At 45.9% G+C, this 142,656-nt stretch overlaps 3 protein-coding genes and 4 non-coding genes across 9 annotated transcripts in view; 2 read left to right on the top strand and 5 right to left on the bottom strand.

The window, feature by feature from the left end:
• RHBDL3 (rhomboid like 3) overlaps nt 1–56,287 on the top strand; it is a 66,439-nt gene extending 10,152 nt beyond the window's left edge. The window contains exons 3-9 of one of the 2 annotated variants that reach the window (XM_049772207.1): nt 12,085–12,243; nt 19,704–19,928; nt 27,447–27,595; nt 31,688–31,800; nt 37,955–38,055; nt 50,482–50,542; nt 55,532–56,287. In XM_049772207.1, coding sequence (XP_049628164.1) covers nt 12,085–12,243; nt 19,704–19,928; nt 27,447–27,595; nt 31,688–31,800; nt 37,955–38,055; nt 50,482–50,542; nt 55,532–55,803 — 1,080 coding nt within the window. In that variant the 3' untranslated portion in view covers nt 55,804–56,287. The remainder of the gene's footprint in view (nt 1–12,084; nt 12,244–19,703; nt 19,929–27,446; nt 27,596–31,687; nt 31,801–37,954; nt 38,056–50,481; nt 50,543–55,531) is intronic. The other variant, XM_049772217.1, reaches the window with a different exon arrangement.
• A 14,165-nt stretch (nt 56,288–70,452) lies between these two features.
• C1H17orf75 (chromosome 1 C17orf75 homolog) lies at nt 70,453–90,843 on the bottom strand. The gene is made up of 10 exons (XM_049772255.1): nt 90,570–90,843; nt 89,870–89,941; nt 85,194–85,319; nt 83,596–83,730; nt 83,320–83,377; nt 76,129–76,245; nt 74,210–74,274; nt 73,921–74,057; nt 72,637–72,740; nt 70,453–70,883 (listed from the first exon to the last, which is right to left on the bottom strand). Exons 1-10 carry the CDS (start codon nt 90,710–90,712, stop codon nt 70,677–70,679), a joined length of 1,164 nt encoding a protein of 387 aa, XP_049628212.1. The 5' UTR covers nt 90,713–90,843; the 3' UTR covers nt 70,453–70,676.
• Nucleotides 86,697–86,769, bottom strand: TRNAK-CUU (transfer RNA lysine (anticodon CUU)). Its single transcript has one exon. It is a non-coding gene; the product is annotated as a tRNA-Lys (tRNA).
• Nucleotides 90,844–92,489: 1,646 nt separating the features above from the next.
• On the bottom strand, nt 92,490–92,562 carry TRNAK-CUU (transfer RNA lysine (anticodon CUU)). The gene has a single exon. It is a non-coding gene; the product is annotated as a tRNA-Lys (tRNA).
• Nucleotides 92,563–98,258: 5,696 nt separating this feature from the next.
• LOC126025616 (U6 spliceosomal RNA) lies at nt 98,259–98,365 on the bottom strand. Its single transcript, XR_007501488.1, has one exon. It is a non-coding gene; the product is annotated as a U6 spliceosomal RNA (small nuclear RNA).
• Nucleotides 98,366–107,088: 8,723 nt separating this feature from the next.
• Nucleotides 107,089–133,712, top strand: ZNF207 (zinc finger protein 207). 2 transcript variants are annotated; one of them, XM_049771899.1, is made up of 11 exons: nt 107,089–107,249; nt 108,587–108,713; nt 119,587–119,725; nt 120,905–121,072; nt 122,566–122,641; nt 125,026–125,096; nt 126,376–126,533; nt 127,718–127,810; nt 128,936–129,178; nt 132,673–132,832; nt 132,968–133,712. In XM_049771899.1, the coding sequence occupies exons 1-11, from the start codon at nt 107,209–107,211 to the stop codon at nt 133,126–133,128; spliced, it is 1,437 nt and encodes a 478-aa protein (XP_049627856.1). In that variant the 5' UTR covers nt 107,089–107,208; the 3' UTR covers nt 133,129–133,712. The 2 variants fall into 2 exon arrangements, with proteins under 2 accessions (XP_049627856.1, XP_049627863.1); XM_049771906.1 differs by lacking the exon at nt 127,718–127,810.
• Nucleotides 114,545–114,649, bottom strand: LOC126027792 (U6 spliceosomal RNA). Its single transcript, XR_007502327.1, has one exon. It is a non-coding gene; the product is annotated as a U6 spliceosomal RNA (small nuclear RNA).
• Nucleotides 133,713–142,656: the final 8,944 nt, after the last annotated feature.

Genomic DNA, 142,656 nt, shown 5'->3' with positions numbered 1-142,656 from the left:
GGAACACACACACACCCCACCACCACCACCACCACCACCACCACTGACTTGTTCCAGACTTCCAGGCATTGACATCAAGGTGGCCAGGGAAGGGCCATCTCCTCTTACAAGGTACCTCCAGGGTCCTTCCCTCTGTCACCAGGCCAGCTTCCCTATCCCCTCGCCTCTCTCAGTCACTCCCTGAATTAACACTTTATTCCCTGGCCACCTCTTGTGGGACCAGGAAGTCAGCTCTCCTGCTTTATAGCTGCCTGCCTGGCACCTCAGTATATATGGCCATTACCCACCACATTCGTACAGCTCCATCCCAGCTAGCTTTCCAGAAGTAGATCCTGAGCATGCCCAAGGGGGGCTGCAGCCACTCCAGGATCTTGTTTTTGATCAAGTTGGCTTCTGAGCAAATCCTCTTCGTTCATTTTGCAAATGAGGAAACAAAAGAGCAATAGCCTTCTGGGGTCACTTGTACAGTAGTGTCAGAAAGGGGGCCAGAGAGAGGGTTAAGGAACATGTCTTGCATGCTGTCAACCTGGGTTCAATCCCTGTCACCACATGGTTCCCCTGAGCATTGTCAGGGGGCAATGTTGGAGGGCTGCTGAACATCCCTGGAAGTCCCTAAGCAGTGTTGTCCAGATAATCAAGGGCTTGAGCAGCCCCTCAATCTCAGGCCCCCTGAGAATGAACTGCCGGCCCCAAAGAGCAGAGAACCATCACTGTCAGTTACCCATACCCCACCCCAAAATAGTGCTAGATCTGGGAGTAGAACCTATTTGCTGGGGCTGAAATAATAGCACAGCGGTGTAGGCGCGTTTACCTTGCATGTGACTGCCCAGGACGGACCTGGGTTTGATCTCAGGCATTTCATATGGTCCCCCAAACCAGGAGTGATTTCTGAGTGCATAGCCAGGAGTAACCCCTGCATCACTGGATGTGGTCCAAAAGCTCCCCTCCCCAAATCTGCTTGCTCTTTTCTCTGTTCCTCCCTTCTGTCTCTCCCCTCTCTATCGCTCTTTTCTGTCTTCTCATTCTTCTTTCTCCCTCCCCTTCCAGGCAGACAGACATCTACTTGCTTCTTTGGGGCCCTATGGAGGTCCAAATCTGGCTCAGTCCAGTGGTACTGCTTGTAGTGGGGTGACCATGGCCTGCCTCAGGTCCCATCTCTCAGCTGCCTGGAAAAATGCCCTTCCATGGGCTGGAGCAGTGGCGCAAGCTGTAAGATGTCTGCCTTGCACGCACCAGCCTAGGAGGAACTGTGGTTCTATCCCCCGGCATTCCATATGGTCCCCCAAGCCAGGAGCTATTTCTGAGTTTCTAGCCAGGAGTAACCCCTGAATGTCAATGGGTGTGGCCCAAATACCAAAAAATAAAAAAAATAAAAAAATAAGAGCCCTTCCTGCAAGTGCTTGCGAGCTGCGACATGGTGTGGATAGCACCTGGCATAGTACCTAGCGAGCACCTGACAAATATGCATCTTCTTATCAGGTTACAAGAATTTAAAGGAATTAACACATTTAGAATTAGCCTCTAGCATGTCATAGTTCTAATCTGAGTCACAGTGTTCGCATCCCCAACCTGGGATGTCTTTCCCCCCCTTTGAATTGACATCTTCAGGACAGGAGCTGGCTATTTCTCTCAGCATTCAGAGAGAAAAAAGACATGTTTGGAGCTCTGGGTGGTACCAGTTTCCTATTCCCCCTGAAGGGGGAAAGGGGAAGCCAGAGACCCAGCATGGCTCATTTGGGCCTGTTGGGACAAAGAGGTCCAGACCACTGACCTGGTGCCATATATCGTCTGAGTGATGAACAGTTTGGAGACCCTGCACCCCCTGCCGTATTCCTTCAGCTGTCAGGTTTCAGTCAGAAAATAATTTGAGAATAGGAGCCAGAGAGATAGTATAATCGGTAAGGGCATTTGCCTTGAATTCAGTCTACCCCAAATTTAATCATCAGCATCACATATAGTTTCTCAAGCATAGCCAGGAGTGATCCCTGAGCACAGAGCTAGGTGGAAACCCTAAACACTGCTGGATATGGCCCAGAAACAAAAAAAAAATTTTTTTTAATAGGGGAGTAAACTTGAGTGTCTACTGTGTACATAAATGCCTGCCGTCTCATGGCAACCTTGTAGCAGAACTGTGTGTTGCTGCCTCTCCACACAAGGAGAAGCTGAGTCTTCAGCGGACCCAGAGGTCCAGAGCACATGGCAACTCTCACAGAGGAAGTTCTCACAGGTACCATGTTTCCTATTCCCCTGAAGGGGGAAAGGGGAAGCCAGAGACCAGCATGGCTCATTTGGGCCTGTTGGACAAAGAGGTTCCAGACACTGACCTGTGCCATATATCGTTCTGGAGTGTATGAACAGTTTGGAGACCCCTGCACCCCCTGCCGTATTCCTTCAGCTGTCAGGTTTCAGTCAGAAAATAATTTGAGAATAGGGGCACAGAGAGATAGTATAATCGGTAGGGCATTTGCCTTGATTTCAGTCTAACCCCAAATTTAATCATCAGCATCACATATAGTTTCTCAAGCATAAGCCAGGAGTGATCCCTGGAGCACCAGAGCTAGGTGGAAACCCTAAACACTGCTGGATATGGCCCAGAAACAAAAAAAAATTTTTTTTAATTAGGGGAGTAAACTTGAGTGTCTACTGTGTACATAAATGCCTGCCCGTCTCATGGCAACCTTTTAGCAGAACTGTGTGTTGCTGCCTCTCCACAAGGAGAAGCTGAGTCTTCAGCGGACCCAGAGGTCCAGAGCACATGGCAACTCTCACAGAGGAAGTTCTCACAGGTACCAGTTTCCTATTCCCCTGAAGGGGGAAAGGGGAAGCCAGAGACCAGCATGGCTCATTTGGGCCTGTTGGACAAAGAGGTCCAGACACTGACCTGTGCCATATATCGTCTGAGTGATGAACAGTTTGGGAGACCCTGCACCCCCTGCCGTATTCCTTCAGCTGTCAGGTTTCAGTCAGAAAATAATTTGAGAATAGGGGCCAGAGAGATAGTATAATCGGTAGGGCATTTGCCTTGAATTCAGTCTACCCCAAATTTAATCATCAGCATCACATATAGTTTCTCAAGCATAGCCAGGAGTGATCCCTAGACACAGAGCTAGGTGGAAACCCCTAAACACTGCTTGGATATGGCCCAGAAACAAAAAAAAAATTTTTTTTAATTAGGGGGAGTAAACTTGAGTGTCTACTGTGTACATAAATGCCTGCCGTCTCATGGCAACCTTTTAGCAGAACTGTGTGTTGCTGCCTCTCCACAAGGAGAAGCTGAGTCTTCAGCGGACCCAGAGGTCCAGAGCACATGGCAACTCTCACAGAGGAAGTTCTCACAGGTACCAGTTTCCTATTCCCCTGAAGGGGGAAAGGGGAAGCCAGAGACCAGCATGGCTCATTTGGGCCTGTTGGACAAAGAGGTCCAGACACTGACCTGTGCCATATATCGTCTGAGTGATGAACAGTTTGGAGACCCTGCACCCCCTGCCGTATTCCTTCAGCTGTCAGGTTTCAGTCAGAAAATAATTTGAGAATAGGGGCCAGAGAGATAGTATAATCGGTAGGGCATTTGCCTTGAATTCAGTCTACCCCAAATTTAATCATCAGCATCACATATAGTTTCTCAAGCATAGCCAGGAGTGATCCCTGAGCACAGAGCTAGGTGGAAACCCTAAACACTGCTGGATATGGCCCAGAAACAAAAAAAAAATTTTTTTTAATTAGGGGAGTAAACTTGAGTGTCTACTGTGTACATAAATGCCTGCCGTCTCATGGCAACCTTTTAGCAGAACTGTGTGTTGCTGCCTCTCCACAAGGAGAAGCTGAGTCTTCAGCGGACCCAGAGGTCCAGAGCACATGGCAACTCTCACAGAGGAAGTGTGCATGGGTGTCTCCTAGTCTGTGAACAGGGTGAGACCCAGCTGCTTTGACACTGTGCATTATTTCCAGTCAGAGGACTGCACCCTACTTTTTTTCCCTGCAGATCTCTGTACTCTGTTATTACAGTATTTTTTTTTAATTTTGGGGGGATTTGGGTGCAGTTGAGCCATACCTGGCAGTACTTGGGGCTTATTCCTGGCTCTGTACTCAGGAATCACTCCTGGTGGGCTCAGGGAACATTGTAAGACTTGAACCTAACTGAGTCGGTAGAGTGCAAGGCAAGTGCCTTACCCACTCTACTCTCCAACCCTGGCCCTTTCTGGCCTCTCCCATTAAACCAGAAAGAGAGAGATCTGGACTAAGGACACAGGAGTTTGAAGTGTGTACTCAGAGAACCTAGGTTTGCTACCTACCACTGCATGACCTCTGAGTGCAGCCAGGTGTAGCCCAGGTGACCTCAGCACTTCTGGGAGCCCCTTTCCCACCAGCAGTACTCGGAAGGACCCTTGTATAGCTTCTGGACAAGCAGCAAGAGATGGGTTTAGGCAGAAGGGGAGGGTGGGACAGATGTCAGACCCCCCTCTCCCTCTCTGCTATCCCTGCTTTGCTGCTCCCCTGGGGTTCCAGACTCCTGACTCTGCGAAGTCCCTGGGTGGCTGCCAGCAGGGCCTGCATGAGTCAGCGGGCATTAAATATGCTCCTGGGGACCCACGGGGCCTGCCTCTGAGTCATCAGCCCAGACACCCCCTTAGTGTTTGTGTGTCTCCAAGGCCCCCAGAAGGGAACCAGAGGGAGAGCAGGGTCTTTCAAGAGGTCCTGTCGGGGAAGAGATGGACGGTCTTGGCCTGACAAGAAAGAGGCACCACCCATCTCTCAACTTTTTGCACCTACCATCCTGGGTGCTTGTGGCTGTACTCTTCTGCCATCACTCTCAGGGGTAGAAGAATGGGGCAGTTTGCTGGAAACTTGCCAACTGTCCAGCAGCTCTGCCTGGATTCAGGCCAGGAGATGAGCTTCTCTGCCCAGGCAAGAGCACTTCAGCTCCCAGACTTCCTGCCAGCCCCACATCCTGGGTTTGGGCTTTGTGACTTGGGGTGGGGAGACACTGACCTAGAAGACAGGCACAAGTTTTTGGAAAAAAGCCCCTTGAGAGGAGCGCTCTCTTTCCCAGCAACCCTTGCTCCCAGAGGCCTCTGGAAGCAGAGGAGTCATAGGGAATCTCACCCTGACTAAAGCCTCTCCAAAACTAGAAGGACAGCCTGGCGAACTTCCAGGGAGCCCTGGTCCTTTGTGCTTTCAGCGAAGAAGGGCTAAAGCCTGGATTTTAGGAACTGGTCTCTTTTTTTGATTGGGGAGGGGTGTGGGCATAACCTGTGGTGCTCAGGACTTATTCCTAACTCTGTGCTCAGGGGTCTCTCCTGTTGGCCTTGGAAACTATATGAGGTGCAGGGATTGAATTGGGTCGGCTACATGCAAAGCAAGCTCCCTGTTCACAATTCTATCATTCCAGGTCTCAAACTGGTTTCTTCTATGAGAAGGCTGAGGTCTTTTTTTTATTTTTTAGGGAGGTGTAGTGTAGGAGTCTCACCCAGAAGCATCCTGAGATTAGTCCTGGTTCTATACTCAGGTGTCATTCCTAGTGGTGCTCAGAGATCTATCTGTGGTGCTAAGGATTTAAGTGGGTCAGTTACCCACAAGACAAGTGCTCTTTCTACTGGAATATTGCTTTAGCCACAAGCCTGAGGTCTTGTAAGATTCTCCCCCCTCATTTTCACCATATGGACATGGGGGAGTCCTTGAAAGTATTTCCTCTTCCCAAGGAGGTCCAGGGCTCCTCTATATCAAGAAAGGAGAGGGTTCCTCTAGGAGAGAAAAAGGGAATTCAAAGAGTAGATGTACGAATGTACCCCATTCTTCCAATATGCCATTTGGTCTCAGGGTCCCTGTTGTCCTAGCTGTTAAATGGCACTAATTGCACTTACTTTAGGGTTGGGTTGGTGTGAGTCTAAAAAATAAAGAGCTTTTGGGGAAACATCTTTGGGGGCAGAGGGGCTGCTAGTAGATATGAAGGGAGGTGAGTGATCTCTCTAAGGAGAATTGCCATCCTCATTTGCAAGAGAGGAGGAAGGGCAGAGAATGCTGCTACTCCCATAACCTCACCTCCTTGACCTCGGCAGCTGCAGACCTGGACCTAATTGACAGGCCATAAATATCCATGAATGGGCCAAATTCCACGGTGGGCTTCAGCGTGGGGCAGCTCTGCTTAGCCACAGCTCCCTGGGTAGCTGTGTTAATTCTGCTCTGCTCAAAAGCCAGATAATGATGCAAGGTGCTTGCAGCTGAGGCATGGAACTCCCAGAGAGGGGCAGCCAGCTACATCTTCCCCTTGTCCCTCATCAGGCAGGCCTTGTGGCTATTTCTCAGGATTTCTATTGCCATAGTAGGCAGAAAGGGGACTGTGGAGCTGGGGAGGTGACCTTCCTAAGACTCCAGGTCCCAAACAACCCGCCCCAAAAAGAAAAAGGTGCGGAGGTAGAGCACCTGCCTTGCATGGCTGAAGCCCGTGTGATCCCAATCTTGACCTTCCAGCCCAAGAAATTTTCACCAGTATGGCATATTGGGGAGTCCTTGAAAGTATCTCCTCTTCCCAGAGAGGTCCTGGGCTCCTCTATATCAATAAAGCGAGAAGGTTCGCCTAGGAGAAAATAGGGAATTCAAGGAGTAGATGTTGGTTGTTCAGGCATTGCAGATTGTGTATGTCACACATATATAATAGATGTAAAGTAGATGTGTTCCTTGCTGCTTTGTGTATTGCTTTCTCTGCTGCCATAGGGCCTGTCCTGAAGCTTTGCCTAGCGGGCTGGCCTGCAGGGGGAGGAGAGCAATGGCGTCATTGTCCATTGGTGTCGCTGTCCTGGGTGCTGAGCAGGCAGCAGCTCCAAAAGCTCTGGGCTCCTGAACCTTTTATTTGTTTATTTATTTATTTTTGGTTTTGGTTCACACCGGGTGACACTCAGGAGTTACTCCTGGCTATGCACTCAGAAATCTTGCCTGGCTTGGGGGATCATATGGGACATATGGGGGATCGAACCGAGGTCCATCCTGGGTCAGCTGCGTGCAAGGCAAACACCCTACAGCTGCACCATTGCTTCAACCCCAGGAGCTCCGGAACCTTGAGGCTAATCATATGCCTCCACTTCCTTTCCCTGCTGTCCCCTCTCCATGCTTCTGCTGGGACCACAAAATCCCAAAGATGTGAGTTGTACTGGAAGTCCCTAGAATCAAGTGTCCACTTCCTTGAGAGCTTATACCACACACTAGGCTAAGGCTAACGGCTGCTGTGAAGGTCAGAGTAACAGCATAGCAGGAAGGGTGTTTGCCTTGCATACAGCCAACGTAGGTTCAATCCCCGGCATCCCATATGGTCCCCTGAGACTGCCAGGGACAATTTCCGAGTGTAGAGTCAGGAGTAACCTCTGAGCACTGCCAGGTGTGGCCCAAAAACCAAATAAATAAATAAATAAATAAATAAAGGCTACTGTGGAACCACCACCAAAGGGTCTGGGGATGACAATTGAGGGAAATAACTCTGTTTAATGCCGGCATTTTCCCCTAATAGTATTCCTTGGAGTGTAGCCATGAAAAAGAAGAATTTATAGAAGGTCAAGGGAGTTTGGGAAATGCTGGACTGAACAAAACCAAACAGGTTTCTCAGTTGTATGACCTTGGAAACTCTTAGCAAGTTTCTGTGTACCACGTCTTTCCAAAGGGATTCTGAATGGATAGGAACCCCTGAGCTTGGTGGTCAGTGTGGGATTAGAAGGGATTTTCATGACTGTTAGCTAGGTTCTTTGGCTCCTGTTTCCCTGTTCATAAAATGAATGCTGCATATCACATAGTGGATTCTTAGTAAATAGTTTTTCTGGATCACATTCAGCAGTGCTGAGGCCTTACTTCAGGCTCAGTGCTCAGATCACTCCAGGTAGGTTCAGGGGACCATATGTGATGCTGGGGATTGAATCAGAACTGACTTGTGCAGCCCTACTCCACTCTCTCTGAGCTCTCATTTAAAAAAAAAAAAAAAAAAAGAATGATCTGACTATACTGGGGTCTCTCAAACACAATAGCACTGATGACTTCATCTTCACCAGTTACCAGCACTTCAGACTTGGGCAACTCAACACTCCTTATCTCATTATTTTTCTCTCTAAAGTGGAGCCCATAATAGTATCAAAGGGTTGTTGTGAGCTATAAATGGATGGAACCAGCCATAACACTCTGATAAAGCATTTACCTTGGCTGTGGCACACCTTAGTTCAAATTCCTGTGACACCACATGGTTCCTGAGCATTGCCACTCATCACTCCTGATTATAGAGCCAAAAGTAGCCCCTGAACATCACTGGATGTGGCCCCAACCAGACAACCAGGGAGAACCAGAAAATAAATAGAAAACCATAAAATTCATTGTCCAAGTTGGGCCCAGAGAGATAGTACAGATATAGGGTATTTACTTTGTATGGTGTCAACTTGTCAACATCCCATATGGCCCTCTGCACCTACCAGGAGTGTAGAGCCCGGAGTAAATCCTAAACAAATCCTAAAAAAATGGGTGTGGGACACTGTTGAGACAAGGAAAAGAACTCAAAGATCTGGGGTACATGCTTTGTCGGTAGGAGACCCAGTTCATCCTATATCAGGTTCCAATTGTACCACCTCAGGTGAGACCCCAAAACCAAAAGTTTAAGAAGGAGGGAGGGAGGAGAAAAGACACTAATAACTCATGGGCTCTGACATGAGAGTAGGGCAATTCAAAGATGTCCTGCATGGTGGACACTATATAAACATGGCTCCTCCTGTGGCATTGTACAGAAGTTCAGTCCCTCAAACTAGCCAGTGTAGAGCTGCTTTGATTGAAGAAGCATGTGGGAGGGCTGCTTAGCCACCCCTCACTGACCCTCTGGACTCCAAAAGTCTACCATCCCTCCTCAGCCCTGCAGTGCAGTGGAACCCACTGACCTTTCTCTAAGCTCTCTGGGCCCTGCTCGGGGATTCTCAACTCATTGGCATACACCTCTCCTGGGAAAGAGCCTTATCTTGCTCCCCACTTTCTCATCAGCTTTGACTTCCAGGCTGCACAAGAGGGTCTGTCCCTCGCATGTCTCATCCCAGCCCCGTTTACATACGGTGCTTTTTTTCCTGTGCTTTTCCAGTCTGTAGAGCCCCTCATTGCCTCTCCACCTCCTCCCAGAATTTTGTGCTGTGGTTGATGTGGGACAGATGCAGTATGAATGAACAACAGAACATGCTCCAGCCAGTATAAGAGATGGGGGCAGGGATTCTTCCAGAACACCCTCCCCAAGCCTTGTCCCAGATAAGGGAAGGGAAGAATCCCTAAATGGAACAATAGAGAAGGGCATTTGGTGTGGCCCTGGTGCGATTCATGAGTGGGAGATTGCCCTGGGTGAGAGACTGTGCTGATCATGGATGGGGCCCAGCTGGGGAAATGGGGCAAGCTGGTGACCTACAGGATTAAGGGGCCAGAGGGCTGGGTGCTTTGGATTAATGGTCCCTCCAGTCTCAGGTCTTTTCAAGCCTCAGAAAGGAGGGCAAGTGGGGAGGGGGCCTTCCCTTGTTCTGCTCTCTCCTCCCTATGCTGCCTGCATTCTGCCCCAGCCTGAATGTGGACTTGATTGTGGCCTCCTCTGTTCCCCAGACAGCTGGGGTGGGGGGATGCTTCGCTCCTGGCTCCTGGCTCCCAGCTCCCGCAAGGCCCCTGCTGGCAGTCCATTCATAGCCATATTCCTTGGCGGTCTCCCACCCCCAATTAGGCTGCCTCAAAACTCCCCCCACACACACACAGCCCAGAATTATCCTGAAAGAGTCCCACTGCCTGAAATGAGTGAGCCCAAGGCATGGGGCAGCTGAAAGGGCAGTGGGGCCTCTGGCATATTGTTCACCAACAAATTGCATTTGTCAGGGCTTTTTTGTTTGTTTTTTTTTTCAAACGCTACAAACTGTGGCTTTTGTGACATCTTCCTTACCCCCATGCTGGCCCTGAAGAACAACCCAGGGCAAGACAGATGTGTGCCCCCCTCAAGTCTGCAACTGCAACATAAGTGCACCCCAAGAAGCATGTAGAACTGACTGTGCAGCATGATGAAGGGGCCACTGTGCCCCTCCCTCCCTTCCCCAGACTCAAGGGGACCAGCTCTGCTTTCTAGAAGAGACTGCAAGCTGGTCCCTGAAGGAGACTGTGGGTTTTGTCTTATTCCAGGCTCCTTTTCTCCTCACTTTCTCCTGGGCCTTGTACCAACCTGGCTGTCTTGCTGTCTCCCCTCTGTAGCAGCTTCCTCTCAATGCTGCAACTACCCCTGCCCCAGGCCCTATCTAGGTGCTTATAAGCTCTCTCATTTTCTCTTATTCCCTATTATTTCTCTGTCTCTCTCATTCCCTCATTCTCTCTCCCCACACCTCCCTCTCTCTAACTTCCCCCCTCTCTAACTTCTGAGAAACTGGGGAGCTATAGCCTGAGTCTGTCCTTTTGACTCCCACAGCTCCTTAGCTCCTTGACTGCTTTTCCCTCCTTTCTAGTCATCCCAGAGGCCTTGTTATTAGGGTGGTGATGACCCCCATTGTCAGGCCTGTCTGGCCCTGGCATGAAAGGTAGAGTTTTGGCAGAGAAGGGAGGCTCGGCCCAGTTCCAGCTCATTCTCTGCAGTCTGGAGCCTGTAATGTGCTTGGGGCAGGACTGGCAGGCCCTGGTGGGGGCAGCGGCCCTGTCACTAGGACAACAGCAGGGAACCCTGAGGAGGGGGCGAGGAGGGGGAGCAGGTGGTTCTTTGTCTAGACTGGAAGAAGGGAGAGAGGCCCTTATGGGATTGCAGCCCCCCACCCCCAAAGCTCCCAGGGAGGGATCTGGGGGCCCTGCCCCAGTGAATGCCCAGCAGCAGAGGTTCTTTGTTGACCTCTGTTCTCTGCAGTGCTTCTCACCCCAGCCCCCACAAGTTCCCCCAACCTAGAGCCAGGCTTGAATCCTATTGGGTGCAGGGATAGAAAGGGACACTGATCAGCACTGTGCCGCTCATTGGGCTTCCTTCTTAACAACAAAATCAGAAATGTTGCTTTTGGGGGCCTTTTACTACTTTAAAAATCTGTTAGGGGACTGGAGAGATAATACAGAGGTCAGAGTACTTGTCTTACACATGGCTGATAACAGGTTTAATTTCCTGACATCCTACATAGTCCCTCAAGTTCACCAGGAGTGATCCCTGAATTCAAAGCTAGGAGTAATGGCTAGAGCAATAGTACAGAGGAGAGGGTGCCTTTTTTTTTCTTGCATGCAGCTGATCTGGGTTTGATCCCTAGAATCCCATATGGTACCCTCCCCAAACACCTCCAGAAGTGATTCCCAAGTACAAACCCAAGAGCAACCCTGAGCATCCTTGGATGTGGCCCCAAAATAAAACAAAAAAGCTCCTGGGGAGGGATCTAGGGGCCTAAAGTAAGCTCTAAACATGAGTATGGCTCCTTGAAACACACACACAAATGTCTGTTGGGCTAGAGAGTCAGAGGTTAAGGTGCTTGCCTGGCATGGTACAGAGCTTTTCCAGGCTTAGCATTAGAGTCACTGGGAAAAGAAGTGGAGTTGCTAGGAATACTAGACTTGGGAGCCAAGGTGCTAAGTGCAGAGAACAGAAAGGCACCATATCCACACACAAGAGCACAGTCCCTTTGGGAGCCAAGGTCACCCAGCATGCATAGGGGTTTGTATAGGAGTGTGTGTGCACATGTGTGTGGCTGTATGCTCATGGACATCATATAAATGCGGGCATAAAGACATTCCACCCAAACAGATCACTTGTATATCATGTTTCCAGCACCTCAACCACCACCACCACCACTAAATTCCTCTTCCTTGATGTGCATTACTCTTGTCCCAGCTCTAGAAGAAGGGAGAGGAGCAAGTGCATAATTTTCTTACTCATGTATTTGACAAGTCAGATGGAGCCCCCTCTAAGGTCTCTAGAGTCCTGTAGGATTTTCAGTTGTTGTCAGTGTCCTTGGACACATCCCAGACATGGCCTAGGTCTCTGGACAGAGGCCCTGGAGAGATGAACCAGCGAGTGGTGGTGGAGATGGGGTAACTGGGGCAGGACTGAGGGGGTGCCCCCTCACCCTGCTGCTGTATGTGCTTTTCCTTCAGTTTGACCCTGGGAACACAGGCTACATCAGCACAGGCAAGTTCCGGAGCCTCCTGGAGAACCACAGCTCCAAGCTGGACCCGCACAAAAGGGAGGTGCTCCTGGCGCTTGCTGACAGCCATGCGGATGGACAGATCAGCTACCAGGATTTTGCCAACCTGGTGAGCGCTTGGGGGTCCCTTACTACTGGAAGGGGCTGTTTGGGGATTGCCTAGAGGAGTGGTTTTTAGTCTCCCAGCACAAATAGATTGAAGTGGCTGATCTACCACTGTGGTTGTTAACTGTCTAAGGTTGTTAACAGTCTAAGAACTGGCATTTGGATTAAGTGCCTGTCCACTGATGTCAGAAGATTGGCACCCCTGTGAACCTAGAGAACTCTCTTAGACAATTAAAGGGAGTGATTTTTAGTGCCTTAACACTGAAAAGGTTCAGGCTTCAACAGTTGAAAAGATACCACCAAGGACCAGTTCTCTTGCTCTCTTGGTTCTGCCATTTTTTTGTATTTTTGGTTCTCTTACTCTTAGAGAAGTCCAGACAATTCACATCCTCCTGTGGAGTAACAAAGAGGCTGCTGCCACTCTAGCCCTCATACTGTTTTCCCTTGCAGGGGAAGAGATGGTCTCATGTCTTTTGGTAGTTTCTGCACAAGGCTTAGAATTTTTTCCTTCTGGCCTAAATTGGATTAGTGGGATATGTTTTTTTGTTTGTTTGTTTGTTTGTTTGTTCTTGTTTTTTTGGGTTATATCCAACAGTGCTCAGGGCTTACTCCTGGCTCTGTGTTTAGAGTTATCTTCTCGAGTGGCTCAGGGACCATATGAGGTTCCAAGGATCAAATCTGGGTAGGCTGCATGCAAAGTAAATATGCTACCTACTCTCTAATCACTCTGGCCCTGGATTAGTGGAGTATATTTATGAACTCAAACTAGCTGGTGACTGCTCTGAGCTGTTCAGAGCAACTATGATGGCATTTGATTGGTGTTCAGTGGAGGCAGCATTTTCTCCATGTTGGAGTGATGGCTGGGACATCTGTAGAAGCTGCATGAACTAGTAAGTACGATGAATACAAGGCCGAAGTCTCAATTTGCTTTCCCTTTTGATGAAATGGAGACAGCCGCCTCTCATCTTGTCACCAAGGAGGGGCCAAAGTGAAGCAACAGCTGTGAAGTTCTCAGATTCCTAGGATTCAAAGGCTTTGAGAGGGCTCCAGTGCCATCCTGCCCTGTCACTGTGCCAGGGGACCTCTCTAATGTGTGATGTGATTGTCCAAGCTTAAAAAAAATTTTTTTAGGGGCCGGCGAGGTGGCACTAGAGGTAAGGTGTCTGCCTTGTAAGCGCTAGCCAAGGAAGGACCATGGTTCGATCCCCCGGCGTCCCATATGGTCCCCCCAAGCCAGGGGCGATTTCTGAGTGCTAACCAGGAGTAACCCCTGAGCATCAAATGGGTGTGGCCCAAAAACAAAAAAAAATTTTTAATGGGGTCTGAGTAATAGGATAGCAGGTAGGACTCTTACTTTTTTTTCTTCTGGTTTTTGAATTTTGGACCACAACCAGCCACGCTCAGGGCTTACTCCTGGCTCTGTACTCAGAAATCGCTCCTGACCAGCTCGGGAACCTTATGGGATGACGGGGATTGAACCTGGGTCTTTCCCAGGATGTTTGCATACAAGGCAAATGCTCTACTGCTGTAGCAGTGCTATCTCTCTGGCCCCAGGACTCTTGCTTTACATGTAGCAGATCCATGCTTATTCCCTAGCAAACTATACTGCTCCACCAGGAGTGATCCCTGAGCACAGACAGAGTCAAGAGTAAACTTTGAGAGACCAGAGTGATAGAACAGCAAGTAGGGCATTTGCCTTGCACACTGCCAACCTGGATTAGATTCCTGGTATCTCTCTCCCTGTTTTTTTGTTTTGTTTTGTTTTTGTGCTACACCCGGTAACGCTCAGGGGTTATTCCTGGCTATGCGCTCAGAGTCGCTCCTGGCTTGGGGGACCATATGGGACGCTGGGGGATCGAACTGTGGTCCATCCTAGTGCTGGCAAGGCACCTTATCTCTAGCGCCACCATGCTGGCCCCAGATTCCTGGTATCTCATATGGTCCCCGGAGACTGCCAGGAGTGATTCTGACCGAAGAGCCAGGAGTAATCCCTGAGCAACACCGGGTTTGCCCCCAACCAAAAAAAAAAAAAGAATAAACCTTGAGCATCACCAGGTGTGACATAAAGGGATGTGTGTTGGAGTGATCGTATAGCAGATAGAGTACCCAGGTTTAATCCCAGCATCCCATATGATCCCCCAATAATAATACCAGAAATAATGCCTGGTATACAGAACCAGGAGTAAGCTTGGAGCATCGCCAGGTGTAGTTTATAATATTTTTTTCTGATTTTTTTTTTTTTTTTTTGGTGAAGGGAACTAAACCTGAGACCTCATTCACACAAGATAGTGCTCTACTGCCAAACTGCAGCTCCATCCCTGATGCTTACTTAGGCTTTAGGCTTGCTTTAATTGCTCCTTGGCTGAGGGCCTGCCTTTGCCCAGCATGCTTGCAGAGAGCAGCTGCAAGACAGTTAAGGGTGAAGGAATACACTGGTATTCTCATGAACTAAACCTGCTGGAGGGTAGGGGATTGACTTGAAATGATCAGGGGGTGGGCCCGGAGAGATAGCACAGCGGCGTTTACCTTGCAAGCAGCTGATCCAGGACCAAAGGTGGTTGGTTCGAATCCCGGTGTCCCATATGGTCCCCCGTGCCTGCCAGGAGCTATTTCTGAGCAGACAGCGAGGAGTAACCCCTGAGCAACGCCGGGTGTGGCCCAAAAACCAAAAAAAAACAACAACAAAAAAAGAAATGATCAGGGGGTGAGGGTGAGGGATGGTCAAGATCCATGGGATGGGAGGGATGAACTCAGCAGGACCACCAGAGACCAGCTCTGGACTTGAGCCTGCCCGAGTCCCTCTATATGTTCATCCCTAGTACACCAGCTGCAGCAAAGGACCTGTAACAGAGGGCCGGCAGAGAAGGGCATCAAACAGGCTACTGAGGTGATTCTCTGCAGCCAGGGCTGTGAGGTACCTACTGCGGAATCTTTGGTAACTTGTTGCTCAACCCTTTTGGTCTCGCTGCTCAATGTCTGAACTGGTGCAGCCAGTGAACTGTTTTATCCAAGTTCACGTGAGCTGGGCTATTTGGGAGACCAGCCAAGATGGGGTTCACTGTGCTCAGGAATCCCCTAAGCAGGGCAGAAGGCTTAGGGCCTGGAATAAGGGAGATGGTTACCACTCCAGTCTCTGCTTTCCACTCACTACATAACTCCTGGATTGGTTTGGGTTTGTTTTTGTTTGTTTGTGTTTTGGACCACACTTGGTTGTGCTCAAGATTTACTTCTAGCTCCATGTTTAAGAATTACTCCTGGGCCCGGAGTGATAGCACAGTGGCGTTTGCCTTGCAAGCAGCCGATCCAGGACCAAAGGTGGTTGGTTCGAATCCCGGTGTCCCATATGGTCCCCCGTGCCTGCCAGGAGCTATTTCTTTTTTTTTTTTTTTTTTTGTGGTTTTTGGGTCACACCCAGCAGTGCTCAGGGGTTACTCCTGGCTTCATGCTCAGAAATTGCTCCTGGCAGGCACGGGGGACCATATGGGACGCCGGGATTCGAACCGATGACCTTCTGCATGAAAGGCAAATGCCTTACCTCCATGCTATCTCTCCGGCCCCCAGGAGCTATTTCTGAGCAGACAGCCAGGAGTAACCCCTGAGCACCGCCGGGTGTGACCCAAAAAAAGAAAAAAAAAAAAAAAAAAGAAAAAAAGAATTACTCCTGGCAATGTCTGGGGAGCTCTACGGGATGCCGGGGATTAAATCCAGGTCAGCCATGTGCAAAGCAATTGTGACTATACTATTGCTTTGACCCAATAACCTCTTGTTTCAAGCTGGAGTTTTCCCCATTGGTAAAATGAAGCCAAAAGATGCGCATTTTGGGGTTACTCTAAGTGTCAAAGAAGATGAACTATTTGAAAGTGTTCTGTTGGGTGAGGGCACTCCCAACAGTGCTCAGGGGACATGTGGCAGCAGGGATTAAACTCAGGACCTTACTAGTGCTCTACTTGTCGCTAATGTTTTTCCACTGGATTATCCTTTGTGACTCTTTTGCCAACACAATCATTTCAGGGCCTCACAGTGCTTCACCCAGGCCGCCCTCAGCAAAGAATTTACATTAGAGTTGAATGGTCAGGGTTGGCAGGGCTGGGTCGGCAAGTTGTGTGCTAGTCTGGGAAAGCTGGTAGAGGGATGTTTGAGGACTAAAATCTGCCCTCCCGGAGGCCTGGAATGAGTGCAGCCATCCAGAAAAAAAAAGAGGCTTCCTCCTCCAGTTGGCACGAAAGCACCATCTGGGCGAGCCAGGACCCTGGAGCCAGGCAGATTTGAATGAGTCCCAACTGTGAGTGACTGACTCTGGGCGCTTGAGAAAATCCCTTACTCTCTCCAAGCCTGAGTCCCGTCCTTGTCATGAGGATAATGTTCTGCCCCCACCCCCTGCAACCACTCAGTTGACCAGTCCTTTCACTGCTGTTGACTCACTGTCGACCGTTGGCTCTCCTCATAAGCTCCAAGTGTCTGAGATCCCCAGTCCTGCCAAGCCTGGCACAGTTATAGCCACTTCCTGGTGCCATTGCCATTGCTGTGAATGCCCTCACAGGCCTGAGGATATGGGCAGAGGCTAATTTTTGTGCATATGCACCTAAGGAATGGAAGAGGTGGATAGTAGTGGCTGAGGCGAGGGGGTTGTTTGGCAGTGGGACACCCAGGCATTGAGAGCCCTCTTATGTGGTGCTAGAAGCCAGATGCCAAGATTGTAGATGTAGCAGGGATGAGACAGGAATCACTCTACAGGATTCTTCCATCAGGTGCAGCTGCAGGAGTGAGCTTTTTGTTTATTTTTTATTTTGGCCACACCTAGCAATGGTTGGGGGTTACTCCCAACTCTACACTGAAGAATTACTCCTGGAAGTGCTCAGGGGGCAACATAGGGTTCCAGAGATCAATTGGGATAGCCATATGTAAAAAAAAAAAAAAATAACCTACCTGCTGTAGGCTTGGGCCCCTGCAGAGGCAAGTTTTATGGGCCACTTGAAAGGGAAGAAATAGAAGCACCCAGAGACATACAATGGAGAATCTTCCCATCTTTTTTTGGTATATCTAAGTGCTCCCAGCCATCTTCCCCTACATAGACTTTTTTTTTTTTTTTTTTTTTTTTTTTTTACCAGTTATGCATCTGGTCTGGTTCGCTTACTCTCTAGGCTCTTATCTTTAGGTTTTGCCTCTTGTTCACTTCTAGGCCCAGAGCCCAAGGATTTGTTAACAATTCACTCCCTAAGGGTCAGAACAATAGTACATCAGGTAGGCACTTGCCTTGCCTGGGTTCGATCCCGGATGCCCTGCATAATTCCCTGAACCTCACCCCTCAGAATGATCCCTGAGCACAGATGCAGGAGTAAGCACCAAGCACCAATTTTGGGCCAAGGGTGCGGTCAAAAAAACAAATAAAAAATTCCTTTTTTGATGCCAATAGGCAAGCCCTTATGCAGCATTTTGGTCTGGGAGAACTGAGACTCTAGCAAGCAGCTCCCAAGAAGGGTCTAGAATGAGCCAGAGAGATAGTACAGCAGATAATGTGCTGCCTGGTTTGTAATCAACCTGGGTTCAAACTGGCATCTCATATGGTTGCCCAAGACCACCAAGAGTGATCCCTGGGGCTAGAGAGATAGCATGGAGGTAAGGTGTTTGCCTTGCATGCAGAAGGATGGTTGTTTGAATCCTGGCATCCCATATGGTCCCCCGAGCCTGCCAGGAGCGATTTCTGAGAGTAGAGCCAGGAGTAACCCCTGAGCACTGCTGGGTGTGACCCCCCCAAAAAACTAAAAAAAAAAAAAAAAAAAGAGTAATCCCTGAGCCTAGAGCCAGGCATAATCGCTGAGAACTGCTGATGTACAAAAATAAAAATGGGGCCAGAGTGATAACAAAGTGGGTAGAATATTTGCCTTGTAAGCAGCCAACCCAGGTTCAATTCCCATTATCCCATATGGTCTCCAAGCCTGCCAGAAGTAGTTTCTGAGTGCGGGAGTTATGAATAACCCCCGAGTGCTGCAAGGTATGGCCCAAAACAAACATACAAACAGGGGCCAGAGAGATAGCACAGCGGCGTTTGCCTTGCAAGCAGCCGAATCAGGACCTAAGGTGGTTGGTTCGAATCCCAGCATCCCATATGGTCCCCTGTGCCTGCCAGGAGCTATTTCTGAGCAGATAGCCAAAAGTAACCCCTGAGCAATGCTGGGTGTGGCCCAAAAACAAAAACAAAAACAAACCATACAAACAAACAAAATAAAACAGAAATAATGGCAGGGTCAGGTGTAAGAAGACAACAGAGGCTTCAGAAGACATCAGGCAGGATGATGTTGATGATGGGGTCAGGGCTCTACAAAGGGCAGCAGCAGGCAGGAGACCTGGTCTTAGGTAGGCACTGCAGCCAGTTCCGGGGCTCCCTTGATACTCCTCAGGGAGAGCTTTCCAGAGTCACAGCTTTAGGATTCTGGTTCCAGAGATACTTCTACAAAGCCACATATGGTCCCAAACTAGTGCATCTGAGGATGCAGCTTCCTGCTCCTCTTCATTCTCAGATGCTTTCTCCACCGTGAAGCATTCTGGTACTACCACAGCCGCCTTTGCTCACAACCATGGTTTCTGAACTATCAGCAGCACCACCACAGCCCCTGTGTCTGGCAATGTGGTTTAGCTGATGCTTAATTAAACATGATGTTGGGTGGTGACTAGGTGGGTGGCAGGAAGGTAAAGTAACAGTACTCTGAGGCAGAGAGATAGTGAGATAGTACAGCAAGTAAGGCACTTGTCTTACACATGACTGACCTGGTATGGGGGGTGTCACACCTGGTAATACTTGGGTTATTCCAAGCCTTGCACTCAGGAATCACTTCTGGCTTGGGAGACCATATGGGGTGCCAAGAATCAAACCTGAGTCAGCTATGTGCAAGGCAAACACACTACTTACTGTACTACTCCTGACTCAGGAGTAAGTCTTGAGCACCACTAGATATGGCCCCCAAAAGAAACAAAACCAGGGGCTGGAGAGATAGCATGGAGGTAAAGCATTTGCCTTGCATGCAGAAGGTTGGTGATTCGAATCCCGGCATCCCATATGATCCCCCGAGCCTGCCAGGAGCGATTTCTGAGCGTAGAGCCAGAGCAACCCCTGAGCGCTGCCGGGTGTGACCCAAAACCAAAAAAACAAAAACAAGAAACAAAAGAAACAAAAAAACTGGACTTCAATTTGAACTTAATGGATTCTTCCAGTTTTGTTCTCCTCATCCAGTAGAATGGGAGTATTCATAGTTCTTAACCCAACAGGGAGACCTGTTAAATGAGACAAAGACCTGTGGAGTACTTAGAACTCCTGAACCCTAAGTAAGGCCCCAGAGACTCCTGCTTCTCTAGAGATAGCCTTTGCAGAAGAAGAGAAGAAGGTGGAATTGGGCCTGTGTGTGTTCTAAGGAGCAAGCAGGTTGGGAAGTCCTGACCCTCTAACGCTCTTCTCCACTCCATTTCCAGATGAGTAACAAGCGATCCAACAGCTTCCGCCAGGCCATCCTGCAGGGAAACCGGCGGCTGTGCAGCAAGGCCCTGCTGGAGGAGAAGGGGCTGAACCTCTCCCAGCGGCTCATCCGCCATGTGGCCTATGAGACGCTGCCCCGTGAGATTGACCGGAAGTGGTACTACGACAGCTACACCTGCTGCCCACCGCCCTGGTTTATGATCACGGTCACACTGCTGGAGGCAAGGATGTGGGGGCTGCAAGTTGCTTAGCCCGGGGGGTGAAGCACCAAAAGGGTTTCTGAGATCATGAGGAAAGGACAACATTTTCTCCCCCAAAAGGCAAGGATGGAGGATCAGGCGGCAGTTGTTCCAAATCAGGCCCCATCACTGGGCATACAAGCCCCATAACCATCCCACCATCAGAATTCAAGACAATAACTTCAGTCATTGTTGCTATAGCCGTGTCCCCATATGACCAATCTCCCCCCAGCAAAAAATCTAGCAACAACGGCAATGCAATATGTTCATAGATTTGTGGGATGTAGCCAGGCAGACTCTTTAAAAGCAAGTTATTTTAGTTCCTTCCCACATGAGGAAATGATGGGCAGGTCTTTTGCTTCCTGGTCTCCGCTGTTCTCCCACCTGTAAAGTGAGACAAGCTGACCCAGCCCCTGTTTCTCCCCCTCAGATCCCACTCTCTCTTTAGAATAAGAGACATGGCCAACGGTGGTACTTTCTGAACAAAAGCTTCCCTTGGGGAGGGAGGAGTTCCAGAAAGGTAAATAAGGGCCTCACATACATTGAAAGAACATCGTCTCCTTAGGGAATCACCGTGCCTAGTGTGAATTGTATATGGCTCTGCTTATGTAACCACCTCCATAGGAGACCCTCCTGGAGTCAGTGCCCTTGCATGAGAAGCTCTGAATATCTCTTGGCTGCTCAAGTCTAGACACCTGTTGGGCCTCCAAGCCCAGTTCCTGAATGGCTTCCTCCGTGTTTCATAATCTCCACCGTTTCTCTTCCAGAGCCACAGGCCTAATTACGCCCCTGCATATGTTCTTGTGAAGTCCCTGCCTAGTCAAACAGCAGGATTGTTAAGCTTCACAGCATCTTTCTTCTCCTCTCTTTCTGTGTGTGTGTGTGTGTGTGTGTGTGTGTGTGGGTGTGTGTGTGTGTGTGTTGTGTGTAATCAGAAGGTCTGGTCTGCCGACCAGAGCCTCTTGCATTTGTTGTTATAGCTTTACCTAAGTAATGTTGAAGTTGCAGTTTTTCTGAGATATTCTGGGACTCATCTCTCCTAGCACTTTACTGTGTTGATCTATTTATTAACTTCTATTTGATGGACCAATAATAATGAGCTGCCTTTGGAATCTGTGTTTGCCTTCCAGCCACACCACATGGTGTTAGGTGGACAGATGGACTCCAAGAGAGACCCAAGGAGTCCAGCAGATGAGGGCAGAGCAATCCCCAGATTTTACCCAGAAGCTCCCAACTCAGCCTTCGTTACAGCTGATGTCCTCACCCCTCTGCATTCTAGGCATGGCTCCCTCTACGTAGATTTTATCACTAGAAAAAAGGGGGCACACTTGATAGGGATTGGGGTACCATTTGATGCTCTGTATCAACCATAAGTGGTCCTGCATTTGTAAAGCATGTGCCCCAGCCCTTTGGATTTATATCCCTGGCCAAAGTCTTAATCCTGGCTCTGCAGTCAGGGTTCTTTCTTAGAGTTGCTCAGGGGACCATATGCAGTGTCCAAGGTACCAAAATCTGGTCACCTACATGCAAGGCAAGCATCATACCATCGACTTTATTTATTTATTTATTTTGGTTTTGGGGCCACACCCAGTTTGCGCTCAGGGGTTACTCAGAAATTTGCTGGGGGGGGAGGGAGGGTAGCTGGAGCAATAGCACAGAGGTAGGGTGTTTACCTTGCATGCAGCTGACCTGAGTTGATTCCCTGGCATCCCATATGCGTGCCTTCAGCCTGCCAGGGGCGATTTCTGAGAGCAGAGGCCAGGAGTAACCCCTGAGTGCCACTGGATGTGACCCAAAAACCAAAAACAAAAAGAGAAATCGCTCCTGGCAGACTCAAGGGATCATATAGGATGCTGGGAATCCAACCTGGGTCATTCGGTTGGCCATGTACAAGCCAAATGCCCTACCATTGTGCTATCTCTCTGGCCCCTATATCCATTGACATATAAAGTGATTTTTATCCTTTTATTTTTATTTATTATTTTTGTTTTGTTTTGTTTTTGGGCCACTCCCGTTTGAACGCTCAGGGGTTACTCCTGGCTACGTTCTCAGAAATCGCCCCCTGGCCCCTGGCCTGGGGAGACCATATGGGACGCCGGGGGATCGAACCGTGGTCCGCCCTATGCCTAGCGCCACCTCTCCGGCCCCTATCCCTTTATTTTTTAAAAACATAAGTTCATGCTTACTCCCAGATTTTTGTTTACCTCCTTGTGGGCTTGGAGGATCATATGGGAAACTGAGGATCAAACCTTCATCATGCAGTCTAGCTGCATGCAAGGCAAGTGCCCTACCTCTGCTTGTACTATCCCTCCAGTAAGTAGTAACTTCATATTCATAATCTGTTTCAGAAGGGACAGTTTCCTAAACAGCGAAAACTGAGGATCAAAATTTCAATAATTTGCCCATGATATCTGAGACACCAGGATTTTGTGTTCAATTTTTCAGAAAGCTCGGTTATGTAAACTCAAACCACCAATCCTTATAATGAATTGGGAAATGCTGATTTAACCTGTTTCAAGTCCTTGTATATATTGGCACTAGGGAAGAATTAACAGGAAGAGACCAATAGGAAATATAAGGCAGGCCTGCATCTTAAAGAAACACAATGCTAGGGCCAGAGGGGGTAGCGCAGTGGTAGGGTGCATGCCTTGTACGCAGCTAACCCAGGACAGACCTCATTTCGATCCCTGACATCCCAATGGTCCCCCAAGTCAGGAGCAATTTCTGGGCACTAAGGCCAGGAGTAAACCCCTGACGAATCATCAGGGGTTTGGCCGAAAAAAAATCCAAAAAAAAAAAAATGAAGGAAGGAAGCAAAGGAGGGAGGGAGGAAGGGAGGTTGGAAGGGCAGGGAGGAAGGAAGGAAGGAAGGGAGGGAAGGAGGGAAGGGGGGAGGGAGGGGGGGGAAGGAGGAAGGAAGGAAGGAAAGGAAGGAAGGAAGGAAGGAAGGAAGGAAGGAAGGAAGGAAGGAAGGAAGGAAGGAAGGAAGGAAGGAATGGAAGGAAGGAAGGAAGGAAGGAAGGAACGAAAAAAAAGAAACACAGTGTTGCAGAGATAGGATAGGGTGCTTGGCTGGACCCGGATTCAATTACTGCTTATGGTTACCCTGAACACAGAAACCAAGAATAAACTCTGAGCCAGTGTTGGGTATGGTCTCAAACAAACAGAAAGAGTAGAAGAGAAACACAGTACAGGGGTCAGAGCACATGCCTGACAAGTCCCTGACCCAGATATGACTCCTCATACCACACGGTTTTCTGAGCATTGATAGGTGTAGCCTGCAGGCCTCAAGCATTTCCATAGTAGCCTCAGGTTTCCCTGATTCTGCAGAGTCTGCATCCTCAAGCCTTTTCATGAACTATCAGCTCAGTTGGCCAGAAATCACTGGTTAGATTCTCTGAGTTCCCAACCTTCCCTTCAATAAAACCAAGAAGTGGGGCCAAAGTGATAGTACAGTGGGTAGGGCACTTGCCTTACATGTGGACAATCAACATTTAATTACCAGGGGCCAGAGAGATAGCATGGAGGTAAGGCATTTGCCTTGCATGCAGAAGGATGGTGGTTTGAATCCCAGCATCCCATATGGTCCCCTGAGCCTGCCAGGAGCGATTTCTGAGTATAGAGCCAGGAGGAACCCTTGAGTGCTGCCGGGGTGTGATCCAAAAACAAAAAACAAAAAAATTACCAATACCCCTGATGGTCCCCAGAACACCACCAGGAGCACCAAAAATGATTCTTCGGTGCAGAGTCAGGAATAAGCCCTGACCACTGCTGGGTGAGGCCCCAAAACAAACAAAAAGAAAAGAAAAAGATAAAAGAACTTGGGCCATCTATTGTAGGAGTGAAAAATCCTATCAGCTTTCCAAAGAGACTCACTCCAATAACCCAGATTTAAACCTAAGACATCTTTTAAAAAGGTATGCATATTCCGTAAGAATAAAGGGACATGTATGACAGATTCTGGGAAGAGATCCAGGAAAAGAAGTTAAATATACTAAGATTTAGGCCAGTAGCTGAAGAGATAGTATAGAGGTTAAGGTGTTTGCATGCAGCCAACCTGGATTCAATTCCCAACATCCCATACCGTCCCCTTAGTATTGCCAAGAGTGATTCCTGAATCCAGAGCTAGGAGTAGCCCCTGTTTCCCAAGCATCTCTGGGTGTGGTCCAAAAAATAATAACACAAACACTTAAGCCAGATGACTTAAGTACTGGAGTTCAGAGACTGTACTTTACAGAGACTGGAGTACAATGGGTAAGGCATTTGCCTTGATGTGGCTGACTTGGGTTAAATCCTCAGCATCCCATATGGTCTACAAGTACCACCAGGAGTACTTCTTGAGTGCAGATTCAAGAGTAAGCCTGTGCTCTGCTGGGTGTGGTCCCAAAACACACAAACAAAATAAAAACCTTTAAGGCAGGCTGGAGAGATAGCATAGAGGTAAGGTATTTGCCTTGCGTGCAGAGGAACGGTGGTTCAAATCCCAGCATCCCATATGGTTCCCAGAGCCTGCCAGGAGGGATTTCTTAGCATGGAGCCAGGAATAATCGCTGCCGGATGCGACCCAAAAACAATAAAAAAAAAAAGAACAAAAAACTCTTTTTTTTTTTTTTTTTTTGGTTTTTGGGTCACACCTGGCAGTGCTCAGGGGTTATTCCTGGCTCCAGGCTCAGAAATTGCTCCTGGCAGGCACAGGGGACCATATGGGGCGCCGGGATTCGAACCGATGACCTCCTGCATGAAAGGCAAACGCCTTACCTCCATGCTATCTCTCCGGCCCCGAACAAAAAACTCTTAAGGCAGTAAACTTTAGTTATCTGCAAGTCAACTTTGTTTTGTTTTGTTTTGTTTTTGGGCCACAGTCTGTTACTAACCCACTGGGTTTATTCCTGGCTCTACACTCAGAAATCTTTCCTGGCAGGCTTGAGGGACCATATGGGATACCGGAGATCAAACCCTGGTCGGCCGCATGCAAGCCTACCTACTGTGCTATTGCTCTGGCCCTGCAAAATCAACTTTCTGGATCCTTTTACATGTTGATGGAAGACTAAAATGGTCCAAACAGTATGGCACTGCTTCAAAAACTCAAATATGAGATTAAAATAGTACAATGGGTAGGGTACTCATTCTATACATGGGTTTGATTCCTGGCACTCTGGATGGTCTCTCAATTTTTCCAAGAGTTGGGGCCCGGAGAGATAGCACAGTGGCGTTTGCCTTGCAAGCAGCTGATCCAGGACCAAAGGTGGTTGGTTCGAATCCCAGTGTCCCATATGATCCCCCGTGCCTCTCAGGAGCTATTCCTGAGCAGATAGCCAGGAGTAACCCCTGAGCAATGCTGGGTGTGGCCCAAAAACCATAAACAAACAAACAAAACAATTTTTCCAAGAGTCAAGAGTAAGCCCTAAAAAAAAAAAAAACAGAAAAAGGGGGCTGGAGAGATAGCATAGTGGCAGGGTGTTGGCCTTAGACGCAGAATGACGGTGGTTCAAATCCCGGCATCCCATATGGTCCCCTGAGCCTGCCAGGAGCAATTTCTGAGTGGAGAGCCAGAAGTAACCTCTGAGCACTGCTGGGTGTGACCCAAAAGACCCAAAAAGAGTAAGCCCTGAACACTGTCAAAAACAACAGCAGGTGCCGGAGAGGTAGCACAGCAGTAGGACATTTGCCTTACATGCGGCCAACCCAGGATGGACCTGGGTTCGATTTCCGGCATCCCACATGGTCCCCTTAGCCTGCCAGGATTGATTTCTGAGCACAGAGCCAGGAGTAATTACTGGATTTGGGTGTGGCCCAAAAACCAAACCAACAAACAAACCAACAAAAAAAACAACAGCAAAAAATTAAACATATAATTATCTTGTGATCTAAATAGAAGCTTCTATTACAGATAGATATTCAAATGGATTGGAGGAGCCAGACTGATAGCACACCAGATAGGGCATTTGCCTTGCACTCAGCCAACCTGGGTTCGATTCCAAGCATCCCATATGGTCCTCAGGAGTAAGTTCTGAGCACAAAGCCAGGAGTAAGTAACCCTCGAGCATCACCTCATGTGGCCCCAAAACAAACAAAAAAGATTGAAAATAGGAATTCAAATTGTTATTTGTACACCCTTATCTGTAGCAGCACTAGTCACAATAGTGAGAGGTGGAAGCATCCTAAGTGTCTAGCAAAGCATGGTCAGATCAAGTATGGAATAATGATGCCATGAGTATTAGCCAGCCTTGAAGAAAGATTCTGTTTGTTTTTGTTTGGGAGTCACACCTGGAGGTGTTCAGAATTACTCCTGGTATAGTCAGAGGACCTTAGAGATATCAGAAATAGAACCCAGGTTGGTGTCATGGAAGGCAAATGCCCTACATGCTGTACTATTACTTGGCCCTACAGAAAGAAAAGTTTTATTTGTTTTGGGGCCACATCTGACAGTGCTCAGAGGTTACTTCTACACTCAAGAATTACTCCTGAGGGGCTGGAGAGATAACATGGAGGTAAGGCATTTGCCTTACGTTCAGAAGACAGTGGTTCAAACCTGGCATCCCTTATGGTCCCCTGTGCCTACCAGGGGTGATTACTGAGCATAGAGCCAGGAGTAGCCAGCCCCTGAGCACTGCCGGGTGTGACCCAAAAAACAAAAAAAAAAAAAAAAAAAAAGAATTACTCCTGAAAAAAAAAAGGGCTGGAGAGATAGCATGGAGGTAGGGCATTTGTCTTGCATGCAGAAAGACAGTGGTTCGAATTCTGGCATCCCCTATGCTTCCCCCGAGTCTGCCAGGAGTGATTTCTGAGTGTAGAATCAGGAGTAACCCCTGATTGCTGCCAGGTATGACCCAAACCCCTCCCCCAAAAAATTACTCTTGGTGGATTCATGGAACCATAGAGATATCAGGGACTGAGTTGGCCTCAAAGGAAGCAAATGCTTTATCTGCTGTACTATCTGTTTGGCCCCTGAAGAAATTTTGATAGTTACTAAGCATAGGTAAATGATGATGAAATATGCCTTCTGCAAATATGAAAATGCTGTGACTCCACATGAGTAAGTCCAGAAGCAGAATGACTGAAAACAGAGTAGTGGCAGTGAATTGCATGGAGGAAGTGTGAGTAAGGAACAGCTGACTGTTAAGTACCTGTTTAACACAAAATAATGAAACAGAAATGTCTGAAAGAAAGCAAAGTTAGGAGGCTGGAGCAATGGCACAGTGGTAGGGCATTTACCTTGTACACAGGTAACCCAGGATGGACCACTGGTTCGATTCTCAGGCATCCCCAAGCCAGGAGCAATTTCTGAGCACATAGCCAGGAGTAACCCCTGGGCATCACCGGGTGTAGCCCAAAAATCAAAAGAAAAAAGAAAAAAAAAGCAAGGTTGGGTGTTAGCTATGGTCTCCCTCAGTCAGAGAAGGAATCAGGACATTTTCTAGGATGGCTACACCTGAGGGGCTGGAGGCAGTCTCACACCTAATAACAGGTCCTCTCTGTTCCACACTCACATCTGTCTAGGTGGCCTTTTTCCTCTACAACGGGGTGTCGCTGGATCAGTTTGTGCTGCAAGTGACCCATCCGCACTACCTGAAGAATGCCCTGGTTTACCACCCACAGCTCCGAGAACAGGCTTGGCGCTACCTAACCTATATCTTCATGCACGCAGGGTGAGTACTTTTCTTTTAGAAATCTAGTCCAGAGTCCCAGTACAGACATAAGTGATCCTGGGCTCAGAGAGATTAGTCCAACATGTAGGGTTCTTGCCTTGTACATGACGGGTCCAGGTTTGATCCCCAGCACCACATATGGTTCCTATTTTGAGGACCAAACCAAAACAAATAAAAGTGATCCTGAGGGGCCAGAGAGATAGCAAGCAGCCGATCCAGGACCTAAGGTGGTTGGTTCAAATCCCGGCATCCCATATGGTCCCCCGAGCCTGCCAGGAGCAATTTCTGAGCGTAAAGCCAGGAGTAACCCCTGAGCACCGCCGGGTGTGATCCAAAAACCAAAAAATAAAAAAAGAAAAAAGAAATTGCTCCTGACTTAGGGGACCTTATGGGACGCCGGGGGATAGAGCTGTAGTCCATCCTAGGCTAGCACTTGCAAGGCAGATAGATGCCTTACCGCTTGAGCCAATGCTCCAGCCCCCTACGTAGATCTTTCTTTGGTTTTTTGGGCCACACCCGATGATGCTCAGGGGTTACTCCTGGCTATGCGCTCAGAAATCGTGCCTGGCTTGGGAGATCATATGGGATGCCAGGGGATCAAACCGAGGTCCATCCTAAGCTAGTACTTGCAAGGCAGGCCCCTTACGTTTAGCACCACGACTCCGGCCCCCCAGGTAGATCTTTTAACACTAATCTGAGAGTAGCCTCTGAGCACTTCCCAAGAGCACAATAAGGAATTGTTTTGCATAAGGGATTATTTTTGTTTTGTTTTTGGGTCACACCAGCCATACACAGGAATCACTCCTGGTAGGCTGGGTGAACTATATGGGATGCCGGGATCGAACCGAGGTTGGCCTCGTGTAAGGCAAATGTCTTACCTGCTACACTATCACTCTGAACTGGGTTTTTTATAATTAAGCATATTTTTGTCCTTTTCTTTTTTTGGAGGGGCCACACCTGGTGATGCTCAGGGGTTATTCCTAGCTCTAAGCTCAGAAGTTGCTCCTGGCAGGCTCAGGGGACCATATAGGATCCCAGGGATCAAATCCGGATCAGAATCCGGATCAGTCCCTGGTTGGCTGCATGCAGGCAAACACCCTACTGCTGTGCTATCTCTCCAGCCCTAATCAGATTTTTAATGGTGCAGCTGACTATTGGTATGAATCAATGTTTGAAGGATTAATGAGATTGGAAAAATAGGAGAAGGAAAATGCCAAAGCAGTTGAGATTAACACATATATACACAAGTGATTGTATATTTTCTTTTTGGCAGTGGCTTCGGCCACACTTAGAGCTAGTCAGGAAGTATTCCTGGGTCTGTGCTTCGGGATCATTCCAGGTAAAAGATCGTGTGAAACTAAGAATTGAAGTGGTTAAATTCCTGTCCTCTCTCTCCAGCCCTAATTCTATTATTTTAGAGGTAGTTCACAATTTTTTTGGTGGGGGGGCACACCCGGCAGCTCTGAGGAATTACTCCTGGCTCTGTGCTCAAAAATTGCTCCTGGCAGGCATGGGGGACCATTTGGGATGCTGGAATTTGAACCAATTGTTGGTCCAGGGTTGGCCACTTGCAAGGCAAATGCCCTACCTCTGTGCGATCTCTCCAACCCCAAGTTCACAATTTTTTTTTGAGCTTCCTAGTGGCCAGAGCAAAGACAGAAATGGGATCAAGCACTGTAAATGAATCTGGTAAGGTCAGATCCCAAGATGTAGAAGTCACTGGTGAGTTCAGATCTCAGGCAAGTAGAGAACTCATAAGAAAGCATTCGCGGGGCCGGGTAGGTGGCGCTGGAGGTAAGGTGTCTGCCTTGCAAGCGCTAGCCAAGGAAGGACCTCGGTTCGATCCCCCGGCGTCCCATATGGTCCACCCAAGCCAGGGGCGATTTCTGAGCACATAGCCAGGAGTAACCCCTGAGCGTCAAACGGGTGTGGCCCAAAAACCAAAAAAAAAAAAAAAAGAAAGCATTCGCCAGCCACTTCTGAAGAGTAACTCAGTTTTTGTAGGTGGGAAATAGATATTTATATTAGGGGAGAGTAAAGGGTGGACTCTGTGTCAGCCAATCTGGTTAGATGTGAGAGGGGATTAAAAAAGGGTGTCGTGGGGCCAGGCGGTGGCGCTAGAGGTAAGGTGCCTGCCTTGCCTGCGCTAGCCTAGGACGGACCGCGGTTCGATCCCCCGGCGTCCCATATGGTCCCCCAAGCCAGGAGCGACTTCTGAGCACATAGCCAGGAGTAACCCCTGAGCGTCACCGGGTGTGGCCCAAAAACCAAAAAAAAAAAAAAAAAAAAGGGTGTCGTGGAGCTGAAGTGATAGCATGGAAGTAAGACATTTACCTTGCATGCAGAAGGTCAATATTTCGAAACAAAGGCATCCCATATGGCCCCTCCGAACCTGCCAGGAGCGATTTCTGAGGGTAGATCCAGGAGTAACCCCTGAGTGATGCTGGGTATGACACCCCCACCACCACCACCAAAAGAAAGGGTGTGTGCTTCTGTGTTTAGAGAATGTAGGTTATAGGGATTAGAGGAAGTAGGGTGTGTGCTCTGGATGTTAAAACAGGGTGTGTACTTAAGGTGATTAGCTACAAACCACCAGTTTCACTGTCTACAAACGGGATACAAATTCTCCCATCTGTGGGCCCGGAGAGATAGCACAGTGGTGTTTGCCTTGCAAGCAGCTGATCCAGGACCAAAGGTGGTTGGTTCGAATCCCGGTGTCCCATATGGTCCCCCGGTCCTGCCAGGAGCTATTTCTGAGCAGACAGCCAGGAGTAACCCCTGAGCACTGGGTGTGGCCCAAAAACAAAAACAAAAAAAAATTCTCCCATCTGTAAAGGTATGATATTTATTGAAAATACCTTTCTCAAGGAATACCTTTCTCAAGGAATACCATTGCAAATCATCATGCCTAAATGTATTCTTTGGGGGTGAGGGGAAAATACAGTGGTAAGAGGCTACTCCTGGCTCTGCCCTCAGGAATTACTATTGGTGGACTCAGGGGACCTTATGGACCTTCCATAGATCAAACTCTGGTCAGCCAAGTGCAAAGCAAATGCTTACTTACTATGCTATCACTCCAAAACCATCATGCCTAAATTTAGAAAAAAACAGAACTTTCCTCCTTGGATTGTTGATACTATAGTTTGGGGGCATGTTTTTGAGTGGGGGGGGGGCATACCTAGTCATGCTCTGGGGTTACTCCCAGATCACTTGGGAAGACATGATGCCAGGGATAGGACCCATTTGAGCCTTCCCTCTGGCTTAGTGATAGTCTTCTTGAGGAACTCCAGCAAATAGGAGTTTTTGCTCACAGAGCTTTGTGACTTCTCAGTGCAATTCAAGAGCAATCCGTTCTCACAACTGTTCCCTCCACTAGCAAGTTAGCCAATTCACCACCCGGAGCTCTTGGAAGTACCAGTTAGAGAGAGACTGCCCTGCCTGGGAAGGCAGATAGCCCTGCTCCTCTCAGACCTGGGCTGGCACGTGGGTGGACCACTAATAAACTGTTGTCTTTTTTTTTTTTTTTTTTTTGGTTTTTGGTTTTTGGGCCACACCCTGTGACGCTCAGGGGTTACTCCTGGCTATGCACTCAGAAGTTGCTCCTGGCTTCTTGGGGGACCATATGGGACGCCGGGGGATCGAACCACGGTCCGTCCTAGGCTAGCGCAGGCAAGGCAGGCACCTTACCTCCAGCGCCACCGCCCGGCCCCTAAACTGTTGTCTTTAAGCCGCTCAGTGCCTCTCTCTGAACCTTAGTTGCTCATGTTTCAACTAACGGGGTGCTGGAATGCAACCATGATTTTTCCCTATCATTGTGGCAAGTGTAAGTACTGCCAGGCTCTGCCCGGGTCCTGCACGTATGTTCTGTCCCAGCAGACAGGGGGCAGAGGAAGAAGCTTAGGAGTGCCCTTTCCCAAATGATTTGTCTATGTTCGTCATTTCCTCTCCCATTCAACCAACAGGGAGTTCCTCAAAGACAATTTCAGGGTCTTGCTCAGGATATCCCCAGCACCTTGGCTGGCCATGTTTGATGAGTGAACCTGTGAATGAATGAATAATGAATGAATGAATAAATGTGGTCTTTCCTTACAGAGTAGAACACCTGGGACTCAATGTGGTGCTACAACTCCTAGTGGGGGTGCCCCTAGAGATGGTGCATGGAGCAACCCGCATTGGGCTCGTCTATTTGGCTGGCGTTGTGGCAGGTAAGCAGGGTGGCCTTCTCTCTCTGGGGGCTGACCTGCAGAGAGATTTCTCCATCTCCCCAAGAAACTAAAGAGGGGGGACAACACAGAAGACTAACCAGCAACACAGCTGTTTGAGCGTGAATTCTCAACCTTACTGGGTGGTTAGTTCAGGAAGAAGCCAGTGATATCTGCCTGCTGGGGGATAGGGAGGCGATAGGTGGAGCAGTCAAGAGCATAGAGAGTTTCCTCTAGCAGCATCCAAGGTGTAGTTAGTCCCAGTGCAATCAGGCACTTATACCCAAAGGGAGGTCCTATCAGTGGCAGAGCTCCCCCTTTGCTAAGCAGGGAGTGGCTGAGGGATCAGGAGCGCTTGTGCCAACTGGGGCTAGGCAGGCCATCATGACCTCAAGAACAGGTGTCATGTGACTGTTCACAGGATGAGAAGAGGCAGGCAGGGTGAGCTAAGGAGAGCAGAACAGGTTTCTGTCGGCAAAGTGCCCAAACCCAGCTCTGAACACAGGCTCTCCTCGTGATGGTCCAGTTTCATTGCTGGCTTAAAAAATTTTTTCTTTGCAAGGTTTGCTGCCTCAGCTCTCTACCTTGACAGCTCTACCCAAGGGAGCTTTGTGTGTGTGTTTAAGTAAGATCTTAATCCTTTCTGAGTGGCATTCAAGTCATCATCAGGAAAGGGGCCCACTTTTCTTGGTCTTGTAAGCAGTGTGCAGTCCCGAACCTGAGTAACTGAAGTGATTTCCGGTTCCTCTCCCCCACTTCCCCATCTAAGGTGGTCACTGCTGCAAAATTCCACCATCCCCAGAGCTTGTCCACCCTAGGCACAGAGGTTAGGGCATGAAGATTAACCTCATGATCACCTCGGGCAGCTCCTATATTGGCTTCTCCCCAAATCTGGCACCTACCTTGTCTTCCAGCAAAGGACTGAAGAACATCCCTGTATAGCAGACTGACTCAGTCACCCACACTGTCCCAGGTTCTGACATCTGGGGATTTATGGCCACATTTTCTCTACCTAGCTACCCAAAGACCCAGATGGTTAATGGTGAGGAACAGGAAAGACACTCGTAACACTTGCAGTTTGCAGTCAATTAGATGGGAGTGCCAACAACCCAGAAGACAGAAATAAGATTCGGAATGACTCAGACCTCACTAAGCCAGATGACATGTAGTGTGGGGGAGATGGCACAGGTATCTCTTTTCAAGGTGTTCCAGTGCATAGGCTGAAGGGGCTCCCCTCAGCAATGCAAGGGTGCAAGGCTGCAGAAGAGAAGTTATATTCCCTCTGGGGTACTGATCACACCCAAGGACCCTCTATTCAATGCCTATCATGTCACTGGTGGCCGAGACAGATGGATCTGCCATGACTGTCCCCTCTTTGCCCTTCTCTGCACAAAGTGCCATCTCCTGTTTATAAACACCAAACCCTGACTCCAGAGGTAGTATTTATCCAGGGGCTTCCTCATGTGGGCAGCACTGAATCCTCACAGTTCCATGAGGGAGGTTCCTCTATCCTCTGCCTATTGCATATACAGAAACTAAGGGTCAGAAGCCAAAAGACTTGCCCAAGATGACATAGCCATAAAGGAGAGAAGGGGGCTGGGCTCATTCTGATACTCTATGACCCCCAAAGACTCTGTTCTATCCAGCATTTCTTACCAGGGTCCATGTGACTCCTTGTATGACCCCAGGATATTCCAAGGAGGATTACAGGAGACAATCACATAATGGGGAGTTATATCACCATACCAAAAATCTAGGGGGCCAACCAAGTAGGTCAGGTGGGGCCACAGGAAGAAAACAGTGAGTATGGCACTTGCCTTGCAGGCAGCCAACCCAGGTTTGATCTCTGGCATGCCATATAATACCCTGAGCACTGCTAGGAGTGATCCCTTAGCAAAGAGCCAGGAGTAAGCCCTGCACACTGTTGGGGTGTGCCTCTTCCTCCCATCACCAAAAAAAATGAAGCACTGGAATAAATCACTGCTATAGTGTTAAGAGAATCAAAAATCAACCTGTTTCTTTGTACTGATCTTTTATGCTCAGAAATCAAAAGAACTCTGGTGGATATCTGGCTCTGCTCTAATTCCATCCTAATTCCAGTGGAAATATTCTAAATCCCAGCTGTCATGTTTTGTAACAGTCATAACTACTCTCTGCTGAACATGCTCAGTACTCCCCAGGCAGGCAGGCAAGGGGTCGCATGTACTATCTCCTGTGTTTGTCATACTAGTCTTTTGATATGAGTACTGGCTTGCATTTTACAGGCAGTTCAGAGGGGTGACATGATTTGTTTGCTCAGCTGGTTCAACTAAGGTGGACTGGGAAAATGTTTCAAGGGGCTGGAGCACATGCTTTGCATGGAGGACATCCATAGTCTATCACTAACACACCTTGTTCCCAATGCACAGAGAGGGGAGTAGCCCCTGAGCACCACTATGTCGTTCTAAACTCAAAAAAAAAAAAAAAAAAGAAGTATTAGAATGGAGGTAGGAAAAAAAAATGGAGGTAGAAATCCTTCTTTTCCCAGTATCCTAATCAATGTTTGAGGCTAATGCTTAAGCCTCTCCTGGCTTACAATTTTTGTTTGTTTTGGGGGCACACCTGGCTATGTTTAGGGCTTACTCCTGGCTCTATGCTCAGAGATCACTCCTCTCAAACTATATATGGTGCTGAGGATCAAACAGAGGCTGGCCTCATACAAGGCAAACAAAAAAACCCTACCAGAAGTCCTATCTCTGGCCCTCTCCTGGCTAACAACTTAAGTACCCGAAAAATTAAAAAACAAGAACAAACAAACAAAAAACACCCAGTTTCGTCAATGCTCCTGAACATTCTGATGATAGATGATTAGGTTTTATAGGTGTGCTCTATCCCCAGAATCTAGTGCAGGGTTTGGCATGTGATAAACAGTAGGTGTTTGTAGAATACACAAGACAGTATGCATACGAACGTTGATATTGCATACAGGTAAATGTTCTGCCAATTTTCAATGGAATTTTTTTTGGGAACAGCCAGGGAAGATTCTTGGGAACACCTGCTTTAAATTTTCTGAGCTAAAATGATTGAAGCTGTGCTTTATGGCAGAGTCACCAATCCCTGGGAGTGCTGGCACTCACTCAGGGTGTCCTTTGGAAAGTCCCTGGCCCCAACTAGGACCAGCTCTTTAGGTTCTGCCACTGTGCAGAAGACTGGCACATGCATACAGTATGCCCTTCTCTCCCTGTCTTTTGTCCCCACCTCCATGGAATTCCACCTGACCTTGTCTGACATCATCCACTATGTCTGTAGCCACTGATGAGGAATCCTGCCTGCTTTGATGAATTAATCCTGGCAGGAATGGCCTTTATCATTCATGAGATGGGCATCCGTGCCCATGCTGGTAATTGATCTCTACCATTCCCTCAAGTCCAAGGCTAATTGCCATCTCTTGAAGTTAGTTTTTGTGCTGCAAATAGGGGCAGATGTGAACAGCATCTGAACCTCAGACCCTGGATCTGAAACCAGTGTCCTTGCATTTAGAGTCTGTTGTCTTTTGAAGAAGGGGCTACACTTTGTCCCCCAGGTCCTCTCCATGCAGATTCTACTTCTAGCAGTAGAATCTCCAGCAGTCCTGGGTTCTACTTCCTGGAGAAGGTGATCTGGGCAAGGTTTCTTTTTAAAAGTATATTTAGTGAGGGCTGAGAGATAGCATGGAGATAAGGCATTTGCCTTGCATGCAGAAGGACGGTGGTTCGAATCCTGGCATCCCATATGATCCTCTGAGCCTGCCAGGAGCGATTTCTGAGCGCAGAGCCAGCCTGAGCACTGCCGGGTGTGACCCCCTCCCCCACAAAAAAAGTATATTTCGTGGACCCAAGAGATAGTACATACAAGGAGTTAAGCTGCTTGCCTTGCACAAAACTGACCCAGGTTCAACCCCCAGTACACTTGGCTACTCCCAAGCTCCATTGGAGTGATTTCAGAGTCAGTAATAAGCCCTGAGCACTACTAGGTGTGACCCCAACCAAAAATTAAAAAAAAAAAAAAAAAAAGAGGGGCTGGAGAAATAGCATGGAGGTAAGGTGTTTACCTTTCATGCAGAAGGTCATCGTTTCGAATCCCAGCATCCCATATGATCCCCCAAGCCTGCCAGGAGCGATTTCTGAGCGTGAAGCCAGGAGTAACCCCTGAGCGATGCAGGGTGTGACCCAAAAAAACAAAAAACAAAATAAAAGAAAGAAGAGAAGATTTCATTGCCCCCAAAGTTGGGTAGGGACAAAAAGATAGTACAGGGATTAAGGGTTAAGGGTCTTGCATTGCACTTCATGGTTTCCTGAGCACTAAGCACAGAGTGTGACCCAAAAAACTAAAAAAGAAAATTTTTGGCAGCCTTAAATCACTTCATTTCACAGCGGTGAAAACTGAAGCTCGAGAAATTCAGGGGCAACATACCGGGCTGCACCATTTGACTGCCAGCCACGCCCCCCTTCTGCCTCTTCCACATGGGGTCAGCTTCTCTAGCACCAGTGGGGTGAGGGAAAGGTCAGGGCTCTGAGGTTAAACTCTAGGGGCTTCCCTGCTGCCTCCCTGCCCGTGGCGGGAGATGGAATGAGCTGATGAAGGAGTGGGAGCTGTGAGGGTTTGTCAAGTCGGAGGGGAAGGAGGCCAGCAGGGCTGAGCTTCCTCGGGCCCTGCAGTAATTAATGAGCGGTGGCAGCGACTGGCAGCCAGCCCTGAGCAGCCCAGAACAGCCCTGCAATGCAGCCAGCCCTCAGGGAGAGCGTGGGAACCCTTTGTCATGCAGATCCCCCTGCCTGTCTGTTTGCCACCCTAAGATATTTGTTTTCTTCTGTTATATATGGCTGACCCTGTGGGTAAGCATTCCCCCCCCCCTCTTTTTTTGAAAAGAAAGTTATCTGACAATAGATCAATACCTAATTAAAGCTGGAGGGCATCCTGAAAGGGGAGGGAAATGATTTATAGTTGCCCTGGGAGGGAAGGACCTGGGAATTCTCACTCCGTTTCTTGACAGATTGCATTCCCCATAAAACCAGAAATCTACCTTGAGGATTCCTTCACTGGCAGAATCCCGGGAATCCCATGGCTTGTAAAGGAGAGAGTTGTGTATGGGACTTAGGCTCTCTTGCATCATACATAGACCCTCCACACTCTAGAACCTGCAGGATTTGGCCTCCTGCCCCCCCACCCCCCAAGTCTTTTCTCCTCCCAGGCAGTGACTAATTGGCTCCTGAGCCTGCAAGCATTTGCTGGCCACGATTTCTGTACACTCTCCCAGACCAGCCACCTCATCCTCTAAGCTCTGGGCTCTCCCTCCTAGCTATTTTTAGTCTCCTGTGCCCTTCCCTGGAAGCCAAAGCATTGATCACCCTTAAATGAGACCAGAATATTTCCCATCTCCTCTCTGCTCAACTTCCCTCCCAGGATAAAAGTTTGCCATCCCCCAGACCAAGAGTCTCCAGCCTTCCTTTAGTGGGGGTGGGTGGAGGTAGAAGCATGACTTCATCACTCTCACCTCTTGGGGACCCTGCAAGGACATGTTTCTTCCAGAGCAGGCCCTCTATCCCCAACCCTTGCCCCTCTGCAGGAGGCAGGTGAGAGGTGTTGCTGGACAGGATCTGGTGGTGACAAGCATGTGTGCTGTATCCATGCATGTTTGTAGTGTCTATGTGTATATGTGTGCTGTGTCCAGGCATGTGTGCATATGTATCTGCCTATAGAAGCTGACCTTTACATCAACTGGGGAAATAACTGTGAGAGCCAGGGCTTGAGTCAGACTGGCTTGGATTTAAATCATAGTTCTATTCTCTTGCTACTGTGTGAGTCTGCAGAGTCTCCCAGCCCCTACCTGTCTAGAGGGTGGAGGAGAGCTTATATGAAATGCTGGGCTACTCCTAATACCCCATACCCTGGAAAATGATAGCTGTTTTCTGCAGCAGCTCTTTCCTCTGCTCTTGGTCCAATAATTCCAAGAGCACTGTGTGAAGAGGGAGGTGTACTGTGAGGCCGGCCCTCACTGAGGTCCGCCATCACTGAGGCCCATGGGCCCTATTTTCTGCCTGAACAAGAAGTCTTACTCCTAGGCTGCTGCAGTTCAAGATCTGGGGCTGCCATAGGAAGTGGATTTCAGTATTCCTGAATTCTCACTCTCTTTGTCCAGGGTCTTTGGCAGTGTCTGTGGCTGACATGACCGCACCTGTTGTTGGCTCTTCTGGAGGGGTGTATGCTCTCGTCTCTGCCCATCTGGCCAATATTGTGATGGTGAGTGCTCCTGTCCCACCATGCATTTCGGCACCTCTCCTCTGCTGTCACTCAGCCTGGATATATGTCTGTAGGAGCTGACATAAGCTCAGCTGACTGCAAACTCATTTCAGATCGGACCTTCCATAGCCTGTATTTTTCTTCTCCAGTCTCAGCTTTGCCATAAATTTGTCAGTAATCTGATTTTACCTCTTTTCCAATCAGTATCTTTAAAAAGTGTTCAAATCTGGGACCGGAGAGATAGCATGGAGGTAGGGCATTTGCCTTGCATACAGAAGGATGGTGGTTCAAATCTTGGCATCCCATATGGTCCCCCGAGCCTGCCAGGAACGATTTCTGAGCGTAGAGCCAGGAGTAACACCTGAGCGCTGCCGGGTGTGACCCAAAAACCAAAACAAAGGGGCTGGAGAGATAGCACAGCGGCGTTTGCCTTGCAAGCAGCCGACCCAGGACCTAAGGTGGTTGGTTCGAATCCCGGCATCCCATATGGTCTCCTGTGCCTGCCAGGAGCTATTTCTGAGCAGATAGCCAGGAATAACCCCTGAGCACTGCCAGGTGTGGCCCAAAAACCAAAAAAAAAAAAAAAAAAAAAAAGTGTTCAAATCTAGAGATTGGGCCAGAGAGCTCAACTTACTAGAACTGGTACTTTTCACACAAGAGGACCAAGTTCAGGCCCTGGCCTCATGTTCCCTCAGCATCGCCAGGAATGACCCCCAAAGCACTGAACTGGGAGTATCCTGAGGGATGTAGCTTAGTGGTATAGTACATGCTTCATACCTTGGGGCCCTGCTTTACACTCTAGTACTACCCAAAATAAATTTAAAATATTAAAATTTGGGTCATGAAGATAGTAATGTGAGCAGGCATTTGCATTACACACAGCTCAGCTGATCCAGGTTCAATTCCCTGCATCCCATAAGGTTTCCTTAGCACTGCTAGGAGTGACACCCCCCCCTTTTTTTTTTTTGGTTTTTGGACCACCCAGTCGCAGTTAAGGATTTACTCCTGCCTCTGTGCTCAGAAATTGCTTCTGGAAAACTCTAGGGACCATATGGGATACTGGGGATCAAACCCAGGTCTGTCCCAGGTTGGCCGCATGCAAAGCCCTACCACTATGCTATCTCTCCTAGGAGTCATTCTTGATCACTGCCGAATATGGCTCAAAAACAAATAAAAATGAAAATCCTTAGGGCTAGAGAGATAGTATAGCTAGCAGATAAAACATTTGCCTTGTGCAGAGCTGACAGGGTTTGAACCCAACACCACATATCGTTCCCTAAGATCCACAAGGAGTGATCCCTGAGCACAGAGCCAGGAGTACACCCTGAACATAACTGGGTATGGCCCACCCTCCACCCCCAAAGAGTAAAGGAGCCTTTAAGGTGATCTCATCAATTCTCAAATAGTCTGAGCATGTAGGTCAGTAATAGAGTACTCTACTTGGATTTATACAAGACCCAGGGTTCCATCTCTGGCACCAAAAAAAACAATCAAACAAACAAAAAATGAAATAAAACTCAAATAAGAAAGGAGGCTCCGGGGGCCAGGTAGGTGGCGCTGGAGGTAAGGTGTCTGCCTTGCAAGCGCTAGCCAAGGAAGGACCGCGGTTCGATCCCCCGGCGTCCTATATGGTCCCCCCCAAGCCAGGGGCGATTTCTGAGCACATAGCCAGGAGTAACCCCTGAGCGTCAAACGGGTGTGGCCCAAAAACCAAAAAAAAAAAAAAAAGAAAGGAGGCTCCAAGAAGTTAAGTGATTTGTTGAAAGTCATAGTAAGGAGGTGGGGTGGACGGGGGTGGGAAGATCGTGCTTTGTATGCAGGAGCTCCAGGTTAATGCCCATAAAGTTATAATCCAGATCATTGCGAAAGTGGGACTTAAATCCATATTTCCAGACATCCACTTAAGTGTGATTACCTCTACCAGCCCTCACAGGGGAACACCTGACCTTTCCGTGTCTCATTCACTTCTTTCTCTTCCCCCAAAAGGCGATGTAGGGAAGCAGTTAAGAACAAGTCATGGGGGGTGAGTGGGGGTGGCGGGTGGAGCGGTGGTGCAAGCTGTAAAGTGTCTGCCTTGCGCTCACTAGCCTAGGACGGACCAAGGTTTGATCCCCCAGCATTCCATATGGTCCCCCAAGCCAGAAGTGATTTCTTTTTTTGGGGGGGGGGGGGTTTGGGCCACGCCCATTTGATGCTCAGGGGTTACTCCTGGCTAAGCACTCAGAAATTGCCCCTGGCTTGGGGGAACCATATGGGACGCTGGGGGATCAAACCTTGGTCCTTCCTTGGCTAGCGCTTGCAAGGCAGACACCTTGCCTCTAGCGCCACCTTGCCGGCCCCAGAAGCGATTTCTGAGCACATAGCCAGGATTAACCCCTGAGCATCACTCAGGGTGTGGGCCAAAAACCAAAAAAAAAAAAAAAAACAGGTCTTGGGATTCCATCAGCCTGGACCTGATTCCCACTCCAACACTCTATCCCTGACTTCTTTGCATCAGTTTCTCCATCTTGAGCGGAGTGCAGTAAGAGAGATGTGTTCACCCTACAGGGCCAGTGATATGAGACAGAGGCAGCAACCTGCTGGCCTCCTAGAAGGCCCATCAAATCTCTGGTTTGGTGGCAGAGGGAGGATTCATTGGCAGGGCTCAGCTACCTCACTACCCTGTGGGCTGGGGTGTGTGTAGGCAGAACCCACATCTCAGTTCACTGTTTCCGCCATGCCTGGTATAGGGCTTACACACACAATAGATGAAGTGCTGGGTTGCAGGTGAATGAAAGATGGATGAACAATCAGTGTCCATCTCAGGCCCTGCTTCTCTTAGGGGTCCTCCTGCTTTCCCCTTCCTCCTCTACGTCTGTTATCGCCTGCACCCTGCCACAGCTATTTTCTCAAGATCCTATATCCTTCCAATCTGGCCCCCCAATTGTGTTCTTTTTTTTTTTCTTGGTTTTTGGGTCACACCTGGCAGCGCTCAGGGGTTACTCCTGACTCTACGCTCAGAAATCGCTCCTGGCAGGCTCAGGGGACCATATGGGATGCCGGGATTCAAACCACTGACTTTCTGCATGCAAGGCAAACACATTACAGCTGTGCTATCTCTCTGGCCCCTCCCAATTGTGTTCTTTATGACTGCCACTCTCAGCTGCCTGATTCTTGAGTACCCTCCATTTTTTTTTCACCCAAGTCCCCTAAGAGAGGAAGGGTGATAGCAGAAGGGAGAGGACCAGACAGATAGAAAATGATGGCCTGAATTGGCTACTTCCTGGGAGTGCTGGGAGAGATCCAGCAGACATGGATCTGTTTGTGTGAATGTGCACAACTGAGCAAGTGTTCTACGCATGCAGCCAAACTCATATGCATACACACATTAGCGAGTTGTGCGTACAACGCTGCCACAGATGGCCCTTTTAAGTGGGTCATTCTGTATCAGGGCCACAGCTTTCCCCAGATGCCACTTTTCCTCTGAATTCTGCCTCCTCCCCCTGCCCCAATTCCTTGCTGTAGGGTTACGCAAAGCTGCTTTCCCTCTCTTTCCTCCAACATATGAGTGAGTATGTTTATGGGGACAAATAGCTCAGTGAATGCAGGAAAGAAGAAGGAAAGTCATAGGCTGGAGAGAGAACAGGGTTAAAGAACAAGGTTTAAAGCCTTTTATGTGGCTGACCCTGGGCCAGAACCAAAAGGAGAAACTGCTAAGCAGTCTCTCGAAAGCCCCCTGAGCATCCCTAGAGGTGGTTCTCCCCAATAAAGAAGAAATAAACAAGGGCCCAGAGAGATAGCACAGCGGTGTTTGCCTTGCAAGCAGCTGATCCAGGACCTAAGGTGGTTGGTTCGAATCCCGGTGTCCCATATGGTCCCCCGTGCCTGCCAGGAGCTGTTTCTGAGCAGACAGCCAGGAGTAACCCCTGAGCAATGCCGGATGTGGCCCAAAAACCAAAAAAAAAGAAAGAAAGAAATAAACAAGAGTTTGCACCAAAAAAAAAAAAAAAATGGGGTTGGGGTCAGAGAGATAGCAGAGCAGAAGGGACCCGATTCTATTCTCAGCATTCCATATGGCCCCCCCAGCCTGCTAGAGGCAATTTCTGAGTGGTGAGCCAGGTGGACCTCTGAGGTCTTCCGGGTGTGGCCCAGAAACCAACCAATCAATCAATGAATCAATCAATAAAGTTGTTTGTTTGTGTTTTGGTTTTTGGGTCACACCCAGCAGTGCTCAGGGATTACTCCTGGCTCTACTCTTAGAAATCGCTCCTGGGGCCCGGAGAGATAGCACAGTGGCGTTTGCCTTGCAAACAGCCGATCCAGGACCAAGGGTGGTTGGTTCGAATCCCGGTGTCCCATATGGTCCCCCGTGCCAGCCAGGAGCTATTTCTGAGCAGACAGCCAGGAGTAACCCCTGAGCACCGCCGGGTGTGGCCCAAAAACCAAAAAAAAAAAAAAAAAAAAAAAAAAAAAAAGAAATCGCTCCTGGCAGGCTCAGGGAACATATGGGATGCCAGAATTTGAACCACCGTCCTTCTGCATGCAAGGCAAATGCCTTACCTCCATGCTATTTCTCCGACCCCAGTTCAATCCCTAGTCCTCTGAGTAAGAACAGGAGTGAACCCCAAGCATACTGCTGGGAGTAGTCTCCTGAGAACTGCTGGATGTGGCCCAACACACCCCCCCCAAAAGAAACAAACAGAAAGAAGAAACTATATTTATATACGTGTAATTTTTTTTGTTTTGGTTTTTGGGCCACACCCATTTGATGCTCAAGGGTTCCTCCTGGCTAAGCGCTCAGAAATCGCCCCTGGCTTGGGGGGACCATATGGGACACCGGGGTATCGAACCGCAGTCCTTCCTTAGCTAGCGCTTGCAAGGCAGACACCTTACCTCTAGCGCCACCTCGCCGGCCCCTATATATACATGTAATTTTTATCTTTATAAATTTTTCCTTATACCTGTGCTGGTAATAATCAACAGAGTTCCATTTTGCTTCAGATACCTAATAGAAAAGGTTAAACATCTCTGTTCTCAGGACTATCTGGTTAAATGGGAGATTCTAGGCTAGAGAGACAGTATAACAGGTAAGGCGCTTGTCAACCCAGTTGACTTGGGTTTGATCTCTGACACCCCACATGATCCCTCTGCAGCACTACTAAGAGTGATCCCTGAATGCAGAACCAGTAGTAATTTGCCTGCATAACAGGATGTGTTTAAAAAAATTAAATGCCAGGGGTCAGAGAAATAGCATGAAGGTAGGGCATTTGCCTTGCATGAAGAAGGTCAGTGGTTCGAATCCCGGCATCCCATATGGTCCTCCAAGCCTGCCAGGAACGATTTCTGAGTGTAGAGCCAGGAGTAACCCCTGAGCGCAGCCAGGTGTGACCCAAAAATAACAACAAAAAAATTTAAATGGGAGATTTTGCCTTAAATAAAAATAGATTGGAGCTTAACAATAGTATAGAGGGGCCAGAGAGGTGGCACTAGAGGTAAGGTGTCTGCCTTGCAAGCGCTAGCCAAGGAAGGACCGCAGTTCGATCCCCCGGCGTCCCATATGGTTTCCCCAAACCAGGGACAATTTCTGAGCACTTAGCCAGGAGTAACCCCTGAGCATCAAACGGATGTGGACGAAAAAAAAAAAAAAAAAAAAAAAGAAGGGCTGGAGAGATGGCATGGAGGTAGGGCATTTGCCTTACATGCAGAAGGTTGGTGGTTCAATTCCCGGCCGGCATCCCATATTGTCCCCTAAGTCTGCCGGGAGCAATTTCTGAGCATAGAGCCAGGAGTAACCCCTGAGTGCTGCCAGGTGTGACCAAAAACAAAACAAAACAAAACAAAAAATAATAGTATAGCAGATAGGACATTTCCCTTGAAAAATCATATGGAATTCTCAGCATTCCATATGGTCCTCCAAGCACTAGGAGTGATTTTTAAGTGTGGAGACAGGAATAACCCATTGGCCATTGCTGAATGTGGACCCCCCCCCAAAAAAAAACCCACAAAAATAGGTCTTATTTTTTATAAAAATACTTTGCATTTCACAAAGTTTGCAGTAGCTGGGAATGAGACTTGGTGATAAAGTACATGCCTTGCATCATGAGACCTGGGTTCAGTCCCTGGCATCATCCATAAGAAAGGAAGGAAGGGAGGGAGGGAGGGAGAAAGGAAGGAAGGAAGGAAGGAAGGAAGGAAGGAAGGAAGGAAGGAAGGAAGGAAGGAAGGAAGGAAGGGAGGGAGGGAGGGAGGGAGGGAGGGAGGGAGGGAGGAAGGAAGGAAGGAAGTAGGAAGTAGGAAGGAAGGAAGAAGGAAGGAAGGAGGAAGGAAGGGAGGGAGGGAGGGAGGGAGGGAGAGAGGGAGGAAGGAAGAGAGGAAGGAAGGAAGGAAGGAAGGAAGGAAGGAAGGAAGGAAGGATGGAAGGAAGGAAGGATGGAAGGAAGGAAGGGAGGGAGGAAGGATGGAAGGAAGGAAGGAAGGAAGGAAGGGAGGGAGGAAGGATGGAAGAAAGAGAGGGAGGAAGGATGGAAGGAAGGGAGGGAGGAAGGATGGAAGGAAGGAAGAGAGGAAGGAAGGAAGAAAGAGGGAGGAAGGAAGGAAGAAAGAGAGGGAGGAAGGAAGGATGGAAGGAAGGAAGAGAGGGAGGAAGGAAGGAAGGAAGAGAGGGAGGAAGGAAGGGAGGAAGGATGGAAGGAAGGGAGGGAGGGAGGGAGGAAGGATGGAAGAAGGGAGGGAGGGAGGGAGGAAGGATGGAAGAAGGGAGGGAGGGAGGGAGGAAGGATGGAAGGGAGGGAGGGAGGAAGGATGGAAGGAAGGGAGGGAGGGGGTAGAGAGGAAGGAAAAAAGCAGAGGGAGGGGAAGAAAAGAGAAAGAAGAAAAAGCTTGACATTTGCCATTTTTTTCAAGAGATTAAATTCAGAAAGTATTTCAACCAAAGATCTGGATGATATCAAAGGCTTTTTTTTTTTTTTCAAACACTCAAAGTATAAAGATACACATAATTGAATAATTTATTAATTGCCTTTTGTGGAGACCTACAGGCCAGGGTTCCATTTTTAAATGTACTGGATAATTACTGATTCTTGGCGCATTTCAGTAGATATTTTCCTAAAATGTTTGTGATCTGAATTTTTGAAAATGGAACCATATTGACAAAGCCCAGGGGAGGTGGTCTGAGAAATCTCGGCTCTCAGGCTCAGTTTATTAAGTAAAAAAAACCCTTTTGTGGGACGAATAATCACATTGCGTCCCATTTCCTGTGCTGGGCTTCCTGAACTCATTTGACAGAAACTGTTTCTACTGGGGCTTGTTGGAACGGAAGCTCTGCTAGATGGAGTCAGCCTCTGAGTCGGCGCTGCCTTAGGGACTTTGGCCTAGGGGCTGCTTCCAGCCCGTGGTCTCTGTCAACCCACAAGCAAACTTGAGGCTCTGGGCAAAGATGAAGTGAAGGAGGCTGCAGAGGTTTGTGTTCCTACCGCCCTGCAGGCCCTCCAGCCTTATTGCCACTGCAGCACTGCTGTGTCTGACACCCCCCCCCCACTCCTGTTGTTTCACTGTGCTCATTTTATTGAAGAAATAATGGAATGGGGAAATGAGGCAGCTGGTGGGAAAGGGGAAGACTTCTGGTTTAACCACTCAGCTGCTGGAAGGCTGACAGAGCCTTTACTGACACTGGTTCAGTTTTAGAAGTGGTGAGGAGCCTTGCTGAGGCCTGACAGGCAGAATAGGACCTTTTCTTAGAAATGAGGATAGGTGGGCCCGGAGAGATAGCACAGTGGTGTTTGCCTTGCAAGCGGCCGATACAGGACCAAAGTTGGTTGGTTCGAATCCCGGTGTCCCATATGGTCCCCCGTGCCTGCCAGGAGCTATTTCTGAGCAGAGAGCCAGGAGTAACCCCTGAGCACCGAGGGGTGTGGCCCAAAAACCAAAAAAAAAAAAGAAAAGAAAAGAAAGAAATGAGGATAGGTGAGGTCCTGGACCAAAACCCTGTCCAGCTCTCTGTGAACTTTCTGAAACATTATTTTGGAAGGTTCCTCTTCCCCCACTACAAAGCACCATGGGGTGCTTGCAAAACCTAGTTGTCAGCCTTGTGGTGTGGGTCCTTGTGATATGGGCCACTTAGACCCAGATGTTGTGATGGTGGGCTTTATGCAGAACCTCTAGTGCCCCCCCCCTCGACCCTCCAGTTCTTCTTTAGAGTACAGATATGTGGGGCTGAAGAGAGAGTACAGTGGGGTAAAGCATTTGCCTTGCATGTGGCCAACCTGAGTTCAATCACCAGCATCCCATATGGTCCCCTGAGGAGAAGTGATCTCTGTGCTCAGAACCAGAAGTAAGCCCACTGCTGGGTATAACCCAAAAACAAAAACTTAAATGCATGTCTAACTGGGCAGTTTGGCAAACTTGAAACCAAGTAGATAGTTTCAAGAAGCCAGATTTGGAGGATTCTGGATCAAAGCTGGAGTTTTCCGGGCTCTGGCAGGGTCACTGCAACTCAATATTTAATATTGTTTATTTGATTGGGGGCCATATCCACTAGGATTGGGAGGGGAGCATTTTGTTCTCAATGGTACACAGGAAGAAGACTATGTGTTCTGGAGATCAAAGCCAGGCCTCCCGCATTGCAAAGTCTGAGCTTGGCCTATTGAGTTCAGAGCTTGCTTGCTCTCTGACCTCTAGGTGTGTGGGAACTGAGGACACATTCAGTTGTGCTCAGGGCTTATTGCTGGCTCTGTGTTCAAGGGTCACTTCTAGAGATGTTAAGGGAACTGTATGTGGTGCCAGAGGCTGAACCTCACTTGGCCACATGCAAGGCAAGTGCCTCATCTTTCCAACCCTGTGTTTTCATTTTAGAGTGTTTCACAAAAAATAAATAAATAAAATAAAATAATAAAGTGTTTCACACTGCACTCTGGCAATACTTGTAGTGCTGTGCAGCTCAGAACATGTCAGCAAGCTAAGCTTAGACTTGTTCATCTAATGAGGAGCCTGGAGCTGAGGAGACATCACCAGACTGAAGTAGGTCCCTTGCATGCAAGAGGTCTGTCTGAGTTCAAACTCTGGCACCAAATGTTCTCCCAAGCACTGAGCTGGGAGTAGCCTTTGAGCACCACTGAATGTGCCCCCAAAATCAAATAATAATAGTAATAGGTCTGAAGAGAATTGTTCAGGAAGTAAGGTGTTTGACTTATAGATGACTGGCCCCAGTCAAATCACAGCATCATATATGGTCCGTGTACTTCCAGACAATCATCCCTGAGCAGAGCAAGAAGCAAGTCCTGAGAACCACTGGTGTGCCTTCACTAATAAAAGCTTTAAATGATAGTAATTTAAGGATAGTGAGGAATATGTTATCACCTCTCCCGTTAATCCAGAATAATGGAAGAATAAAAGGCTTTGAATAAAAGGATTGAATGCTGCAGAATGCTGTTGAATGTGGAATCTTCCTGCTTGGACAACTAAAACTTCCTTAGACATTTTATGTGACTGGGACCTGTGTTTGGAAACTTGTAAAGTCTACTTTTTAATTTATTTCTTTGTTTTTGGGCCACACCGGTGGCATTCAGGGGTTACTCCTGGCTCTGTGCTGAGAAGTTGCTCCTGGAGGCTCAAGGGACCTTTTGGGATGCCGGGGATAGAACCCAGGTCTCTCCCAGGTCGGCCCTGTGCAAGGCAAATACCTTACCACTGTGCTCCTGCCTCAATTTTTAATTTATTCCTATTTGGGGGGGAGCCACATTCAGTGATGTTCAGGGGTTACTCTTGACTCTGCACTCAGGATCACTCATGGTGGTAGTTGGAGGACCAAATGGGATGCCTAGGATCAAACCCAGGTCAGCCGAAAGCAAGGCAAATGCCCAACCTTGCTGCACTATCTCCCTGGCTCCATTGTTAAGTTTAAAAGCTCTCTCCCCATCATTCAATGTCAAAGGCCTGTGAAAGCTCACCACACCCCAAACCCCAGCCTCCATCCCACCATAGCCCCTGATTGTCCCCAGCTGCCTCCTTCCAGGGGGCTGATGTGTTCCTGGAAGATTCCAGGCTGACTCTGAGCTCACATCTGTGGATGTGGAATTGGCTTTGAACGGCTGCGGGAGAGCCGGTCAGAGAGCCCTGCGGCGAAGTCTTTTGTACAGTGAAAAATCCTTTTGTCAGGTGAATAATGATGCTCTCTTCATCTGCTTTGGAGGTTCACAGTGAGCTGAGATTCTCAGGGGAAATAAGGATTTATCTGAAGGCCATCTGGCCCATCCCTTTCCACTGCCCAGTCTTTTAGCATTTCCCCTCTAAGGAGGGCAGGGCCCCCCCATCCCATGTCCTGTCAAAACCCCTCACTGATGAGAAGAAAACTCAGATTTCCTCCAGATTGATTTCTTTCCCTCTTTTTTTAATTTAATTTAATTTAATTTAATTTGGTTTGGTTTGGGGGCCACACTCAACAATGCTCAGAGGTAACTCCTTAGGAATCATTAGGAACCATTCCTGGCAGTGTTTAAGGACCATATGGGATGCTGGGGATTGTGCCCAGGTAGGCCACAGGCAGCACAAATGCCCCACCTTTGAAATTTATCCCAAGGTAAATCAGTCTCTGAAGTCTCCAGCCATGCAGTCTTCCCTTGCTAAGTCAGCCCTGCCTATGTTGATTTACTTAATACTTGGTAATTGGGCACTTTTAAAATATGTATTATTTATTTATTTTTAATTTTTTAGACTTTATTTATTTACTGATTGATTGGTTTTTGGGCCATACCCACCGACACTCAGGGGTTACTCCTGGCTCGGCACTCAGAAATCACCTCTGGCAGGCTAGGCAACCAGATGGGATACTGGGAATTGAACCGGGTTCAGCCACATGCAAGGCAAATGCCCTACTGCTGTGCTATCTCTCCAACTCCTATTTCTTTTTGATGGCAGGGGAGGTGGGGTGGCATTCTAGTGGTGTTCAGAGGCTACCAGGTCTTCACTCAGCTGTGCTCTGGAGGTGTCCCATGGTGCCTAAGAGCTTCGCAGATGCAAGGCAAGTGTTCACATTCGCAATATCCTGGTTCTTCATTTGCTGGGATCTCAAGATTGGACTTTGAGTTCTTTTCTTTTTTCTTTTCTTTTCTTTACCTTTTTACCTTTGTGTTTTGGGGCCACCAAAGTGAGTGAACAACTCACTTCAGACCACAACCTACAGTGCTCAGAATGAGGGCTTAGAAGACCATATGGGGGCCCAGAGAAATAGCACAGCGGCGTTTGCCTTGCAAGCAGCCGATCCAGGACCAAAGGTGGTTGGTTCAAATCCCGGTGTCCCATATGGTCCCCCGTGCCTGCCAGGAGCTATTTCTGAGCAGACAGCCAGGAGTAACCCCTGAGCACCGCCGGGTGTGACCCAAAAACCAAAAAAAAAAAAAAGACCATATGGATGCTAGGTATGAAACCCCATCAGTTGCATTCAAGGCAAGTCCCCTAACTCCTATGCTATCTCTCCAGTTCCACTGAGTCTTTTTTTTTTTTTTTTTTTGGTTTTTGGGCCACACCCATTGACGCTCAGGGGTTACTCCTGGCTATGCGCTCAGAAGTTGCTCCTGGCTTGGGGGACCATATGGGACGCCGGGGGATCGAACCACGGTCCAGTCCGTCCAAGGCTAGCGCAGGCAAGGCAGGCACCTTACCTCTAGCGCCACCGCCCGGCCCCTCCACTGAGTCTTATCTCAATCTGAGAGACTACTTGGACTTTATTGGGTTTGCTGGTCCAAATCACTTTGTTGGTGAGCCTCAGGGATGAACGCAACTCTCAGGTGTTGCTTGTTTGTATGGAGGACAGAGATACTCCCATCTCTACATCCCTGCACCAGTTTCTTCTTTTGCTAGTGTAGCTCAGGAGTTTTTACAATAGACAGGAAGTTCCCTTGCCTAAAATCTCAAAGCCAAATACCACTGTGTTCTGTGACTTAGCCCCAACCTCATTGTGCAGAACATAGGAAAAATAATTTATTATTTCTATATTTGGGGAGGGTGCCATACCCAGCAGTGCTCAGGGGTTATTCCTGGCTCAGTGATCAGGTTCAGTTCTTGTGATGCTCCAGGAACCACATAGTACCTACCTGTAGTCAAACAAACCTGAACCTCCTGCATGCAAAGCATGTGCTCCAGCTTCTTGAGCTGTCTCTCCAGCCGGAGAATCTATTTAAATGTCATAATCCTAGGCCCATGAGATGGTTCAATGGGCTGATCCTCACATACTTTGCAAGAAGTCTGAGTTCATTCCAAGTCTCCTGTGGAATGCCAGGAGCAGCCCCTAAGCACCAAGCCAGACATAGCCTCTGAATATCATTGGGTGTAACCCAAACCCCTCTTTCAAATACATACAAACAGATAAATAAATATCAGGTTTTCTTAAGTTTGACACACTTGGGGAAGCTGATGTTATCTGCAACTGATATCACTCTCTTTTTTTTTTCCTAGAACTGGTCGGGCATGAAGTGCCAATTTAAGCTACTTCGGATGGCTGTGGCCTTGATCTGTAGTAAGTACTGATGGAGCAGGCAGAAGAAGGGAGCAGGCTCAGGCCTGTCTCTGCCTATTAGGGGCTAGTGTTAAAAGAAAGATCGGCAACTTGCCAATATGTGTAACCAATGCTTAGAGTTCCAACTCCTTATTGATACCAAAGATGCAAATTTCTTCTCCAGCATTTCTTCCCCAGCAAAGCACCCTGAGATGGAGCCTGGAAAGTGAGTTAGTGGCTTAAACATATGCCTGGCAAGCATGAGGCCACAAGATCAAACCCCAGGACCAGGGTGATCCTGTTAGCCCCTCAGTTATGGAATCCCCCGCTAGGGTATAAAGCACAAAAGGAAAAGGTCACTTACGTACATGCACACATGCAAACAAATGAGCAGATCCTATCCATGAATAGGGTTTGGAAGGTCCCCCACCCCAGCTCCAGTGAAGTCAGTTCTATTTGCAGGTACCAGAATGTTAAAGATAAACAGAAGTTCATCGCAGAGACAAGTTTCAAGAGGGCATTCCTGGCAGAGTTGCAGATAAATCAAGATCTGGATAGGGAAAGAGTCTGGTTGGCAAGGCAGTGAACAACTCTGACAGGCCGTTTGAAATTGTGTCTATGATGAGCGATAATAGCAGTCAGATCATAAAAGTCTAGAAATGCAAGGAGAACACTGTAAGTTTATCCTGAATGCTGGGGAGGCCACTGGAGGACCTTTTAACACAGAAGTTTCTGACAGGTTTGAGTTGAAACAAAGCAGTCAGGCTGCTGCTCAGAAAATGAGTTGAATGGGGAGGGACTGGGAATGACATCAGTGGCCAAGAAGTTGGGTCTGAGGCAAGAGTGATAGTACAGCATTTAAGGAACATAAGAGAGAGTAGAGCAGATAAGATGCTTTCCTTGCATGCAGTCAACCTGGGTCCAAAAGCAAGCCAAAAATGAGGCTCAGTTTGAGATAGAAAGTAGAGTTGGGGGACTGGAGAAATGACATGGAGGTAAGGCGTTTGCCTTGCATGTAGAAGGCCGGTGGTTTGAATCCCGGCATTCCATATGATCCCCGAGCCTGCCAGGAGGGATTTCTGAGCATAGAGCCAGGAGTAACCCCGAGCGCCACTGGGTGTGACCCAAAAAACAAATAATAATAATAATAATAATAATAATAATAATAATAATAATAAGTGAGTTAAAATGGAAGCAGAAAGTGGTAGAGGGAGGAATTCAAAGTTTATGCTATTTCTTATTCTTTTCTCTTTTTTGGGCTTTTTGGGCTACACACAATGTTGCTCAGGGCTTACTTCTGGTTCTGCTCAGGGATCACCCCTGCACATAAGATCGAACCTGAATTAACTGCATGCAAGGCTAGCACCTTATCTACTATACTATTGTTTGTATTTTTTGGTTTGTTTTTGGGCCACACCCAACAGTACTCAGGGGGTACTCCTGGCTATGCACTCAGAAATCACTCCTGGCAGGCTCAGGGGACCAATGGGATGCCGGGATTCGAACCACCGTCCTTCTGCATGCAAGGCAAACTCTACCTTCATGCCATCTTTCTGGCCCCTGTTTGTACTATTTGGGTGGGGGGGGTCACACCTGGCAGCACTCAGGGGTTACTCCTGGCTCTACACTCAGAAATTGCTCCTGGCAGGCTCGGGGGACCATATGGGATGCTGGGATTCAAACCACCATCCTTCTGCACGCAAGGCAAATGCCTTACCTACATGCTATCTCTCCGGCCCCATGTTTGTACTATTTTTAATTCCCCCAGCTTTACCTAAATTAGACAGATACTTTCTGGTACCTGGGTTGGCCATTTAGTCTGTGGATAATAGGAAAAATAATTCAGAGCAAATATGGCATGGAGAAGGAATTGTTGTAGTCTCCTCTTAACCCATTTCCATGGGCCTGACCTCACAGACTTCTTTTTTTTTTTTGGGGGGGGGGGTCACACCCGGCAGTACTCAGGGGTTACTCCTTGCTCCAAGCTCAGAAATTGTTCCTGGCAGGCACGGGGGACCATATGGGATGCTGGGATTCGAACCGATGACCTTCTGCATGCAAGGCAAACGCCTTACCTCCATGCTATCTCTCCGGCTCCGACCTCACAGACTTCTGATTGTCCAGGCTCTCTGGTCTTGTTTAGAGCTGGAGTAGAGCCGGGGGATCCCTTAACTCAGAGAAAGCCTTCTAGCCTTAAGTTCACAGACTGAGTCATAACAGAGGAACACTGAGCGGAGGGGGTGTGGGGGGGGGGGAGGTCCGGGAATGAATATAGCTTCCATACGAGATTCCCCCAAACACAGAGGAAGCAGCAGCTCTGAATACTGCTGAATGAAACCAAAAATAAATAAGCAAAGGAACCAAATCCAACTCTTGCTGACTCACAGAGCTAGAACCTGTGTTGGATCGCTGGCACCAAAAGGTCCTTTAGTACTTCTGGGTGCTGCACACAGTTACTGAGTCAAGGATAATTCATGAGAATAGCTACGTCTCACACACACACACACACACACACACACACACACACACCCTGCAAATTCACACCACTGGGCCTGAGCATTTGTACAGTCTGATTATCAAGTATTACTGGCAGTTAGCTCCAGGCCCTCTGAGCCATGCTTGGGAGGACTCCAGCCAAAATAAAATCCAGTTCTTTTTTTGTTTGTTTGTTTTTTGGGGGTCACACCCGGCAGTGCTCAGCGATTACTCCTGGCTCCATGCTCACAAATCGCTCCTGGCAGGCATGGGGGACCATATGGGACGCCGGGATTTGAACCACGGACCTTCTGCATGAAAGGCAAATGCCTTACCTCCATGCTATCTCTCCGGCCCCAAAAATTCAGTTCTAAGGATCATAAAAACCACAATGCTGGTTGAAAGTGAAGCCAGTATCTTTGAAACCTCTCATATAATGAACCAGGTCTGCTTAGCAAAGGCAGAAAAGATGGGCCAGGGGCTGGGAAGGGTAAGCAAAGGACTCTGTGTTCATCCCCGACTGTGGCATTTCTGCCATCTGTAGGCAGTCCTCGGAGTTGCAATGCCCCATGTGGAAGGACCCGCATACCCAAGGGTTGAACATATCTGGAAGTGCTGACATCCCAGAGGAGTAAGCAGGCACAGTGGTTCACATTGATAGTTAAGCAAGTAAAAGTTCCCATTAAAGGGCTCGATTTCTTTCCCTGAAACATGGGGGTACAAAGCTCTCAGTGCTTTAGTAGGAAAGTCGCAGAAGGAAATTTGTGTGTGTGTGTGTGTGTGGTTTTTGGGTCACACCCAGCAGTGCTCAGGGGTTATTCCTGGCTCCAGGCTCAGAAATTGCTCCTGGCAGGCACAGAGGACCATATGGGGCGCCAGGATTCGAACTGATGACCTGCATGAAAGGCAAACGCCTTACCTCCATGCTATCTCTCCGGCCCCGCAGAAGGAAATTTTCCCAATCTCTACCCATGTGAGAAGTCACCACATTGGGTGAACCCAAGAAGCCCATTCAAGATGGGTGAACGGCCAGAGAGAGTACAGCACGTTGGGTGTTTGCCTTGCACACAACCTACCTGGGTTTGTTCCCCAGTATCCTGTATGATCCCCTGAGCCTACCAGAAGTGATTCCTGAGTGCACAGTCAGGAATAACATCAGAGCACCAAGTGTGGTTGCCCCTCCCGCAAAAAAGAAGGTTGGCTGAAGAGCAGACTAAGTCATCTCAAAATCAATGCCTGAACTTCCTTGGGATTTTAGTTTCTATTCCTTCCTTGCCCCTCTTCCCCTTACTTACCATCTCAGAAGTTCGGTTCAGGAGTTGAGAGACAGCACAAGGCCTAAGGCACTTAACTTGCATGTGTTTGACTCTGGTCAATCCTAGCACCTCATAGGGTCCCTCAAGCACCACACCACGTTCACATCTGAGCACAGAGCCAGGAGTAAGTCCTGAACACTGACAGATATAGCTCCCAAACAAAAAACAAACAACCCCCCCCCAAAAAAAATCACTGGTTCTGATGGCTTTCTCGGAGTTTTGAGATAATATGTAAAAAGTGGAGCTAGCCCAGAGAAATAGCATGGAGGTAGGGCATTTGCCTTGCATGCAGGATAGTGGTTTGAATCCCAGCATCCCATATGGTTCCCCGAGCCTGCCAGGAGCAATTTCTGAGCATAGAGCCAGGAGCACTGCCAGGTGTCACCCAAAAACAAAACAAAACAGAGCGATAGCACAGTGGTAGGGCCTTTGCCTTGCATGCTGCCAACCCAGAACAGACCCAGGTTCTATCCTTGTCATCCCATATGGTCCTCTGAGCCTTCCAGGAGTGATTTCTGAGCACAGAGCCAGGAGTAACCCCTGAGCACTGCCAGGTGTGGCCCTTTCCCCCCCCACACACACCAAAAAAAAAAAAACTTTTGTTCTACGAAGAGGAAAAACATAACGTTGTTGTTGTTGTTTTTGATTTGGGTCACACCCGGTGATGTGCAGGGATTACTCCTGGTTCTGCTCTTAGAAATTGCTCCTGACAGGTATGAGGGACTATATGGAATGCCGGGATTCAAATCATTCATCCTGGATTGGCTGCATGCAGACAAATGCCCTACCGCTGTTCCCTTGTTGTTTGTTTGCTTCATTTTGGGGCCATCTCTGGCAGTGCTCAGGAGTTACTCTTGGTTCTTTGTTTTGTTTTTGTTTTTGTTTTGGTGCTCAAGGGTAACTTCTGTGCTCAGAAATGACTCCTGACAGACTTGGGGGACCATATGGATGTCGGGGCTTGGACTTGGGTTTGTCACAGGTCGGCCGTGTGAAAGGCAAATGCCTTACCACTGTGCTATTGCTCTGGCCCCTGAAATTATCTTGTGCATGTTTTTGGTTTGTTTAGTTTATAAGCTTTGAGAGAACAGAGGCTTGTCTGTCTGCCCCCCTACGTCTCCAGACATGGAGCAGTGAATGATGGTTGACGTGGGATGTGGGGATCCATCTTCCTCGGAACTTCCCTGGTCCTTCCTCTGACTGTCTGCTTCTTCTCCTGTAGTGAGCATGGAGTTTGGAAGAGCTGTGTGGCTCCGATTCCACCCATCAGCCTATCCCCCATGCCCTCACCCAAGCTTCGTTGCACATCTGGGCGGCGTAGCTGTGGGCATCACCCTGGGTGTGGTGGTCCTGAGGAACTATGAGCAGAGGCTGCAGGACCAGTCACTGTGGTGGATTTTTGTGGCCATGTACACCGTCTTCGTGCTGTTCGCCGTCTTCTGGAACATCTTTGCCTACACCCTATTGGACTTAAAACTGCCACCACCCCCCTAAGGCCCAGGATGGAGGTGGGGGCACAGGGAGGGTGCAGCTGGGCCCACTTCCAGTCTGGCCTGCTCAGTGAGGCCAAGAGGAGAGCCCAGGAGACTCTGGGTGCTGCTATATTTGTGTTCAGGTTGGACAGAGAGGAGGATCTTGGCTGAAAGATCTTGCTGAAGAGTTGGGAGCTTCCACCTTCATTTTTTTCTGTACAGTTCTTGAAGGCCTGTGATGGGAAGAGAGTGGCCTTCCCCTGGGACTGAGCCTGTCCAATAGTCTTAAGAGGTTGCTTTCCATGTCAGAGATGAAGCAACTGCTCTCACCCTCATCTTCCACCCATAGAGACCCTGAGAAAGTCAGAAAGGCTGAAGACCAGCCAGAGTAAATTATGAGCCAGGACACATCCTTCAGTTGGGCTTGAAGCTCTCCAGGGACATGGATGACCTGGTGTGGACATGACAACTATGACCTGAGGAAATCCAGTTAACCCTCCTTTACCTAATGGTGGGAAGAGGAGAAAGATGCAGACTGTGGGGTTCCATGCCCCCAGGGGTCCCCATCAAGATGAATCCTCCAGGAGGGGATAAGTTTGAAGCCAGAGAAAACCCATGCGTGACTCCCTTCTCCTTCCCTTCATCCTGAGTGCTGACTTGGCTCACCACTGCCCAGTGTCTCTGCCCACCAGGCTTTAGGGTCTTTTCTTGCCCTGCCACTGTCCTGACCCTACATTGTGCCTCTCCTTTGGTTCTAGACACTATTTTCCAGCATGTGTGAGTGTGTGCACGGTGCGTGTGACACGTGAGTAAAGATGCTGGTGTTATGGAAAGGAGCTTGGGAAGACCGCAGAGTCTGTGGAGCCTATGTGAAAGGAACTCAGGTCCTGAGGAGTAGAGGTGCTGTGGGTCCTGAAGATGCTGCTTTTTAGCAAAGATCATCTCCCTTCAGCCTCATCCTGGAACCCCCAGGCTCCTCCCTCACAATAACCCACTAATGCAGACCACCTAGAACCCTCTTAGTTATCCTCAAAATGGGGACCCAGGCAATAGTAGAACAGGTAGGGTGCTTGCCTTGCACATGACTGACCCTGGTTTGACCCCCCCCACCCACTGTATATAGTCTTCCTGAGCACTATATGAGAGAACCCTTAGCTCAGAGCCAGCAATCACTGAGCACCATTAGGTGTGGCCTAATAACCAAAGAGAGACAAGGATCTTGGGGCCTCAGAGATAGTAGAATGTTTGTCTTGCATGAGGCTGACCCATGTTTGATCCCCAGCATCTCATGGTTCCCTGAGCCTGCCAGGAGTGATTTCTGAGCACAGAGCTAGGAATAACCATTGAGTGCAAACTTGGTATGGCCCAAAACCAAAAACCAAGAAAAAAAAAGTCCATCAACTTCCCCAAAGGAGAGGACTATAGAGTGTAAGGTTGAGTACAAGAAGGGCAAGTCAGGAATATTGAAGCCAAGTGCCCATTTGAACCAGGGTGAGAGACAGGAAAAATTCTAATTTAGGGGGAAGCAGTTTGGGGTGCTGGGATGAGTGCCAGGAATGAGGGCAACTCCAAAACTCAGATGCTCAGGGCTAGGAGAGAATTTATACTTTACCCTCCGCTTTTTTTTTTTGTTTTTGTTTTTTTGTTTTTCAGATCACACCCGTTTGATGTTTAGGGGTTACTCCTGGCTAAGTGCTCAGAAATTGCCCCTGGCTTGGGAGGACTATATTCGGTCCTTCCTTGGCTAGCGCTTGTAAGGCAGACACCTTACCTCTAGCGCCACCTCACCGGCCTGCTTTTCAATGTGGAAAAATAAAGCTAGTTACCCCTTAATAAGACCTAGTGTTCCTCCAGAAGTTGAAGTTGGGAGGATGGTCTGAACAACAGAAGCTTCTAACCAGGTTCCCAACAGAGCCCTAAAGGGAACAGAGGTCCAGAGTCAGCTGTGTCAGGCATCAGAGTTCTTTTGGTTTCTTGAGCCTAGTGAAAACATGCCCAGGGGCTCCTTCTACAAGGACACCATGTCCTCAGCTTTAGCCAGGCCCTTCCCAACTTTGTCCAGTGCAAAGGAGACTGTCCAGGGTCCCACACCTGACCCATCAAGCACAGGTCTAAGATCCGTGCTGTGGGAACCTTCCTAAGTGAGGCTGGCCCTTCTCTGACAGCCACAGCAGCTGTGTCCTGCGGTGGGAGGGAGGCCCTAAGTCCTGGCACTTGAAGGGAGGGAGCAGAGAGAAAAAAATCATGCTTCAGCAGTAGGGCATTTACCTTGCATGCAGTCAACCCAGATGGACCCGGGTTCATTTTTGGCATCCCATATGGTTCCCTGAATATGCTAGGAGCGATTTCAGAGTGCACAGCCAGGAGTAACCCCTGATCACCGCCAGATGTGGCCCAAAAAAACAAACAAAATAAATCATGCTTGCCTGTTTTCTGAGGCCTAGAGAGGCCACTTCTGAGGAGTGAGAAGGTTGTGATCTCTAGGACTCAGAAGCAGCAGATGCACACAGTTCCCTAGAGACTTCAGGCAGAAATTTGTCACCAAAGCCTGTGGCAAATTCTAGATGTTGTCCTGTATGTCCAGGACCACTCCACAGGCTCACCTGCACCTTGAACTTAGACCCCAGATGTCCTGTCATCAGTATTCAAAAGTTCTTCAGAAGTGGAGCAATACTATAGCAGGTGGGCTGCTTGCTTTGCACACAGCTGACCCAGGTTCAATCCCCAGGGCCCTATATGATACCCTGAATTTACCCAGGAGTGAGCCCTGAGTATAGAATTAGGAATGCGCCCTGAGCACAGCTGGGTGTTGCATCCCCACAAAAGAAAAGTCCATCCTAGTCCCTCAATCTGCTTTATCCCTACCTTCCAAGTAAACCTCCAGAGGTGGTCGACAACCCTGTGTCCAGTAAGGAAAAGTGGCTTTAGGATGGTTGACTTTTCTGAGCAGGTCCTTTGGTGCACTTGCCAGCAGCACCCTGGACCCTTCCTTGCTCATCTGCTCCTGTTCTACCCCTACTGAGACTGCACAGGTTGTGAAAGGAGAGAGCCTTAGGCCCACAGAACAGATAGAGAAAGCAGGGGATCCCCACCAGCAGCTGTCCATGCCTGCTTGTTCATCACAAGAGGAATCACAGAGCCTGGAGAAAGGAGAACAAACCTTGGAAGAGGAAGCCTCGTTTTAATGGCTCCATTCATCTTTTGTTGTTTAGTTAGGAAAAGCTCCCCAGTGAGCCTCTCTGGCCAGCTAATAGGACTCTCAATTTCCCTGTAAACCATTCTTGCCCAGAGAATTAGGGACATTGCTGCTCACCAAGCTCAGACCTTCCCCTCTAGTGTCCAATTTCGTGTCTGCAAATACCACCAGTTTCCGGGTGCAGTGAAGCCCTTTCCTGGCATCGTCAGTGTGCTTTTGCGGTGCTGGCTGGGAAGCACCCCCCCACTCCTCTGCCTTAAAACATAGTGCCCACGCCACCTCCCCCCCCCCCCGACTTGAGTAAGTGAAAAGTCAAAACAAAACACAAGCTGCAATGTTTGTTTCTAAATATTTTTGTATTGTGTACATTCTGTATATTTTTGTTGTAACATTATTTGAGCACAGATCCCATTAAAGATTTTTTTTAAACCATTCATTTTTCCGGAAGTGACTGGAAAGACAGGCTCTGAAGTTCACTTCCTTTAGGGAGCAGAGATGCTTGTTTGTACAATTCAGACTGTGCTTCTTTGGTTTTCTGTTTGTTTTTGTGTCCCACCCAATAATGTTTGGGATTACTCCTGGATATGTGCTAAGGGATACTCTGGTGGAGCTTGCAGACCATATGGGATGCTGGGGATCAAATATACCTGCTGTGGGATCAGAGAGATAGCATGGAGGTAAGGCATTTGCCTTGCATGCAGAAGGACAGTGGTTCGAATCCCGGCATCCCATATGGTCCCCCAAGCCTGCCAGGAGCGATTTCAGAGCATAGAGCCAGGAGTAACCCCTGAGTGCTGCTGGGTGTGACCGAAATCTCCCCCACAAAAAAAATCTACCTGCTGTATTCTCCAGCCCTCATGCCAGGATTCTTAGATTGGTGAATCTCAACCTTTCTTGAGTTGTTGCTTTGCTTATTTTACATTAACTAGGGGTGGGGGGGGTGAGGTATACCTTGACGACACCCAACACTGTTTAGAGTCTACTCCTGACATGGTACTTGGGTCACTTCCAGCAAACCAGGACCTCTCAAGACTCAAATTGTGTCTCCAGCATGCAACACAGGCACACCCACCTTTTGAGTTGCCTTCCAGCACTCGCTGCTCTGTTCAGAGGTCGATGAAATCTATGCTTCTTTTCCCATTAAAACAGGACCAATGAAATAGCTTTAAAGGCTACAGCCCATGCTTTGCATGCAGGAGGCCCAGGTTCAATCCTTGTACTTCATGGTTCCTGAGAACCTTCAAGAACTCTCAGACACTTCCAGGTGCGCTCCCAAACCCACACCAAACCAAACATGGGCTGGAGATGGTGCAAAGAAGTGAGTGGATGTTTTACACAGAGAAAGCCCAGATCTAATCCCCATCAACAAATATGTTCACAAAGCACTGCTGGGAGCAACCCCCAAGCCCAGAACACTGCCAGGTGTGACTCCAAAATAAAAACAAACAAAAATGCATGTGAGAGAGCTAGTGAGAGGGTTGAAAGGACAAGTGTTTGGTTGATTTTTCTTTTTTTTTGTTTTTGTTTTGTTATTTTGGTGTTTTTTGTTTGTTTGGGGGTTTTTATTTTTGCCACACTGGCAGGCACTCAGGGGTTACTCCTGGCTCTGCACTCAGAAATCAGGGCTGGCAGGCTCAGGGGACCATATGGGATGCTGGGAATTGAACCCAGGTTGGCTGCAAGCAAGGCAAACCCTACTGCGGTGCTATTGCTCTGGCCCTATTTTGGTTTTTATTGATGTTTTTGAGTCAAATCCAGTGGTGCTCAGGGCTTGCTCCTCTGCATTAAGGGATCACTCCTGGCAGCATTAGAGGACCATATAGGCTACTGGAGATCAAACTCTGTAAGGCAAATGTCCAACCCACTGTACTGATTCCTGGTGTATATGATTCGCATGAAGGAGGCCTGTGTTGAATCCCACACCATATGTCTGGCCCGAGTACTGTTAGAGAGCAATCCCCAAACACTATGCCAGGGTTAGCCTCCAACACTGTTATGTATGACCCCAAAACAACAGAAAAAAAAGGGAGTCCGGAGAGATAGTACAGTGAGCAGGGAAGGCACTTACCTTGAACATGGCTGACCCAGGTTCAATCCCTAGTACCCAATATGGTCCCTAAGAAGAGAGCCAGGAGTAAGTCCTGAGTATTGCCAGCTATGGCCCCCAAAACTGGATGTTGTCCTCCCAAAAATTTTTTAATATAAAAGACAGAGGGGGGGCCCAGCCAAGTGGTGCTAGAGGTAAGGTGTCTGCCTTGCAAGCCAAGGAAGGACTGCGGTTCGATCCCCCGGCATCCCATATGGTCCCCCCAAGCCAGGGGCAATTTCTGAGCGCTTAGCCAGGAGTAACCCCTGAGCATCAAATGGTTGTGGCCCCCCCCCAAAAAAAAGGCAGAGGGGGCTGGAGCAATAATACAGTGGGTAGGGCATTTGCCTTGTACCCAGCCCGTCCAGGTTGGATCCCAGCATCTCATATGACCCCTCAAGCCTGCCAAGAGTGATTTCTGAGTGCAGAGCCTGGAGTAACTCCTGAGTGCTGCCAGGTGTGATCCAAAAACAAAAATCCAAATAAAAGACAAGAAACCAGAGTGATAGCACAGTGGGTAGGGTGCTTGCCATGCATGTGGCCGACCTAGATTCAATCCCTGATATCCCAGAAGATCTCCCAAGCCTATCAGGAGTGATGACTGAGCACCACCAGGTATGGCTCAATGTTGGAGGTAGTGCAATGAAAATAAAACCCTCAACTTGGTCCTATACTAAATTCTTACCCACAGAGTGAGCTTCTTTTCCTTTTTCCTCTACTTTTCCTTTTTATAAGGTGGGCACACTCAGGGCTTACTCTTGGCTTTGCACTTGGATCACTCCTGGCAGATTTGGACAACCATATGGGATACCAGGAATTGAACCTAGGTAAGGCAAATATACTACCCACTGTACTAACACTCCAGTCCTCCTCTTCTACTTCTTTGTTATTTTTTGGGGGCCACACCTGGTGTCGCTCAGGGGTCACTCCTGGCTCTGCACTCAAACATCACTCCCACCAGGTTCAGGTACGGGGCTCGGTTCATTCCAGGTCAGCTGTGTGCAAGGCAAACGCCCTGCTGCTGTGCTATCACTCTGGCCCCTCGTCTTTTACTTTCTTTTTTTTGTTGTTTTTGGGCCACACCCGGTAACGCTCAGGGGTTACTCCTGGCTATGTGCTCAGAAGTTGCTCCTGGCTTGGGGGACCATATGGGACACCAGGGGATCGAACCGAGGTCCGTCCAAGGCTAGCGCAGGCAAGGCAGGCACCTTACCTTTAGCGCCACCACCCGGCCCCGTCTTTTACTTTCTAAAAAATGCGGGAGGGGGGTGCATTAGTACAGCTGTGAAAGGGGCTAACCTGGGTTAGACCCCTGGCATCCCATAAGGTCCCCAGAGCCTGCCAGGAGTGATTTCTGAGCACAGAGCCAGGCATAATGCCTGAGCGCCACTGGGTGTAGCCCAACAAAACAAAACATTATTTTGGGGCCAGGAAGGTGGCGCTAGAGGTAAGGTGTCTGTCTGCCTTGCAAGCACTACAGTAGGACGGACAGCGGTTCGATCCCCCGGCATCCCATATGGTCCCAAGCCAGGGGCAATTTCTGAGCGCACAGCCAGGAGTAACCCCTGATCATCAAATGGGTGTGGCCCAAAAACCAAAAAACAAAACAAAACATTATTTTGAAAAATTAGATGCACACCTTTGTGCATTACATTGTAGTGTATATATGCTGTATATGGATATATCATATATATATTCATATAGCCTATATATACATCATATGTATATATACATATATATACATATATTCATATGTTCATAAATATATTCATATATTCATAAATGTTCAACAACACGAATGAAAAAGAAGAAGTTGTGGTATAGATATACAACCCAAAAATAAAAGTCAGGTTTGAGAATTGAACATATTAAATAAGTGACTACATGGTGAGAAGAAGCTAAATTGTTTTATTATTATTGTTACAATATGTACTTACAAATAATCTGAGACTGCTTTTTTGTAATAACATTCCTCTGTATACATAGCACATAACACAAATATAGAAACACTTGAACAAATTCTAAAATTTGAAAACTCAACACATTATCTCATTAAAATGTAGATATAGTAAATGTTTATGTCCACAGGGCCTTCGACTTGTCAGAGGCTGAATAGGCAAGACTGACAAGATGCTTCTTTAAGCCTAGTTTATTAAAAAGGAAGAGTAGAGAGGTCAGGGGCTTTATGACAAAGCTCTAAGTGAGGAGAGGAAGAGAGATAGGGAGAGAACTGGGTTTGGGACCAGGGTAAGGTCAGCTTTAGGCCCAGTAATAAGTAAACAAGGCAAAAGGACAAACCAGCCAGGAAAAAACAACCAAAGTCTAGAAATCAGAGAACAAGCCAGGAGTAGAAACTGTTCACCAGAAAGCCACTCCACAGACTGTCCCCTCACAACTCCCACCCCAAGCTTCACTGGGGTGGATTTTTATATCACCAGCCAAACTGCCAACCAATGACAATTGATTAAGGTCATTCTTTTTTTTTTTTTTTGGTTTTTGGGCCACACCTGTTTGACGCTCAGGGGTTACTCCTGGCTATGTGCTCAGAAATCGCCCCTGGCTTGGGGGGACCATATGGGACGCCGGGGGATCGAACCGCGGTCCTTCCTTGGCTAGCGCTTGCAAGGCAGACACCTTACCTCCAGCGCCACCTACCCGGCCCGATTAAGGTCATTCTTAAAGGGGCAGACCACTTTTATGGCTGTTGCTGGGGTGTTACAAGGGTAATACAATAATGTAGGTAAGATAGTTCTGTGAGAGTCTTCTCAAGGCCAACAAGATACTCAATTCCAAGTCACCATTTTCCTTCACTAGAGGAATACAGTTAGTCACCATGAGACTTTTTATTCTGGACTTTTGGGACACACCTAGTAGTGCTCAGGGTCTATTTCCAGTTCTGTATTCAAGAGTAGCCCCCAGAAGTGCTCAGGAGATCATGTAGTGCCAAGGAGCGAACCTGGGCCTCCTACAAACATAGCACATGCTATGTCACATCTTGTAAAATAAGATATAAAACAAGATTATAGGCTGAAGGAATAGTACAAAGTTAATGCCCTTGCTTTCATACATCTGTCCCAGGTTTGATCCCTGTCACCATATATGGCCCCTTGAGAACTTCCAAGAGTGACTCCTGAGCCAGGAAGATCCTGAGCACTATGTGTGGTCTCAAAACCAAAATAAATAAATAAAAATAAGATTGCATTATATACAACTGTAATGATTTTATATTAAATATTATTGATGAACATATCTATATTACAAAAAAAATTACATATAGAAGTCAGGAATGTAGCTCAATGGTAGACCACATGCCTCATGTGCACAAGGCTCTAGGTGCAATCTCTAATATGTGTGTATATATATGAATATATAGTTATACCTTGTTTATATCCATAAAGAGTTTGAAGCAATTAGAACATTGCTTTTAAAGCAATTTATAACATGGATTCTGGAAAGACATGCAAATGTGAAAATTATGCTTTCCAGATTCAAGTTGTTGATATTCTAGTATTGCTCATTAAAAATGAATTGAGGGAAAAAATTAATTGGGGGGGGCGGAGAGATAGCACAGTGGTAGGATGTTTGCCTTGCATGCAGAAGGATGGTGGTTTGAATCCTGGCATCCCATATGGTCTCCTGAGCCTGCCAGGAGCAATTTCTGAGCACAGCGCCAGGAGTAACCCTTGGAGCAGGGGTCTTCAAACTACGGCCCGCGGGCCACATATTGTATTTATTCCCATTTTGTTTCTTCACTTCTAAATAAGATATATGCAGTGTGCATAGAAATTTGTTCATAATTTTTGTTTTTACTATAATCTGGCCCTCCAACAGTCTGAAGGACAGTGAAATGGCCCCCTGTTTAAAAAGTTTGAGGACCCCTGCCTTGGAGTAAACACTGGGTGTGGCCCAAAAACCAAAAAAATATTAACAATAATGATAGTCATTCTGATATAATGCTATTAAATGTTTCTCAGAATTTTTGTTTTGGAGGCCGGAGAGATAGCATGGAGGCTAGGTATTTGCCTTTCATGCAGAAGGCTGGTGGTTCAAATCCCAGTATCCCATAAGATCCCCTGAGCCTGCCAGGGGAAATTTCTGAGCCTAAAGCCAGGAGTAACCCCTGAGCACTGCCAGGTGTGACCCAAACAAACAAACAAACAAAAAAACAAACAAGAATTTTTGGGCCACACCCAGTGATGCTCAGGGGTTATTATTGGCTATGTGCTCAGAAATTGCTCCTGGGAGGAGGGCTGGAAGTTACAGCTCACCTCATGAAGCTCACCACAAAGAGTGATGAGTTTAGTTAGAGAAATAACTACATTGTGAACTATCCTAACAATGAGAATGTATGAGGGAAATAGAAAGCCTGTCTAGAGTACTGGCAGGGGTGGGGTGGGGAGGAGGGAGATTTGGGACACTGGTGATGAGAATGTTGCACTGGTGATGGGAGTGTTCTTTACATGACTGAAATCCAACCACAATCATGTTTGTAATCAAGGTGTTTAAATAAAATATCAAAAAAAAGGGGCCGGAGAGATAGCATGGAGGTAAGGTGTTTACCTTTCATGCAGAAGGTCATCGGTTCGAATCCCGGCATCCCATATGGTCCCCTGTGCCTGCCAGGGGCGGTTTCTGAGCATAGAGCCAGGAGTTACCCCTGAGCGCTGCTGGGTGTGACCCAAAAATCAAAAAAAATAAAAAATAAAAAAAATAAAAAAAAATAAGAATTATAGATATAAAAGTAGCTTAATAGTGAAACATGAAATATGCAAAGAAAGGTAATATACATGGTAATAATGTATGGTAATAGTATATATATTATATAAGGTACTATATGGTAATATCCAGAGACAATAGAGCCAAGGGCCAGAAGAACTAGTCCATAGTAGAAAACTTCCCACAAATAGCAGGAGAGTGTAATTAGGGCAGAGAAGGGACCACTATGACAATGATAGTTAGAAATGATCACTTTGGACAAGAATTGGGTGCTAAAAGGACATAAAGTGATATGCATGATACCTCTCAGTAATAATATTGCAAGACACCTTGTCTAAAAGGAGGGTGATGAAGTGAGAGTGAGAAAGAGAAAAGAAAAAAATGTCTGCCTTAGAGGCAAGGCAGAAGGGAGAGCAGGAGAGAAACTGGGGACAGTGGTGGCGGGAAATGTGCACTGGTAAAAGATTCTGTACATTGCAAAACTGAAAATCAATCATGAATAATTTTGTATCTTTGAGGGAAAAAACTAACTGTATTATGAATAACCTTGTAACTATAGTGTTTAAATAAAGCAATTAATTAAAAAAAAAAAAAGAAATCGCTCCTGGTTTAGGAGACCATATGGGATGCCAAGGGATCAAACCGAGGTCTATTCTAGGTTAGCACAGGCAGGGCAGATGCCTTAATGTTTGTGCCATCGCCCCGGCCCCTAATTTTTTTTTTTTATGTATTGGGTACAATCTATATAATTAAAGTTTCAAGCTACATGAAAACTTTTATGGAATTCTTGAATTGTATTTCTCCCTAAAAAATGAAAGTGGTACTAGACAGATAGTACAAGGTATTTTCCAACCCAGGTTCAAACTGCATCCCATATGGTCCTACAAGCACCACTAAGGGCACTTGAGTTTAAAGCCAGGAGGAACCCGTTGAGTGTCACTGATAAGGCCAAAAAATTTAAAATAATAAAAGAAAGAACATTTTTTTCTCTGGTGGTACTCAAGGTTTACTCTTGAGTCTGCACTCAAGAATTACAAGTGTAGTGGCCGGAGCAGTGGCACAAGCGATAGGGCACGCGCTAACCTAGGACAGACTGGTTTGATCCCCATATGGTCCCCCAAGCCAGGAGTGATTTCTGAGCGCATAGCCAGGAGTAACCCCTGGGCATCACCAGATGTGGTCCAAACCCCCCCCCCAAAAAAAAGAATTACAAGTTTGCAAGGCAAATGCCTTATTATGGCTCAGACCTTATGTCCCCAGAATTATGAAAAAGGGAATAGAAAGGGAAAGAGAGAAATAGAGGGGAAGAGAGAAAGTCTTTGTTAGTAATTTTGAAAGTTAAAACTCAGAATTTAATGTGAATTCAGATGAGTCTAAGAAGATTTTATGGGTCTGTAATCTTCTGAGTATAATGGGGGCAGTGAGAAAACAAGATTTCTGATCTACTAAACAACAACCAAAGTCATTATCAAATGGATCCACGTCTTTAGACCTATGCAGAATGAACTGCTATAATGTGTGGCTACAACTGGCTTCCATGGGAATTGTTGTAAATGGCTCTAGCTAAGGGCACTTTCACAGTAAAACAGTATGAGATTTATAACTAATGTACAAAGAACAAAAATCAATTAGTTACTCTGACATAAAAAAATCTGTTTGCAGTCCTTATGCTACAGTTGGCTTGAAAAATTTATGTACTGTTTCTTTTTTAACACACTACTTAATACTGTCTAAAAATTAGTATTTTCATCTGAAAGGAAAAACACAGGTTTTGGGGGCTGGAGGGATAGAATGGAGATAGGGTGTTTGCCTTGCATGTAGAAGGACGGCGGTTCAAATTCCAGCATTCCATATGGTCCAGCGAGCCTGCCAGGAGTGATTTCTGAGCATAGAGCCAGGAGGAACCCCTGAGCACTGCTGGGTATGACCCAAAAACCAAAAAAATAGAAAAAAAAAAAAAAGCAGGTTTGGATCAAATAACTATGAACAAATGAAGGAAGAAAATAATGGAGATCACTAACACAGTAGCGTTCCATTAGATACATATTTTATCTTGAAGTAAGTGAATCTATTTTAAAGCTCATTTAACTTCTTTTTTTTTTTTTTTTTTTTTTTTTTTTTTTTTGTTTTTTGGGCCACACCCAGCGTTGCTCAGGGGTTACTCCTGGCTGTCTGCTCAGAAATAGCTCCTGGCAGGCACGGGGGACCATATGGGACACCGGGATTTGAACCAACCACCTTTGGTCCTGGATCGGCTGCTTGCAAGGCAAACGCCACTGTGCTATCTCTCCGGGCCCTCATTTAACTTCTGATAATGTCATAATTTACTTGCAAATTGACAAAAGTTGGCTTCATCTTCCTTGCCATTATCTAGTAAACAAAAAGAAATCTATCAAGCACCCACAGGATGTACACATTTGTTTTTGAAATGGCATCATTATGCTCTCTATCCTAGACTGGTAGCAATTTTTGGGGGGAAGTATGGGAATGGATGGAGGCCTCAACCTGCATAAATAGGGGCTACTTCTTACTCTGTGTTTAAGAATCACTCCTGGGGCCAAAGAGCTAGCACAGTGGTAGGGCATTTGCCTTGCACACATCAGTCCGATCCAGGACTGATGGTGGTTCGAATCCTGGCATTCCATATGGTCCCCCATGCCTGCCTGGAGCTACTTCTGAGCGCAGAGCCAGGAGTAACCCCTAAGCGCTGCTGGGTTGACCCAAAAAAACAAAAACAAAAACAACAACAAAAAAAAAGAATCACTCCTGATGGTACTTGGTTATATGATCCCAGGGATCAAACTGGGATCAATTGGGGCCGGAGAGATAGCATGGAGGTAAGGCGTTTACCTTTCATGCAGAAGGTCATCGGTTCGAAACCCGGCATCCCATATGGTCCCCCGTGCCTGCCAGGAGCAATTTCTGAGCACGGAGCCAGGAAAAACCCCTGAGCACTGCCGGGTGTGACCCAAAAACCACAAAAAAAAAAACAAACAAACTGGGATCAATTGCCTACAAGGCAAGGGATTACCCCCTGTGCTATCTCTCCAGCCTAGAAGTTTATTTTATTTTCCTTTATAAAATTATACTTATTTATTTTTGTTCTTTTTGGGTCACACCTGATATTGCTCAGGTTTTACTGACTTTGTGCTCAATGGTCACTCCTAGTGGACTTGAAAAACCATAGGGAGTCCCAGGAAATCCATATTTGCTGTGTGCAAGGCAAGTATCTAACATACTGTACTCTCTGGCCCCCAGGAGTTCTTTTTTTTTGTTTTTGTTTTTGTTTTTTGTTTTTTCGGGCCATTTCTGTTTGATGCTCAGGGGTTACTCCTGGCTAAGCACTCAGAAATTGCCCCTGGCTTGGGGGGGCCATATGGGACGCCGGGGGATCGAACCACGGTCTCGATCTTTCCTTGGCTAGCGCTTGCAAGGCAGACACCTTACCTCTAGCGCCACCTCATCGGCCCCAGGAGTTCATTTTTTAAAAGAAGTCATTGTTCTTTGAGAAGTACTGTGATTCTTCTAGGAGGAAAAAATTGCTGAAAACTACAGCAAATTGCTGGAAAATTTTTTAAAAATTGTTTTTTTTTGTTTGTTTGTTTGGACCATACCCTGTGATGCTTAGTCCTTGAAAACATTTCTTAAGTCTTGTTTTAATTTGGATATGGGGACCACACACAAGTTAGTATTCTTTTTTTTTTTTTTTTTGGTTTTTGGGCCACACCCGTTGACGCTCAGGGGTTACTCCTGGCTATGCGCTCAGAAGTTGCTCCTGGCTAGGGGGACCATATGGGACACCGGGGGATCGAACCGCGGTCCGTCCTAGGCTAGCGCAGGCAAGGCAGGCACCTTACCTCTTGCGCCACCGCCCGGCCCCACAAGTTAGTATTCTAAGGTATACCAATTGCTCAATGAGTTTTTTGGTTCTTTTTTTTTTTTTTTTTTTTTTTTTTTTTTTTTTGGTTTTTGGGTCACACCCGGCAGTGCTCAGGGGTTACTCCTGGCTCCATGCTCAGAAATTGCTCCTGGCAGGCACAGGGGACCATATGGGACGCTGGGATTCGAACCGATGACCTCTTGCATGAAAGGCAAACGCTTTACCTCCATGCTATCTCTCCAGCCCCGAGTTTTTTGGTTCTTTTTGGGGGAGGTCCATGCTTGGAGTCATTCAGGGAACCATGTAGTGGTGCAGACTGAATCTGGGATTTGTGCATGCAAACATATACTCCAGATCTTTTTTTTTTTTTTTTTTTTTTGGTTTTTCGGGCCACACCCATGTGATGCTCAGGGGTTACTCCTGGCTAAGCGCTTAGAAATTGCCCCTGGCTTGGGGGGACCATATGGGATGCTGGGGATCGAACCGTGGTCCTTCCTAGGCTAGCGCTTGCAAGGCAGACACCTTACCTCTAGCACCACCTCATCAGCCCCACTCCAGATCTTTGTTTATCTCCCAACCCTTCCTGAAATTTTTTTTTTTTTTTTTTTTTGGTTTTTGGGCCACACCCAGTAACGCTCAGGGGTTACTCCTGGCTATGCGCTCAGAAGTTGCTCCTGGCTTGGGGGACCATATGGGACACCGGGGGATCGAACCGCGGTCCGTCCAAGGCTAGTGCAGGCAAGGCAGGCACCTTACCTTTAGCGCCACCGCCCGGCCCCCCCTTCCTGAAATTTTAAAAGTAATTCTGCCTCAACTTATCTACAACTTATCTGTCTAGAACTCAATGAAGCTTTCCCTCAGATTTAATGTTTAATTAAATTAAATTTTCAAGGTATAAAATGAAAAATAATCTGAAATACATTTCCTATCAACAATTACAACTGCAATTCTAAATGTCAAGGCTCAGTTATACAACTTCAACATACAATTGTTACAAAATAAGTATGATCAGAAATTTTAAGAAAAAGATTCTTTCATAAATTCTTCCAGGACTGTTACCACATTTTTTGCTTCTGGCATTTCTTCATGTTCCACTTTAACAATCTTCAAAAGAATATCTCCACTACCACAGTTCTTTAGGAACATGTAACATTTAAATAAAGCGTAATGGTTCATTTCTGCCTGTCGGATAAATCTCTTCAAATTATTTGTGTCTTGTATAGCCTAGAAAAGATCACCCAATTAAATTTGCATTTACTAACATAATAGTGAAGTCTAAAAAGTATCTCTAAAAATTCAACATGTTTTACTTTTTGGGGAGAGCCATATGAAGCAGTGCTCAGGGGTTACTCATGGCTATGCACTTAGAAATCACTCCTGGCAGGCTTAGGGGACCATATGGGGTGCTGGAAATCAAACCCAGGTTGGCCACATACAAGTTATTACTTTTTTCTTTTTTTTTTTTTTTTTTTTTTTTTGTTTTTGGGCCACACCCAGTGACACTCAATGGTCACTCCTGGCTATGCGCTCAGAAATCACTCCTGGCTTGGGGGACCATATGGGATGCCGGGGGATTGAACACTCTACCCATTGTTTCTGGTCCTGATGTTTACTTTTATTAAAAGTATTTTTATCAGGGCCAGAGGGATAGCACAGCAGTGTTTGCCTTGCAAGCAGCCGATCCAGGACCTAAGGTGGTTGGTTCGAATCCCAGTGTCCCATATGGTCCCCCATGCCTGCCGGGAGCTATTTTGAGCAGATAGCCAGGAGTAATCGCTGAGCAATGCCGGGTGTGGCCCAAAAACCAAAAACTAAAAAAAAAGTATTTTTATCAATATGTTTTTGTCCTCGGTAGAACAAAAAAAAATTTTTTTATTTATTTATTTTTGGTTTTTTAGCCACACCTGGCATTGCTCAGGGATTACTTCTGGTTCTGAACTCAGAAATCATTCTTGGCAGGCTCCAGAGACCTTTTGGGAGGCCAGGGATCAAATGTAGGTTGGCTGCAAGTAAGGTAAACACCCGACCTGCTGAACTATTACTCCAGCCCCAGAACAAAACATCTTATATAAGAAAAACGCTTTTAAAATCTTTGGGGTCAGAGTGATAGTACAGCATGTGGGACATTTACCTTGCATGTTGCTGCCCAGGGTTTCATCCCCAGAATCCTATATGGTCCCCTGAGCACTGCCAGGAGTAATTCCTGAGTGCAGAGCCATGAGAAATCCCTGAACATTGCTGGGTATGGTCTCAAAACCAAAACCAAAAAATGAAAAAGCACTTTATAAATGTTCTAAATAGGATGATAATATTGTTTTGTGTTTTGTTTTGTTTTTAGGTCATATCCAACAGTGCTCAGAAGTTACTCCTCGCTCTACATGCAAGGGTCATTTCTGGTAGTGCTCTGGGGTCCCTATGGGATGCCAAGGATCAAACCCAGGTTGGCCACATGCAAAGCAAACACCTTATGCACTGTGCTATTGTCCAGCACAATATTTCTTTCATTTTTTTTTTTTTTTTGAAGGAGGGCCCACACGTGGAGATGATCAGAAGTTACTTCTGGCTCTGTGCTTAGAAATCACTTCTGGGGAAGCTTGGAGACAGTATGGGATTAGGAATTGAACCATGGTTGGCCAAGTGCAAGGTAAGCACCCTACTTTCTGTACACTCTCTCCAGCCCTCATTAAGGTGACAATATTTCTAAATTAAATTTTGAACCCTTAGGCACTGAACCACATTTCCTGTGCTTTCCAAATAAAAAAGTCACAATTGCAAGCCTTAGTTACTTCAAATATAAGAAAGCAACCATATAATTAAAAGTAAATGGAGAAAACACTGAAAAGTACAAATAAATTTCTTCTGAGAATTCTAGTTTTGAGAACTTCTATTAAAGCCCCACAGCTATAAAGCAGAATGTTACTGCTTAAAGTTCAAACAAGAATCTGACATGGCAGTTGACACACTGCCAGTTAATTACCTTTAGTTTAAAGTTTTCCAGTACTTGTCGAAAAAGGAAAGGATTACCTCCTTCAGCACTATTCAAAAAAGCGTGCATCCAATCTTCACAAAACCGGTTGCTTCCTATCAAACATTTTAGAAAAATTAAATAAATAAAAGTGGAATCCCGGGATCAGAGAGACAGTGCAGCAGGTAGGTGAACTATCAAAGCAGGGGCCCAGTTCAGTCCTGACACCATACCTAGTCTCCTGAGCATTGACTGAGTTCACAAGCAAAGAGCCAGTAATAACCCCTGAATGCTGCGAGGTGTGACCATCCCCCCAAAAAAATACCAAAATGAAAAAAAAAAAAACAAAATAGTTAAAGCCCTGTTTGTTTCTTCCCATTCTCAACCAACTCCTCATCAGAAAGCATAAAGATTCCAGCCTTGCTTGCGACCAACCCAGACAGACACGCATTCAATCCTCGGCATCCCAGGATAAGGTCCCCTGAGCCTGCCAGGAGTGATTTCTGAATGCAGAGTCAGGAATAACCTCTTAGTGACTCCAGATATGGCCCCAAAACCAAAAAATAAGTTTCTAAAAATACGTGCAAAGGCTGGAGGCTGGAGAGATAGCACAGCAGGTAGAGCAATTGGCTTGTGCATGCCAACCCAGATTAGATCTTCATCACCACTTATGGTCCCCTAAGCACCACCAAGAGTGATCCTGAGTATAGAGCCAGGAGTAAGTCCTAAGCACCACCAGGTGTGCCCTCTCCAAAAAGAAAAAAGTTAATAACAAACATCAAAATACCAAGGGGCCAGAGAAATAGCATGGAGGTAAGGCATTTGCCTTGCATCCAGAAGGATGGTTCAAATCCCAGCATCCCATATGGTTCCCCGAGCCTGCCAGGAGCGATTTCTGAGCCTGGAGCCAGGAGTCAGGAGTAACCCCTGAGCACTGTCGGGTGTGACCCAAAAAAACAAACAAAAAAAAAAAAAAACAAAATACTGGGGCCAGAGAGATAGTACAGCAGTAGGGCATTTGCCTTGCATGCAGCCAACCCAGGACGGATGATGGTTCCATCCCAGCATCCCATATGATCCCCCGTGCATGCCAGGAGCGATTTATGAGCACAGAGCCAGGAGTAACCTCTGAGTGCTGGGTATGACCCAAAAAAAAAAAAATACCATGGGATTAGAATTGCTAGGTATGACTGGAAAACTGTTCCTGGTTTTGGTGAGTTTGGGATAAATTCAAAGAACTACACAAGGCAGGAAGGCTAAGTTAGGCCTCACAGGAGCACCAGGGAGATGGCTCACCTGCATTGTAGAACTTTGGCTGAAGGGTGCTGCAGTCGATGACCACCGACTTGTGCTGCTCCCCTGTCATGGCCATGCACAAAGAGGTCATGGTGCCTTCGTGAATAAGGCCCTGGAGACTGGCCACACTCAAAAACCTGTACACACAACAAGTCCTTGTTCACAAAATGCAACCTGGCAGAAGAAAACAAATTCATCCTATGCTGTGGGGATGATTAAAACTAGAAACCAGGCTTACTATGGAAAAGGTTTCCTCCTTGCAAAAACAAAACAAAATTATGTTCTATACCTGTTAATGTCTCTCTTTGTTTTTTCATCTGATTCTTTAACCTCAACAGGAGTATAACTCAGAGCCTGCAAAAGAGAAATCAAAGCTGAACCCAGATGCCAGAGCAATAGTACAGAGGGTAGGGTATTTGCCTTGCACATAGTCGACCGGGGTTCACCCAGCCTCCCTTTTGGTCCCCTGATTCTGCCAAGTTTGATTTCTGAGTGCAGAGCCAGGAGTAACCTCTGCATACAACCTCTGTACAACCCCAAAACAAAAATCTGATCTGTGTTCCTGTAGCAAAGAGTTCCTCATAACTGTACATCACAGACCCAGTAACCAGCATCTCAGAAGCTCTCCAGAGTTCCCTTGTTCAGCTGCCCCTCATTGACAATCTGAAATTGGACTCTACCACCTTGATCTTAAAGGACCACACTCTCAGTTCTGTCCACCATAGGTTTTGTTTTGCAGCAACACCCAGCAATTCCTGGCTTATTCCTGGCTCTGTGTTGGAACATAGAGTTTCTGGTGGGAACCAAAGGACCATAGAGGGTACTGGGGCCTGCACCTTGGTAGGCTGAATGCAAGGTAAGTGCCCTACTTACTATATCTATAATACCCCACACACACTATATATATATATATTTTTTTTTTCTTTATGGATTACACCCAGGTGACGTTCAGGAGTTACTCCTGGCTATTCACTCAGAAATTCTCCAGTGAGAGGGACCATATGGGATGCTGGGGATCGAACCAAGGTCTGTCCTAGATTAGTCATGTGCAAGGCAAATGCCCTACTGCTGTGCTATTGCTCTGGCCCCACACCACATATTTAAATGAAAAACTTGGTCACTTACTCAAGCCTACCATCACTGCCTAGAGAATTTTTCATTTCTTATTTATTTGGGATTGAAAATTTTGGGTGTTTTTCAAGGGCCACTTTGAACTTTCTACTCAGAAGTTACCCCTAGCAGTTCTCAGCAGAGCATATGCGCTACCAGGAAAGATGTTGACCAGAATCAACATCATACAAAAAAGTGTCTAAACCCCTGAATATGGGTTCTTATTCTCCAGCCCCAAGAGACTTTGTTTTGGGTCCATACGTAGTGGTGCTTAGTCTTCCTTCTGGCTCTGTGTTCAGGGATCACTCCTGGCAGGGATAGAGGACCATATGTAGTGCCAGGAATTAAACTCTGTTGTATAAGAGTTTAATTGCTTGCAAGGCAAATGCCTTACATACTGTATTATCTCTCTGGTCCTATTTTTCACTCTTTTATCTGGAAATTTTTTTTTTTTTTTTTTTTTTTTGGTTTTTGGGCCACACCCGGTAACACTCAGGGGTTACTCCTGGCTATGTGCTCAGAAGTTGCTCCTGGCTTGGGGGACCATATGGGACACCAGGGGATCGAACCACGGTCCGTCCAAGGCTAGCGCAGGCAAGGCAGGCACCTTACCTTTAGCGCCACCGCCCGGCCCCTTATCTGGAAATTTTTATAATTAAAAATTGCCTAGAGGGGCCGGTGCAATAGCACAGTGGTAGGGTGTTTGCCTTATATGAGGTTGACTCAGGACAGACCCCGATAACATCTTGCCTACAAGTCAGAAACTCTACCATGGGGCCGAAGAGATAGCATGGAGATAAAGTGTTTGCCTTGCATGAAGAAGGTCAGTGGTTCGAATCCCAGCATCCCATATGGTCTCCCGAGCCTGCCAGGAGTGATTTCTGAGCATAGAGCCAGGAGTAACCCCTGAGTGCTGCCAGGTGTGACCCAAAAACCAAAAAAAAAAAAAAAAAAAAAAAAAAAAAAAAAAAGAAACTCTACCACAAACTATAGATATGATCCCTGAAAGCCAAAAAAAGAAAAGAAAAGAAAAGATACTCTCTACAACAGAACTATTCTGAATCTTCAAGGAGTAACTTTTGTTTGGACAGAACTTACAGCATGTAGCAAAAAGGTAAGTTTCTCTTGAAAGAGAAGAACCACCCTCTGGATTGGGCACACGACATCTTCAAACCAGCTGCTCAGGTAGGACTTGTGTGTTTCCATGACACTTTCCTAGATTGAGAGAAAATGTCATTTGCTTTGATATAAGCCTTCACCTTAATGGACTTAACATTTTCTTTCCTGGGAGCCAGAGACATAGTACAGTGGGTAAGGCATTTGCCTTGCATGTAGTCGACTCAGGTTCAATCCCCAGCATCCTATATGGTCCCCTAAACCTGCCAGGAATGATTTCTGAATGCAAATCCAGGAGTAACTCCTAAATTCCTCTGGGTGTGATCAAAAGAAAAAGAACTAACAACAAACATCCTTTTTAAAAACCATTTAAAAAGGAACTATAAGTGGAGAGATAGCACAGCGGTGATCCCAGTGTCCCATATGATCCCCCATGCCTGCCAGGAGCTATTTCTGAGCAGACAGCCAGAAGTAACCCCTGAGCAATGCCGGGTGTGGCCCAAAAACCAAAAATAAATAAATAAATAAATAAATAAAATAAATAAAAAGGAACTATAAGGGCCGGAGTGGTGGCACAAGTGGTAAGATGTCTGCCTTGAGTGAGCTAGCCTAGGACGAACCACGGTTCAATCCCCCAGCGTCCCATATGTTCCCCCCAGCCAGGAGCAATTTCTGAGTGCATAACCAGGAGTAACCCCTGAGCGTCACCAGGTGTGGCCCAAAAACCAAAAATAAATAAATAGGGGGCCGGGCGGTGGTGCTAGAGGTAAGGTGTCTGCCTTACCAGCGCTAGCCAAGGACGGACCTCGGTTCTATCCCCCGGTGTCCCATATGGTCCCCCAAGCTAGGAGCGACTTCTGAACATATAGCCAGGAGTAACCCCTGAGCATCACCAGGTGTGGCCCAAAAACCAAAAATAAATAAATAAATAGGAATTATAGGGGCTGGAGTACAGTCTGGTGCCTTTCATGTAGCTGGTCTTGGCTCCATCCCTGACACCCTAAGGTCTCCTAAGACCTGCCTAAGCACAGAGATTAGTCCTGATGACTGCCAAATATGGGGGCCTCCCCCTCAAAGAACGGGGTAGGGTATTTGATTTGCATGTGACGGACCCAGATTTGATCCCTGGCATCCCCTATGGTCCCCAGAGCCTGCCAGGAGTGAATTTTAAGTGCAAAGCCAGGAATAACTCCTGAGCACTGCTAGGTATGGCCCTAAAACAAACAAAAAACCCAAATTATATAAATTTCCTGAGCTCGTTAGATAGTGGTGTGTTGTGTATGTAAATATTTTAGGGGATTATTATGTTACTGACCTTACCCTGATCTGTGATTGTTCCCTACCCTAGGGTGTGACCTGGCATTCTGCCCCCACCCTAGGGTGGTACCTGATTCTACTTCCACCATTGGGTGGTATCTGATCCCACCATTGGGTGGTACCTGATTCTGGGGGATAAAAACAAGGGTCTGTGGAAGGTGAGAGGCTTTTTGGCTGGAACTTATGCTGAGTCTTTGGACTTCAGTCTTGTCCACTGAATAAAGCTAATATTTCCACAAGCCTGACTGCGAGCTGTTTACCCACCGTTTCACCTCAGAACCATCAGCTGTACAGGGTGGCAGACGCATACACTGAGCTGGAGGGGAAAGACTTCATCCTCCATCCCTCCATCAGTCAACCTCTTCAGGAGCTGACTTGCAACATAATGGCGCCTGAACAGGGACCTGGCTAAACGCTCAGAAATTGCCCCTGGCTTGGGGGGACCATATGGGACGCTGGGGGATCAAATCGTGGTCCTTCCTTGGCTAGCGCTTGCAAGACAGACACCTTACCTCTAGCGCCACCTCACTGGCCCCTAGAATGCCAGGATTTGAACCACCATCTGTCGTGGATGAGCTGCATGCAAGGAAAACGCCCTACCACTGTGCTCTCTCTCCAGTCCCCCCACAAAAAAATTCTTTTAATTTATTTTGTTAGGAGGCCACACTGGCAGCTCTCAGGGGTTACACCTGGATCTGCGCTCAGAAATTGCTCCTGGCAGGGCTGGCGAGGTGGCGCTAGAGGTAAGGTGTCTGCCTTGCAAGCACTAGCCAAGGAAAGATCGCGACCGTGGTTCAATCCCCTGGCGTCCCATGTGGTCCCCCAAGCCAGGGGCAATTTCTGAGCTCTTAGCCAGGAGTAACCCCTGAGCATCAAACAGGTGTGGCCCGAAAAACCAAAACCAAAACAAAACAAAACAGAAATTGCTCCTGGCAGACTCGGAGGAACCACATAGTCCATCCCAGGTTGCATGCAAGACAAACACCCTACTTCGTGCTATCACTCCAGCCCCACCCCATCCCACTTTTTTTTTATTTTAAACAACTGTGATTAAAGCTGAAGCTATAATACAGTATGTAGGACACTTTGTACATGAACCAAACTAGGTTCAATCCCTGGTGTTTTATATGGTTCCCAGAACCAGCCGTGAATGATTCTTTTTTTGTTTTGTTTTGGTTTGTTTGTTCTTTTTTTTTGTTTGTTTTTTGGGCCACACCTGGTGACGCTCAGGGGTTACTCCTGACTATGCGCTCAGAAACTGCTCCTGGCTTGGGGGAATATATGGGACACCACGGATCGAAACGAGGTTCGTCCTGGGTCAAGCGCTTGCAAGGCAAATACCCTACCACTGCACTGTCACTCTGGCCCCCAAGAATGATTCTTTTTTTTTTTTTTTTTGGTTTTTGGGTCACACCCGGCAGCACCCAGGGGTTACTCCTGGCTCTACACTCAGAAATTGCTCCTGGCAGGTTCAGGGGACCATATGGGATGCCAGAATTAGAACCACTGTCCTGCATGCAAGGCAAACACCCCACCTCCATGCTATTTCTCTGGCCCAAGAATGATTCTTGAGTGCAGAGCCAAAGAGCATTAGCCATATATTTTAATACCAATCACACCACCAGTGTAATTGTCTTGAGTTACTTAAAAACATACTAAGAGGGGCTGGAGAGATAGCATGGAGGTAGGGCATTTGCCTTGCATGCAGAAGGATGGTGGTTCGAATCCCAGCATCGCATATGGTCCTGAAGCCTGCTGGGGATGATTTCTGAGTGTAGAGCCAGGAGTAACCCCTGAGCACTACCGGGTGTGACCCAAAAACAAAAACAAAAAAAACCAAAAAAAAAAAAAATACTAAGAGAAGGCAAAGAGATAGTCCAGTGTGTAGGGTACTTTTCTAGCATCTGACCAAGCTGAATTCAATCACCAGCACCACATATATTATCCCAGTCTGCCTGGGATAAACCTTGAGCTCAGAACCAAGAGTAAGCCCTGAGCAGTCTTGTGTAGCCCAAAAAGAAAAATATAACTAAAGGGGCAAGAGCAATAGCACAGTGGTAGGGTGTTTGCCTTGACGCGGCTGACCCAGGGTGGACATGAATTCGATCTCCGGCGTCCCATATGGTCTCTCAAGCCAGGAGCAATTTCTGAGCACATAACCAGGAGTAACCCCTGAGCGTCATTGGGTGTGGCCCCAAAACAAAAACAAATAAACAAACTAAAATTACACACACACACACACACACACATATATAAAATAAGTTTGCCAAAGAGATAGCCCAGTGGGTAGGGAACTTGCCTTACACACAATGACACTCATAAGGACTCCTGACCATAATCAGGAGTGGCCTTTGAGCCAAGAAAAAGCCTGGTATGGACAGGTATGGCTCCAAGTCTAACTAATTAAATGGGCTGAAGCGATAAGACAGTGGTAGAGCATTTGCCTTGCAGGCAGCTAACCCAGGAAAGACCTGGGTTTGATCCCCAGTGTCCCATTTGGTCTTCTCCGAGCCAGGAGTAGCACAGAGCCAGGAGTAACCTCTGAGTGTCACCTGGTGTGGCCCAAAAACAAAAACAAAAAGATTGAGAGATAGCACAGAGGTAGGGCATTTGCCTTGCATGCGGCCAACCGTGGACGAACTCTGGTTCGATTCTCGGCATACCACATGGTCCCCAGAGCCTTCCAGGAGCTATTTATGAGCACAGAGCCAAGAGTAACCCCTGAGCATCCCCGGGTGTGACCCAAAAGCAAAAAAAATAAATAAATAACTAATTAAAGATTAATATGGTTCCATGCTATTTCTTCACTAAGAGGAGTTAAACATGTTCATATCCATTGCCAGGACCAAAGATATTAGTACAAGAGTTATGGCGAATGCCTTAACACACTTCCAGGTATAACCAAAACACTCCCCACACATCCAAAATATGTATATAGGGGTCAGAGAGATAGCACAGTAGTAGGGCATTTGCCTTGCATGCGGCTGACCCGGGACAGACCTAGGTTCAATTCCAGGCGTCCCATAAGGTCCCCTGAGCCTGTCAGGAGGGATTTCTGAGAGCAGAGCCAGTAGTAACCCATGAGCGCCACCAGGTGTGACCCAAAAACCAAAAAAAAGTATAATGTCCATCCCCTCTCTCCTTGCTACTGTTTCACTGGATATATTCTTTTCTGTTGTGGCAGCAGGGGATCAATCCAGTAGCACTTGGGTTTACTCCTGGCTTTGTATTCAGAGATCACTTCCAGCAGTGTTCAGGGATCATATACAATCCCATGGATTGAACTCAGGTTAGCCACGTTCGAGGCAAGTGCCCTACCCACCGCATTATCTCTCTGGTTCCAGAGATAAGCTCTTAAAAATTCTTTCTCCTGGGCCCGGAGAAATAGCACAATAGCGTTTGCGTTGCAAGCAGCCGATCCAGGACCAAAGGTGGTTGGTTCGAATCCCGGTGTCCCATATGGTCCCCCATGCCTGCCAGGAGCTATTTCTGAACAGACAGCCAGGAGTAACCCCTGAGCACCGCTGGGTGTGGCCCAAAAACCAAAAATAAATAAATAAATAAATAAATAAATAAATAAATAAATAAATAAATAAATAAATAAATAAAATTCTTTCTCCTTGGGGCCAGAGAGATAGCATGGAGGTAAGACGTTTACCTTTCATGCAGAAGGTTGGTGGTTCGAATCCTGGCATCCCATATGGTCCCCTGAGTAACCCCTGAGTGCTGCTGATCCAAAAAAAAAATTCTTTCTCCACAACAGCCAAGAAAGTGTCTGAAACATCCACTATGTGCTTGCTAACTTCCAGTTGAAAGAATGATACGTTGTAGACAGAGAACTCATTCACTCAGAATGTGAAGAGGAAAAATAATAAGTGGTTCACTTTTTGTTGTTACCGAGCCAAACCCAAAGTGCTCAAGATCACTCGTGGCACTGCTCAGTGAATCATAAGCAGTGCCAGGAATTGAATAGAGGTTAGCCATGTGTAAGGGAAGCACATTAACTAAGCATACACTGTCTCTTTGGTCACCAAGGTAACTCTCCAAAGCACTTAAACCCACACTAGGAGCCAGAGCAATATTACAGCGGGTAGAGCATTTATTACCTTGCCCACAGTCAACCAGGATTCTATCCCTGGCACCTGAGATTGTCCCCGGAGCCCCACGAGGAGTGATCCCTGAGTACAAAACCAGAACTAAGCCCTGAGACAGCCAAGTGTGACCCAGAGACAAAAACATAAATGTGGATTACCTAATTCATAAAATATTAACTAATGAAAAGTGAAGCATTTCTAAAAGTCATTGATGTTGACGTCCAGGACAGTCATAACACTGTGCAGCCTGTCTCCGGTGCCAGAGACTTTATGGACCATTAGTTCTGACCAGAATATAAATCTCATGTGCCTAGAAATCGGGAAGAGAACATCCCTTTCCACACTTGGCAGGTTATCATATGCCACTAAATTAAATGGATTGAATTTTTTATGAATATAAAACATCAGATGCTGTCTTGTGAGACTTTTTTTAGGGGGTTACTCTTGGCTCTGTTTTTATTTTCTTTGCTTGTTTGTTTGTTTGTTTGTTTAGCACACTCAGTGGTGCTCAGTGCTAATATCTGAAGATGTCCCAAATGGGAGCCCCCCAGGAGTGACCCCAGAGTGCAGAGCCAGAATTAACCTCTGATCACCTGTAGGTGTGGGCACACCCCCAAAAAAACCTTCTTTCTTCACTAATTCACTAATTCACTAATTTCTTCACTAATTCAATGTCTAAATTCTAAAAATGTGCTATCTCTATTTCTAGAATATCACATTTTAAGGGGACAAAGAGAGTACAACAGGGAAAGTGCTTGACTTGCATATTGACTGACCCAGATTTGATTCCCAGCACTACGTATAGTCTTATGATTGTCTGAGCACTGCCAGACATGATCCCTGACTGCAAAGCCAAGAGTAAGTCCTGCGCACTGTCAGCTGTGGCCCAAAGCCAAGCAAACAAGTAAAACAAACAAACAAAAAAATAAGATATCTGTGTTCATCTATATGATCAGAAAAGCCTATTAGTGAAATTATGTTGTAATCACGTTTGTTTTTAAAAACTAATAGCACAAGCTGGAGCAATAATAGAGGGTAGGGCCTTTCACACAGCCAAACTAGGTTTGATGCTTGCCATCCCATATGGTCCCCTGAGCACCACCAGGAGTAATTTTTTTTTTTTTTTTTTTTTGGTTTTTGGTTTTTGGGTCACACCCAGCAGCGCTCAGGGGTTACTCCTGGCTCTATGCTCAGAAATCACTCCTGGCAGGCTCGGGGGACCATATGGGATGCCGGGATTTGAACCACCGACCTTCTACAGGCAAGGCAAACGCCTTACCTCCATGCAATCTCTCCAGCCCCACCAGGAGTAATTTCTGAGAGCAGAGGCAGAAATGACCCCTAAGCACTGCAGGATGTGGCCCCCAAATAAAATAAAGCAACAACAACAACAACAACAAAAAAAAAAAAAACTAAATTAGGGACCAGAGAGGAAGCTCAATTTATTGGTCTATGCATTATCCCCCAAGGACCACTAGGTATAGCTCCCAAAATTAATGCCAAAAAATAGAGAAATAGGGCCCAGAGAGATAGCACAGCGGTGTTTGCCTTGCAAGCAGCCGATCCAGGACCTAAGGTGGTTGGTTCAAATCCCGGCGTCCCATATGGTCCCCCCCCCCCACCCCGGGCCTGCCAGGAGCTATTTCTGAGCAGATAGCCAGGAGTTACATAATCCCTGAGCACTGCCAGGTGTGGCCCCCCCCCAAAAAAAAATAGAGAAATAAAGAAATAAGCAAATATACTACTAAATTAATAAACTTACCTCACAGTTAAATTTATCTTTCAGCCCTTGAATGTACTTGTCCAATTCAAGCCTGAAAGTATGTGCTTAAGGAAGCAATAAAGGGTGAATTAAAACAGTGTTTTATCTCTCATTACAAAATCTTTCAAATAACGCAAACAGTAAAAGTCAAGACAAACTGGCCTCCAAAAGGCATAAAAAGTTCATGTATAAAGTCCAAGGGTAGGGAAGGGAGGTTTCTGGAGATTGGTCCTGAAGCCTGCATTTTCCTTCCTGGTATTCTCTTAGAAAGGATATAGCTCAAGTCCTTTTTCAGACCCTCCTAAAAAACAGATCACATACGCTGAAGGGTGGTATTCAGAATCCACTGTTGTTTCAGGTCTGTCTTGTTGGAAAAGGCAGTAGTAACAACCAACCCGGTAACCTGGAGTTCTAGGAAAGACAAGGATCAAATATGTTATTTTATTAACTCATGTTAATTCTATGGACTATTCTGAATCTTTGTCATCATGACTTGGTAATCACTCTGATGATATTGCTACACAGTAATGTCAGACTTCCCACTAGGTCAGATGCCAGGGACTGAAACTGGGTCAGGGATTGAACCCACTGTATTATCTCTCCAGCCTCCAAATATGGAATTCCTTTGAACTTTCTTGCCTTATATGAAAAAGTTCTTGCGGGCCGGGCGGTGGCGCTAAAGGTAAGGTGCCTGCCTTGCCTGCGCTAGCCTTGGACGGACCGCGGTTCGATCCCCCGGTGTCCCATATGGTCCCCCAAGCCAGGAGCAACTTCTGAGCACATAGCCAGGAGTAACCCCTGAGCGTTACCGGGTGTGGCCCAAAAACCAAAAAAAAAAAAAAAAAGAAAGAAAAAGTTCTTGCAAGTTTTACTCTCATACTATGTAAATAATTACATTAATATAAGCATGTTTTCCCCTCCCCAAAATTTTACAAGTCATTGGAGCTCAGGCAGCTGTGATATGTTCTTTTACTTTTTTTTGTTTGTTTATTTTTGGGTCACACCCAGCAGTGCTCAGGGGTTACTTCTGGCTCTACACTCAGAAATCGTTCCTAGCAGGCTTGGAGGACCATATGGGATGTGAAACACCGTCCTTCTGCATGCAAAGCAAATGCCCTACCTCCATGCTATCTCTCCGGTCCGAGCTGTGACATGTTAATCCTGTGGCCTCCTAATCTGAGGGGAATTTATGCCAGCATTATGGTCTGAAGAAAACTACAATCAAGAGTAAAATGGAGGGCCCAGCGAGATAGCACAGCGGTGTTTGCCTTGCAAGCAGCCGAATCAGGACCAAAGGTGGTTGGTTCGAATCCCGGTGTCCCATATGGTCCCCCGTGCCTGCCAGGAGCTATTTCTGAGCAGACAGCCAGGAGTAACCCCTGAGCACCGCCGGGTGTGGCCCAAAAACCAAAAAAAAAAAAAAAAGAGTAAAATGGAAAAATGGGTGGACTTCAATAAAGGATACCCATTATTTTGATAGGGGGAAAAAGTTGGGTCACATCTGTGTATGAGACACATTCCCTATAGTCTCTCAATGCTTAGGGGTTTCTCCTGGCTCTGCATTCAGGAATCACTCCATGCAGTGCTTGGGGGACCATACAAGATGCCAGGGATTAATCCTGGTTTGATCACTTGCAAGGCAAATGCCTCGCCCACTCACTGTACTATTTCTCCAGCTTAGGATGCCTATATTTCAGCTATTCAAGTAATTCCATTGTCTAAATATTTAGCTGTGAGACCTAAATGCTTGGAGTGCCAGAGGACAAAGATAAACCCTATGAATGGAATAGTAGATGAACTTCTGGGGGTTTCTCATCACATATCATATTTAACTCAGAAACAAAATCTCAGGACACAGCACATTTTATACTTACCTCAGCTCCACAGATGCAACATTACCCAGCCCTTCAAAGATGGCTCCTTTAGAAAGACGCTTAGCAATGAAATTGCGCAGCTCTGGCTCCTCTTCAGATGGTAGATTAGTATCCACCAAGGAGAGGCTTGACAAAGGAAAGACACATATTCCTTACCACAGGAGGACTACACTCATACACACAAGTCAGAAAGAACATGACAGCCTGGGGCCAGAGCGATAGCACAGTGGTAGGGTGTTTGCTTTGCACATGGCCGAACCAGATTCAATCCTGGTCACCCCATTTGGCACCCCAAGGCCACCAGGAGTAATCCCTGAGCAAGGAGCCAGGAGTAATCCCTGAGCAAGGAGCCAGGAGTAATCCACACCACTAGGTGTGATCCCCAAAACAAAAATTTTAACTAAATTAACACTTAAGGAATTTTTCTCACTCCTGCAGGTGAAACTTCTAGTATATTACTAAATCTGATTTGTCTCACTGAATAATGTCAAATACTCCTTGTTTTATAGCAGTTTCTTCTTAGTGCAGCTCCACTAGAACCCCCAATCCATTTGTCTTTCTTCTTTTTCTAAATTTCTCGCCTTTCTCCTCTGGTCACCATCTTTCTCCTCCTTAAGCAGCATGAAAACCAGTCAGTCTTTACCATCCTACCTCAGCATAAACACTCATTCAACTCCTTTATTGTTTTTACCTGACTGGACACATTTACAGCCCTGGTTAGTCCAGCTCTCTACCTACTGTTCCCTGCACTTAAGTGGTTGAAACTCATATCTGTTGGGGACTGACTTGTTTGAGGCCATTTTGCTGTTCTTTCTGCCATATTCCAGCTTTTCACCTTAAAGCTATTTTGCAGTCTTGCTGTAAGTTTTTGAGCTATAGAGAAAGGAATGTGCAACTGTAGATATAATTAACTCTAGCCCAGAGGAGAGCAACACTGTCCGGTACCGTTATCAGAAACTAGGCCTCACTCCTTAAGACCACATTTCGGAGTGAACTAGGCTATTATCAATAAGTGTATGCTACATTGTCTGTTCAAGATCACTGAGGCAGGCACATCTTGCACCACCTGATAATCAAGCAATTAAAAATGCAGCTTGAAGGACACTAGAGGTTTCCATAGAAACAGCACGTTCAGCATAACTTGAAGGTCACCTAGACCCACTGCCCACTTCCTTATTTAGAGAATGCCTAAGTTTCTTTGTTCCTTGAAACCTGAAATATATCCTTGCCTTGTATGGGCCTTCGCGCCAAAAGTATGACTGACATCACCTTTGTACTGCCCCCTTCTCCTTCACTATATAAGAAGGAACTGTAGCCAATAAAGGTACCCTTGAACAGTGAGACGCTGCCTTGGGTCTTTATTATTAACCTCTTTCAGATTTTTTACAGGTGTGGTTGCTCTTCTACTCAGCAAAATAGGAGTGCGGTTGTCTGAGAAGCCTTTCCAGCTAATTCCTGCTGGCCGGGTCCCCCCTGGGGGGGCTTCAGGACCCCGCATTTTGGCGCCCAACGTGGGGCTCGAACCCACGACCCTGAGATTAAGAGTCTCATGCTCTACCGACTGAGCTAGCCGGGCAAAATGCGGGGTCCTGAAGCCCCCCCAGGGGGGACCCGGCCAGCAGGAATTAGCTGGAAAGGCTTCTCAGACAACCGCACTCCTATTTTGCTGAGTAGAAGAGCAACCACACCTGTAAAAAATCTGAAAGAGGTTAATAATAAAGACCCAAGGCAGCGTCTCACTGTTCAAGGGTACCTTTATTGGCTACAGTTCCTTCTTATATAGTGAAGGAGAAGGGGGCAGTACAAAGGTGATGTCAGTCATACTTTTGGCGCGAAGGCCCATACAAGGCAAGGATATATTTCAGGTTTCAAGGAACAAAGAAACTTAGGCATTCTCTAAATAAGGAAGTGGGCAGTGGGTCTAGGTGACCTTCAAGTTATGCTGAACGTGCTGTTTCTATGGAAACCTCTAGTGTCCTTCAAGCTGCATTTTTAATTGCTTGATTATCAGGTGGTGCAAGATGTGCCTGCCTCAGTGATCTTGAACAGACAATGTAGCATACACTTATTGATAATAGCCTAGTTCACTCCGAAATGTGGTCTTAAGGAGTGAGGCCTAGTTTCTGATAACGGTACCGGACAGTGTTGCTCTCCTCTGGGCTAGAGTTAATTATATCTACAGTTGCACATTCCTTTCTCTATAGCTCAAAAACTTACAGCAAGACTGCAAAATAGCTTTAAGGTGAAAAGCTGGAATATGGCAGAAAGAACAGCAAAATGGCCTCAAACAAGTCAGTCCCCAACACATATCCATGGATCCAGTCTCCTTTTTTTTCTTTTTTTTTTTGGTTTTTGGGTCACACCCGGCAGTGCTCAGGGGTTACTCCTGGCAGGCTCGGGGGACCATATGGGATGCTGGGATTCGAACCACATTCCATCTGCATCCAAGGCAAACGCTCTACCTCCATGCTATCTCTCCAGCCCCGATTCAGTCTCCTTTTAAATGATCAGTAATTTCAACTGGACCCACAATGTCACCCAACTCTCACCACACTTCCTGATTTGTTCACTACTCTGCCCTCCCAGGCTACCATGTCAAGCCTCTTGTGTTCTCAATTCTTCAACTACCTGTTGCTCATTAATAAACCTAGCTTAATTTACCAGTTCTTTTATGAAAAAACAAATTTTTTCAGCTCAATTTAGATTAGAATATCAACAATAATTTCAATTTTTGTTTGTTTTTGGAACCATAGACTGCAACATTCAGGGGTTACTCCTCGCTCTGCACTCAGAAATCACTCCTGGCAGGTTCAGGGGACTATATAGGATGCGGGGATCAAACCTGGGTCAGCTGTAGCAAGACAAATGTCCTCCCTACTGTGCATTTGCTCAGGCCCTTAATTTCAATATTTTAGGGAAAAGCTCTGTAACCCTTCTCCCAACTTCCTGTTTCCCTAAACATTTTTTTTTTTTAATTTTTTGGCCCATACCTATTTGACGCTCAGGGTTACTCCTGGCTAAGCACTCAGAAATAGCCCCTGGCTTGGGGGGACCATATGGGATGCTGGGGATCGAACCGTGGTCCTTCCTTGGCTAGTGCTTGCAAGGCAGACACCTTACCTCTAGTGCCACCTCTCTGGGCCCTTCCCTAAACACTTTTTCCTTTTTTTTTTTTTTTTGGTTTTTGGGCCACACCCGTTTGACGCTCAGGGGTTACTCCTGGCTATGCGAACCACGCTCCATCCGCTTGCAAGGCAGACACCTAACCTGTAGCGCCACCTTCCCAGCCCCTTCCCTAAACACTTAGTATGTAAAAATCCACCTGGATTACAGGGCCTTCCCCAACCCTGGTGGGTGGGGTTATGGATAATAAAGATAGAATGTTGGCCTTGGGCGTGAGAGAAAGCACAAGAGAGATAAATAGGGGCCGGAGAGATAGCATGGAGGTAAGGTGTTTGCCTTTTAATGCAGGAGGTCATCAGTTCGAATCCCGGCGCCCCATATGGTCCCCTGTGCCTGCCAGGAGCAATTTCTGAGCCTGGAGCCAGGAATAACCCCTGAGCACTGCCGGGTGTGACCCAATAACCAAAAAAAAAAAAAAAAGAGGGATAAATAACACAGGGCAGGAGAGAATGAGCATGGTGGATAGGCCGCACATGGCAGAGGAAGGCCATGAGGAATAAAGCAAGCTGACTCCTATGATTATCTTTTCTGACTGCTTAGTGTTATTTCTCCGCTACTACCCTGCTTCATCAGACCCGTTGGCCTAGGGCTTATCAACACAGTGCCTGGGGTGGTCTCACCCAACAAGTGGACTATATTGTTTGTATTTTACACTATATTACCAAGTTTCCCTATAAAGATATGCTATCAAAACTGCTGTCTTGGGCCCGGAGAGATAGCACAGCGGGCGTTTGCCTTGCAAGCAGCCAATCCAGGACCAAAGGTGTTTGGCTCGAATCCCGGTGTCCCATATGGTCCCCCGTGCCTGCCAGGAGCTATTTCTGAGCAGACAGCCAGGAGTAACCCCTGAGCACCGCCGGGTGGCCCAAAAACCAAAAAAAAAAAAAAAAAAAAACAACTGCTGTCTTTTGTTTTAATGTTATATTATGGAGAATTTCAAACATAAAAGGTAGAAAGTAGGGGGCCGGGTAGGTGGCGCTGGAGGTAAGGTGTCTGCCTTGCAAGCGCTAGCCAAGGAAGGACCGCGGTTCGATCCCCCGGCATCCCATATGGTCCCCCCAAGCCAGGGGCGATTTCTGAGCACATAGCCAGGAGTAACCCCTGAGCGTCAAACGGGTGTGGCCCAAAAGAAAACCAAAAAAAAAAAAAGGTAGAAAGTATAGCCTAACTAGCCTTAACCCAGTTTTGACATCTGTCATCTTATGGCCAGCCTTATTACTTTTTGTTTGTCTGTTTTGGGGAAACACCTGGTAGTGCTCAAGAGTGACTGCTGAGGGGCCGAGTGATAGCACAACGAGAGGGAGTTTGCCTTACACGCTGCCAACCTAGGATGGCATCTCATATGGGCCTGCCAGGCGCGATTTCTGAGCCCAGAGCCTGGTGTAACCACAGAGCACTGCTGGGTGTGACCAAAAATAAAACCCACCCTAAAGCCAAAAGCATGAACAGATCAAAGATGCACAGAAGATGGGTTATAGGCAAATTGCTTTTACCTGAAGTCATCACCAGAGGGAGTTTCTGTACTTGGACTTCCATCTTCACTATCCCCTCGAGGCTGTGCCAATCTGTCACCAGAGAAGCAGCACACTATCAGATAAAGGCACAAACCAAGTGGAGATTGGGGGGAAGGGGGGACTGTGTTTGCCTACAAGCAGGAGGGGTTAAAAACCAAGTGCAATGCTACAAAGCAGATGTACATGAGGCCAGCGCTGATGATGAGAGACAAGAGTCCCTGCACTCTCCCAGCCACCTAAGAAGTGAAAGACCTAAACCAAATATCAAAATGCAAGAATAGAATAGATCCTAAAACACAAGACAAAACCAGACTTGACAAGACCAAGAGAAAGTCAGAGCCAGAAAGATAGCTGGGTGGAAGAAAAAGAGGTTGCATGCATGGGATAGTCAAATAGTGGGGCTGGGGAACAACACAGAGAAGGGGGGACAAGGTGACAGGAGGTAATTAACACTCCTGAGCATGAGGGGCACTGCGGGGCACCGCTCTCCACAGGGTGGGGGGCCTGAGATGCCAGGAATAGAGGCGAAAGCTAGGCCCAAAGGACCTGGAAGAACGGCACAGAAGAGACATTCAGGCCAAAGATCTGGTTTGGAAAAGCAAAAAGCGTTAGGGAGCGGCCAGGCCGCAGGGACGAGGAACGAATGCAAGACGCGGCAGGTCCAAGGCCCAGGCGGCACCTGCTCCCCCGGTAGCCGTAGAGACTGTAGTGGCTGCTGGGCGGCGGCTCGAGTCTCCGCTCCTCGGCACCGCCGCCCTCTTCGCTGCTCTCGAGCTCCTTCTCATCCCCGTCCAGGGACTCGTGCAGAGCGGGGAGCATCATCGTCGCCGCCGCCGCTGCCGCCGAGCGACCCTGTGTTGCCTGCAAAGCGCTCCCCCACCACCGCTGCGGTCGCCGTCCTCGGCGGCCCGGCTCGTCTGGCTCCCGCTGCTCGGACGCAGGAGTTCCGCCGCTGTTCCGGGTCCTCGGGTTGAAGGTCATTCTCCTCCCGGGCGTGTGTGGTTGGCGAGTGGCCTAGAGAGACAAACTGCACCAGGAAAAAAAAAATTTTTTTTTTACCATTTCTCTTTTAACTTCTTTTTATTATCTTTTCCCGTCTTTCCTGTAAGGAATTTTTTATTTGATTTTTTTTTTCTCTCTAAACTTAACAAACTGGTCAGAAATCTTGCTTTAAACAAAAAAAAGTCTAAGGGGCCTGTGCGATTGCACAACGTTTGCTTTGCACGCAGCCGGCCAGGGGTCAGCCCACGTCATCCCTATAGGTACCCCCGACCTGAGCGCCGCCGGGTGTGAGAAAAAGAATAATAATACAATAAAAAAAATCTGACTACATAAAAACAATCGCCCACGGCAAGTTCAGGGTACCATATGGGTTGCCGGGATTTGAACCACCATCCTTCTGCACGCAAAGCAAACACCCCACCTCCATGCTATCTCTCCAGCCCTGACTAAATACTTTTCATGTAGTTATAAAGTGAAAACAGAAGTGACAAAGGTAAAGCAAACGCCCCACCTCCATGCTATCTCTCCAGCCCCAAATAAACACTTTTCTTGTTGTTACAAAGTCAAAACACAAGTGACAATCTGAGAAAGTATTTGCAACAAACAATAGCTAAATGTTTACTGTCATTGATCAGTAAACAAAAAATATATAGTGGGCAGTTCAAAGAAAATAGTAGTGAAATTAGAGGGTGGGGAGAAGGGAAAATTCTTTCTTTACTCTTAGTTCTTCTAGGCTAATGAAACACTATTAGATTGACGAAAAATACAAAAGATTTCAAAGCATCTATAGGAGGAGCACAAAGTGATCAGGTGGGGATTGAGGCTGTGTTATTGGAGGTTAACTGGAATGGTGGAGTAAACAGGAGTACTGTTTAAGATGCAGACTTGTTGCACTGGTGAAGGTTTATATATATAAATCAAGAGAAAAAATATCTCTATTTTATGGCTCACAAAAAAAAATTTAAAAAAAGATGCAGACTTAAGGTGTGTTTCTTGACAGAACAGTTAAACTGGTTCCAGGATGCAGACACCCTTTCAAATGGAGATGATCCTTTTTACAAGTCAACGACTCAGAGATAGGCAAACAAACTACTCAATTCTTTGAGCAACTCCTAAAAAAGTTACTCTGTGCCTCTTTCTCCTACAGAATAATATACAAATTAATATCAGGTAAAATCCAGCCTATAGGATACTAATTTCACCCAGGAAAAAATTTAAAAGCGTGGATGAGGGCCCGGAGAGATAGCACAGCGGCGTTTGCCTTGCAAGCAGCCGATCCAGGACCAAAGGTGATTGGTTCGAATCCCGGTGTCCCACATGGTCCCCCGTGCCTGCCAGGAGCTATTTCTGAGCAGACAGCCAGGAGTAACCCCTGAGCACCGCCGGGTGTGACCCAAAAACCAAAAACAAAAAAAGCGTGGATGATGGAAAGATAGTACAGCATGTAGGGTGCTTGCCTTTGCACACACAAACCAACCCAGGTTTGTTTGTTTTGGGTTTTTTATTTATTTTATTTATTTATTTATTTATTTTTTGGGTCAGACGCGGCAGCGCTCAGGGATTCCTCCTGGCAGGCTCGGCCCAAAAAAGAACTTCACGCCCAACGTGGGGCTCGAACCCACGACCCTGAGATTAAGAGTCTCATGCTCTACCGACTGAGCTAGCCGGGCGGCTGGGACCTAGATCTACTCCCCAGCACTAAGAGCCTCTCAAGACTTATCTCCCAGTGCAGAGCCACACCATAAGGTGTGTCCCTTCCCTCGCCAAATCACCACCACCACCACCAAAACCACAGACTTTGCTTCTAAAGCTGGAAACATAATTGAGGACACACAGGGAAAGGCAGATGCGATTCGTCCCAATATTATTCGTACCAATAATATGCATTATTTACTTAGGCAGATCATTTTAGTTCTCTTTCCAGGAGACAGCTACACCTAAGAGTACTCAGGAATTACTGCCAGAACTCTAAGCTCTGCGGCTCCAGAACTCAATTAAATTTATGCTGTCGGCCTGAGCGAGATAACACAGCGCGGTAAGGCATTTTCCTTGCACGTGGCCAACACCGGACGAACCTCAGTTCGATCCCCGGCATCCTATATGGTCCCCCCCAGCCTGTCAGGAGCGACTTCTGAGCGCAGAGCCAGGAGTAACCCCTGAGCGCCGCTGAATGTGACCCCCCCCAAATATTAAATTTATGTGGTTGTTTATTTGTTTTGGGAGCATCCACCAAAACAAATAAATACTACCTCTCAAGACCCAACACAAAATTGAGCTGAAGCTAACCTACCATGTTTTGTAGTCATTTATTAAAACATTTTTTATTTTAAACTTTTTTTGTTTTTGTCTTTTGGGCCACACCCGGTGACGCTTAGGGGTTATTCCTGGCTATGCGCTCAGAAATGGTTCCTGACTTGGGGGACCAGATGACCACTGGGGGATCAAACCCAGGTCAGTCCTGGGTCAGCCGCATGCAAGGTAAATGCCAAACCGCTGTGCTACTGCTCCGACCTAACTTTAAGCTTCTTTCTTTTTAGTTCTTACCCTTACTAGGGAATTTTTTTCTCCCCATATTTCAACCATCGTCAGAGGCTATGAAAGAAAATACTTCTGGCCCTGAGCCTAAAGTGCTGATAGTTCATACAGAGGAAAGAATTAACCTCTGGTCAATATGAGATTGTTTTTGTGTGTATTTTGTTTGTTTGGGGGCCACACCCAGCAGTGCTGAGGAAATCACCCCTGGCAGGCTCATATGGCAGGCCATATGGGATGCTGGGGATTGAACCCAGGTTGGTAGTGTGCAGGACAAACACTATTGCTCTGGCCTCATATTTGCTTGTACTTTATTATTTTATGTTGTTTGATTTTGAAGCTGCACCCAGCAGAGCTTAGGACTACATCCAGTTACAATGTAGGGGATTATTCCTGGAGATGCTCAAGAAACTATGTGGTGCTGGGTATTGAACCAGAAACCCCAGCATGCACTCCAGCCCTTTGATTTATCTCATTTTATTTTATTTTATATATTTTATTTTATTTTATTTATTTGGGTTTTGGGCCACAGCCAGTGGCGTTCAAGGTTTACTCCTGGCTCTGCACTCAGAAATTGCTCTTGGCAGACTCAAAGGACCATAAGTGATGCCAGGAATCAAACCTGAGTCTAAAAAAAAAAAAACAACCTGGGTCTGCCTGGGATGGCCATGTGCAAGGCCCTACTGCTGTGCTATCACTCCAGGTCTTATTATTTTATTTTATTTGCCCTCACTTTATTTTATTTATATTGATTGTTGTGGGAGCCACTTGCAGAGGTGCTAGGGCCTGGTGGTATTATATAGGAAGAAAAGGTCTGCAGTTTCTGAGACCTCACACATGCATTAGGCATATTCCTATGGCCCCAATATGGAATTTTAGAGTCAGAGAAAAATGAACATATGCCCTGCCTCTGCCACTGACTATGGAAAGGAGCCTATATCTCAGTTTTCTCATTAATTAAAAGGGTGGGGAACACCTTCTTTGTAATAACATTCTTGTTTCTGCATAATTTTTCTTTTTTCTCCAAGAGGGACTTTATAAGCAGTGCTCGGGCAGGGCCTGGATCACTTTTGGTGATATTCAATGCTTCTTGTATGGGCTCCTGTGTTCTGAACAAGGAGGGATACCATTTTGTAAGGACCACATGGTGTCAGCTAGGTTTCCTCAAGCCTATATCCAATAACACTGCCCCAAGCTACATGGCCATACCAAGTAGCCTATTGGGGAAGGACAAAAGGGAGCAGTAGGAAGGTGCCCCTAGATAACAGCCAACCATTTTTAAAAATCATCAGGAAGTTAGAATCTCCCTACTCATAACCTTGGGCAGGGTTTGTCTCCTTCTAGAGCAGTGCTTCTCAATTATTTTCTATCATGCCCCCCTAGGAAGAAGAAAACATTTTTCACGCCCCCTCCACACGACTGTAAATAGTATCTTTATTAAAAAAAAAAAAACTTTAACCTGGGCCTGGAGAGATAGCACAGCGGTGTTTGCCTTGCAAGCAGCCGATCCAGAACCAAAGGTGGTTGGTTCGAATCCCAGTGTCCCATATGGTCCCCTGTGCTTGCCAGGAGCTATTTCTGAGCAGACAGCCAGGAGTAACCCCTGAGCAATGCTGGGTGTGGCCCAATAAACAAACAAACAAAAAAAAAAAACTTTAACAAAAGAAAAATATATAAAATAATTTGAGCTGATTTTTTAATCAGAGGTGATGTCTGGATTAATGGCTACAATGAGCACGTTTTGCAATGCATAATAGTTTTTCAAAGCGGGGTTTGAAATAGGACACAGCAACTCTAAGCTCCAGAGACATACAGAGACATAAACACTTGTTATGACAGTGTTTGCCCAGGTCAAACGCGCCCCCCTTTACCAAGCCTTGCGCCCCCCTGGGGGACGCGCCCCATTATTTAAGAAGCACTGTTCTAGAGAGAATAACTAACCGGTCGGTTTGGGGCTGTTGGTAGATGGATTAAAGTTTTTGTTCAGCTTTATTCCACTTGGTTGTGGTCTTGTCTTTCAACTTCAGACCTTAATGGACTTAATTGCTACATGCATCCTCCAGAGTCCAGAACCATACTGGGGTTGTTTGGAAAACTCTGAATGCCATGTGCTCAAGGCCTTTGAGCTATTCCCAGGGCCCTTGTTTCTTTTTTGAGGGAGGTAGTTTGGGCCACACCCAGCAGCACTCAGGTGCTATATATACATAGCAAGCACATTGGGAGAAAGGTTTTCCAATTTATATGTGATATATATATATTGATTTTGGTGCCAAACCCGGTGACGCTCTATTTCTGGCTATGTGCTCAGAAATCGCTCCTAATTTGGGGACCATATGAGACACTAGGGATTGAACCCAGGACCATTCTGGGTTGGCCACGCACAAGGCAAATACCCTACCGCTATGCTATCGCTCCAGCCCCATGGCCCCATATTTTTAAGTGTTCTGACCCATTCCATAATAGTCAGTCCTTCAACTGCAACCTACAACTAGATCTCCAATGTCTGTCTATATAAGTGTATGTGAATATGTAGGTGGCAGATTCCCCTGTCTGTCTAATCTGTATTGTACATAAGCCCTGCCTATGTTGTATATAGTCCCTGTTATATATAATCCTTCCCTTCCCCCTCCTAGCCTACCACCTTACAAATCTTCTATTCTTCCCCCCCCCAACCCCTATCCATTATCTCTCCCTATTTAACCCTCTTTACCCTCAGTTCTTAATTCTTCAGGAACCAGATTCTTCCCCCTGCCCAACAAGCTGCCAGCTGGCTCCCAAAACAAAAGGACACCCTTCCATCCTGCCATGTCTTGCCCTGGGAAGAAGCTTAGGAAGAAGCTTAGGCACCACCACTCCTGCTGACTCATCCCATGCAGACCTTTTCCCCCACTTCCCCCCATTGTGGACTATTGCTTGCTACTGAATTCAGCTCCAGAGAAGCCCTCAGTTTGAGGACACTACTGATTCCTGACGTCTGCGAATCATTTCTCAGACTCCACAAGACCACAGTGAGCGATGAAACTGTGCTCTGGATTTTATGATCCCACACCCCAGACTACCTCAAGACTTAAAGGGGATATCTATATTTATTTTGTATATTTCTTAGACATTTCCTTAATAGCTATAATTCTTTTTTTTTTTTTTTTTTTTTGGTTTTTGGGCCACACCCGGTAACGCTCAGGGGTTACTCCTGGCTATGTGCTCAGAAGTTGCTCCTGGCTTGGGGGACCATATGGGACACCGGGGGATCGAACTGTGGTCCGTCCAAGGCTAGCGCAGGCAAGGCAGGCACCTTACCTTTAGCGCCACCGCCCAGCCCCAATAGCTATAATTCTTAGTGTTTATTTCCATTGGTAGAGAAAGCTTCCCCATCCCTTTTTTGGATCTGCTTAGTAGGAAATCCAGTATAATAGTCTTCCTTGGGATCTGAGGTCAGGATAAAACTAGATTATAGAGATAGTTTAGCTTGTTTTTTTGTTTTTTTGTTTTTTTGTGGTTTTTGGGTCACACCCGGCAGTGCTCAGGGGTTATTCCTGGCTCCAGGCTCAGAAATTGCTCCTGGCAGGCACGGGGGACCATATGGGGCGCCGGGATTCGAACCGATGACCTCCTGCATGAAAGGCAATCGCCTTACCTCCATGCTATCTCTCCGGCCCCTTAGCTTGTTATTTTTACCCCCCCCCATATACACCAGGATATCATATGGCTTTGTTTTTGCATAGGCACACTAAAATGGGGGAAATATTACATATAGAAAGAAGTTCTTATCTTATAAGGATAGTTTATTTTATTTATTTATTTATTTATTTTTGGTTTTTGGACCACACCAGGCAGTGATTAGGGGTTACCCCTGGTTCTGTGCTCAGAATTCACTCCTGACAGGCATGGGGGACCATATGGAATGCTTGGGATTAAACCCAGGTCCTTCCCAAGTCTGCCGCAAACACCCTACCACTATGCTATCATTCCAGATCAACAACCCATAAATTTTTTAGTGCAGGGACACATTTCACCCTAAATAATTGTCATGGGGACATACTTGTCTTAGGCCTCAATTGATCGGACATCTACTGTCCAACCCCAATGTCTGATCCTATCCTTGGAACCGGCAAGATTTTTTTTTTTTTTTTTTTTTTTTTTTGGTTTTTGGGCCACACTCGGAGGCACTCAGGAGTTACTCCTGGCTATGTGCTCAGAAATAGCTCCTGGCAGGCACGGGGGACCATATGGGACACCGGGATTCGAACAAACCACCTCAGGTCCTGGATCGGCTGCTTGCAAGGCAAAGGCAGCTGTGCTATCTCTCCGGCCCCACCGGCAAGATTTTCTACACTAGCACTAGAATTCAAGCTTCCCCTAGTGGAGGCCCTAATGCCGCCAACTTGTTCCAGGGTAGAGCAATATGACACCTGATGATGAGGAACAACTTGCTCTAAAGATAGGCTTCCCTGCCTTGCCACCAAATGGTGACATGAAATCAGAAAATGCTCTATGCCATCCCAGCTTCAATATAGGATCTGTGTAAAAACTAAGATCTCTAACTACAGAAGCCTGACTGCAACAATCACAACTGAGTAGAACTTTTCTTGAAACGATAAAGAAAGACCTTGGGGTTGGACAATTAGTATGCCTGAAACCCGTAGTCAGTCTTATGACAGTATGCTTCATGGGTAGAGACACCCTATTTTTTTTTTCTTTCAGTGGGGTCGGGCAGGGTAGGACAAAAACCACCGGGGGCGACGGCACCCTTCGCACAGGGGCCACCCCCGTCAGGCGCCCAAGGGGGTTCCCTGCCCCGAGCCTGGAACCTTGACGACCCCCGCCGTCCCGCGAAAAAAATATGGAACGCTTCACGAATTTGCGTGTCATCCATGCGCAGGGGCCGTGCTAATCTTCTCTGTATCATTCCAATTTTAGTATATGTGCTGCCGAAGCGCGCACGACACCCTATTTTTTAGGCCAAGAGTATTTCCTTTCTAATTTTCCCAATGTTTACTATGTCTGTGCAAAAAAATAAAATCCTGCCACATTTGTCCCCACCCCCCTTTTATTCTTTTGGCTCTCGAGCCACACCCAGCAGTGCTCAGGAGTCACTCCTGGCTCTGCACTCAGAAATCACTCCTGGCAGGCTCAGGAGGGGGACAGATGGGATGCCGGGAATTGAACCTAGGTCCATCCCAAGTCGTCTACGTGCAAGGCAATTGCTCTACCGCTGTGCTATTACCCCTGTCCCTGCCCCCCTCTTTTTTTTTCGGGCCACATCCGGTGATGCTTAGGGGGTTACTTCTGGCTATGCGCTCAGAAATCGCTCCTGGCTTGGGGGACCATGTGGGACGCAGGGGGATCCAACCTCAGTCCGTCCTAGGCTAGTGCATGTTACCACTCCACGCCACCGCTCTGTCCACCGCTCCCTGCCCCCCCCCCCTTATTTTGGTTTTTGGGTCACACCCTGCAGCACTCAGGGTTACTCCTGGCTCTGCGCTCAGAAGTCTCCTGGCAGGCATGGAGGACCTTATGGGATGCGGAATTCAAACCACTGTCTGTTCGAATCAGCTGCATGCAAGACAAACGCCCTACGGCTGTGCTATCTCTCCAGCCCCCTTTTCCCCCGCCCCCTTTTTAATTTACTTTTATTTATATCTTCTAGATAGGGGCTCCCATCTTTTTCATAGAACCTTGGGACATGAATCATTTTGCTTTACCTCATATTTCTATGTCTTTCTACAAATTGAGAAAAGAAAAAAAAAGTGGATGAGTCTCAGGGATCAGTGGTTTCAGCTTCATTGGGTGGGAAAAAAAATGGCCAGAACTAAATACTCATGCCAAAGTCGATGACAATAGAATCAAGAGGCCCAAACTATAAAAATCTAAACACAAAATGGACCTGTTACACCAGTAGACTAGGTAGTTAAAGGTCAAGGTATGGGATGCATGATGGGAACTTTGGTGGAGGGAGGTCAACACTGGGGGTGGTAATGGCCTTAATTCATTGTCACTATACGCCTAAAATACAACTATGAAGGACTTGTAATTCACAATAGTCTCAATTAAAAAAATTTTTTTAAAAAACAAACCACAGGCTCAGGGAACCATAGAGGATTCTGGAGATCGTGCAAGATCTTGCAGCATGCAAGACAAATGTCTTACCACTGTGCTATCACTCCTGCCCCAGCAAGTGCCTTATCTTCTACTATCTCCCTAGCTCCACCTTTTTTGAGCTATACCCTTAGAGAAGGAGGTTACTTCAAGCCATCCTTTAGAAAGCATGTGGTGCTGAAATAGAACCAAGGCAAAGTTTGCATTCCAGAGTCTGGAGAGATGGTATATTGAATAGGGCATTTGCTGATTTGGGTTTGATCCCTGGTTCATGATTTTCTGAACACTACCAGGAAAGATCCTTGAACACAGAACCGGGAATAAACTCTAAGCATTCCAGGGTGTGCCCCCTCCAAAAAAAACAAACAAATAATAACAGGGGGCCAGAGCAGTGGCAAGCAGTAGGGCATTTGCCTTGCACGTTCTTTTTTTTTTTTTTTTGTGGTTTTTGGGTCACACCCGGCAGTGCTCAGGGGTTATTCCTGGCTCCAGGCTCAGAAATTGCTCCTGGCAGGCACGGGGGACCATATGGGACACCGGGACTCGAACTGATGACCTCCTGCATGAAAGGCAAACGCCTAACCTCCATGCTATCTCTCTGGCCCTTTTTTTTTTTTTTTTTTTTTTGGTTTTTGGGCCACACCCGGCGATGCTCAGGGGTTACTCCTGGCTGTCTGCTCAGAAATAGCTCCTGGCAGGCACGGGGGACCATATGGGACACCGGGATTTGAACCAACCACCTTTGGTCCTGAATCGGCTGCTTGCAAGGCAAACACCGCTGTGCTATCTCTCCGGGCCCTGCCTTGCACGTTCTAACCTAAGACGGACCATGGTTTGATCCCCCGGCATCCCATATGGTCCTCCAAGCCAGGAGCAATTTCTGAGCAAATAGCCAGGAGTAACCCCTGAGTGTCACCGGGTGTGACCCAAAAACCAAAACCAAAAAAAAAAATAAATAAATAACAATAAGCCCTTGCATTCCAGCTATGTCTCTGGCTTGATCTGTTTTGTTTTGTTTCATTTTGATTTTTTTTGTTTGTTTTTGGGTCACACCTAGCATCGCTCAGGAGTTACTCCTGGCTCTGCACTCAAAAATTGCTCCTGGCAGGCACAGGGGACCATAGGGAATGCCGGGATTTAAACCACCGTCCATCTTGGATTGGCTGCTTGCAAGGCAAACACCTTACCTCTTATCTCTCCAGCCCTTGATCTGGTTATTTATCATGTTTGAGCAAGGTGTTTGCCTTGTATGGCCGACCTGGGATGGACCTTGGTTTAATCCCCAGCATCCCATATGGTCCCCAAGCTTCCCAAGAGTGAGTTCTGTGTGCAGAGCCAGGAGTAATTCCTGAGCGCCACCAGGTGTGGCCCCAAAACAAAACGAAACAAAAAAAAAAGTATTTATCATGATTGTATGTCTGTGTTTTGTTTTATGTGTTACATTCAGCTGTACTGACAGACTATCCCTGGCTTTGTTCCCAGAAGGATTTCCAGTGGAGCTCAGAGTACTATGAGGTGTCACTGATTTGAATCAGGGTACATGCTTTGCATGTGAGAGGGAAAGCCACCAATACCAGGAGCAATACCAGAGCACAGGCCACAGGTGTGACTTCAAAACAGGAACATCACATATACAAAAATATTAAGGGGCCAGAGTGATAGTGCAATGGATAAGGCACTTGACTAGCACATTATTCTACACAGGAATAACCCCGAAAAATCACCAGGTATAGGGACCAGAGTTATAGCACAATTGATAGGGCATCTACTTTCCATGCAGCCAACCCGGGTTCAATCGTTGGCATCCCATGTGTAATGGGAGATTCGAGACTGCCAGGTGTAATTTCCTTTTTTTTTTTTTGGTTTTTGGGCCACACCCAGCGGTGCTCAGGGGTTACTCCTGGCTATCTGCTCAGAAGAAATAGCTCCTGGCAGGCACGAGGGACCATATGGGACACCAGGATTCGAACCAACCACCTTTGGTCCTGGATCGGCTGCTTGCAAGGCAAACGCTGCTGTGCTATCTCTCCGGGCCCTGCCAGGTGTAATTTCTGAGTGCAGAGCCATGAGTAACCACTGAGGACTGCTGAGTATGCCCCCCAAACCCCCCAAAACTGTTCACCAGATGTAGTCCCCCCCACAAAAATTTAAAAAAGATTCTATTAGTAGCAAGTTGTGGAATGATGTTTCTTTATAACACTGGTTTAAAAAGATACTGATGAGGGGCCGGCGAGGTGGCGCTAGAGGTAAGGTGTCTGCCTTGCAAGCGCCAGCCAAGGAAAGGACCACGGTTCGATCCCCCGGTGTCCCATATGGTCCCCCCAAGCCAGGGGCAATTTCTGAGCGCGTAGCCAGGAGTAACCCCTGAGCATCTAACGGGTGTGGCCCGAAAAAAAAAAACACACACAAAAAAAAAAAAAAAAAAAAAGATACTGATGAAGGGCCGGAGAGATAGCACAGTGTTAAGGCATTTGCCTTGCATGCAGAAGGATGATGGTTCGAATCCCAGCATCCCATGTGGTCCCCTGAGCCTGCAGGAGCGATTTCTGAGCATAGAACCAGGAGTAACCCCTGAGCGCTGCTGGATATGACCCAAAAATGAAAAAAAAAAAGATATTGATGAAAAAATACAAATAAAGTTGAATAAAAGATGTTTAAGAGCCTGCTTTTATAATGTCTTCTTATTTGTTTGTTAGTTTGTTTTTGTTTTTTGGGTCACACCCGGCTGCGCTCAGGGATTCCTCCTGGCTCTACATTCAGAAATTGCTCCTGGCAGGCCTGGGAGACCATATGGGATGCTGGGATTCAAACCTCTGTCCTTCTGCATGCAAGGCAAACACCCTACCTCCATGCTATCTCTCCTGCCCCTGTAGTGTCCTTTTTATTTTTTATTTTACTTATTTATTTGGTTTTTGGGCCACACCCAGTGATGCTCAGGAGTTACTCCTGGCTATGTGCTCAGAAATCGTTCCTGGCTTGGGGACCATATGGGATGCGGGGGATTGAAACACGGTCTGTCATGGGTCAGCTGTGTGCAAGGCAAATGCCCTACCACTTGCGCCAGCACTTTGGCCCCAGTGTAGTGTCCTTTTTAGGGAGTAACCTCAAGTGGTACTCAGGGAGCCAGTCCCAGTATCACTGGACTGGCTCCCTGAGTACCACTTGAGGTTACTCCCTAAAAAGCCAACTGAACTGAACTGAAAAGTTCAGTGCTAGGACTGAGAATGGTGGTGCCAGGGGCCACTGGACTAACATCAGTTCGGGGGACTCCAGAACAGTAACCAGAGCTGTTAGTTGTGGGACATGTGGTACAAAGAATCTAACTGGGGGCCGGGCGGTGGCGCTAAAGGTAAGGTGCCTGCCTTGCCTGCGCTAACCTTGGACGGACCGCGGTTCGATCCCCCGGTGTCCCATATGGTCCCCCAAGCCAGGAGCAACTTCTGAGCACATAGCCAGGAGTAACCCCTGAGCGTTACTGGGTGTGGCCCAAAAACCAAAAAAAAAAAAAAAAAGAATCTAACTGGGATCCAACACATGCAAAACATATATTGCTGGCCTCTGTGCTATATCCCAGGCTCAATACCCCATTTTATTGCACAAACTGTCCCAGCTTTGACCATTAGGAGCTCTTTTTGGGTCAGAGAGATAGTACACACATTAGGGATTTGCTCTGCATTGGTTGAAGCAAGTTAGATTCCTGGCACCAAAAATGGTTCAAGTACTACCAGAAGTGCTCTCTGAACACAGAAAGCTAGGAGTAAGAAATAAGCAGTAAGCATAGCTGGGTGTCACTACTCCACCTTTTCGCCCTCTACAAGCCCCTCCATACCCAAATAAGTTTTTCAGAGGTTCCCATGTTTCAGCATCAAAGTAGTCAGCATTTTTTTTTTTTTTTTTTTTTTTTGGTTTTTGGGTCACACCCAGCGGTGCTCAGGGGTTACTGCTGGCTGTCTGCTCAGAAATAGCTCCTGGCAGGCACGGGGGACCATATGGGACACCGGGATTTGAACCAACCACCTTTGGTCCTGGATCGGCTGCTTGCAAGGCAAACACCGCTGTGCTATCTCTCTGGGCCCCAGCATTTTTTTTTTTTTAATTTTAGGCAACACCTTGTGATGCTTAGGGGTTACTTCTGGCTCTGCACTCAGAAATCACTCCTGGCAGTGCTGCGGAGACCATATGGGATGCTGTGGATCAAACCTAGGTCAGCTGTGTACAGGCAAATGCCCTTCCTGCTGTACTATTGCTCTGGCCCTGCATCATTTGTATTTGTTTGTTTTGTTTTTTTTTTTTTTTGTTTTTTTTTTGGTTTTTGGGCCACACCCGGTAACGCTCAGGGGTTACTCCTGGCTATGCGCTCAGAAGTCGCTCCTGGCTTGGGGGACCATATGGGACACCGGGGGATCGAACCGCGGTCCATCCAAGGCTAGCGCAGGCAAGGCAGGCACCTTACCTCTTGCGCCACCGCCCGGCCCCTTGTTTTGGTTTTTTGGGCTACACCCAGTAACACTCAGGGGTTACTCCTGGTTCTTCGCTCAGAAATTGCTCCTGGCAGGCTCAGGGGACCATATAAAATAGCAGGGATTGAACTGTCTCAGTCTCAGGTTGTCCTGTGCAAGGCAAACACCCTACTGCTGTGCTATCGCTTTAGCCCCTTGCTTTTTATTATCTTTGGTGTCTGAGTCCTGAGATTGAATCCAGGGTCTCTGTATGTAAAAACATTCATTCACTCTGTTACTGAGCCTAGTCCAGGCCTCACTGTTGTTTTGAGCATTTCCTTTCTTTCTTTTTTTTTTTTTGGTTTTTAGTTCACATCGGGCAGCGCTCAGGGGTTACTCCTGGCTCCATGCTCAGAAATCGCTCCTCACAGGCTCGGGGGACCATATGGGATGCTAGGATTCGAACCATCATCCTTCTGCATGCAAGGCAAATGCCTTACCTCTGTGGTATTTCTCCAGCCCTGTTGTTGTTGTTGATGTTGTTTTGGTGTTTGGGGTCACACCGGCAGTGCTCAGGGGTCACTCCTGGCTCCATGCTCAGAAATCGCTCCTGGCAGGCTCGGGGGACCATATGGGATGTCGGGATTCGAATCACCGTCCTTCTGAGTCTAACGCAAACGCCTTACCACTGTGCTATCTCTCCGGCCCCTGTTGTTTTGTTTTGAGTATATACCTGGCGATGCTCAGGGGTTACTCCTGGCTCTGTGCTCAGGAATTGCTCCAGGAGGACTCGGGGGACTATATGGGATGCCTGGAATCTAACTTAGCAAAGCAAGTGCCCCTATCCACTGTACTATTACTCTGGCCCAAGTACATTACTTTTTTCTTTCTTTTTTTTTTTTTTTTGTTTTTAGGTCATACCCAGGGGTGATCAGGAGTTTCTTCTGGCTCTGCCCTCAGAAGTTGCTCCTGTCAGGCTTGGGGACCATATGGGATGACAGGATTTGAACCTGGGTCCGTTCTGTATTGGCTGTGTGCAAGGCAAACACCTTATCGCTGTGTTATCACTCCAGCCCCCCATATTTTTGTTTTCCTAACAATTGCAAATCATTTATACTACTAGTTATTTTTATACTCTGTCATAAGTGCAGGCAGAGAAAGCATAAGTGGCTAAACCAAAGTCAGGTACTATGGGACATACTTAATAGTGGTCAGGTGTTACTGCTGGTTAGGTGCTCATGGTTGCTTCTGACAGTGCTCTGTAGACCAGAGAATCACAGAACCTAGCCCTCCTAGATGCAGAACATGTGTTTTAGCCCATACCCTGGACTCCAGTTGTGTTTTTTTTTTGGGGGGGGGGTTATACCCAATGGTGCTAAGAGCTTACTCCTGGCTCTGTGCTCAGGGATCACTATAGGTAGGCTAAGGGAGTCTTAAAGGTTTGTACCATTTCTCCAGCCGTTTTATTGAGGTCTTTATAACTTTTTTGGGTCATAGCTAGTGATGTCTCTTTTGAGGTGCTGATAATCACAGGTTGGCAGCATTCAGGCAGGTTCCCACCCTCTGTACTATCTCTAGCTCAACCCCTGCACTGTTAATTGCCTATTATCTTTCCCTTGCAATCTTCTCTAAATATTCCATCAAATTCCTGTTGGGGTCAGGCATATTAATTACATAAATATATATCTCTGGGGCCTGGAGAGATAGCACAGCGGTGTTTGCCCTGCAAGCAGCCAATCCAGGACCAAAGGTGGTTGGTTCGAATCCCAGTGTCCCATATGGTTCCCCGTGCCTGCCAGGAGCTATTTCTGAGCAGACAGCCAGGAGTAACCCCTGAGCAACGCTGGGTGTGGCCCAAAAACCATATATATATCTGTAGTAGCATCACATTAGACAAGGACCTGGATTTGAACCCTCATACTGCAAACAAAAACAGTTCTTCAGGTGATTCCTGGAGAGTTCTGCATGAAGTCCCAGCCCTTCATCTCCATCACTTGCTTTTGTCAAATATTTCTAGGGTAGTCTCTTGCTGCCTATTCTGGCAGTCTAGCATTAAAGGCCTGCTCCTTGGACTCTTACTGCGAATTCCTCTTCTCTCGCATCCACTTCAGGAAATCTTTATATTTTGGGGGACCATGCGATGCCTGGGGTCAAAGTAGATTGGCTGCATATAAAGCATTCACATTAGCCCTTTGAGCCATAGCTCCTTCCTTAGGAAACTACCATTGATATTCAATGTTCATAGAGGCTATTCCTGTTACTCTGAAGCCAGCAGCATCTTGCCTTATCAACCACAGCATTAATCACACAGCCATGATGACTCCTCCATCACCATCTTGTGAAGTTCAAAACACAGGGGTCAACGTACAGTTAGTTATTCAATACTCATTACAAACAGGATGCAGGATCCAGAGAGATAGCACAACTGCAACTGGTAGAGCATTTTGCCTTGCATGAGGCCTATGCAGATTTGATCCCCAGCCATCTCGAATGGTCCCCTGCGTCCACCAGGTGTGTTTTGTGACTCTTAAGTGCAGAGCCAGGTATGATTCCTGCACCTCCGAGTGTGGCCCCAACACCAAATCAAACAGAATGTTGCTAGGGTAGGCTATAAATTGCATTTAAAAAATTTGGATGTTCACTCCGTTACCCTTTATTTGGACCCTCAATTAAGCTTGTCTTTTATTCTTTTTCTCTATTAGCGAATATCTCGGTGTCACCCGGTGGCGACTCCCTTGACAACACCGATCCAGCGGGTCAGGCGAGAGAGAAGTCCTGGTTCTATCTCTGGCCACCCAATATGGTCCTACCAAATCCACAGGTATGTGTCCTTCTTGATCAAAGAGTCAGAAATAAGCCCTAACTAAGTACAGCCGTGTTCTACCTTTCAAACCCATAAAAACAAAAAACAAAACAAAACCAAAACACAGAAAAGACAGAGCGGACTCAGAGGCCTGCGAATGAATCCATAAGAGCCATAGGAACCAAGGATGCTCTTGGAGGCACAAAATGGCGGCCGGCCCATCCGCGACCCGACCCGAAGGCCCCGGCGACCCCGTCACGTGACCCCGTCCCGCCTGGCCACGCCCCCGGCCGCGCGGTGCCTGCCGGGAGGCGGAGCGCCGAACGAGGCCGTCGGCCATTTTGTGCCTGCTTCCCGTCGGACGCGGCGGTGGACGTCCGTTGGGCTCGGCTGGTTCTCGCCTCCCGTGCTTGCCGGGGTCGGCAGCGCCGAACGCGAAGGCCGCGATGGGTCGCAAGAAGAAGAAGCAACTGAAGCCGTGGTGCTGATATCCTTACCGAGGGGGCGAGGGCGAGGCCGAGCCAGGGAGGCCCGGCCTGGGCCCGGTGGGCGGCTCGGCGGGGAAGGCCCTCGAGGAAGCGGCGGGGAAGGTCCCTCCGGGCCGGGGAGGTGGCGGGACGCGGGGGCAGCGTTTCGGGGCGATCGATCGCGAGCGGCTGCAGCCTCGGCCCGGCAAGGCCTGGGTTGGGGCACGCGCGACCCGCCACGACCCGACCCGACCCGGGCCGGGGCCTCCGGGGCCTCGATCTCGGCCCCGATCGCGACACGACCCCCGCCTCTTCCTGGCGCTGCCGGCCGCCCCGTGTCTCCGCCGTCGCTGGGTGGGGTTCCTTTCATTGGGCACCCCGCTAAGTGGCGCTCCGGACGACGGCGTGGCGGGGCCCCCGGCGCGGAGAAAACGTGGCGTCCGTTTTTGTTTTTTTTTTTGATAATGAAACAATTCCCAGGAAGCTGCGGCCCGTTTTGTGGCGGGGTCCTTCTCTCCCTCCCTCCCTCCCAGGCGTACAAAGGATCGAGGCCCTCCGGGGATGTTTGGAAATAAATGGGTTGGGAATAGGGACTTCATCGCTGGGAGCGGCCTTCCTCTTTTTTTGGGGGGGGGGTCCTCTTGTGTCTCTAGCGCCTCTTTGGCACACACACACACACACACACACACATACACACATACACACATACACGAGATGGGTTGCCCCGCGGGAATTGGGTTCCCCTGCGTCGATATGGGAGCTGGTTGTGATTGAAAACACACACACACACACACACACACCTCTTCCCTCTTACAAACACACTTCTGATTGTGATTGATAAGACACACGCCTCTTACTGCTGGCTAGATTTCTGATGGGGCATGATCACACTTAAAAGTGTTTGAGTTCAGTCTTTGAAATTGTCTTGGCAATGTTTTTCTGTTTTTTTTTTTTTTTTTTTTTTTTTTCCTGGAACATTGGGCCCCTTCAGTCCACAGGAACATTTTTTGGTTGTTGTTCTGTTTTGTTTTTATGGTTGTTTTTTTTTGGGGGGGGGTGAGGGTCACACCCGGCGGCGCTCACGGGTTACTCCTGGCTCTACGCTCAGAAATCGCTTCTGGTTGGCTCGGGGATCCTATTGGATGCCGGGATTCGAACCACTGTCCTTCTGCATGCTAGGCTAACGCTTTAATCAAACTCCATGCTATCTCTCCGGCCCCACACAGGGACATTTGTATCTATCTGTTAAAGTCACAAGAGAGATCTGTAATGTATTGTTTTCCTTGTCAGTTTTCTGTTATCGTAACTGTCCGTGAGTTGTGTGTGTGTTTTTTTTTTCCTTAACACTGTTGATTAGGTATTGCAATCGAGATTTTGATGATGAGAAGATTCTTATACAGCACCAAAAGGCAAAGCATTTTAAATGCCATATATGTCATAAGAAATTATACACAGGACCTGGCTTAGCTATTCATTGCATGCAGGTAATGATTTTTCCTCCTGTATTTATATTTTGTTGCCTTGTAATCATTGAAACATCTTAAAAGTGAGTTTCTCTTCGATGATTGTAGGGTTTTTTTTAAAGGTATAACAGGTTTTATTTGGAAATTCCGGGGAAATGGGGAGAGTATATAGAACAATGCACTCCAAAATGAAGACTTCTCCGTAGGCACAGAGCCCCAATGCACAACAGCAGGAGAGTAGGAAAGTACTGGGTGTGGCCCAAAAAGAGGGTGAGGGAAACCTTAAATAATTATTGGCTGCCATTACTAAAGATCTTCTAAGGATTTTTTTTTTTTTACTGTAAATCTAACCCAGAGTTAAGCTAATTCAACCCTACTGCATAGTCAGTATAGTCTTGTTTTTCTTTTTCTTTTTCTTTTTCTTTTTCTTTTTCTTTTTTTTTTTTTTTTTTTGGTCTTTTGATTTTGGTCTTGGTTTTTGGGCCACACCCAGTGACTCGCAGGGGTTACTCCTGGCTATGCGCTCAGAAATTGCTCCTGGTTCGGGGGACCAACTATATGAGACACTGGGGAATCAAACCGTGATCCATTCTGGGTCAGCGGCGTGCAAGGCAAACGTCTTAAACGTCTTACCGCTATGCTACCGTTCCGTTTGTTTGTTTTTTTTTTTTTTTGGTTTTTGGGTCGCACTCTGCAGTGCTCAGGGGCTACTCCTTACTCTACGCTCAGAAATGGCCCCTGGCAGACTCGGGGGACCATATGGGTTGCCGGGATTCTAGCCACCGCCCTTCTGCATGCAAGGCAAACGCTTTACCTCCATGCTATCTCTCCAGTTCCCATTTTTCTTTTTTTTTTTTTTTTAATGGTTTCCGGGCCACACTTGGTGATGTACAGGGGTAACTCTCAGCTCTGCACTCAAATTGCTCCTGGAAGGCTTGGGAGACCTATATGGGATGCTGGGGATTGAACCCCGGTCTGCTGCTTGCAAGCAAATACCCTACCGTTGTGCTATCTTCTGGCCAAGTCGCTTTGTTTACTTGAAGTACTGTCAGAGACCTTGCTGTGTTAAGCATCACATCACATCACAGGTCCTGCATGCAAAGCATGCTCTCCACTCCTTTGAGCCATTTCCCATCCTCTTGCTTTTATAATTTTACAGTTGTTTTGTTTTTTTGGGGGCGGGGATCACACTGGCATTGCTCAGGGGTTACTCCTGGCACTATGCTCAGAAATCGCTCCTGGCAGACTTGGGAAACCATATGGGACATCGGGATTTGAACGGTTGACCTTCTGCATGAAAGGCAAACGCCTTACCTCCATGCTATCTCTCCGACCCCAATTTTTACAGTATTTTACTATCTCATTCAACGTTTCTTCTAATTTTGTCAATTAGGATAGAGCTGAATTTTTGCTTAATTGGACCCCGCGGGATGCATGATGAGCGAATCCCTACTTATTGGAAATTACTGTTGGTAGGGAGGGAAGTAAATTAATAGGTGTTGCTTCCCCAGGCTTAGAAGAATTGATTCCACCAGAAGGTAAGGTACTTGCTTGCATGAGACTGATCTGGGTCAGCTTCCCCTCATATGATCCGCCAAGCCCTGCCAAGAGTAATTCCTGAGAAATTAAAAAAAACAAACAAACAAACCCCAACAACCCCAGATTGAAAAATTGGGCTATAGGATGGTGTGTAAAGAAAAGTCACTTTTGGGACTTTACAGTCAGTTGAACAGTGTAGTGAGTTCATGCTCTACATGGAGTTCTCTGGCTTGGTGACGAAAAGGGATTCATGGGGGCTTCCTTGTATGTGGGTATGTACTTCAATACTCCAGAGATCAAAATTTGCTGACCTGGGAGGTGTGGAATGAATAAGGATTTTTAGTTTGAACAACAAAAATGAGTTTCTGTATATGAATGAGTAGTTGAAAATTGCAGAATAGATTTAGTGGTGGAAATATATTGTTTTATTTTATTTATTTATTTATTTTTTTGGTTTTTGGGTCACGCCCGGCAGTGCTCAGGGGTTACTCCTAGCTCTATGCTCAGAAATCACCCCTGGCAGGCATGGGGACCATTTGGGATGACTTGCCTTACCTCCATGTTACCTCTCTGGCCCCCAATATATTGTTTTGTTTTGAGTAGATATGTAAACTTTGTTTTTTGTTTTTTTTGGGGGGGTTTCGGCCCCACCCTTTTGATGCTCTGGGGTTACTCCTGGCTAAGCGCTCAGAAATTGCCCCTGGCTTAGGGCGACCATATGGGACGCCTGGGGATCCGCGGTCCTTCCTTGGCTAGCGCTTGCAAGGCAGACACCTTACCTCACTGGCCCCTAGATATGTAAACTTTGAAGGCCTAGTGCAGGGGTCTCAAACTCGAGGCCCGTTTGCGGCCGGCCTTTAAATATTGCAGTATTCGCGATTATTCGCTTACCAAATAATCGCAATAAAAATCGCATCAGTAAGAAAAAATTGCATTAGGGCCCGGAGAGATAGCACAGTGGCGTTTGCCTTGCAAGCAGCCTATCCAGGACCAAAGGTGGTTGGTTCAAATCCCGGTGTCCCATATGGTCCCCCATGCCGGCCAGGAGCTATTTCTGAGCAGACAGCCAGGAGTAACCCCTGAGCACCGCTGGGTGTGGCCCAAAAACAAAAAAAAAAAAAAGAAAAAATCGTATTAAACATTCGCATACCCCAGCAGTTTCGTTCGGGGTATGCAAATGTTTAATGCAACTTTTTCTTATTAATGCGATTTTTTTATTGTGAATATTCGGTAAACAAAATCCTTTATGCAATCCTGCCTCACTCCGACTTTGCCTCCTGCGGCCCCCAGGTAAATTGAGTTTGAGACCCCTGGCCTAGTGAATATTCAGATAAGGGCATGAGAAAGGCATTTGTGTGTGGGGGGGGGACCACAGCTGGCAGTGCTCAGAGATTGTTATTTCTGGCTCTGCATTCAGAAGTTATTCCTGTCTGGCCTGTGGGGGACCGTATGGAATGCTAGATTGCAAACCCCTTCTGCATGCAAAACAAACACTTTACCTGTTGTATTGCTCCAGCTCCTTTGGATTTTTTTATTTTGATTTTGGGCCATACCCTGCAGCACTTGGATTACTCCTAATTGTATTCAGGACTCACTCCTGGCAGGACTATATATAGTGCAATCCTTCTATATGGGATGCTGGAGATTGACCTGGGCCAACCACCTGCAAGGCAGTTTCCCACCCACTGTATGGTTCTGGCTCCTGATTATTACTGTTTTTTAGTTAAGTGCATTTTGGGTTTTGGTAAACAAACCACACTTGCAGTGTTTAGGGGCTTCTGTCCCAGGATTATGTGCTGTTGGGCAGTGAACTGGAATACTCTCGTAGGTAAAATAAGCCTCCTAATCCTTATACTATCTGACCTCTAATGCTTTTATATTTTTATTTTTTGGGGAGGGGGAAACACCTGGCAACACTTGGGTTATTCTTGGCTCTGCCTTCAGAAATTGCTCCTGGCAGGCTTGGGACTATAAGGGGTGCTGGGGATCGAACCTGGGTCTGTCCCAGGTCAGCAGCTTGCAAGGCAAATACCTTAGCGCTCTGCTATCACTCCGGCCCCCAAGTGCTTTTATTTTTGAGGTCACTTTTTTGGGGGAGCGCACATCTGGAGACTGGTCTGGAGACCATATGGAATTTTGTGGTTCAAACCCAGGTCATTTGTATGCAAGGCAAGCTACTTACCTTACCTTACCTTTGCTGGCTCCTAAGTCACCAACTTGAGAGCAGTCTGAGAAAGAGTAGTTAAATCATAAGTAACTCCCAGTTTTATAGATGATAAATACTGGAATGGCTGGGAAATACCTGGCTCAATCTATATATAACCTATTTGAAGTCCTGTGTGGTCTGATCCCTTTGATATTACTGGACAGTTGTGAGATGGTTGGGTTTTTTGTTTTTGTTAAACTAGACTGCTCAGAGTTTGTAGTCCTAGGTTGGCCAAGTACAAAGCCATTGCCTTACCCATTTAGTATTTCTCTGGCCCCAGAAATCATATTTTTTGTGAAGTGCTGTATTGTATGACTTGCGAGTGTTATATATACTATCCAAATTGCTCATGTCAGAGAAAAGATTGCCCACTTCTACTTGAACAGTAGTAATTTTTTTTGGGGGGGCCACACCCGGCGGTGCTCAGGAGTTACTCCTGGCTGTCTGCTCAGAAATAGATCCCGCAGGCACGGGGGACCATATGGGACACCGGGATCCGAACCAACCACCTTAGGTCCTAGATCGGCTGCTTGCAAGGCAAACACCGCTGTGCTATCTCTCCCGGCCCAGTAATTTTATTTTATTTATTTTTTTGGCCACAACTGGGGACGCTTGGGTTACACCTGGCTCTGCACTCAGAAATGGCTCCTGGCTTGAGATGCCAGGGGATCAAACCTATGTCTGTCCTGGGTCAAGCTGCATGCAAGGCAAACACCCTACTGCTATGCTATAACCACTCTGCCCCCCCTACAATAGTAATTTAGCTTGTTCCCATCAATACTGTTACCCTTTTTTTTTTTTTTTTGGTTTTTGGGCCATACCTGTTGGTGCTCAGGGATTACTCCTGGCTCTCTGCTCAGAAATCACTCCTGGTAGGCACGAGGGATCATATGGGATGCCTGGATTCGAACCACCATTGGTCCTGGATCAGCGCTTGCAAGGCAAATGCGCTACTGCTGTGCTATCTCTCTGGACCCAATACTGTTACCTTTTTGACCAGGAGCATTCTAATCTCTATAAACAAGACACTAAAACAGACTTAATCTATAGCATGTTATATTAATCATGGTACTTTATTCTTTGCTTTTTGTGTGTGTGTGTGTGTGTGTGTGTGTGTGTGTGTGGTTTTTGGGTCACACCCGGCAGTGCTCAGGGGAAACTCCTGGCTCCATGCTCAGAAATTGCTCCTGGCAGGCACGGGGGACCATATGGGAAGCGAACTGATTACCATCTGCATGAAAGACAAACAAATGCCTTACCTCCATGCTATCTCTCCTGCCCCTACAATTTTTTTTTTTGTAGGGGTTTGGCTGTAGGCCATATTTGGCAGGAATAGGGTTTTATTTTATTTTTGTTTTTGTTTTTGTGTCACACCCAGCAGCGCTCGGGTTATTTCTGGCTCTGCACAGAAATCGCTCCTGGAAGGCACAGGGACCATATGGGATGCCGGGATCCAAACCACAGGGGGTCTAACCATGGTCCATCCTAAATTAGCGTGTACAAGGCAAACACCCTACCGGTTGCACCACTGCTCTGGCCCCAATAATATTTTTTTTGCGGGGGTGTGCCATATCTGGTGATGGTCAGGAGTTACTCTTGGCTGTGTGCTTAGAAATTGCTCCTGTCTTGGGGACCATTTGGGACGCCGGGGATCGAACCAAGGTCCGTCCTGGATCGTTGCATGCAAGGCAAACGTTCTACTGTTGTGCTATCTCTCTAGCCACTGAAAATAATTTTTTAAGAATATGAGGGGCCGGGCGGTGGCGCTAGAGATAAGGTGCCTGCCTTGCCTGCGCTATAGACCTCGGTTCGATCCCCTGGGGACCCATATGGTCCCCCAAGCCAGGAGCAACTTCTGAGCGCATAGCCAGGAGTAACCCCTGAGCGTTACTGGGTGTGGCCAAGAAAACAAAAAAATATGGAACACTTCGGGGCAGGCGAGGTGGCGCTAGAGGTAAGGTGTCTGCCTTGCGAGTGCTAGCCAAGGAAGGACTGTGGTTCGATCCCCTGGCGTCCCATATGGTTCCCCCCAAGCCAGGGGCAATTTCTGAGCGCTTTGTCAGGAGTAACCCCTGAGCATCAAACGGGTGTGGCCTGAAAAAACAAAAAGAATATGGAACACTTCGAATTTTTGTATCGTCCTTGTGTAGGGGCCTTGCTAATCTTCTCTGTAAAGTTCCAATTTTAGTATATTTGCTGCTGAAGGGAGCAACCGAAAAATAATTTAAAACAATTTACTTCACTTGACAAGAATAGCAGGTTTTTTAAAAATTATGACCAGAGAGGCTAAGAGATAGCCTGGAGGAAGAGCATTTGCCTTGCATGTAGAAGGACAGTGGTTTGAATCCCGGGATCCCATTTGGTCCCCCAGCCTGCCAGGAGCGACTTCAGAGCAGTAGCACAGTGGGTAGGTTGATTGTCTTGCATGTGACTTACCCAGGTTCTATCTGCAGTATCTCATAGGGTCCCCCAAGCCCACAAGGAGTGATTTCTGAGTCACTCAGAAGTAATCACTGACCATTGCCACGTGTGTGCCAGCCCCATTTAGGAAATGGTTACATTACTTGACTGACTTGGATCCTATAAAAACAGAAGAGTTATGTATTTGGGAACCATTCCATGCTCTTTATTTAGGGCAGGGGTCTCAAACTCGCTGCCCATGGGCCGTTTGCAGCCCTCCGTACAACAGTTTGTGGCCCACAGCCAGCCTTCAAATATCGCAGTATTCACGATTATTCGCTTACCGAATAATCACAATAAAAATCGCATTAGTAATTTTTTGTGATTTTTTTTTTTTTTTTTTTTTTTTTGGTTTTTGGGCCACACCAGGCGTTGCTCAGGGGTTACTCCTGGCTGTCTGCTCAGAAACAGCTCCTGGCAGGCACGGGGGACCATATGGGACACCGGGATTTGAACCAACCACCTTTGGTCCTGGATCAGCTGCTTGCAAGGCAAACGCCGCGCCGCTGTGCTATCTCTCCTGGCCCGATTTTTTTTTTCTTTATTTTTTATATTGGTGGTGGTTGGGGTCTGTGGTGGTGGTGGTGGTGGGACTAATGCGATTTTTTATTGTGAATATTCGGTAAGCAAAATCTCTTTTTTTGGGTGGGGGTCACACCCGGCAGTGCTCGGGTTATTCCTGGCTCCAGGATCAGAAATCGCTCCTGGCAGGCACGGGGGACCATATGGGATGCCTTCAACCAGTGACCTCCTGCTATCTTTCTGGCCCCTGTTCCCTAGTTTTATTTTGCTTTTTGACTTGTTCTTGGGTCTCTCCTGCTGCTGCTACATGCAAAACATGCTACAGTCTGCAGAGCTGTCTTGTCTACTTGCTACTGAAGCATGTATCAGAGTTGATTGGGGGGCCGGAGAGATAGCATGGAGGTAAGGCAGCCTTGCATGCAGAAGGTCGGGGTTCCTTATTCCTTATGGTTTGAATTCCGGCATCCCATATGGTCCCCCGAGTCTGCCAGGAGCGATTCCTGAGCGTAGAGCCAGGAGTAACTCCTGAACGCTGCGGGATGCGACCCAAAAAAAAAGTACAAGGCATAAGGCTCTTGACTTTTTTTTTTTTTTTTTTTTTGGTTTTTGGGCCACACCCGGTGACGCTCAGGGGTTACTCCTGGCTATGCGCTCAGAAGTTGCTCCTGGCTTTCTGGGGGACCATATGGGACGCCGGGGGATCGAACCGCGGTCCGTCCTAGGCTAGCGCAGGTAAGGCAGGCACCTTACCTTTAGCGCCACCGCCCGGCTCCCCGGCTCTTGACTTTTTCTTTTTTCTGTTTTTGGCCAGGGGTTTTTTGCTCAGGGTTTACTCCTGTGTGCCATCAGAAATCGCTCCTGACTTGGGGGACTATATGGGATGCTGGGGGACCTAGGCTAGCTCCAGCCCAGCTCTTGACTTTATTTATTTATTTATTTTGGTTTTTGGGTCTGATCCCTTCTGTTTGTTTTAGAGGTCACACCTTGTGGTGCTTTGACTAGTCCAGCTCAATTTGGGAGGGGATTTCAGTTATTGAAATTAATCCTTAGGGATCAGAATATGAGGTACTAGGGTCTAACAGGTCTTGAGCATGCATAGCATATTAGCCAAACCACTGAATTATCTGTCTGGGCTTTTTATGAAGTGTCAGGAAGAAAGAAAATTTAGGGATGGAGAGACAATACAATGTGTTCAGTGCTTGTACTCAGCCAACCAGATTGGACCTGTGGCATCTCCATATGATCCCTGGGGTGATCTCTTTTTCTTGGTTTTGGGGCCACACCCAGAGACACTCAGGGATTGCTCCTGGCTTGGGAGACCATATGGGATGCCAGGGGATCAAACCAAAGTCCCTCCTAGATTAGCGCAGACTCCCCTACCCCTTGCGCCACTGTCCGTCCACCCCCCCCCCCCGGGCCACAAGGGTGGGGTGGGGTCTGATTCCTTAGTACTGCAAAGTGTGACCCAAAATCAAGTGGAAAAAAATAGAATGTTACTATATTTGGGTTATTGTTTTGTTTTGGGGGCCACACCTGACTGGGATCAGGGCTTACTCCTGGCTCTGCACTCAGAAATCACTCTGGCAAAGCTCAGAATCATATGGGATGCTGGGGGTCAAATCTGGGGTCAGGTGTGTGCAAGACAATATATATGCTATCACTCTAGCCCCTGAATACTACTGTATTTGGATAAATCCAAATGTTTAGCCTAAATTAATGATTCTCAATTTGGGGGGGGGGATTTGGGCCACACCCAGTGACACTCGGGTTAGTCCTGGCTTTGCACTCAGAAATTGCTCCTTGGGGGACTATATGGGACTCTGGGGAATCAAACAGGGATCCGTACTAGGCTAGCGCAGGCAAGGCAACACCTTACCACTTGCGCTACTGTTCCGGCCCCTAATGATTCTCAAATTTAAGCAAAAATTCATCAAAATCACTTAGAAGACTTAACTACAGGGCTGCATATTCCCCCACTTAATGATGGTTCCATAGGATCTATTCCCTCCTCTCCAGTGACTGAGAGTTTGTCTTTCTAAAAGTCCAAGTGAAACTAACCAGGGATCCAACTTTGGGTTCCAACATGCAAAATATGCACTCCAACCCTTTTTTTTTTTTTTTTTTTTTTTTGGGGGGTTTTGGGCCACACCCGGTGATGCTCAGGGGTTACTCCTGGCTATGCGCTAAGAAGTCGCTCCTGGCTTGGGGGACCATATGGGACGCCGGGGGATCGAACCGCGGTCCGTCCTAGGCTAGTGCAGGCAAGGCAGGCACCTTACCTCTAGCGCCACCGCCCGGCCCCTTTTCTTTTTTTTTTTTTTTTTTTGGCACTCCAACCCTTTGACTCATCTCCACATCTCTCAATGACTTGTTTTTTTGAGGAGGTTGGTCATACCAGCCTGTGTTCGGAAATTTTTGCTTTGTACTAATGATAGTTCCTGGCAGATGCAGAACTTGGGACCATATGCTGGAATTTGAACCAGGATCAGACATATGCAAGACAAATACCCTACTTTCTAATTCTCAAGCTGCCAAGAAATTTTTTTTTTTGTTTTGTTTTTTTGTTTTTTTGTTTTTTGTTTTTTTGGGCCACACCCGTTAGATGCTCAGGGGTTACTCCTGGCTACGCGCTCAGAAATTGCCCCTGGCTTGGGGGAACCATATGGGACGCCGGGGATCGAACCGTGGTCCTTTCCTTGGCTAGCGCTTGTAAGGCAGACACCTTACCTCTAGCGCCACCTCGCCGGCCCCTACCAAGAAATTTTTATATACTTTAAATTTTGAGGGGGATCATACCCGGCAGTGTTCTCAGAAATTGCTCCTGGCAGGCTCGGGAGACCATATGGGATGCCGGGATTCGAAACACCATCCTTCTGAATGCAAGACAAACACTACCTCCATGCTATCTCTCTGGCCCAATTTTTAATATACTTTAATCCTAAAAGTAACATTGTGTTCTTTTATTTATTTGGTTTTCTTTTACTCCTGGCAGCACTAGGGATGTTGAATCCTGATTCTGTATGCAAGTACTCTACTCGCTGTTCTGCCATTCTGATCCCTTACTATATATAGATGTATAAAATGAGGTTTCAAGTAGTCAATATCACATAGTAAGTGGCAAAACTAGAAAATGAATTTAGGGGGCCGGAGGAATGGCACAGCAGTAGGTCGTTTGCCGTGCACGCAACTGACCCAGGATGGACCTGTGTTTGTTCCCCCAGTGTCCCATATGGTCCCCCAAGCCAGAAGCTATTTCTGAGCACATAGCCAAGAGTAACCCCAGAGTGTCATTGGTTATGGCCAAAAAATCCTCCCCCCCCCCAAATGAATTCAGGGTCAGAGCAATAGCATAGAAGGTAGGGCATTTGGAGCCGGAGAGATAGCATGGAGGTAAAGTGTTTGCCTTGCATGCAAAAGAAAGGTGGTTCAAATCCTGGCATCCCATATGGTCCCCCAAGCCTGCCAGGAGCGATTTCTGAGCGTAGAGCCAGGAGTAACCCCTGAGCTCTGCCGGGTGTGACCCCCCCCCCCAAAAAAAAAGAAAGAAAGAAAGTAAGGGCATTTGCCTTGAATGCAGCCGGCCCAGGTTTGATCCTTGCCTTGCACATTACTAGCTTGGGTTCAATTCTTTGCAACCCATATGGTTCCCCAATCCCTTCCAAAAGTGATCCCTGGTCACTCAAGCTGGGTGTGCCTCTTCCCCCTCCTTCACAAAATGAACTCATAGTCTCACTACAAGGAACAGTCTAAGTGATTTGTGCAGTGTTTTGTGTCTTGAGACCATACCCAACAATGCTCGGGTTACTCATACTCCTGAACTCAGGAATAATTTTTGATGGGTGGGAGAAAACATGGATTGCTGGAGATTGAACTTTGGTCTGCAGCATGCAAGGCAAAAAGATTCCTTTGGTGGGCCCGGAGAGATAGCACAGCGGCGTTTGCCTTGCAAGCAGCCGATCCAGGACCAAAGGTGGTTGGTTCGAGTCCCGGTGTCCCATATGGTCCCCCGTGCCTGCCAGGAGATATTTCTGAGCAGACAGCCAGGAGTAACCCCTGAGCACTGCCGGGTGTGGCTCAAAAACAACAACAACATTGGTATTTATGAAAGGCATAGGTGAATCTCACACTTTCGTACATCTAATGGAAATTTCACACTTATAATATTAGGTACATAAAGAAACAATAGATGCTGTACCAAATGCCATACCTGGGAGAACAGATATAGAGTTGGAAATATATGGTATGGAAGGTATTCCAGAAAAAGACATGGATGAAAGACGACGACTTCTTGAACAGAAAACACAAGGTAAATTAAGAAGTCATATACATCTGTATGTTTGTTTATATTTTGATCTTAGTGGGGAGGCTCAAACATGGCAATGCTTAAGGGTTACTCTTGTCAATGCTTGGGTGAGTCATAAGGTATTGGTTCCTTGCAAGGCAAACACCCTGACTGCTATACTATTGCTCTGGCCCATTTGTTATTTATTTTATTTTATTTATTTTTTTTTGTTTTTTGTTTTTTTGTTTTTGGGCCACACCCGGTAATGCTCAGGGGTTACTCCTGGCTATGTGCTCAGAAGTTGCTCCTGGCTTGGGGGACCAGATGGGACGCCGGGGGATTGAACCATGGCCCGTCCTAGGCTAGCGCTGGCAAGGCAGACACCTTACCTCTAGCGCCACCACGCCGGCCCCTATTTTATTTTATTTTAATTTTGGTTTTTTAGGCCATACCCAGTGGTGCTCAGGGGTTACTCTTGGCTCTACATTGATAAATCACATTTTTTTTTTTTTTTTTTTTTTTTTTGGTTTTTGGACCACACCCGGTGGTGCTCAGGGATTACTCCTGGCTGTCTGCTCAGAAATAGCTCCTGACAGGCACGGGGGACCATATGGGACACCGGGATTCGAACCAACCACCTTTGGTCCTGGATTGGCTGCTTGCAAGGCAAACGCAGCTGTGCTTTCGATAAATCACTTCTTACAGGCTCAGGGAACCCAGATGGGAGTTGGGGGCGATGATACGGAAATGGTCCATGGGCCCCAACTGTACCCAAATCCCAATCCCTTCACAAACTAAATATATAGGTGATTATTTGGGATTTTTGTTATTTTGTTATTGTTACTAGGAAGTACATTCATGTCCTGCCTGACTCATGCTCTACTCAGTGGTCCTCAAACTATGGCCCGCGGTCCATTTACTGTATTTGTATCTGTTTTGTTTCTTCATTGCAAAATAAGATATATGCAGTGTGCATAAGATTCCTTCATAACTTTTGTTTTTACTATAGTCAGACCCTCCAATAGTCTGAGGGACAGTGAACTGGCCCCCTGTTTAAAAAGTTTGAGGACCCGAGTCTAAATGGTATCAATATCCCAAAAGCAACCCTGAGAAAATTTAGTGTTGAATGTCATATATGTCTTGCCGTTTTTTTTGTTGTTGTTATTGTTGTTGGAGAAAATTAATTAGGGCCTTTTTTAGCAGAGAGTCAAAAAAAGAAGCAGCAAGATGATTCTGATGAGTATGATGATGATGAATCTGCAGCTTCAACTTCATTTCAACCACAGCCTGTTCAACCTCAACAAGGCTATATACCCCCAATGGCACAGCCAGGACTACCACCAGTTCCAGGAGCACCAGGAATGCCTCCAGGTAACAAAATGCTTGCTGCTCCTTCACCCTACCACCCTTTCCCCAATACCTAGCAACGTTCTAGGAAGCTTGTACTATTGCTCTAGCCATTTCTATTATTTGGGGGGGGTGTTTTATGGGGGGGGGTATTCTTGTCTCTGTTCAGGGATCATTCCAGTAAGGATCTAAGGACCATATGGGGTACCATAAATCAAGCTTGGGTCAGGCACATGCAAGGCAAGTGCCTTGTCTGCTGTACCACCTGGTTGTGGGGGATGGGGAAGGTCAGTTTGGGCCATACCTGGTGGCACGCTGAAATTACTACTTGCAGGTTCCAGAGACCATATGGGATGCCAGGGATTGGACCCAGGTTGACCATGTATATGGCAAACACGCCACCTGTTGTAATATTGCTCACCTCTGCCCCTGCCTTTTAACCTTACTTTCCCAAGTGCTCAGGGTCCTACTGTCCCTAGGAGTTGTTCTTGGCAATTATTTGGGTACCAGATGTAGTGCTGGTCATTTAAGTCTATACCTAATGTGTACAGAATCTTTACTGTCTCTACAGCCCAACATTATTTCCCTTAAAGCATTTTCAGAGGGGCTGGAGAGATAGCATGGAGGTAAGGTGTTTGCCTTACATTCAAAGTTCGGTAGTTCAAATCCCAGTATCTCATTTTTTTCTCTTTTTTTTGGGGGGGGGGGCCACACCCGGTAACGCTCAAGGGTTACTCCTGGCTATGTGCTCAGAAGTTGCTCCTGGCTTGGGGGACCATATGGGACACCGGGGGATCAAACCGTGGTCCGTCCAAGGCTAGCGCAGGCAAGGCAGGCACCTTACCTTTAGCGCCACCGCCCGGCCCCATATCCCAGTATCTCATATGGTCCCCCGAGCCTGCCAGGGGCATAGAGCCAGGAGTAACCCCTGAGTGCCACCGGGTGTGACCCAAAAACCAAAGAAAAATCCCCACATTATTAGAATTTTGGGGCCAGAGCAATGGCATAGTGGGTACGGTGATTGCCTTGCAGGTGGCCAACCTGGGTTTGATTCCCTGCATCCCATATGGTCTCCCGAGTCTGCCAAGAGTGACTTTGGGGGGGAGGCACATTTGGTGGCGTTCAGGGGTTTATTCTTGCCACGCACAGGGGAACATATAGGATGCCGGGATTCAAACCAAACAAATGTCCTTCTGCTCTGCTACCTCTCTGGGCCCACCAGGAGTGATTCTTGAGCACAGACCCAGGAGTAACCCCTGAGCATTGCTGGGTATGGCCTAAAAACAAGGAAAATTTTTTCTTGGAATTTTATTTATCCTGTATTAACTAGGTAATTTTTTTCTTAATCCTGAAATGTTTTGTTTTGGGGTGACACTGCTATACTTAGGGTTTACTTCTGATTCTGTGCTCAGAGATCACTCCTGGCAGGTCTACGGCAATCACCCTATCTACTGTACTCCATTGCTCTCTGGTCTCTGTTATATTAATTTAGTGCATTGAAATTCTTTTATTTACAGGGATACCTCCATTAATGCCAGGTGTTCCTCCTCTGATGCCAGGAATGCCACCAGTTATGCCAGGGATGCCTCCTGGGTAAGAAAGTTCTTATAATTGGACATATGCCTATAATGATCTTTGGATAATGTAATTTAAATGTTTTCTTTTCCTTTTTTCTTTCCTATTTTGTTTTTATTTTTTTCTGAATGGTATGGGCTCTATATATATTAATTTATCTATTAGAGGGGTCTATAAATTTTAAGGACTAGAAATTCACCCCTAAGAAAAAATTATTTCGGGTTTTAGGATATATAGGTAGCCATCTGCTTCAATTGCATCTAATGTAATTCAAGTACTTGGTGTATATTTGAGTTTCTGAGATCACAACTGTCAATAACTATTGTGCCAAGAAGTAAACTCTGTAAATGATTGGTCAAATAAATCATCAAGCACTATAATGAATATGAGGTACTCAAGCTCATCACTTTACTTAACTATTGTTGGATGTCAGAGGTATACAGTACACTTTCCCACTGTATTTTGAAAATCACAGTTAGATTTTGATTTTGTCATACATTTTCACAGATTGCATCATCAGAGAAAATACACCCAGTCATTTTGCGGTGAAAACATGTAAGCATCTCATTCATAATGTAATTCAGGAGGTATAATCATGATGTCATTTTTTTGGTGTGTTTAATGGTATCTATTCAACTTCAGAATTCTTTTTTACCCTAATTTTTTTCAATAAAACTAAAAATTGCAGGCTGATTGACACAGGAAACTTTATGGAGGGAAATAAAAATAAAACCTGAGGAAATAAATATATAAACAAAAGCATTTCTAAATGTTTAGATATTTCCCCTTTAAAAAAATAGTAAAATAGGGCCCAGAGAGATAGCACAGAGGCATTTGCCTTGCAAACAGCCGATCCAGGACCAAAGGTGGTTGGTTCGAATCCCGGTGTCCCATATGGTCCCTCGTGCCTGCCAGGAGTAACCCCTGAGCACCACTGGGTGTGGCCCAAAAACCAAAAAAAAAAAAAAAAAGTGAAATATATTCATACTGGGATAGGAGTGATAGATAACACAGCAGATAACACAGTCTTTTACATGGCCGACCTGGTATCCTATCCCATATAGTCCCCTGTGTCTGCCAGGAGAGTGTAGAGCCAGGAGTAACCAACCCTGAGCATGACCAGAAATGGCCCAAAAACTTAAAAAAAGATTACACTGTTAGAATGTAATCTGAGGCTGGAGAGGTGGCGCAAGTGGTAGGGTGTTTGCCTTGAATGCGCTAACCTAGGATGGACCGTGGTTCCATCTTCCAGTATCCCCCATATGGTCTCCCAAGCCAGAAGCGATTTCTGAGCACATAGCCTAGAAATAACCCCTAAGCACCACTGGGTGTGGCCCAAAAAGCAAAAAAAAGAAAGGATGTAATCTTTAGCATATTATAGGTTCTAATATAGATGATAATTTTGTAAAAAAAAAATTTTTTTTTTTTTTTGTGGTTTTTGGGTCACACCCAGCAGTGCTCAGGGGTTACTCCTGGCTCCATGCTCAGAAATTGCTCCTGGCAGGCACAGGGGACCATATGGGACGCCGGGATTCGAACCGATGACCTTCTGCATGAAAGGCAAACACCTTACCTCCATGCTATCTCTCCGGCCCCAATAATTTTGTAAAATTTAAATCAATGAAAGATTTAAATTTGAACTGTTATTTGAGTTGACCTATTTTAGGAAGGGGAAAGTTACATTTTCATGATTTAATGTTAAGGAATCTCACTTAAGATTAGTCTTTGAGTTTACTTTGACTTAAATTTTTGGTTTAATTTTTTGTAATTTTTGGTAATTTATCAATGTCCCTTCAAAAATGTATTTACTCTATGGTGTACATTTCAGTATGTTTCTTTTGAAAAATCTGATAGAACAAATCTTTTTTTCTTAAATAATTTATCTTTAGCTTTCCAATTAATGTAAGCATATTTAAGATGAAATCTCTTAAATTTAATGAGCATATAAATGACTTTAAACATATTAAATATTTTGTCAACCAGGACAAAATTTTTCCCTGTATTGGTCAACCCAAGTGTTTATTTTTTAGGGGATTTTTTTTTTTTTTTTTTTTTTTTTTTTTTTTGTTTTTTGGGTCACACCCGGCGGTGCTCAGGGGTTACTCCTGGCTGTCTGCTCAGAAATAGCTCCTGGCAGGCTCAGGGGACCATATGGGACACCGGGATTCGAACCAACCACCTTTGGTCCTGGATCGGCTGCTTGCAAGGCAAACACCGCTGTGCTATCTCTCCGGGCCCTAGGGGATTTTTTTTAAAGTATGTTGTTCTTTCAGCTTGATTGATTTCAGTATTGGGTCAAGTACAGGTCTTGTCTGTTGTTGCAAAGATTTGAGCCAAATAAATTTCCATGGTTTATACTGTTTATTAACTTTGTTATTTTTTTGCTATTTGCTTTCTAATAGAATGATGCCAATGGGTGGAATGATGCCACCTGGACCAGGAATACCACCTTTGATGCCCGGCATGCCACCAGGTATGCAATATTAGTTTCCTTTTTAATATTCATTTTCTTCTTAAGATTTTTGTTTGTTTTGGGGGGCACTTGAGTTACTCCTAGCTCTGCATTCAGAAATTACTGCTCACAGGCTCGGAACCATATGGGATGCCAGGGGTTGAACCCAGGTTATCCATATGCAAGGCAAACAATCTATGTGCTTTTGCTATCAGAGTCTTGTTTTTTTGTTTTGTTTTTGGCTCACACCTGGCAGCTCTCAGGGTGTTACTCCAGGCTCTACGCTCAGAAATTGCTCCTGGCAGTCTGGGGGGACCATATGGGATGCCAGAATTCGAACCAGTCCTCCTGCATGCAAGGCAAATGCCTTATCTCCATGCTATCTCTCTGGCCCTGTTTTTTTGTTTTTGTTTTGTTTGTTTGTTTTGGGTGTGGTGGCACAACCATCTGTAACTCTAATACTGTTTTATCACTTCATCCCCAGGAAGAAATCTTAAATTTGATTGGGGGAAGTGGCTTTGTGCCATACTTAGCAGTGTTTCAGAGTCTATTTCGCGCTTGTAGGAGACTTCATTGTGCTGATTTATTTTTTTCATTGTGCTGAATTAAAGTAGATATCTCAAGGGCCTGGAGAGATAGCACAGCAGCGTTTGCCTTGCAAGCAGTCAATCCAGGACCAAAGGTGGTTGGTTGGAATCCCAGTGTCCCATATGGTCTCTCGTGCCTGCCAGGAGCTATTTCTGAGCAGACAGCCAGGAGTAACCCCTGAGCACCGTCGGGTGTGGCCTAAAAACCAAAAACAAACAAACAAACAAACAAAAAAGTAGATACCTCACATGCAAAATATTGCACTAATTTGTAAAACTACCTTTTTAACTCCAATGTGGTATATTTAAAGAGCAGTTTTAAGGTTTTTTTGGTTGTTGTTTTGGGGCTATACCTGACAGTGCTCAGTGAGGGATTGCTTTTGGCGAGTTAGGATGACCATATGGAGTGCTAGGGTTCAAACTTCCATTTGGCTAAATGGAAGGAATGTGCCCTGTTTTCTGTAGTTTGGCTCCAGCCTTTAAGAGCAGTTTTTCCATGGCAGGGATGTTGGCCATTACCTGTTTGGGCTCTTCTGAAGTGACCTCTAGTATTTCTTTTGGTGCTTTGAATTGAATGAAAGTTGGACACATGCCAAGTGATCTTTTATACTAGTTTTCTAACACTTTAAAAGCAAAGTTTTAGGGACTTTTTTTTTTCCTTCCCGAAGTAATTGTTTCATTGATTGGATCTTCTCCCCATCATTTCTCTGCAGGTATGCCACCTCCTGTTCCACGTCCTGGAATTCCTCCAATGACTCAAGCACAGGCTGTTTCAGCACCAGGTATTCTAAACAGACCACCTGCACCAACAGCAGCAGTTCCTGCTCCACAACCTCCAGTTACTAAGCCTCTTTTCCCCAGTGCTGGACAGGTAAGGTGTTAGTCCTGATTGTATTTATATTAGAAGGTAATGTTTTTATTTACAGATGTCCTTGAATAATATAATAATCGGTATATGTAAAAGTTCTATTCTCTTCCATATTTATACACATCTACTTTCTCAATTTAGCCAGAGAAAGTAGAATATGATGACTGTCAGTTTTTTGGTTTTGGTAGAAATAGAAGTTTAATTTTTAGGGAGTAATAAAGTTAATGACAGTATGGTTCTGGGGAGATGTGTGTCGGGCACTTGAGTGCATGCAACATACCCGTATTCAATTCCTCAAATCCAATACAGTCCTTGAGTTCACATGACATTACTAAGAACTTCTTGTTAAAACTAGCCATAGGAAAATCTTATCAAATTGTTCTGCTGTTTCTGTAGTCACAACATTAAAAGGCATGCTGAGCTGGGGAAGAATATAATATAAGAATGTAAGAGTACAGCTGGGTTGTTAGCAATGGCATGTGGCTGACCAAGTTCAATCTTGATACCCTACATTTCCCCAAGCCTGGCTGGAGTGATCTCCGAGCACCGAGCCATGAGCAAGCCCTGAGTAACTGCTATGCTGCATTATCACTAGAACATCATGATTTAAATAACTTGACTCAGTCACATATGAATCTTGTGGGGTTTTTTTTTCTTTCCAGGATTTAGAAGCAAAAGATACATATGGTGGTTGTTATCCTTCCTTTTTAATTTTATTAGAAATTAAATCTTGAATCTTAAATCTTCAGGTTATTGGAATTAGGAAAAAGGGAAACCTTTGTTTTCCTCTTTTTGGGGTGGGGCTAGTGCTAAGATCAAAGCTTTAAACACATTGGTGTTTTGAGGATAGTAGGCTTTTTTTATTCAGAGGCAAATGTTAAGACATTAGCAAAAATTTAGTTTGTTGAAGTGTCATTTATGCTTAATTTGCAGATTTAGAGTATATGTGAAAATAGTACAGTGCTATAAACTAACATTAGTTTTAGAAAATAGTTATTAACTAGGGTTGGTGTAGAATTGAAAATTTTTGAGACTTATGCTGTCACTACTTGTAAATTAGTTCAGATGTGATTACATTATATTTTGCATTTACAAAAATGCAATCTTTACTAAAAAGTCTACCACATGGCTTATTTTCACCCATTTGTTTGGAGACTTTTCATTGTTTCCTTTCTTTTATGCTACAGATGGGGACACCTGTAACAAGCTCAAGTACAGCTTCATCCAATTCAGAAAGTCTGTCTGCATCTTCTAAAGCTCTGTTTCCTAGCACAGCACAAGTACGCAGGAAGTTGCAGTTTAAAATTGTTAAAATGGCTTTATAATTTAACCCTTTGGACCCTACTTAAAATTTTTTCCCCCAAGATATATTGCTTAATATTTAAAGGAAAAATGAGTTTTAATATAAGTTAATGAAATTTAAAATTTGAGCTCATTAGTAGGGAAAAAAGTATCCCAAACTCTTATGGTTCTAAAGGGTTAAAAGCATGTAAGAAGTAAGTGCATTATAGTGGCCAATGGTTAGTTTGATGCATGATTAAGCTATTTTGATTTATGCTATTTAATGCATCACATCAATGTAAGGAAATTTAGTGTTCTGTATTTGATTCTTAAGTTGGCCTAGTTTACATGTGTTGTTAGATGTTTGGTATTATGAAAAATGACACAACTTATACCAGTAGCTTTTTACTTAACAGAGCTACTAAACGTTTTTTCTTTATGATATTCATCTAGTTATTGCTGTTTGTGAGAGCATTATATAAGAAGATAATTTCGAGTATCTTTTTATTTATGCTATTGTTGGTTTTTATGTTTAGTAATTGGGATTTGTACTGTTTTTCTGGCTTTTGAACTGCTTGGTAGATTACTAAAAACAGCTTATTTAGAATAGAAAATAATGGAATGAGCTATTTTGTATACTATTTTTAAAGTAAAATACAAGGGCCAGAGTGATAGCATAGCGGTAGGGCGTTTGCCTTGCATGTGGCCAAACACAAGACGGACCCTGGTTCGAATCCCGGCATCCTATATGGTTCCCCGAGCCTGCTAGGAGCGATTTCTGAGCGCAGAGCCAGGAATAACCCCTGAGCACTACCGGGTGTGACCCCCCCCCTCAAAAAAAAAAAGTAAAATACAAACATTTGTAAATTATTGTTGAAGAAGTAGACAACATCTTACAAGTGCAGCCTTATTTTTGTTTCCAGTTAAGTGTTTTATGACTTAAATAGCTTATTTGTATATTCCTGTGCATTTTGTTGAATTCTATCATTTGTGTTACATTAACTTTGTTTTGATTTCATTTAAAGTTTTGTCATTCTCAGAATGTCTTATACTAAGTAGTATAGTAGATAAATTCAGCATTTTGGGTTTTGAGATTTTGTTGATAAAATACTGTATCTTTTCAGGCTCAGGCAGCTGTCCAAGGACCTGTTGGTACAGATTTCAAGCCCTTAAATAGTACTCCTGCTACAACTACAGAACCCCCAAAACCAACATTCCCTGCTTATACACAGTCTACAGCTTCAACCACTAGTACAACAAATAGCACTGCAGCTAAACCAGCAGCTTCAATAACAAGTAAGCCTGCTACGCTTACAACAACCAGTGCAACCAGTAAGTTGATCCATCCAGATGAGGATATATCACTGGTAAGTTCTTTTAAGTTTTTACTAACAGTGATTGTTTTAGCCATTATAGCCAATACTTTGATTTTTTAATTTCTTTTTTGTTTTGTTTTGTTTTGTTTTGTTGGTTTTTGGGCCACACCCATTTGACGCTTAGGGTTTACTCCTGGCTATGCGCTCAGAAATCGCTCCTGGCTTGGAGGGACCATATGGGACGCTGAGGGATCGAACCGCAGTCTATCCTACGCTAGCACTTGCAAGCAGACACCTTACCTCTAGTGCCACCTTCCCAGCCCCTGATTTTTTGACTTCATATAATGCTAAGTGGATTTTTGTTTGGTTTAGTTTTGTGGCTACAGTCAGGTTGTCAGGGCTTATATATGACCACTCAGAATCATTCTGGGCCATGGTGGTGATGGAGTCAGATTTTGTTGTATGCAAGGCAAATGACCATAATAGCTCCTTTACTGTTCTCTGGCTCCATTTGTGGGGGGTCTTATTTTTTTAGACTACACTATTGCTGTTCTCTGCACTGAGGTTCCCCTTAGTGCTCAGGGTACCTTGTGATACCAGGGATTTTTAGCATTTCAACATTTTAATTTTTACTCTTGGGGCATACCAGGCTATACTTGAGGATCACTTCAGGCAGAGCTTGGCGATTGAGCAGCTTGTGTCAGCCATGTTCAAACATAAGCTCACTGATCTACCTCTGTCTCTAAACCATTCTTTTAAGAATCACAAGACCAGTACTACCCTTGCTTCTAAATTTTTTTGTGGGGTTTTTGGAGTTTTGGGTCACTCCTGGCAGGCTCAGGGGACCATATGGGATGTTGGAATTTGAACTGTGTTCCATCCTCTTAGCCTTACCACTGTGCTATCCCTTTGGCCCCACCCCTAAATATTTTTAAAAAGAAGTAAGATAGGTTATTACTCTCAAAATACCTTTATTAGAAGGAGTAGTTTAGTGTGACATTGAATCTTCATTTATATCCCTTTATTAGTTTCTAGGGCTCCCTTCACTAGTTCACGAGGGTTCAAAGAGGAGTAAGGCTTTTTAGCTGGTAATGCTAAGGGCTTATAACTGGCTTTGCACTTGACAGACTTCTGATAGCATTTGAGACTATCTGGAGTGCTGGGGGTTGAACCATTATCAGTTGTGTGCAAAGCAAGCACCTTATTTGCTGTACCGTCTCTCTGTTCGTCAACTTTTCATTACTTTTTTTTGTTTTGTTTTTGGGCCATACCCAGCAGTGCTCAGAGGTTATTCCTGGCTATCTGCTCAGAAATCACTCCTGGCAGGCATGAGGGACCATATGGGATGCCGGGATTCGAACCAATCACTTTAGGTCCTGGATCTGCTGCTTGTAAGGCAAACGCCTGCTGTGCTACCTCTCCGGCCCCTCATTAGTTTTTTTTTTTTTTTTTTTTTTGGTTTTTGGGCTACACCCTGTGACGCTCAGGGGTTACTCCTGGCTATGCGCTCAGAAGTTGCTCCTGGCTTCTTGGGGGACCATATGGGACGCCGGGGGATCGAACCGCGGTCCGTCCTAGGCTAGCGCAGGCAGGCAAGGCAGGCACCTTACCTCCAGCGCCACCGCCCGGCCCCATTAGTTTTTTTTAATTGCAATTTCCTGTAGTTTTTAGAAAATTTTTGGTATTGGAGCCATACCTAACAGTGTTTAAGACTACTCCAGTCTTAGAGCTCAGGTCTCACTTCTGTTGTTGTTGTTGTTGTTGTTGTTGTTGTTGTTGTGTGTGTGTGTGTGGTTGGTTGGTTGGTTGGTTGGTTTTTGGGTCACACCCAGCAGTGCTCAGGGGTTATTCCTGCTCCAGGCTCAGAAATTGCTCCTGGCAGGCACGGGGGACCATATGGGACGCCGGGATTCCAACCAATGACTTCCTGCATGCAAGGCAAACGCCTTACCTTCATGCTATCTCTCCGGCCCCACTTCTGTTGTTTTTTGTTTTTTTTTTGGGGGGGGCCACACCCAGCGATGCTCAGGGGTTACTCCTGGCTGTCTGCTCAGAAATAGCTCCTGGCGGGGGACCATATGGGACACCAGGATTTGAACCAACCAACTTTGGTCCTGGATCGGCTGCTTGCAAGGCAAACACCGCTGTGCTATCTCTCCGGGCCCACTTCTGTTGTTTTTTAAGCAACCATATGATTCCAGGAATTAAACCTGAGCCACCTGTTTTTAAAGAATTTGGTCTGGTCTTGGGCCCGGAGAGATAGCACAGCGGCGTTTGCTTTGCAAGCAGCCAATCCAGGACCAAAGGTGGTTGGTTCGAATCCCATGGTCTGCCAGGAGCTATTTCTGAGCAGACAGCCAGGAGTAACCCCTGAACACCACTGGGTGTGGCCCAAAAACCAAAAAAAAAAAAAGAAAAAAACTTAAAAGATTTTGGTCTGGTCTTTAAGCATACTCTCCGACATGAAAATTTTGTGCTTTTCTTTTTTTTTTTGTTAACTGTGCTTCAAATATAAAACAAGGTGTGGTCAGAGCGATAGTACTATGGATAGGATGCTTGCCATGAGTGCTGCTGATACAGGTTTGTTTCTCAATACCCCTTATAATACTCTGAGCACAGAACCAGAAATGAATCCTTAGGGCCACAACTGACAACACTCAGTGGTTAAATTAACTCTTGGTTCTGTGCTCGTGGTTCACTCTCAGTAGGTCAGGGGCTACAATGCTGTGTCAATGATTCAACCATAAGTCAACTGTGTTCAAAGCAAGCACCCTTACATATTGTGCTCACATTCCACATTTTTTTTTATTTTCTTTTTTTTTTTTTTTTTTGTTTTTGTTTTTGTTTTTGTGTCACACCCGGCGGTGCTCAGGGGTTACTCCTGGCTGTCTGCTCAGAAATAGCTCCTGGCAGGCCCGGGGGACCATATGGGACACCGGGATTCGAACCAACCACCTTTGGTCCTGGATCGGCTGCTTGCAAGGCAAACGCCGCTGTGCTATCTCTCCGGGCCCCACATTCCACATTTTTAAGGTAGTGGGATTTTTTTTTTTTTTAGTTGCTGAATTACATAGATTGTGGATAGAATTAATTGGTAAATTAGGTCACAATTAACATTTTTTTGACATTGGGGCTTGGACTACACCTGGTTATGTATGTGCAAGGTTCTGCTAAGGGTCACTCTTGATGGATTTTGAACTGGTATAACAGAACCTTAAACCCTATTTTTTTTTTTCTTGGTTTTTCGGGCCACACCCATTTGATGCTCTGGTTACTCCTGGCTAAGCGCTCAGAAATTGCCCCTGGCTTGGGGGGTACCATATGGGATGCGGGGGGGGGGGGAAATTGAACCACGGTCCTTCCTTGGCTAGCGCTTGCAAGGCAGACACCTTACCTCTAGCACCACCTCGCTGATCCCAACCCTATACTATTTTCCAGCCCTAAGCTTTTTTCAAATTACAAAGTTTTGATAATTGCCTTTATGGTTAATATTTAAATGTGATCAGGCTTTTAACAGTGTGCTTGTGCTTATTTTGTATTTCTAGGAAGAGAGAAGGGCGCAGTTACCTAAATATCAGCGCAATCTTCCTCGACCAGGACAGCCTCCCATAGGTAATCCTCCAGTTGGGCCAATTGGAGGTATGATGCCACCACAACCTGGCATCCCACAGCAACCAGGAATGAGACCCCCAATGCCACCTCACGGTATTTCTTTTTATTTTTTCTTATTTTTATGTTCATAAATTTTAATATACTTTTTAAAAGTAAATTTATCTGCAAAATACTTTGTACTAAAAATAGTTCAACTCAGTCTTTTTTGTTTTTAAATGTGTTTTTTAGGTCAGTACGGTGGTCATCATCAAGGCATGCCAGGTTACCTTCCTGGTGCTATGCCACCATATGGGCAGGGACCTCCAATGGTGCCCCCTTTCCAAGGTGGGCCTCCTCGACCTCCAATGGGAATGAGACCTCCTGTAATGTCGCAAGGTGGCCGTTACTGATCTTACTTCATCCAATCTAATAGGTTTGGAGATTAAACCTTTTATCAACTTGTGCTGTTTATCTAGCCAAGCTTCCGTCAATAAGGCTTCATTGTGACTTTAACATTACCTTCCTACATACCAGGAACTATTGGACATTTATTTTACATGGGAAAAATTATTTGGAATAAAAAAAAAAGCAGGAACTTTTCCTGAGGTTGCAATTTATACTGTATGGCTTCTTTTTCATGTTTCATCTAGGTTTTTAGAAGTGAAGTATAGTAAATTGGGTTCGTTATATTGTGAAGGCGCTGGAATTACATGAACATACCACCTTATAATAAAGGCAAGTTCTGTAATCTTACATTGCTATTTGTAAAGTTATGCCTTCACAGCATTTCAGAATGCTGTTGGACTTTATGTCCCCAACTTAGCTTGGTGAGGGCTGTAACTGTTTCCAAGTACCTGTACATTGGAGGTCTGAATGTTTAACAATATTTAATGTACTTAGAGTTCCTGTTGCAGGGTTTAAGAAATCTGACCTACCTAAGGTCATGTGACTTTTCTGTACTGTTAAACTTCATTGTAATAAAATGAGAGAAAAATTTATGCCTTTTTATTCATAACTCAGCTGTGGACCACTGCCTGAAAGGTTTGTACAAATGCATGCCACAGTAGATGTCCACATAATTATCTCATAGTACCAATGCAATTTTGATACACCATTGAATTATTTGAATTGTAGGTTGTTAGCATGTTTTAAACTGAACCTCTCTCTCTCTCTCTCTCTCTCTCTCTATATATATATATATATATATATATATATACTTACTGTTAGTGCTTAAGTTGATAGAACAATATAGATAATGAGTCGTTACATGATGGGTGTTAAAGCTTTATGTCACCTTTCTACTCTGTTCATGTTGATACATGTTAGGTGTCATAGATTAAGATGTTGCTATATAATACTACCTTTTCCTGAAAGATACTTAGAGCCTAGTGCCAGATCCATTCATTTTTTTCTTAGACTTTTTTGAAATAGTACTGCGTGGACCTCAGAAACTTCAGGTGCCAAAAGAAAAAGAAAAATGTTTCAAGTGCAAACTTCTAGAAGCTTAAAATGCATGCAGTAATAACAATTTCTGTTGTTGATGGGTTGGTTTAGACTTTAAAGTGATTAGAATCTGTTCATAAGAATCTTCATGTCTATCTTTATGATGCATAACTAGGTGGGTTTACATATTTTGTTGTTGAAAAATAATAGTTCTCTGATTAGTTACCTTTTCTTACTAAGCCTTAATGGCTTTACTGTTAAGTCTTTTCACCCCTGAAAATTTGAATATTACTATGACCCTATTGAGAGCTTATTTCTTTTGAGATGGCTATTATTTTTCAGTACCATGTGTCTGAGAATAATAGCTCTTGATTTTGTTTATTTGGGGGTCACATTCAACAGCTCTCAGGACTTAGTTCTGGCTCTGCACTCAGGAATCTTCACTAGGGTTTGGAGGACTATTTGGGGTGCCCAAATTTGGGTTGGCCTGGTGCAAGGCAAGCACCATATCCACCATACTACCTATTTCTTTAGCCCACTCTTGTCTTTTTGGGGGGTCTGTTTCTTCACAGTTACAAGCTATTTTTGAATATGTGCTTATCAAAATAACCTGTACATAATATAATTTGATTAATTCAAATGGAGTTTCCTCAATACCAAGCTGAAACCGAAGAGAGGGTAAATAGGTATAACCTCTATAGATTTAGATATAAGATGAAATTTGAGAAGTGATTTTATTGTGGTGGGTTTTTGTGGGTTTTTTGTTTGTTTGTTTTTTTGGGTTTTTTTGGGAGGGGCACACCCGGCAGTGCTCAGGGTTTACTCTTGGCTGTCTGCTCAGAAATAGCTCCTGGCAGGCACGGGGGACCATATGGGACACCGGGATTTGAACCAACCACCTTTGGTCCTGGGTCGGCTGCTTGCAAGGTAAACGCCGCTGTGCTATCTCTCCGGGCCCTGGTGGTGGTTTTTTTTAAACATTAATGTAGAGACAAACTGTAAAATATTTCATCATTTTGTTTTTTGGGTGTATTACCCCCATGGTGCTCAGGGAACCATATGGAATGCTGGGAATTGAACCTGGAGGGTTACGTGCAAGGCAAACGCCCTACCCAGTGTATTATCACTGGCCCCAGATATATTTTACTCTGTTAATTTTGCTCCAATAATTTTAGAATTCCTATGTTTCCATTGAAGTTCATAAAATTAACTGAAAGACAACATCCATATGTCACCAAATGTACATTTCTCTTGCCAGAAGCCAAACTCTGTACTCTGTGCCGACCAACTTCTTGCCTACCTAATAATTTTGTTTTTTTTTGTTGTTTGTTTGTTTGTTTTGTTTTGTTTTGTTATTGGGTCGTACCCAGCAGTGCTCAGGGTTTACTCCTGGCTCTGTTCAGAAATCGCTCCTGGTAGGCTCAGGAGACCATATGGGATGCCAGGATTTAAACCACTGTCCTTCTGCTTGCAAGGCAAATTCCTTAACCTCCATGCTATCTCTCCGGCCCTATACCTAATGATTTTGGAACTAATGCAGAATTCTTGGATTCAGTGATAATGTTTATATAGTGCTGTAGAAAACCTGCTGATAATTTTTGTTTTGGGGTTATTCCTGGCAGGCTCAGGGACTCTGGGATGCTGGGAGTGGAACACAGATCAGCTGCATGCAAGGCAAACAAACCCCCAACCTGCTGTACTAATGTGGCCCTAACTAATAATTTTTTACATGTTAAAGTTGCACGATTTTTCTTTCAACTTTATCGATTGATTGGTTTGGGGGGCCCACCCAGTGGTATTCAAGGGTTACTCCTGGCTTTGCACTCAGAAATCGCCCTGGGTCAGCTGCACGCAAGGCAAACACACTACTGTTGTGCTATCTCTTTAGCCCCCATTAAGTTGCATGATTTGATAGAAAATTCTCAGTCATTTTATATACATGCTTGATGTAATTAAAATGTATTAATAATATTTTGTAGAGGTCTTTCCCAAATTTTTTTGGGGGGGTGCCACCTGATGAATACTCAGGGCTTACTCCTGGCTACGTGCTCAGAAATCGCTCCTGGTTTGGGGGACCATATGGGACACCAGGGGATCGAACTATTTGCGTCTAGCTTCAATATATTTGATTTTAAAGCACAGAAAATCATTTCTGTAAGTTTATTACTTTCTGAGACCTAAAACGAAAGTCTTTCATTGGATTTTGTGTGTAGCATTGAGGATGGAAGTCAAATCCACGAAACTTGCACTTGTCACTGAATTTTCATTCCTGTTAATTTGTAAATAGGTAGAGCTTGCATTAGAATTCAAGGAGCTAGTGGCTCCGGTACTTGCCTTGCTTGCAGTGAACCATAGTTCATTCCTTGACACAGCATATATGTATATATGTATTTCTTTGAGCACTGTAATCAAAAGAAAGTTGAAAGGTTAGAGATATAGGTGCTTTCCTTGCACGTGGCCAACCATGGATAGAACCTGGCACCCTATATGGTTTGAGTACAGCCAGGAATGATCCCTGAATTGAACATGGCCAGGTGTGGTCAAAATCTTAACCATTCCCGACACCACCACCACCAAAATGCTGGTATTATGCCTAGCATATAAACATACTCTCCTCTGTTAGACAAATAGTTTCAATGATGCTTATTGATATGTTTTAAGTATGTAATCTATGCATGCATCAGAACAAGCTTCTAGAAATAGCTTTGACCTAAGTGCTTCTGAGGTCCACGTTATGGTTATGGAACAACTTTTCATTGAGATGAATTATTTTGACTTCAGCTTCCTAAAAAGATAGTTGTATTAGTGTAAACTTTGTCCTCATAACAACAACTTTTAGCACTTGATATAGCAGGATGTATTGTGATTGTCATAATTAAGGAAGTTGCAAGATTAATGGGGCTGCCAGCTTTGGCACTACCTGATATCCACTCCTATACCACCTTTAAATGACAACTAAAATGCATTTTGGCTGGCACTAGTTTCTATTGTATAGATTTTACTTACTATAATTGATGATAATTAGACCAGCAGGTGAGGAGCATCTCCTGAGTTACCACTTGTTTTAGTAATCTCACACACTTGCTGTTGGGAATGGGGGGAAATACTGCTAGTGTGTTTCATTCTACTGATCAAGGTTCATTTCAAATTCATTCTAAGTTTTATTAAATTTGTTATTTGGGATTAAGGGGAAGAGACAAAATCCTCAACAAATAAGTGTGGGCTTAGAATGGAATTATGGTGGACAAGTTTTTTTAAAAGCTGCTCTTTTTCCTTTGCTTGCTTGATCATTAGGTTTTTTAAAAATTATTTTAATGCATGTCTTTTAAATTAATTGGGTGATGTTTTTCTAAAATTAAAATTTTCTTCTTCCTATAGCCCTGCCATAGGACAGGCTGAGGCTGAGTCTCAGTGTTGCCCTGTTCAGTCTGAGGCAAGTGGGATTTATTTTATTCCTTATAAGGGGCTTTCACAGCTTTATGGCTGTTGGATATTTATGTCCCCAAACTTGCAGCAAGTTTGGTGAAGGCCCCTAAATTTAATTAAAATTAGGATTTTTATACTCTTTTGGCAGAGAAGGCTCTATATTAATATTCATGTTTGACTGTGGTGTTATTAAAAAGTGATGTGTAAATTTTATGTAATATACTTTGTGTTACATAATATTTTACAGCCTGAGTAAAGATGGTATTATGTACTTCAGTAAATTGACAAAATTTGATATACTTTATTTGGAGGCACAAACTTTTTTATTCAAATTTTCACTTTCATCTTTAGGAAAATCTGTCTTTTCTTGAACTTAAATTTAACCTCAAGTAAGCTTATTAGAAATGCCACTGCATACTGAAATCCACATTTTAATCACAAAGTTATATACTGAATATTAAGCTTGAAAGGTCATAGAAATGGTTAATGTTTTTAATATTTTCAAACCTCACCACATTAGAGCAAATGTTAATGTAGAGCCCTGTGAAGTGTAAGTGTGGGAAGGTGATGTGTTGTGTGTGTGTGGTATGTATGTTTATACACAACACATTCGATTAAAGGATAAGAGTTTGGATATTACAGCATGTTAATAAAATGAATAGATTACTGATATCCTGGAAATGAAATGATTTTGAAGTAATTTAATGTTTTGAACTATTTTGCAACAGTTTTGAGGTTTATTTTCAGCCTAACTGAAGAACAGTATTTTATGTAATATGCACAGATGAAAAGACCCATCTTTATTCGCATCCAAAATTGGCTTTTGTTATCAAAGGTGTGTACATGGGGCTACTAGGAGAAGAGGAAGCTGAGAGACCAAAACCAAGGTTTTTATTGCTTGTTTTATTTTGTGGCCATACCCAGTGATACTCAGGGGTTACTACTGGCTCTGTACTCAGGAATTAGATCTGGTAGTGCTCCTGGGACCATATATGGTGCCGGGTATTGATCCTGGGTTGGTATCATACAAAACAAGTGTCTACAGTTCCTCCACCACATTTTTTTTTTATGTTTAAGCCACTATACTATTTAGATTGCATATTTCTCTGAACAATAACATACATATTACAATAATGGCAAATCAATACTGTGCCTATGTGAGTTTATTCTGGAAGCAAAGGAAAAAAAGGATTATTGTCTTCTTGGTAACTGAATCAGTAAAAGATTTAATATTTGGATCAAAATAAGAAAGATACTTGATTGCATTGTTTTAAAACCTATTTGGTTACTTAAACCCTATAAGGTTTCTTTGTTGACTTTTTTAATTTTTATTTTTTGGTGCCCATTCCTAAATTTTCAGGTGTCTATTATAACTACAGGTAAATCTTGATAAGTGAAAGAGAATTCATGAAAATTTTACATGAATTAGGTCTGTCATGGGGGTGTAGGAATTTGAACTCAGGACCTCAAACATGCCAGATAAAAGTTTTTGCACTGACTTACTACTAGCTCCTTAAAGGTAAAATACTGCATACCTGTAATGTATAATTTTTGTGTGTTCTTTCAAAATGAAATGGGTTTTCTCTTTATGAATAAATGTTCTAAGAGGATTCAGTTATAAAGTTACGGATTATAGGAGAGATTTTTGTAAGTATTTACCTACATTACTCTAGTTATCACAATAATATAAAGATGGTTCATTTTTTGATTTTTTTTAAATGGTTTCATGTATATTGTTTTCTGTATTATGAATCATAATAAATTACCATTTTGGTTTTTTGGCATAGAAATGAACTTTTCTGTGTGATTTCTTGGCAAACTAAGAAGCTCTTTAATGAGAGTTTGCATAATGCCATATAATTTTCAAAGCTTTAATTATCTTAAGTACTTAGGTACCTGTGGATAAAATGAAAATAGATTTGATTTTAGAAACTTGTAGGGGGTCATTCTTGCTATGGGATCAGTTTAGTGTTCCAGCTTAGTCTGGGGAGATTGCTCCTAACCATGTAGTGCTAGGGTTTGAAAACAAAAATAAATGTTTTGGTCTATTGAGCTATCTTCCATCCTTTATATGTCTGCTCTGGGCTGTACTTTCTTGCATAATTGATCTTTTTACTATGTTACAGATGAATGTCATTAAGGCAGAATTGGAATTGAGTGTTAAATATTTTTGGCCACATCCAATATACTCGGGGTTTCTTGCTCTGCTCTCAGGACTGATCACTCCTGGCATGGTTGAGGGGACCATAGAGGGTGCTGGAAATTAAACCTGCATCTCATGCATCCACAGCAAATGCCCTGCTCCACTGTACTATGTCTCAGACGCAGAAATAGAGATCCTAATTGAAGCTAACTTGATTATTTCTGTGAAGCAAATTGTTTATACTGTGTTTATTATAGATCAAGACTTTCGTGATTAGATTTTTAGGAAATAGAATGACAACTATATTGAGACTTAATTTTGACCAAATTAACTACTAAGAAGATAATGTGAGTAAACTGAGTGATTACTTGGGTCCTATCTGTTGTAATTTGGTTTGGGGGTCATATCCACTATACTCACGGTTTACTCCCAACTACTTCAGGTTAACTCCTGGCTCTTTCTCAAGGGACCATGTATGATGTCAGATCTAACCCTGGTAGGCCATGTGCAAGGCAAAACCTACCACCTATACTCTCCATCCCCTGCTAATTCTAAATGCTGTCTAAAATGGTTGGTAATGTCACAGCTTAAGAAATATGCTGTTTCTGTATGTATGGGTTTTTTTGTAAAAAAAAATTTTTTAAATGGGGAAGTCTTTTATTGGAAATAAATTTGGATACAAATTCTATGTCCCTATCAGAAACCAAGCCAATAGTCACTATTTGGAAAATCGATCTTTGTGTTATGTTAGTAAACTGAACCTTGAATATAGGCCAAAAATGTCAAAGGTGGTACTAAGTGCATATTTTGCATGCAGATGTTTGCCTCTCACATTGTACCCTCACTGCCAAGAGCAATCTCTGAGCACTGCTGAGAGAAGTCTTCAGTACCGCTTGGATGTGGCCTAAAGAACTTTAATGTGGGGCCGGGCGGTGGCGCTGGAGGTAAGGTGCCTGCCTTGCCTGCACTAGCCTAGGACGGACCGCGGTTCGATCCCCCGGCGTCCCATATGGTTCCCCAAGAAGCCAGGAGCAACTTCTGAGCTCATAGCCAGGAGTAACCCCTGAGCGTCACAGGGTGTGACCCAAAAACCAAAAACAAAAAAACAAAAAAAAAAGAACTTTAATGAAAAGCAAGTGTTTCTGTCATTAAATGTTAGGTTTTTATTGTATCAATTCCCAATCTGTCATAAGAATCTGAAACTATGAAGTTTAAAGTTTAAAGACCACAAGTTACTGTTTGAGTTAAGAAAATGGGGGTTATCTATCTAGTTTTCGAGTAAACCTACCTTTTAGCTTTTTAGTTTAAGTGTACATTCATGAGAAGCTATAGAGTTTACTTTAAGTTCATTGTTTTAAAATAAAATTTTTTCTGATTTTTGGGGGTGAGGGGGCCACACCCATTTGACGCTCAGGGGTTAACTCCTGGCTATGCGCTCAGAAATCGTTCCTGGTTTGGGGGGACCATATGGGACGCCAGGGGATCGAACCGTGGTCCATCCTACGCTAGCGCTTGCAAGACAGACACCTTACCTCTAGCGCTACCTTCCCAGTCCCAATAAAAAAATTTTATATCAAAATCAAGGTTTTTAAATTAAAGGTTATTAAAATATTTGCTCTGGGATGTATATGAGTTCCCCCACTCCTTTTTAAAGTAACCAAGAACTTTGATAGGTACCGGTTTTTTGTTTGATGGATTTTAGGGCTACACCCCGTAGTTCTCGAGGCTTATATCTGGCTCTGAATTCAGGGATCACTCTTGGTGAATCATGGAGATACAATTGCCAGAGATTAAATTTGTGTTGGCCAAATGTAAGACTAGTCCCTGGAATAAAAGATCATGTTTTTAAAAAGTGAAATGTGTCCAAGAGATATGCAGTGTTAATTAAACTCAATGTCTTAAGGTCACCCTAAAATTAATAGCTAATGTAAGGTAATTTTTTTAAGCCTTAGAAAAATTTTAAATGTATTAATGTCTGAGGAAATTTAATGCACAATGACTTTTTATAACTGGATTGAACTCCTCAGTTTAATACACTTTGTGTTTTTGTTAACTAGCAGCAGAATTTCAGCATTTGCTACTTACTGGTAGAGAAGAAAAATCCCACAGCCCTGCCAGTACAGGTTAGTTTAATCTGTAAGTACTTGATGTTACTATTTTTTTTCCAAACATATCCATATAACTCACACAAGGAAGAAGGCTATACAGTAACTTAAATGTGAGTATATAGTAATAGATCCATTGGACACTTTTAGACAGTACTTGAGCCAAAGTAGCTCTGTGTGCCAACTTAAGTTATTCTGAAGGTGTGTGATACTGTTTCTTTATAATTTCGTAGTGGTTGGATTTAGACACTTTGAACATTAAAGGAAAGACAGTGCTAGTTCTTTGGCTGTATGCTTTTCTCCTGATGGTATAGGGGCCAGGCTTATTTCTTTTATCCAAATTATGGTGGTACTCATATACCCCTTAACCATTACAATATGTATAAGTTAATATTCTTCATTGATGTGTAGTCCTGTATTGGAAAATGTTCTAATTTTTCAAATGTTTATAGTAACTTTTCATTTTTTCTTTTCTAAAAGCTTTTTTTGTTGATGCATCAACACTGTTTAGTTTTCATTAAGAATAACACGCTATTTTGTAAGTATTCAGATGAGAGCCAAGAAATCTGAACACAAATTCTTCGGGTTTTTTTGTTTGTTTGGGGGCCACACCCAGCAATGCTCAGAAATTAATCTTGTTGGGCTCTGGGGACTGTATGTAGAGATCAAACCTGGTAAACCAAGCATCCTACCTGCTGTACTATTGTGTCAGCCCTCGTGATCCTTTTGATAGGCAGTGAGAATTTTGAAATATGAAAGATAATGTTCTTTTTTTTTTTGTTGTTTTTGTTTTTGGGCCATACCCGGTGGTGCTCAGGGGT

Source organism: Suncus etruscus, chromosome 1 (assembly GCF_024139225.1).
Source record: "Suncus etruscus isolate mSunEtr1 chromosome 1, mSunEtr1.pri.cur, whole genome shotgun sequence".
NCBI classification, from domain to species: Eukaryota; Metazoa; Chordata; class Mammalia; order Eulipotyphla; family Soricidae; genus Suncus; species Suncus etruscus.
Note: the sequence above shows the minus strand (reverse complement) of the source record. Positions and strands in the feature narration are given on the sequence as shown.

Coding starts and splice junctions, on each gene's coding strand:
- C1H17orf75 (XM_049772255.1), bottom strand. CDS start 90,712: ATGATGCTCCCCGCTCTGCACGAGTCCCTGGACGGGGATGAGAAGGAG. Junction 83,378..83,595: donor TCTGAAAAAGGACTTGAGCT/ATATCCTTTCTA, acceptor TTAAGCACATAC/TTTCAGGCTTGAATTGGACA. Junction 76,246..83,319: donor AAGATAAATTTAACTGTGAG/GTAAGTTTATTA, acceptor CTCTCAATCTAG/GAAAGTGTCATGGAAACACA.
- ZNF207 (XM_049771899.1), top strand. CDS start 107,209: ATGGGTCGCAAGAAGAAGAAGCAACTGAAGCCGTGGTGCTG. Junction 107,250..108,586: donor CAACTGAAGCCGTGGTGCTG/ATATCCTTACCG, acceptor ACTGTTGATTAG/GTATTGCAATCGAGATTTTG. Junction 125,097..126,375: donor GATGCCCGGCATGCCACCAG/GTATGCAATATT, acceptor ATTTCTCTGCAG/GTATGCCACCTCCTGTTCCA.